General features: G+C 42.7%; 4 protein-coding genes and 1 pseudogene across 5 annotated transcripts; 3 read left to right on the forward strand and 2 right to left on the reverse strand.

The window, feature by feature from the left end:
* Positions 1–372: 372 nt before the first annotated feature.
* WDCP (WD repeat and coiled coil containing) lies at positions 373–25886 on the reverse strand. Its single transcript, XM_063125262.1, has 3 exons — positions 23806–25886; positions 9930–10050; positions 373–829 (listed from the first exon to the last, which is right to left on the reverse strand). Exons 1-3 carry the CDS (start codon positions 25711–25713, stop codon positions 663–665), a joined length of 2196 nt encoding a protein of 731 aa, XP_062981332.1. The 5' UTR covers positions 25714–25886; the 3' UTR covers positions 373–662.
* An 11355-nt stretch (positions 25887–37241) lies between these two features.
* On the forward strand, positions 37242–70647 carry FKBP1B (FKBP prolyl isomerase 1B). Its single transcript, XM_063125278.1, has 4 exons — positions 37242–37379; positions 40751–40798; positions 63882–63994; positions 70443–70647. Exons 1-4 carry the CDS (start codon positions 37343–37345, stop codon positions 70569–70571), a joined length of 327 nt encoding a protein of 108 aa, XP_062981348.1. The 5' UTR covers positions 37242–37342; the 3' UTR covers positions 70572–70647.
* On the forward strand, positions 43724–43893 carry LOC134398548 (U2 spliceosomal RNA; annotated as a pseudogene).
* Positions 70648–75276: 4629 nt separating the features above from the next.
* On the reverse strand, positions 75277–80212 carry SF3B6 (splicing factor 3b subunit 6). Its single transcript, XM_063125848.1, has 4 exons — positions 80066–80212; positions 78856–78974; positions 77151–77289; positions 75277–75845 (listed from the first exon to the last, which is right to left on the reverse strand). Exons 1-4 carry the CDS (start codon positions 80093–80095, stop codon positions 75756–75758), a joined length of 378 nt encoding a protein of 125 aa, XP_062981918.1. The 5' UTR covers positions 80096–80212; the 3' UTR covers positions 75277–75755.
* A 4356-nt stretch (positions 80213–84568) lies between these two features.
* Positions 84569–109444, forward strand: RNASEH2B (ribonuclease H2 subunit B). Of its 2 annotated transcripts, XM_063125273.1 has the most exons (11): positions 84569–84673; positions 87974–88045; positions 88802–88909; positions 90231–90307; positions 95272–95389; positions 97070–97134; positions 99968–100073; positions 101884–101965; positions 102694–102736; positions 106842–106922; positions 107775–108183. In XM_063125273.1, exons 1-11 carry the CDS (start codon positions 84589–84591, stop codon positions 107880–107882), a joined length of 945 nt encoding a protein of 314 aa, XP_062981343.1. In that variant the 5' UTR covers positions 84569–84588; the 3' UTR covers positions 107883–108183. The 2 variants fall into 2 exon arrangements, with proteins under 2 accessions (XP_062981343.1, XP_062981344.1); XM_063125274.1 differs by lacking the exons at positions 106842–106922; positions 107775–108183 and adding an exon at positions 109069–109444.
* The last annotated feature ends 2811 nt before the right edge of the window (positions 109445–112255 follow it).

Genomic DNA, 112255 nt, shown 5'->3' on the forward strand with positions numbered 1-112255 from the left:
ATCCACTCCCCTTTCAGCACCACCTCCCATTCTGTTGTGGAGGCTCCCACAACCCTCCAGAGCACACAGAGGGTTGCAGGGTAAAGGGCAATTATGGGAAACTGCCTCCCTTCCCTTCACTGACAAGGGTATCCTGTGAGAAGAGTTCCAGTCACAGGAAACAGGTTCCAAACTATTGTATGTTTGTTCACAATATTGTCCTCTAGGAAGAGTTATGCCACAAGATTAATGGAGTCAGAGTAAACAATTATTCCTCATCATGTCAGTGTTACATACTTTCCAAAAAATACATGGTGTTGTCATCCACAGAAACCTTAGGGCCCATCAAACGTGCAGTTTCTTCAGCAGAAATATACATAATTAATGCTAACCTTTCATGCACAGAATATATACCAAATGGCAATATTTACCCATTGTTATGACATTACATTTAGCTTAGTATTCTCCATCTTAGTGTCATAAATCCCAGTCTGTAACCACAGGTGATACAGACATGATGTACTAGATCTTATCCTGAAGAATGAATCACCATGAGGAGAACTAGCTATTGTAGAACACAAGCCACATGTGTTATAGTTGAAATGCAGTCAAAAACCCTGCCAATGATTTTCCACCCATGCAGATTTTTATGTTGAAGAACATGTTTTTTGATAGTTGCCTCATTATGTCACACTGCTTGGTGGTTGAGAAGAAATGTTTCTTTTGAAGGAGTGACTTCCACAGGCTTCCAAACTATCACTTCCCTCCCTTATGATTATCTCTTGCTTTGCTTTAAATGTCAATGGAATAAAGCCTTCACCATCTGCAGTAAGAACAATCCAAGAAGAACCTAGAGGGAAAGGCAAACAAAGCATCAAGATGTATACTTGTATAAGTTGTGTGCACCCTAAAATAATACTTGGTCATTGTCTCTTTTTCTCAACTGGTTCTTACTGCAGTATCACAAAACTTAAATAGTTACAGGGCTGATGTAAATTTGGAATCAAGAAGGACAACATACTTCTTCCATTTCTGGTTCTTACAAATGGCCACGCTAGTTCTGGTTTGGATCCTGAAAATCTTAACTCTTATTAAAGATAAGAGGAGAAGGAGGAACATGAGCTGTTGTTTCTAACTCTCATGTTACAGAGGTATGGTGGGAGGCCACACCCACCCACACCCACACCTGTTTACATGCATGGATCTCCTTAGATGGATCTGCATAATTTTTTTCAGAAGTAAAGTATCAGCTCAATACAAATTTTATTAAGTTTTCCCAATACTTATGCATTGAGGTCTGATGCTATTGAGCTCCATATATCATCCCATTTTGATTTTTAATATAATTTATTAGATGTGTGTTCTAGTTCTAGATGTGTGGCCCAGCTATGCCCCTATCTGGACAGGTATAACCTAGTTTCAGTTGTCCATACTCTGGTAACCTCCAAATTAGATTACCGCAATGCCCTCTACATGGGGCACCCCTTGAAGACGGTTCGGAAGCTGCAGCTTGTGCAAAATGCGGCGGCCAGATTGATAGCTGGTGCAGGGAGGTCTGAGCATATAACACCGATTCTGGCCCACTTGCATTGGCTGCCTATACATTTCCGAGCCCAATTCAAGGTGCTGGTTTTAACCTATAAAACCCTACATGGCTTGGGACCGCAATACCTGATGGAACACCTCTCCTGACATGAACCTACCCATACACTGCACTCAACATCTAAGGTCCTCCTCCGAGTGCCTACTCTGAGGGAAGCTCGGAGGCCCCCCAATTGTGGAATGATCTCCCCGATGAGGCTCGCCTGGCGCCAACATTGTTATCGTTCAGGCGCCAGGTCAAGACTTTCCTCTTCTCCCAGGCATTTAACGGCATTGAACGCTAAGTTTGTTTTTTAATGGACCCCAGAATTGTTGTTTTAAATGGATGCTGTTGTTTTTATGTTTCTGATGGTTTTTAAATTTTGTATACTTTTTATGTTTACAGTTTTTAGCTTTTGTGAACTGCCCAGAGAGCTTCGGCTGTGGGGCGGTATTTAAATGTAATAAAATAAATAAATAAATAAATTCCTCATACCACAGTATTGTATATTAAAATATTGTGGTTGGGATACCCAAATCTACCCAACTAGTTGTGTGTGCCCAAGGTGGTGCTGGAATTCTGTTTCTTAAGTAGCAGTTTTCATGCCACATGGCCCTTGTTTTTGAAACTGAGGGCTCTTTCAAAGCAGTTTGTTATATGGCATGCGGATTTGCTATACAAAGAAAACCAGCTTTAACAACAACAACAACAACAACAAATCCCACTAGGAGAGCAAACAAACTCTTGAGTATCTACCTAAAATAGCTTTTTGGGTCCTAGCACATATACGCCAGAAAAATGTTGGTGGCTAGTTTATATTTATATTCCTTGACCAGGATCAAAATAACTTTAGAACTAGTTCTAGATGCCCAAGGAGACTTTGGCCATAGCTAGACCTAAGGTTTATCCCAAGATTGTCCTGGGGTCAAACCTGTTCACATAAGTGCCACACAGGGCATCCAGCGCTCAGGCAGGGACGAACCCGGGATGATCCTGGGATAAACCTTAGGTCTAGCTATGGCCTTAGTCTATTGAGGATGCTTTCAAATGAGACTTTTATTATGCAATTACTTTGCCTCATTAATGTCTTTTGATTGCTAGCACTAGGAGCTGGGGCATGTACTATCATAAGACTCAGTTGAGCCTCTTGTCTCTGGTATACTGTTATATACCAGAGTTCATACTATTGTTTTATACTTTGAATGTTTTTGATTTTTGTGAACCGCCCAGAGAGCTCCGGCTATTGGGCGGTATAGAAATGTAATTTCTCCTAGAACCATCTTTGTCACTTGAGGCTCAGGTGGCCTCGGTGGCACGGAGTGCTTTCTACCAACTTCGGTTGGTGGCCCAGCTACGCCCCTATCTGGACAGATATAACCTAGCTTCAGTTGTCCATACTCTGGTAACTTCCAAATTAGATTACTGCAATGCCCTCTACATGGGGCTGCCTTTGAAGACGGTCCGGAAGCTGCAGCTTGTGCAAAATGCGGCGGCCAGATTGATAGCTGGAACAGGGAGGTTTGAGCATGTAACACCGATTCTGGCCCGCTTGCATTGGCTGCCTATATGCTTCCGAGCCCAATTCAAGGTGCTGGTCTTAACCTATAAATCCCTACATGGCTTGGGACCACAATACCTGATGGAACGCCTCTCCCGACATGAACCTACCCGTACACTGCGCTCAACATCTAAGGTCCTCCTCCGAGTGCCTACTCCAAGGGAAGCTCGGAGGATGGCAACAAGGGAGAGGGCCTTTTCAGTGGTGGCCCCCCGACTGTGGAATGATCTCCCCGATGAGGCTCGCCTGGCGCCAACATTGTTATCTTTTCGGCGCCAGGTCAAGACTTTTCTCTTCTCCCAGACATTTTTAACAGCATTTTAACAACATTTAACAACGTTAAGTTTGTTTTTAATGGACCCCACAATTGTTGTTTTTAAATGGATACTGTTGTTTTTATACTGTTTTTATGTGTGTGTGTGTGTGTGTTTTTAAATTGTATACTTTTAATGTTTACTATTTTTAAATGTTGTAAACCGCCCAGAGAGCTTCGGCTGTGGGGCGGTATATAAATGTAATTAAATAAATAAATAAATAATAAATAAATAACAAATAAATAGCAAATTGAGAGGGCAGTGAAAAATACACACTCCTTCCACCTCTACCTATCCATGTTCCTCTGGTGCCACTACTGCTACCATCATACGTTGGAGAGAAAATCCTACTCAGCTCTAGAACATCAGCAGCAGGTGACACAAAATGTTGAACATTGCATTTTGGGCATTTGAAATAACAGCCATCTGCTGTTGAGTCTATTGCTCTGGAGCTGAGCAGGAATTCATCTTCTACTTTAAAATGTCAACACTACCAGGTACACTTCACAGGAAGGAGGAAGGTGTGAGTGATTGGTGGCTGTGGCATTCACGCAGGTGGGGGCAATGCGGAAGATGGCCCAGTTGATGTGCTTGCCCTGCTAGGAGTCGGCAGGCCGCTTTTGAAACTGAAGGAAGTCTAAGAGCCATTTGTGATATGCAGTCAGTCTGGGTGGGGGAAATAAACTTGTGCTGGATATGACCAAAGTAGCTTTTTGGATTCTGGCCTTTGAATTTAGTATGATACTAAAATTTCCAGCTTCTGGGGAAAAATACATTACAATTTCAAATATTAAAAAAAAGTTGTAGTGGTGTTTTTTCTCAGTTTAATTGTAATTTAATCTAATGGCAAGTCATTTATTATTACCCTTAGCCATATTACAGTATGCTCCAATCTGTATTATTCAAATCTTCCCAATCCACACAGTTAATTTCTGAATCTGAAAGAGGGGACTGGGCAATTACCTTTTAGAACTTAGTTTTAATTTTAATTTCTACCAGGAACAGTTTATTGCTGTGCATGCCTATATTCAGAACAGTTTCCTTTTATCATTTGGTAGCTCGCACCAAATAATGGATGATAGGAAAATAACAATAGGTGGTGCTCTCCCGTTGCTGTCTAGAAAATTAAAACTAAACAAATGTGTGTGTGTTTTAATACTGTATTTAAAACAGAAAACTCCCTTTTTGATAGATCTGTTAATTAAGCTCACTGACATGCTGCCTTGCTCTTCCATGTTGTCTATCATCTCATAAGAAGATTGCCGTTACCAACCATGAACCTTTAATCTTTTCCAGTTAATGCCTTCTTTCTAATTCTGGACAGACTTTGGGTTCTATAACTACTCTGTTTGCATGTGGTGCATGTGGGCGCATGTAAGCCTATACAATTACATTGCCAACCATATATGTAAAAACATAATATTGGAAGTTAAAACAAGAAAAACACTTCCAACAGCATATATTTAACATGTAGCTTAAAATGCACCAGGCTACATTCACTCTTGATGCGGTTCTTTCTCTTCCCTTAATTGGACGGGTTTTTGTAACATTCCCTGATTTTGGCCTGTATTTTGGGATGCTTCCAGATGGAGGTCTCCTAGGGCTACCAATCAAAAGGCACTGTGCAGTTATCCTATCTTTCCATCCTTAACCGTTTTTTTCTGGTAAGAAAAAAGCCAGAAGTAGTGCTAGGGAAACAAATTGAAGACAACAAGCTTCTCTATACACAGGAAAAATCCTGCAGCCTTACCGGGGCTTTTGTCCTTGTAGTCGTCCCACAATCATGGTGGGCTCTTTTACATGTGACCACGTGATTTTGAATTGAAAACTTCCTTTCTGAGAAAGGCTCCACTGTGTGTAATGGCCATCTAGTTGTGGAGAGATCCCATGATATCCCAGATAATATCACATTATCTCAGTTTTTTAAAAAAGCAAGATTCCTCAGGGATAGCACAGGAGACATCCTGGACGTTGATGATATTGTGTAATGGACCACAAACTTATGTTAGTGGTCAGTCACAAGTGTGCAATAAATCACTCGTTTAGAGAAGCTCACAGACATCTGGATGCATTATAACACTTTGTGAATGAGGCAATGTGATTGCACAGTAAAAACCTTGTCCGGAAGCACCCCAGTTCTCTGTCAAATACATATGTGCAGAGCACTCCTATGCATGTCTACTCAGATGTAAGCCCTGTAAAGTTGAATGGGATTTATTTCCAGATAACGTGTATAGGATAACAGCCTTAACTTACTAGAGAAAAAATAGTAATAATAGGTAAAATATGACATAGAATTTGTCATTAAAGCTGCAACCCTGTATACACTTTCCTGGGATTAAGCCCCATCCGCACCTCACTCCCAGAGCGCTTCTATGCGACCCCAGTGCACCCCGAAAACGATAGTCTGACTTCCCTGTAAAAGAAACGAGGAAGAGCCGTCCATGCTGCCGCTGCCGCCGCCGCCGAGGGGAGCTCTCCGCCGGCGAAGAGAGCTCGGCAAAAGAAGGTTGAGCCCACGCCACGCGCACGCCCTCCGCCGCCGTGGGCTCCAAAACCAGCAAAGTCACTCCTCCACCTGCGGAAGCAGCGACGCAAGCAGCCACTTCTCGTTCACTCGCTTTGGGGGGGGGGCATTTTTGTTTTGTTTTTATTTCTTCGCTTCGGGCCCATCCCCAGCCGGAAGGGCTTCGGGCTCCCACAGCAGCTCTCTACCCCACCTTCTTTTGCCGAGCTCTCCTTGCCGGTGGAGAGCTCTCCTCCTCGGCGGCGGCGGCATGGACAGCTCTTCCTTGTTTCTTTTACAGGGAAGTCAGACTATCGTTTTCAGGGTGCACTGGGGTCACATAGAAGCGCTCTGGGAGCGACGTGCGGATCCTCTGGTCTCACTTTTGGGTAGATTTACATAGAATTGTACTAGTAAGAAAGCATTTAACAAATTGGGTTTATGAGAGGGAAGTGTATCTGAGAGAGAATCTGACTGAAAGATTCAGAAGCTTTCATGATTTAAAATGTTGTTGGTCCAATAAAAATATACTCTCACAAATTCTAAAGTTCTTATTTCAGAATGGAACCAAAGAATTAGATGTATTACTGCTCAAGGTTGGATTGAACCTGCACCTTTTGCCATTTTTGCTCAAGGTTGGGTCATCCCACTACCCCAGTAGGCCATGCCCCATCCCACATTGTTTAGGACAGCCTTCCTGTGCTCCAGAGAGGCTTTTCCTGGAGCACAAGTGCTGGAGTGGGGAGGAGGGCACTTTCCTTCTGTTCATATGGCTTTTGGAAAGTGTGTGTGTTTGTGGTGGTGGGTGCAGTTTCTTTTAGGAATGAAAACTATTAGTCAAGAAGCTATCTGATCAATTTAAACACTGTAATAATTCCTAAATACACACCATAGTTTCTGAATTAAAATTGGAGGTTCATTTCACTTTCCTAATCAAAAAGAAAAACTATTAGAGTGTGCAGCAGTAAAAAATTTAACTACCCACTCTTGTGTTTCCGCGTGAATTACTTTTCTGAGCATCCTTCCTGACTTCTTTGTATGCAAATCAAGAACAATGACTTGTTTAGAGACAGAGTAGACAGCCTCTTCTGAGGGTAAGTAATTTTGTTGTATCTCTTAATGAGGAGTTGAATTAGGAGGCTGCAATTCTCTACACACTTCCCTGGGAGTAAATCGCATTAAACTCAGTGGGGTTACTTCTGAGTAGATGTGTAGGATTGCACTGTGAATGACCCAGACAATCTGATGCAAAGCCATGACTGGATGGAAGAAGATGTGGCCAAATGCAGAAATGCCATAAACATCCTGCTCTATGGATCCCAAGTTTTTCCACATAGTTTTCAGATTACTGGACTGTGGGATTGCTTACAGTTAGGAACATGGAGCAAACTGGAATCTCCCCTGCTCTCGCTATTCTTCCAGTTTTTGTATACATTACAAATTTTTGTACCGGGAAGGCATTCTGAAAGTTTCACTGTCTGTTCTGTTCATCTGAACTGCTGGCTACAAGTTTACTACGTCTGAATAAAGCAAATATCACAAAATTTTTGCTAAGTTACCAACTTTGCTGAGAAAACGTTATGTGAACACTTCAAGCAGTTAAGAGGTGCTATATAAATACAACATATTATGTGAGTGGCTTCCCAGATGACACTTGTGCAACCACATTTTGTGTAGCTTTCAATACATCTGTGGATTTAATGGGAGAAGTTTTTGTATTTTTCTGTACTTCATTCTGCTGTTGGTTTTAATTTGGCTTTATAGACTGGAATAGATTTATTCTTCGCTGCTGCTTTGATCTTGGTTTTATTCTGTGTTGTCGTTTTTTGAATTTTATGTTTTTAATGTTTTGTACTCTGCCCAGGGAATGTTGGTTCATTTGGAAGCACCCCTACTAATCTATGAGAATGCCTTAAGCTCAAACAAGGGAATTTTAAAAATAATTGTTTTTGATTATGATTTTTATTTTAAACTCTTAAGAGACTATGTTTGTTTGCTACAACCCTGCAGGGCAGGAGGCTTCAATTAGGCACATTAAGAAATAGTTGCAATTGGCAAACTCTAGTAATGTTATCCCTTCCCAAATCAAGAAAGCCCCACCATTTAATTACCCTTTCCCCTCTTCTTTCCCCCCTTCTTTGAATCTGGTGGCTTTCCCCCAATGAAATTACAAGATACATGATTTTTTAAAAAAATCACCACCAACAGGATTGTTGCTATGCTCATTCATATGGTTATCCCACCTGTAGCAAGGCTACCCCCATGTTAATTATGTAAGGATGGATAATTACATCATTGTTGTTAGATTGAGGCTTGTATAAATAAACCAGTGACCTAGTTCACATGCAACGGCAACCAATGGTTTGTAGTGCATGAGTGGGAGAGAGAGGCCATGCTGCCACTTGCCTGACCATTCTGCTTTTAAACAGCAATCTATATTAGTGTGATATTCAAATCCAGACAGTTGGGTTGTTCATGGGTTAAACAACCCAAAGTTAACTCCTGATTTGGGTTGTTTGACCCATGTGTAACCCAAAATGTCTGGGTTCAGATGTCACGCTAACAACCTACGAACATGGGGTTCATAGGAGTTCCCCCCATTTCTTTCCAAAAAATGGAAGTGGCTCTCATGTAGCATGTAGCTCTGCAAATTGTGGTTTAATTAATTATCTCAGGATTCCCCCTTATCCCCTATTGATGCATTCTCATTTCCCTTCCCCAGAGTAATTCCAAGGAATTCTATTATTATTAGGTTAACTTCAGTAGTAGCTCTGGTTTCATGCATCTTACGTCGCTGCTCCTAAGTGGTCACTCTGCTTCATACTGCAGTCTCTCAGTTCTGAAAGCTCATGTTAATTAATTAATTCATTATTTGCTACCATTATGTACAGACATGCCCACTGAAAGCTTTTTACTGAATTCTTTAATCATCTGAAAGTCCCTGTATTAATATACACATATATAGCTATAAAACAGAAACCAAAAACATCAGAAGTATTTGCTATGAATACATTGTATATATATGCAGAATATGATCAAACTAGTTGCAAAAAACATAATGGAAAAGACTAGGGCTAAAAATAGTGGACCTGTTTATTTATTCTTGCAGGTAATAATTAAATATATGCAGGCATGAATTAAGGATCCATATAAAAGAAACATATTTTCTTCCCTGACTGCTCATCTTCCCCTACCTTCACAAGTAAACCAAAGGTAGGAGTTAAAGACAGGAATTTGGAAAATTAGATTAGTGACCTCCTTCGGTTCTCAGTCTAGATTAAATTAATCCAAGGCATTGGAAGTATAACCGTTTGAAAGACTGTTGTCTGTATCACTGCATGTTTGGTGTGTGTTTTTCTGATAGGGAAAGGCATGAAGTTGTCAGAAAACCTATTATGAAATATTTCCAATGAGTTTGTTTTTTGAGTTACTTAAACCAGTTAGCAGTAGCAGCAATCAGATTGCTTTGGTTATGGGATACCTCTACAACCAAAGAGCAAGTCCGTATATAACTGATCATTTCTTAAGAGCAATAACTTGCTAGCATGGCACTAGACCTGACTGAGCACTAGCAACTTGATTGAAGTGCTGAGCTGCAAGAGGAGAAGCCTTTTAATCTGTATCCTATTTTTGGACATGGTTAATTAATTTGTAGATGACTGACTACAGAAAAGGACAGAGCAAGAAAGTGGTAGAGACATGCCAGTGAAAAGAAGTGGACCATAAATTGACCTTCCATTTATCTCCAAACCCATTTCTGAATCAGCATATCCACAAATAGGCCCTGCTGGAGGTATAGGCTATGGGCCAACTGGGGAGGGCTACAAACGTGCACTCAGGAGAATAAACTTGATAGTCCAAGCACAGGGTTCAGAGATGGAGCTCAGCTAAACATATGTCATGTTGGAGGATGTGCATGTAAAAGCCCGTGGCAGTTAATGGATATTCCCCAAACTAAAAGAAAAAAAAAGAGTAATGAAGAAAACTTACCATACTTCATTTCAACAATAGGCAGATCAAAAAGTCGCTGGACTAAACTCAGATGAACTTTGCCATCACAAAGGAGAACAGTTCTTGTTTCTTCAGCTACAGCTCCATTTGAAAAATGCTTCTTCAGGCACATAAACATACAGAAATAAAGATCTTGTTAGAATATTGGTGACATCCCTTCCATGTCAATTATTGCTAATTATCCCCACAAAGTAGTCTCTCCAGTGTTTCATTTATTCTGCTCTGTATTTTCACATGCACAAAAATGCATGGATGGATGGGGCATTAACAATTGTACATACCTCTTGGAAAGAGGTCTAAAACCAGACAAAGCTGAGGATTTCCCAAAGCATGGTTATAAACCTACTGGAAACATTGAAAGGGAGGTGTGAGTTCCTGGGTATCATCACATGAGGGAAAATTGTGTTTGCTTACTGTCACTTCTCCACCCACACAATTGTCCCTCATTACTTCCTCTTTTGAAAGAGGAAGTAAACAATGTTCTCCTTCACACAGCAGGAGATAGTGGCAACTTCTGTCTTTAAAAATAAGTCAGACTTACTGGGGTGTTTTTTGTTGCACAATGAAGTCTAGAAGGGGCGGGAGGTGCATGGAAGGCAGATGTTGTTGTGAGAGGGACCCATGAAAATCCATGAGTGCCCATTAATGAGCATGCAATAAAATTCTTGTTTGATGGAACTCCCTGACAGTGGTATTCTCACAAGTAAGTCCTGAAGATCAATAGGACTTATTCCCAGGTAAATGGGCATAGGTATAAGATTGCCGCTTGAATGTTGTAGGCCCAGTCATCTCAGACTAGAGATAAAGAGGTTCATCAGATGAGCATTTTATTGCATGCTCGCTACTGCCCACTTATGGATGTGTGTGTGCGTCCTTTAGATGACGACGTCCACCTCCTGTGTGCCTCCTGCTCCTTCTGCTCATTTTTCCATCGCAAAATAGACCCCTTTTAATCTGACTTTTTAAAAACAACAACGCAGAGAATCTGCCACAATCCCCTGCTGTGTGCAGGAAAAGCGGTGTGATACAAACCGACCGTAAATGGGCCTTGTGGTCTTTGTGTACTTCCTCTTTCTCCTCTGGACAGAAAGAGGAAGTAATGAGGTACAAAAACAGGGACAGATAAGTGACAGTAAGGAACCACAATTTCCCTCATGTGATAAAGCTCAATGTGATACTGAAAGGAGTAATTCAAAGGGACATGCTAGATTAGTGTGGAAGTGGTACTGGGATTGTGACGTTCCATGTGGGGAAAGTGCATTGTCATTGTCTGCATTTTGAGGGAACTGGCTCAGCTTCCTCAGTGTCATACGGCACTGTCCCTAAAATCCAGCCGTTCAGCACTGGGGAAAACATATTTTTGTGTCGGTGAAGGAATAGAATCAACTGTCATCAATAGGAAAGACTAGTTTCCCCAGCCCTGTCCAGGCTCCCCTCTCCTACTGTGTTTTTATGAATGGAAACTAACTAATTCACCCCACCAGCACAAATAAGCCCCACTCTTGCGAACAGTCTGGGAATTAAACTCCCAGCTCTTTTCTGGCCACTTTTCCCCGCTTGTAATGAATGAGGGGTGGGGAGGAGATGTGTGTGTGTGTGCTCACTGTTCCATGATGAAACAAAAATCCCAAGTTATTCAGGGCGGGACCTGAAGGCTTCCTATTGACAACATCCCAATTTTGCCCCTTTCCAAGAAACTGTCACTGAGTTAGAGCTTCCTACCTGTTTTTAATTCAAACATCAGGGAAGCTAAATAACACACCAGAGAAGTGAGTTACACAGCAATAAGGCAGCACATAATGATGGCTCTCAATGGAACAGATTTAATGGGGAGGAATGATACACATTGCAGAGGAAGTGCAGGGAGCCGCTTTAAGTAAAAAGAACGGAGTAAAACGACTCTCAGCTACTGTAGCTTTTTGAGATGGAAGCAGCTAGTTGGGAGAGCGCTGGCCACAAAGTCATTTGCCACAAATGACCTCACAATGCATCCAAGCCACAGGAAATCTCCCATGAAGACAGCCCCATGAAGATTAAGGAAGAAGTGGACAGAAGGGAAAGAACAGCGAGGGAGCAGTTGAGGCTGAGAGAAAGTTTTCATGGGAAAGGTATGAAGTAGTCCAAAAGGGCAAAAGAAGAACAAGCAGAGCTCTTGTCAGGCATGAAAAAAGTAGGATGAAGCAGCTTGCATAGTCAAGGAGAGATTTAAAAAATGATCTTTTTTCACAGCCCTAAACTGCTAGGCCTTTCTTTTCTCAGAAAATTCTGCGCTTGGAGACTATGCTGGGAAATTACTTTAAGTTCTTCCTTACCTGTGGTAGTAATTCTCTAATCTCTGAGGCATGTGATTAAGGACAGTTTTCATCCTAATCCCTCTCTGGCTGCAAACTTATACATGTTTACTCTGAAACAACTAGCACTTAGTTTAATGAAACTTGCTTAGAACAGCAGCCTTCTCCTGGGGCTGAAGGTAAGGGAAAGCAGGAAATAAAGAAATTGAAAGAGAAAACAACAGATGGTCCTTGGAAGGATAGGAGGAGTTGAGGTTTTGCCAGCAAAGCTTTCATATATTCTTCCCGCATATATACAAAAATACTGAATATAATTAAAGTTGAAAAAAGTGGACTATACCACTCCCAAACCAAGGGCTTTCACAGGCCACACTGCACTCTAAAATCTACCTTACTTGGGAGTGAGGCAGGCAGAGGCAGCAAGTCAAAATGAACATCATTAATGAGATGCTTGGGGCTGTTTCAGATGGGGGAAATCGTGTTTCCTTACCGTCGCTCTTGCTTCCTGCTTCTCTTCCACGATAAAGACGAGCAGAATCACACGGGGGAGAAAGGGGAAGCAAGTAGTGACCACGTGGCCCATTCAGTTTAGTGGGACAGTGCCCTCTAGTGGCTGTTTTATAACGAAACTTCTGCACACGGCAGGAAATAGCGACAAATATGGCTATAGCTCAGAAGAGTCATGTTTTCTGAGGACTATTTTATAACGAAAAGAAATGTCGGAAGGAGCGGGAGACACGCAGGAGGATCACTGCGTCATCGAAATGACCTGTGAACAACTGTGAGTGGCCAGTCACGAGTGTGTTATGAAACGCTTGTCTGAAGAAGTTCTTGGTTCCCACCTGCCCCCCTCTTTCTTTTGTTCAGGGACAAGAAATGTATTATATATCAAGCTTCCAGGAAAAGGGGGCAGAGTCTTTTCCCCTCGTACATCCCACCAACCAATGCATTTGACAGTCTTTCTCCACAGAAACATGACTCCCCATATTGCTAAAGCACTAAAATGTTAAACCCCTAAAGCATTAAATCTTTAACATATCCCAGTGCTGGATGAAACTCTATGTAAAGCCACCCATATTTCTGTGCATGTTTACTCGGAAGTAAGAAACAAATCTGGCTCCCCTGCAATGAATCTTTAACATATTTTTAAGTCCTGGCTTTGAGATCTTTTAACTATAACTCCCAGCTCTGACATCGCACTAAAGTGATATAGTTGATATAGTGCTACACCGCTATAGCACCATATGGCTATGATGTCATAGTGCTATACTGCTACTGCAAGACAAGTTTGGAAACCAACAGGAAGAAAGCTGGAGGGAGCCTGAAACTGCAGTTAATTGCAGTAGTGTCTGATATAGCACAGAGTAATAGTAAGGAAAAGACCAAAGGGCAGCAGGAAAGAGAGCAAGCAAGCTAGTAATTACAGCCTCAAAGCTCTCTGTAGAAATGGCTCTAGCAGAGGAAGCCTCACCTCTTTCCAAAGCCTGTGAGTACAAACAGGGGGGAGAAATGAAAGCCAAACAAAAAGGAAGGCACCACCCTTGGACTAACACTTCACCAGATCAGAAAGGTCACAGACACACACCGTAAGCATGCCCACCATGCCAAATTTAATTCAGAGGAATGGAGCATACACAGCAGAACGGCAACAGCGCCATTGTGGGGCGTGGGGACTCACATTAAAATGTGCCTTTTCAAGGATGCTGCTGAAGGGTTGCTGCGCTTTGGCCACAGTGTCATCTGTCACAAACAACCTTAATGTGCTCTCACCCCACAATAAATCAGCCATGTAGATTGGCCACTGGTTCCATGCTGAATTACAGCTTAGTTGGATTTGGTTGCAATAACCTTTGTGTTCTGTTTCTAATAATGACAACAAGGGCTGTGGGATGAAAACATGTGGAAGATTTGATGACTGCAAAGGTTATGCAGCCACATAAGTGAGAGACAGACATATGTACCCATGAAAATGTTGACTGTTCTTCTCTGGAAGACATTGTTCCCAGTATTTTGGTTTCATTAAGATAATTATGTTATACTATCTTCCTCCCTTATCTTTCAATGTTTGTTCCGTGGTTTTGCCTGCAGTTCTAAACATACAAGGTAGAAAATCCCTACTGAATTCACTAGGACTTCATTCTCAGTAGACATGCTGAAAATCGCACTGTCTGAAACTTTCTAACCATACAATTCAGGGCTCATCCTGTCCCCTGCCCCCATGCTGAGGAACTGGTATTTGCAACACTTTTCAGTTTAGCATCATCTGTAAATCACATTAACATCTTGTTTAGCCCTCCTCAAATTAAATGAAAAACAAAGTGCAATGTTGCAGCAGTTTAACTGAAAAATAATCAGAGCCATCAAAACAATCCGGATCTTGTTCAGCAGTTTCTATAATATTTATTAGACACTTTTTTTCAGACACTTTTTTCTCTTCCAACAGGCTCACAGCTGAATTTTCCATTTCTGTTTTTAGTCATCTGTTCCACATCTTAATTAACCTTCAGAACAAATCAATGTCTCTTAATCCCCTTTAGTGCTGGGATACTAGTTTCTGTTCATGTCCACTTGCTCTCAGGCTCACTGGTGTCTCAAATTGCTTTGCTGCATCAGTAAGCTATATGCCATGCAGCTTTCTGTAAGCATCCTCATCTTAAGTGCCTTTTCTTCCAATGAAAAACTAGTTTTGTGCTGTATACACTATATCAATGGCCTAGTTCATACAAACAGCAGGAAAGGTGGTCAATTTGTGTCTGGACTATATCACTTAAGATACAGGCTGAATCCTTCATGCAAAGAAAAAAAATCCTAGCCCCTGTGGGGGACATTCAATCATACTACCTAGGGTGACCATATGGAAAGGAGGACAGGGCTCCTGTATCTTTAACAGTTGTACGGAAAAGAGAATTTCAGCAGATGTCATTTGTAGGCATGTAGCATCTGGTGAAATTCCCACTTCATCACAACAGTTAAAGCTGCAGGAGCCCTGCCCTCTTGGCCAGATACAAAAGAGGGCAGGGCTCCTGCGGGTTTAACTGTTGTGATGAAGAGGGAATTTCACCAGGTGCTGCATGCATACAAATGACACCTGCTGAAATTCCCTTTTCTACACAACTGTTAAAGATGCAGGAGCCCTGTCCTCCTTTCCATATGGTCACCCTATTACCCTCATGTGCAGGCTGAAGTGCTACAGTTGAGTTACAGGTTTACTACCTCAGTTTGAAAGCCAGACTAGAGTTTTGTTTCTACTAAGAAACAGAATTCAATGGTTTCCTGGATGAAACAGTGTAGAGACGAAAGGGAAGTGGGGACCTTGAAAAATGGAAGCTCCTTTCTGTGAGAAAACTTGGCAGGTAATAACTATTAGCTTAGCACAGATTTTCATTTTTCTTGTGTGCATTTCAAAGAGGAGGAAAACCCCCAGAGTATTGTGCAAAGGCAGTTTTAACATGAAAAATATGCCATGACATGTGCTAATATATTGTACCATGCTAGTATAGAAGCAAGAGATGGGAAACATGTGGCTCTCCAGATGTTCTTGAATTGCATCTCCCAGCATCCCTGGCCAGAATAGCCAATGGTGAAGGCAGATGGGAATTGCTGTCCAACAACATCTGGAGGATATAAACTACTATAAGCTTTTGGTCTTTGTACCATCAATAATTGCACAATTACCTGAGAGAAAGCCCTACTGAACACAGTGGGGTTTACTTCTGAGTAAAAATGTATAGAATTATGCTGTGGATATATGTGGGAATCAATTTGCTTTTTAATACTTTCAATGCATTTTTAAAAGATTATCCAAAACAAAGCAAATGTATCAAATTCACAATAACCATTAATTCACTGGGATCATTCACCCCAGTGAATGGTCTGGGAGCATTTGAGACTGAAGCTAAGCATATGTAAACCTCATCCCAGAAGGAAACTGCTTTGACTGAGCCATAGGTAAGAGCATTATACAAATATAATTTAAAAAATTACAATAGATGAACAATTGTGATTTGTATTATCTCCAAAACACAATAAACAAACAGTGACTAGTTATTTACAAAAAAACAACAAAAAAAACCTTCATGATACAGCCTTATTAATTTTATATAATGTGTTAATTTGGATAATATTGTTATTTTAAGCCATTTTCAGCTATTCATCCATAGTTTGGTGATTTGATCTTCTTCCAATCGTTCACTAACTTCCGTCTCGCTGCCTCAGTCATGCTCACTATAAGATCTGCCATCCCCCTCATATTGTATTGTATTGTATTGGATACAAATAAAAATTGTTTTTATTTGTATCCAATAAAAACAATTATGGACAGAAATGTTTATCTCCATTCTATTTATTTATTTATTTATTTATTTATTTATTACATTTCTATACTGCCCAATAGCCGAAGCGCTCTGGGCGGTTCACAAAAATTAAAACCATAGTAAGACAACCAACAGGTTAAAAGCACAAATACAAAATACAATATAAAAAGCACAACCAGAATAAAAACAACGCAGCAAAACTGATATAAAATTAAAATAGAGAGTTAAAACAGTAAAATTTAAATTTAAGTTAAAATTAAGTGTTAAAATACTGAGAGAATAAAAAGGTCTTCAACTGGTGACGAAAGGAGTACAGTGTAATATTCTGAGTAATATTACTCTAACATAACAAAAGAATGTATGAGGCTGCAATCCTAAACACATAATGGAAGGGAGGCTGCTCTCCAGCGCCACTTTAACATTTCTATACCGCCCAATAGCCGAAGCTCTCTGGGCAGTTTACAAATTTAAGACAATTCAAAACAAAACAATAGTATAAAACCATAATATAAAATACAATATAAAAGCACAACCAAGATAAAAACAGCAGCAAATTTAAATCAGCAAAGTTAAAATTAATTTATAGACTGTTAAAATACTGGGAGAATAAAAAGGTCTTCACCTGGCATCTAAAAGAATATAATGTAGTTGCCAAGTGAACCTCCTTAGGGAGCTCATTCCACAGCCGGGGTGCCACAGCAGAAAAGGCCCTCCTCCTGGTAGCCACCTGCCTCTCTTCCTTTGGCAGGGGCTCGCGGAGAAGGACCCCTGAGGATGACCTTAGGGTCCGGGCAAGTACATATGGGAGGAGGTGTTCCTTCAGATAGCCTGGCCCCAAGCAGTTTAGGGCTTTAAATGCTAATACCAGCACTTTGAATTGGGCCCAGACCTGGACTGGCAGCCAATGAAGCTGGAAAAGGACTGGCGTGGTGTGGTCTCGTTGCCCAGTCCCTGTTAGTAACCGTGCTGCTCTGTTTTGTACCAGTTGAAGTTTCCGGACCGTTTTCAAAGGCAGCCCCACGTAAAACACATTGCAGTAATCCAAACGAGAGGTTATCAGAGCATGGATAACTGTAGCTAGGCTATCTCTGTCCAGATAAGGGCACAGTTGGTATATCAGCCTAAGCTGATAAAAGGTGCTCTTTGCCACTGAGTTCACCTGTGCCTCAAGTGACAGCTCTGGATACAAGAGCACCCCCAAACTACGAACCCAATCCTTTAGGGGGAGTGCAACCCCATCCAGAAAAGTGTGAACATCACCTAGCCAGACAGGCAAACCACCTGCTAACAGTACCTCCGTCTTGTCTGGATTGAGTCTCAGTTTATTGGCCCTCATCCAGTCCATTATTTCCTCTAAACAAATACCTTAGTACTACAAATTAAAAACAACTTCCTGATAGATAATTTACCCTCAGATCTTCAGCCTAATCTGCCTTCTGTAAGATGCTTTAAAGACCTCTCCTGACTCCTGCTTCAAGGGCAAGACTATCCATCTCTCATTTACAAAGGCAAACTATTAAAGCTATATCCATAAATCACACTAACAAAGATCTTTACAAAATAGAGCACTATCCATCATCCCCTGAAAAGATCTTGATTAAATTATTATTCAGGTTACTAACCACAGAGGAACTTTTATAAAACATCGAATTAGTAACAAAGATACTCATCTGGGTAGACATCTTCTGTGTCTCATATATTTCCAAATCTCCTACTGTTCTCCTTAATTCAAAATGTTTGTTTGTATCTGTTCAGCCTTGTCAGAGCATTATCAGAATATACCCTGTCCTTACCTCGTGTCCTCTTGGGCTTTAACTTATCCATACATTAATCGCCTCCTGTTTTGACTACTGCATTTCCACCTCTTAATGGTCTTTTTAAATCTTGGCCTTCAAAACTGTCTGACTTTTCTATCACCCTATAAAGCAGAGCCATATCACTCTCACCTTTCATCAGTTTTCATGACTTCTTTTATGTTTTCATTCCAGTTCAAAATTGCTTTCCCAATTATTAATATGGTTTGTGGATTTATTAAAGATGACCTCTGCAAACTATGATGATCCACCACTTCCTTGGCCCAGTTAGTTGACTTCTCAAGTTTCATATTCTCCTCTCCATTCCACTCTTTTTGTCACAAATTCTTCTTTCTCGACTTTGTTTACATTTATCCTGCTTAACTGAATTGACCTTCCAATCTATTTTAATTTACCTTTGATATTGGGTACGAATTCTCACTTTTTAATCACTGAAAGAAGGATTTTGCAGTACTTCTTAGGGTACAATCCTATGAACATTTAGACAAAAAATCCTGTAGCTCCCAGCATTTCCCAGCCAGCATATTATAGAGCTATTTTCTGTCTAAACATGCATAGGGCTGTATCCTTAGTATCTATTGAGGAGAAAGTAATAATAGCAGTATATATCAAAAGTATTTTTCCTTCCAGACTTTGTAATGTACATTATTACAATAATTACATTCAATAGACTCAAAATATGAGTGCAGTGACATTGATACTTCAAACCATGACCTGAGGAAGGCGAATGTCCAATCCACCTGAGTGGTCATTCGAAAAACAAATCAGAGTGATCCTTAAGAGAAATAAAAATCAAGTATTCAAGTGGGATTAAATACTCATTAGATTAAGCATGCCCATTACCACCCATGAAATGTCAAAAACAAAGTGTTTAACATTTGTTTTGGATTGGATGTATAAGGTAGAATCCAAGGGGCTGTCTACATGTGGGAAAGCCCTGTGGTGGCTGTGGATCTGCACGCTGTCAGTTAGATGATGCAGGCGCAGGTTTGCAGCCACTGCAGGGCTTCCCTGTGATGCTGCGTTTTGAAAAAGTTGGGGATTTACCCCGACTTTTTCAAAGGGAGCGAAGTTAACATGGAGCTCCCTCTGTGTAATGTTGCTCTGCGGCCAAGCCAGGGGTGGAGCCTGGTGGAAGGCAACCAGCGATTGGCCACCTTCCACTATGAAGAGCGTGGTGGCGGCTCTGGGACCTGGATGGCCACCCGGAAACCCAGCACTCCCTCCTCTGCATCGTCTCGGAAGAGGGATGCGGCGCTAACATGGCACCATGAAGACAGCTCCCAAGTGAAGTCCTACTTAGAGTAGACCTATTGAAATTGATGTCCTGACTAACTTAGGTCCCATTCATTTCAATAGGTCTGCTCTAAAGTCTTTAGTTAGAATCTACATATAGATTGGAAGTGATTAATTAGGAAAAAAACCCAAACACACTACTAAAATGGCAGTTGCCAGAAATGTTTTTCCCCTTATCAATTTTAAAATTAGAGTTGTAGTTATAGCACTATAAAATTATACCATTAAAGTAATAGTTTGCTGTTTTAAAACATATACCCCAGAAAAGTGTTTTAAATTCTAATTAAAAGAGTTTAAATTAATTAGATTAAAATGGCACCCACTGCAAAGGTTATTGTAACTCTGTGCTGAGCTCTGATTGGGACATCTGCTCAATGTGTCATTGACCAGAAAAGCCAAAGCTGCCTACATGTGAGCTCTCTTTAGCAACAAAGGCTGTTATAATACCAAACTTTGTGGTGGGTGGTAGGTTTTCATATATTTGGCTTTATAGAGTAATGCAGGAGTGGAGAAATAGGGCCTGTTCAGACATCACGCTGAGCCATGGTTAGCCGCTAACCCTTTTGCAGAAAATGGTTAATGAGTATGTTTAAACTGTGGTTATGCAGCCGCCATGGTTAGGAATGGTTCACACGACATGCTACACCATTGTGTTTAGCTCAAAATGCTTAACCACCATGGCTTAGCATGTCATCTGAACAGTATCACAATGAGAAGCTATAATTAACAATGCATAATGGGGGAGGATGTTATTTAAAGCATGAGGCCAGAGGAGATATATAATGGTTTGGTGAATCAGTCAAAGCATCCCAATTTAGAGTGACACAAACCAGTAAGGTATGTTGGTTTCTTTTGAGAAACAAAAGATCAGGGATAGGAATGGCTCAGGAAAGGGCACAAAATTTCCAACATCCAGTTGTATCACCTTTGTATGTGATGCGATGGGGCCCCCAATCTAGAGAATCAGATGTGTACGAGAGGTAGACTGCACTCAAAAGCCCCCCGTCAACTGTGGGAGGGTACATTCCTGTCCTCCCTTGTTCTGTTGACCATGACTTTAATTGATGGAGGGTGGAGAATCCATTACTACTACTGAGCTTGCACATCTATAAATTAGAGCAATTACCTCTTGCCCATTACCATTGATAGGCTGATTAATAGTCAATATTAAGTAACAGCCCACTCCTCCCCTATTTCCTCACTTCTTCCCTAATTCACTAACTTTCCTTCAATGCTTTTCTTATTTCTGAAAAATATAAAAACTTCTCTTTAATAATTAAAAACTGTAGATTATATCAACACAAATGCTCAAAAAGTACTGTATGGTCTTCTGTATTATTATTATTATTATTATTTATTTATATAGCACCATCAATGTACATGGTGCTGTACAGATAACACAGTAAATAGCAAGACCCTGCCGCATAGGCTTACAATCTAATAAGTTGTAGTAAACAATAAAGAGGGAAGGAGAATGCAAACAGGCACAGGGAAGTGTAAACAGGCACCGGGTAGGGTGAAGCTAACAGTATAGAGTCAGAACAAACTCAATATTTGAAGGCTATAGGGAAAAGAAAAGTTTTTAGCTGAGTTTTAAAAGCAGTGATTGAGTTTGTAGTTCTCAAGTGTTCTGGAAGAGCGTTCCAGGCGTGAGGGGCAGCAGAAGAAAAAGGACGAAGCCGAGTAAGGGAAGTGGAGGTCCTTGGGCAGGCGAGAAGCATGGCATCAGAGGAGCGGAGAGCCCGAGCGGGGCGATAGTGTGAGATGAGAGAGGAGAGATAGGCAGGAGCTAGACCGTGAAGAGCATTGAAGGTCAGCAGGAGAAGTTTATATTGGATTCTGGAGTGAATTGGAAGCCAATGAAGAGATTTCAGAAGTGGAGTGACATGGTCAGAGCGGCGGGCCAGGAAGATGATCTTAGCGGCAGAGTGGTGGACAGAGACCAGCGGACTGATGTGAGACGAAGGAAGGCCAGAGAGAAGAAGGTTGCAGTAGTCCAGCCGAGAGTAGGTGGAAGTCAGCTAGTCACACAAACTAACCAAAATATTTCTCCCAATCCTTGCAGGGCAAATAGCAGCTTCAGGGTGAGGGGTGATACTTAAACCCAAAAAATTGGGTTTTAAGATTTTTTTCTGGTACATTATACATAAAGACCTATCAGTGTGCCAAATTTCAAGCTTCTACCTCATTAGGAAGTGGGTAAACATTTCCAGACATACCAAGCCGCACACATACTTTCAGCTTTATAGGTAGACTTCTACTGTTACTTTCTACTGTTAGTTTTACCCTACCCTGTGCCTGCTTACCCTACCCTGTACCTGTTTGCATTCTCTTCCCCTCCTTATTGTTTTACTATGATTTTATTAGATTGTAAGCCTATGCGGCAGGGTCTTGCTATTTACTGTTTTACTCTGTACAGCACCATGTACATTGATGGTGCTATATAAATAAATAAATGAATAATAATAATAATAATAATAGAGACACATCTGCCTGTAACTGTATAAAGTGACTTTTTTTAAAGCTACCCAAGCCAAAGATCCCATGGCTGAAAAAATGATGCAAATTCATACTGTTAACATGCAAAAAAGCAGTGCAAGGAAAATGAGAAACAAAGCTAAAATATGTCAAACTACATTAAACAGCTATTGGTGCAAACCTGCTGTATATAAACTAAGCTACTACTTATCATCCATCCCTTGTGTAAGGGCTGCTCCTGAGCACTGGAAGAGACCTTGATTCCTCACAGACCAGGCCTCAACACAGCTCATTCCAACGCTACTTGTAGCTCATTCTAACTTCTCTTCCTCCCATGCCTATCCCACCATCACAGCCACTCTTTAAGTGTGCTGCTGGCATAAAAGCTGTTAAGTTTATGCTTTTAGCTTTGTTTCTCCTTTTTATACTTACTGTAACTGTTGTCAAAGTGACTAGTGGAAAATACAGCCTGGAGGGTGCAGAGAGGCATAAAAAAGTGACAGATGCAATAGAAGAAGCAATGACAAGTGGTGACTGTTGCTGTACTCAGAACATATGCCACATTCACCCTATGGATGGACTGGCTCAGATAAAATTATCTGACATCAATACATCCAGTGTAAAAGAAATACACTCTGCTACTGAATCGCTAATCAAAAAAGTGACTGCAGCAATAAAGCACAATATAGTTTTCTACCTGGTCATCTTGGGAGTCCAGAATCTAGGTCTGGCTGATAGATTTTTTAAATTTATTTTTTAGGTGCAACATCTAAGAACTACAACTTTTGTTAGGAAAGAATCAACAGCAATTCAACAGAAGAGCCTTCTTACAAGATACTGAAAAGAAGAAAAGATATCTGCCTTGTCCTGTACACTGTATTTTATTTCATTTTGGGGTGAAAATAACTTTGAATTATTTAGAATAGAAATGGTGACTTTTTATGCTCTAGTAGTTTGTTTAATGGGGCACAGCTAAATTATTGACTAAGCAACATAGGGGGAAGCCCTTCTGTTCTCATCAATACAGTCTTGTGCACTGGAAAGACTAAAATGTCAGCTGACAAAAGAAATACGGCAAAAATTGAGGAACTGTTTTCTTAAAGAATATGAAGGGAAGATTTTTATCTCATGAAAAAAACAAAGAGACAGGAATCCCTGTATACAAGTGAGGGAAATGAAACAATGATCCATTGTAAATTCCTTCATTACACAATCAAATATTAATATCTTGTATTTCCTTAATGCTTTTATGCTGTAAGGTCCATTAATCTTTGAAGCTTATGTATTCATACCAACAAATGCTAGTCCAATAATTTGTCTCTCCAAAAGATTCAAATCATTTTAAAAACCACATGTAATGCTGCCAAGTATCTGCTACAGTAAATAATGCCTTCTGATTTGAAATCACCTACTTTTTTTATTATTAAAGCAAAGGGGCATATATAATACATTAATGGCAATTTAGCTGAGCAGTAAATAATGAGCAAATTTAGTTTTTCCAGTGAGAAGTATCAGATACAACAATCATGACAAGAATTTTACCAATTTAATCAAGCACAGAGTAGTGCTCATGTGAAACTTGCTAATTAAGATGAAGACTAATTCCTCAACTTGTTACGAAGTTTTCAAGAACATATTACCTTGGACAATTTTATGTAGTTACCTGGTAGGTGATGTGAACAAAAGGTGGTTCTTGAGAAGATGGGTAAGCTAGAGATAATCTCTTCCCATTTTTAGTGAATTCTGTTAGTTCAACAAGTCGCAGTTGTAAATCATTGAAGCTGCCACACAATCGTTCCAGATTTCTGGATATTTGATTCGCTCCTTTTTCACTAGCCAAGTTGTTATTTTTTGGAGAATTTAAAGTTTCTTGCATCACTTTAGGAGAAACTGATCTATTAGAAAATCTAGTAGGTGTTCCAAGACCAAACAGAGCCACTGACCGATTAATCGGTTCAGCATCCAAAGTTTCTAGAGCAATGGATGGGTCTCCTAAGACTCTCTTCTCATCAAAATCACTCACACTGGATGATGAACTTTGCTCATAACTAGGACTCTTCACTTCTTCCAGCATACGTCGCCTTCCACTAGGAGACTGAATAACAGTGCTGCCTGGTATTAAAAGCTCCCTCCCTACAATTTGATCCTCTGATGAAAGATTCTCAAAATATTTTCTTTTCCCAGGAAGGTTCACAGAGGACTCAAAACTAAATGGCAGACTTTGAGTGACTTCAGATTTTGCTGAGGATTCTTCTTCAAATATTAATTCTTTGATCATCAGCCGGATAATATATCTATCTGAATTAGATGATGGAATCAGTGCAGGATCAGTGAACTTCTGCTTGCCAATCAAAACTAATAAGAGTTTATCTGTCAAAAAGGATAGACCTTTGGGTCGTTCACTTTTCTCTAGTTGAATCTGTTGAATATTGGGCATACAGGATGAGGTTACCGAGTAGACCAAAACAATATTACAAGTATTAGAAGCTATCGCCACAATTTGAGCTCTATGGTCAAAGGCAATTATATCAGGAACCAAAATGCCTGGAATGCTGACTTTTCTGGTTGTGGTTACCTTTCCTTCAAAAGTCACTAGAATCAAGTGTGAAGAATCTTGACCAGTTCCTGAAGGGTAGTCCTTTCTTCTCAAAGAAATGAAAGGACTGGGATCAGATCTACGATGGTTTGCAAGGATGTGGGTTAAATCAACCGGGCCTGATGAAGATGAAGCGACTGAATCAACTGCTACTGATTTGTCTGAATCTATAGACTTTCTTCTCAGATCCAAAGAGTATTCCTCATCCCCAAGCACCAATGTAGACTGTGAAGTTAGAGAACCTGTTTCAGTACCTACCGGCAATTCAAATGTGATACCTGCATTTAAGCCACATATCTTATCAAGAGGAAGTTCAGTGGCCACAGCAATTTGGAAATCCAGAGTGGCTTCAATTGCACAGATATAGCCTCCGACATCAAATATTGGGCAAAAGGAACAAGCATTTAATGTTTTCTGAGCATCATCCCATATATAGGAATGAAGAGCACTGCTTATAGCAACAACTAAGCGATTGCCATCCTTAGTCCAACAGGCGCAGTGGATGAGACCACTGCTTTTGATATCCGCTTTAACCCTGGAGTTGTCTGAACGAACAGCATATAAAACCGAAGCATCCCGTTTGGTAAGTACAGACAAAATGTCCCTCTTTGGGTGCCACACACAGCCTTGGGGAAGCAATTGGAATGGTTCACCAATTTCACAGGTCTGAGAAACCAGGAGCTTATTCTTTTCAGAGACATTATAGCTCAGCTGCCAAACACTAACGTGCTTCTTATGCTGAACGGCGAGCAATGCTGGTGTGTCAGCAGAACATGGGCTCCAGTAAAGTCCATGGACATGTTCAAACTGACCAATAACAGTTGAGTCACCAAACTTCAGTTCTTTGTTATGAAAATGCAACGCAGTCAGTGCCACTTGCTTGCCATCTGTCCATGCAATCCCGTGCACCGGGTGTATCGCCTGGTATAAAGCATTAAGACCAGTTCGCAGAAGTTTGGCTTTTCCTAGTTCCATTCTTGACACCTCCTTGTTAATGCTGTTCTCTCGAAAGTAGAAATTCCACAGGATTCATCAGAACAGCTTGATTAAGCCAACACTCCTTGACTGAAGACTAGTTCCCTTGATGGCAATAGCCTTTCTTTTAAGCACACAGCCTCCTCCACTGTGTAACTTCACTGCTGTTCTAAGTATAGAAGGGTGCTTTTACTATACCCTTTTCCCGGGAGGAGCCTTCTGTCTCATGTGATGTCTAATGAGGTTTAACTGATTACTGTTCTCTTCAACGACATGTTCTTAGAAGCCTATTTTTAACTCTTAACGGCCAGGTCTATATTTAAAAATAGAGCTCTAATACCTTCAGTGAATAAAGGTCTCTTCGTCATCAAGTGGAGGAAAGCTTCTACGCACTGGCGAGTAATTTCAGCTGCAGCACGAAATAATGACCTGACACTTCTGCTTTGACAACTGTTGAAGACAAGCCTAAGAAGATTTAATCATATCCTTGAAGAATAAGGAAAGGCCAGTAATACTCAATTTTGGGAGCAATTCCAAACAAATAACAGAAAGGACAGGGAAACAAAAACAAGAGCAATATAAAAAGGTTACTGATTTCTGTGGGTGACAGGTTGATTTGAAGCTTTTCTTCTTCTGCACATTCTCACTTTATCCTATAGTCGAAACTGAAAGGGATATTTAAGTATGTTGCTTTGCATTTCTTGAAAAAAAAAAACTGAGCCTCAAGCCTGCCTAAGAGTCATACTATGTTGAAACACTGACATAGAGGCATGTGGGCTACTTATGATTACTCTGTGGGGCATGGAAGATGCTCTTCCCATGCTCAGAAGGAATCTTAATTGTTTTTATTTCATTCAGATGAGAGTTGAACTCTAGCATTTGAAACAAATCCTTAGACTGAGAAAATAACAGATGTTCACAATATTATTAAAACATATTGTTAAATATTAAAACATTAATATTTAACAATATGTTAAATTGTTTATTAACATATTAAAACATATGGGTTTTAATATATGTTTAAACATATGGGTTGAGAGGTTTTTCAATGCATTGTCATACTTCTGTGAGGAAGAGTAGGGTGTTAATGTGAACTAAAATCATTTCGAAACCAACTCAAAAGAATGAAATTTATCATTTGTCCATGATCTACTCCCCTGAAGTTCTTCCTGCTTTATTGGTCCTCCTTCTCTTCTACATCCTAGACCTCAGCTGCTCTACCTTCCAAGCCATCCCCACTAAAAAAACCAAAAAAACCTTTTCTTTCCATGGGATCTATGTGGAGTTTCCACCACCACCAAACTGACTTTTAGCCTCCCTTAACGCTAGCTCCAACTGATCCTTCAAGAGCATTTATTACTAGCATTCTTTGACATTACAGCCATTGAGCAAAAGAAGGCAGAGGAAGGGGCTTATGTCACATGTGAAATAAAACAGCAACTTTGCTGTTTTATTGTATGTATTTGTGTTTCCCCAGGTATCCCACTTTTAACATTTGAAGCAAAATTTGCAAAGTGGTTAAAAATAAATATTAATAAAACAAAAACACTTTAAAATATTACATTCAATAAAAGCCAATTCATGTAGCAGGAGACCAGAAAGGTACTTCAAGACAGAGGTTTCCTAGAGCTACCAATCAAAAGGTGTGTTCATTTTCTCCTTCTTAATGGTTTTTTTAAGGAAAGAAAAAAGATGGAATTCATGGTGGGAAGCTTTTTAAAGCTTTTTTAAAAAATTGAAATTAAAAAAAGCCGGCTATCCAGCCAGCCAGTACCAAACCCTGTTAACAACAACAGCAGCTTGCAATGAGTGAAGATACAGTCAGAAAAGATATTTGAGGGAAGGGAAGAATGTAACACACAGAGTATAGCAAAAGCTTCAAAGTACAGCAAAACCTACAAAAGTAGGAGTGAGTAAAGTTAATTTCAGATACATTGAATCTCTCACTTGCTCTTTATTTCAGTGATTTTAACATTAAGATGTTATGTAGAACAGATTTGTCTTAAATGTGTGCTGTAAAATCAGACATGTGACCAAGGCCGTCCCTTGGGGGCCGACCATGTTGTCCACCTTTTTGGTTTCCAAAATATGGTCACCCTAATCCTAGGGAACTTGGTGGCAGAATCTGTCTTGGTGGCAAAACCTAAAGCCAGGGTCCTGCAGACTTAGGGAAGGGGTGAATTAGAAGGGGAGCACCCCCAAGAGTTGGGACAAGACTAGGGATCACTCTGCTAAGTGGGTGATCTTGAGCAACAATGAGTTCTTTCATCCCCACAATCATCCGGTCAATGTGTAGATTCCATGTAACATTCCATGAATGAGACAGGGCGATTGCACAAAAAAGCCTCGTCTGAAAGAACCCTAAAAAGCAGCATCAGCAATACAAATTAAAACAGCCATTAAAACAATGACAAAGGTTTACAACAGATAGCTGTTTTTACTAATATGATATCCTTGCAGGAAAAGCACAATAAGGCTGCAATCCTGTACAATTTTCCTGGGAGTAAGAGGTTCATCAGACCAGAGTTTTATTGCATGCATGTTACTGCCCACTTGCAAGTGTATGTGTGTGTCCTTTAGACAACAATGTCCACCTCCTGCTCCTTCCACTCATTTTTCCGTCGCAAAATAGACCTCTTTTAAACTGGCTTTAAAACAACAACATCACAATGTACCATGATCTCCTGCTGTGTGCAGGAAAAACTACATGATAAAACCAGCCTCTGAATAGGCCACGTCGTCTTTGTTTACTTCCTCTTTCCTCTCTGGGAAGAATGAGGAAGTAATGAGGGACAAAAGTGGGGGCAGAGAAGCAATGGTAGGGAAACACAATTCCCCCCCTGTGTGATGACTCTCTAAATCCTATTGAACTCAGTTTGTCTTAATTCTAAGTTGACATGTACATTGATGGTGCTATATAAATAAATAAATAAATAAATAAATAATAATAATAATAATAATAACATGTATAGGATTGCAGTATAAGGCTTTGGAGATTTCTGTTTGGTAGAGGAAGAAGTCATTTCTCACCTACAGAACAGAGTAAATGAAATTCCCAAAGAAATGCTCTCCCTACGCGACATGATATTATGGCTTGTATAACAACCAAACTCTGCATCTTTGATCTAAGGTTTACATAATTTTACAAAGGAAAAAGCAGCCACCAGGTGGTGCTTCTCCTCTGCCCAGTCTACATGGAAATGATTTCAGAAGTGTTCACTGGCTCTATCGGGATTTTCATGAAATGACTTCGGCCCGTCAGCGGGCCGCAAAGCAAGAAAAGTGGAATATACGGAGCCGAAAAACCTGCTTTCATGGGTAAAACAGCACTTGAAACCACCCTAATTTGGGGTTGGGTGGGTGGAGTTCAGCAAGTAGAACTGTACGTAATCAACCCCGTAGGTGCTGCTCAGTGAATGACGGAGGCTTGATCCCTGCCCCTTTCTATGCTCCCTTGCTCAGGGAAATTTAATAGACAAGATGAATTACATCCTATAGTTTATCCCACACTTCTCCCCTCAAATCCACCAGGACGGTGAATTAGCAATATTGAAAGCCTGCTCCCCACAGGAACTACTATCCCAGTACCACTCCATTATGACTATCATGCTAATGCGACATTGCATAATTGTGGTATTACAGGACTGTGAATCAGCAATATTGAAGCCTCCTTACTATAGTTATATTATAAAATAATAATAGTAATAGTAATAATAATAATAGTAGTAGTAGTATTTCTTACCCGCCTGAGAAAAAGTGCAACGTAAAAATAAACAGGAAAGGCAAACAGCAAAATAGCGCTAGTACGTAATAGTGCTAAGTAGGAAAAGAAGCCAGTGTTCAAAGTGGCTACTGCCAAAGGGTGTGTGTGTGGATGGCCCCACCCCTTGACCAGGTCACAGCCAGGTAACAGACACACCCCTAGGCATGCCCAGTATGCAGGATTTAATTCGGGGAATGGGGCACACTGCAGTGGAACTATGCAGGAGCCGCATTTCAGGAAAAAAGACACACTAAAAGGACTTTACAAAAATGCACCTTTTTGAGAGGGAAGCTGCACACGTCAGGTGTCCTGAATGACCCTGATATGCTCTTGCTCAATACTAAACCACCCTTGTAGATTGGGCCCCAATTACACAGGGATAATTCCGCAACTAATTAAAGTGGACTTGCACGTGAGTCTGCAAACGTAACCACTCACAAAAAAATTAAATAGCTTGCCCACCCGCAGAGACCTCTTTTAGCTATTTGTGGCACATACTAATGACTTGAAAGAAAGGGCGGGGGGATCTGTTTTCCTGCAGTTTACAAAAAAAGTAAGTGGCCTGGCTCACATCCCATAAACATTATTGTGATTTCCAGTTTAAAACTATTGCTACTTCCAAAATTTTACTAAAATATAGAGAAGGACTTCCAGCCCCCTTCTACCCCCTGCAAATACATGGTTGTTGGGTGTGGTTTTTTTGTAAAAAAGTGTAAATTTTATTTACCAAAACACCACAATAATAATAATAACAACAACAACAACAACAACCCACCTCTCCCTCTGGATCGAGGCGGGGTACAACACAAATGCAAACATCATATAACTAATTAAAACATTTAAAACTAATACATTATTAAAAGCAGCACATTATTAAAAGGCAAATTTAAAATTCAACTGGGTAGGCCTGCCAGAAGAGATCAGTCTTTATAGCTTTCTTAAATTCCGGAAGACTGTTAAGTTGATGAATCTCTCCCAGCAAGCCATTCCACAAACTGGGAGTGGTAGAAGAAAAGGTCCTCTGGGTAATAGTTATCAGCCTTGTTTTTGTTGGCTGGAGTACATTCTTCCCAGAGGACTTAAGTGTGCGGGGCGGATTGTACGGGAGAAGGTGATCCTGCAAGTAGCTTGGACCCAAACCATGTAGGGCTTTAAAGGTGATAACCAACACTTTATACTTTGCCCGGAAACTAATTGGCAGCCAGTGAAGAGATTTTAAAACTGGTGTAATGTGGTCACCCCTAGGTGTACCGGTGACCAGCCTGGCTGCCATATTTTGAACTAGTTGAAGTTTCCGTACTAGGCACAAAGGTAGCCCTATGTAGAGCACATTGCAGAAGTTGAGTCTTGAAGTTACCAGCGCGTGCACTACCGTCTTTAGGGGTAGTATCCAATTGGACACTAGCACTAATGTAAATAACATTGTGCTAGTGTTAGGGACCTCTAGCTCAACACCAATAGTGTTAGCTGGTGTGTTGGGTTTGCTAGAGAATTGCCAGCTAACTCTATTGGCATTGTGCTAGAAGTCCCTAATGTTAGTTCAATGTGATTTATGTTAGTAGTATGCTCCTATTGGATACTGACTCATGAACATAATTATGATCCAAAAATGCAGTATCATATATGTGAATTCATACAAATTTATAGCAACAATCAACAAACCAAATCATCATCATCATTATTATGCACATATAAAGTAAAAATAACCTAACACATTGGATTATATCTTGATGATCATGTTTAGGATTGCAGCATTAGCTTGTAAAGTGAGCTAAATAGGTTCTTCTTACTAATGGCTGTGCAGCTATTCTGTCTTTTCTTCCTTAATGGATTTTCTGCAGTAAGAAAAGAGGGAGAAGCAGTGTGGAAACACAGGGAGGTTCCAAAGGAAGATGATTATGCCTGAACCTCTGTAGAATTTGATGAATGAGGCAGAGTGATTGTACAAGAAAAGCCTTCTATAGCAGCAACCAAGGATTTACAGGATCAGAAACAGAACAAATATCACTCGCTCAATTCCATTTATGGAGAGATAAGCCCATGCACATCAAATGTGCAAAACTGGTTGAGCTTGTGCATCTGTGGGGCGGGTGCAATAGCGGCGGAAGAGCAAACAAGTGAAAAAGGAGTTCACCAGCATAGCGATGGTCATGAAAGGGAGGAAAGCTTGCTGTGCTTATGAAACAGAGGTAAAAAATAGGTGTGAAGGAGCTCTTTGTCTCTCATGTGTAAATAAGTCATCATTGATTAATCACTACATGTAGACCTTTCATACTGCCCAGAGTGGTCAACTCAGCAGAAAGAAGGGCTGCCTGCTGATTAAAGAAATTGTAGTCAATGCACAGTATGAATTTTAGCCAATTACTCAATTGAGTATCTGTACATTTGCTTATGATGGAAAACAATCATTCCGAAGAAAGAAGTAGACTCTCCTTGTTGGTAGAGAAGGTGACTCTCCATGTTCGAGCAGGCACCACATTAGAAGAGGCACCCCCATCTGTGTGAGCAAGAAGAGAGAATGCTCTTTTAAGATGGTGCCAAGCATCTGTTGGTTTTATAAGTTGTTGTGTTTGTTGTTTTAAAAAATAGAATTAGGGCACAATCTTGTACATGTTTAGAAGGGACAAAGTCCTGCATTTCTCTGTGAGCATAGATTGTACCCTTAAAGAGAAAAAAGCAGTGTTATAGTCCCAGTACAAATCACTCATACACTTGGCTGCCAGTCATGAAAGACCATGGTTACAGAGATAAAATATTGAGGTAAAAGATAGCCAGCACTGCTCCTTCACTCTATGTGATGTGTGCATATATGTGTGTTTGTGTGGGAGTTTTTTTATTCCCTGTGGCTTTCTCTGCCTATTGGTAGAGGAGCCTTAAACATTCTCTACAGGGAGTGCTACTTGGATCTTAAGGACCACTGCTGATCTATTATGACTTCTCCAGACCAGGCTTTTTATCCCACAACTTTACTGGGGCTTTGCTTCCGGATTCTTTACAGAATTAAGATTGGCCCTTTATGTGCACTTCCCGTTTTCCCCCAGGGATTTCTTTTATCTCCAAGTTCTATTATGTTTAATTACATAGTCACTAGATGACACTGTGGTTATTGTGCAACTCCATCATAACAGAGGTTCAAATCGCCATTTATAAAATAGCTCATTATTCCTATTACATATAAAGCCATGGAAAAGGTAAGAAAGGACAAGAGAGGCACTGGAGGGTGACAATGTCATATAGAAGACCCACAAACTTCTGTGAGTAACCAGTCTTAATTGCAGGATAAAAGCCCCATGTGGAGAAGCACCCAGATTCTGTGCTGAACCTTTCCTCATCCACATCCAGCAGAACCAGTAATGGTGAAATCAAAAGATGGCAACAATAGTAGTTGTTAATTGGTCATCTCTGAAGGAATAAAGAGAGTGAAATAGGAGAGCAACAGGTCTACCTCTTTTATACGGAGCAAACAAGAAGACCTAGGCCATTGGCTGATGGCAACTCTGAATTACCCCAATCGCTTCTCAGCAGCCCTGCAGCTTTGTAGTTACCTTAGCTTGGCACCCCCTTCAGCTTAGCACTCTGGGCGACTGCCCAGCTCTAAGGCTGGCCCTGGCTATTACAGTGGCTTTCACCACTGAGCCTGGATCTCTGTCTTATTTCACAGACATACAGCCTTCTCAAGTAAAAAACGGACAAAAAAGTTTTGGATATAATAAATGCAAGCTCAACGGAGTACCAAGCAAACCAAATGCATTCACGCTTGAAAGCAAAAAATTCATTCAGGTTGCCCCCTCCCCCACCCTCTATTTTTGTGTGTGTACAGCATATGGGATCAAAACAGGGTCCCTCTGCAGAAGGTCACATATTGCAACACAATACTTCGGAGGTTCCTCATGTCCAAATTCTTTTCTGAACATTTTTATCCTTGGGTGGTGATGTGTCATAGACTAGACATATTGGAACAAATCCAAACCAACTAGAAAAAACTGCCAGTTTTCTTCATTTGGGAAAGCATGACTGTACAACAGAAATCAATTAATATTTTAAATGCACCAATAAAATGACTCAGTGGTTCTATGCTGATTCAGACATTGAGTCAGGCAGATGGTTCAGTTCTCTTTTGCCTAAGATCAAGTGGAATATCTCAGGATGCAAGGGAAAGGGGGAAATAGCTTGTCTGAAAGTGCTCACATATCAGTCTACTCTGCATTTGGGAAAGCCAACACTTCCAAGAGCCTGTGGGCATGTCTAGACCTGCCGATATCCCAGGGGATCCCGGGAGCAGGGAGGGATGATACTCCCTTTCCTCGGGATATTGGCATACCCTTTAATCCCGATTTTTTTTTTAAAAAAAAAACCCACTTAATTTTGCAATCGAGTGCTCGTGCGCTCTTCTCCGATAAAAAAACAAAAACAAAATGGCGGACATGTCATCCTCTTCCTCCCGGGATGTCGTGCGCCATGTGTAGACTGAGGGGGAGGATCTCGCGATCATCATATCGCAAGATCATCCCCCTCCACCCCCCTTGTCTAGCCATGCCCTGTGTGTAAGCTTTCTGTGTTCTCTTCTTCCACAGTGAGATGTCCAATTCAGTTTGTGAAATTGGCTTCTTTGCATGTTCTCTTAAAGTGTCTTACCCACTTAGCATTTCTGGGTGCAGACCCCAAGAAAACTACAATATGTCTAACAAAAGGAGAGTTTCTATAATGGAATAGAGAATTCTCTATTACTGCAGTTTAAGCATTTTGATTGGAGGAATGAGGGTATTTTGTTTCCAGCCAGAGTTTGCTTAACTTAAATAAGTTATCTTTTTGGAGGGTGAACTTATTTTTAAAAAATGAAATATTCTCATGGTGAACATTGAACTGATCTGGTGAAAATACGTCATGTAGTTTAAAGTTTGAGATAATATATGTAATCCCTATTTATTCAATGGGAAGAAAAGTGTTGGGCAATTACACAGCACGAATTGTAGATAAGGAAGGCAGAAATTCAACAGGTGATGCTTTCCCAATCACTTGCTATCTACAGATATTATCATGTTTAATGTTTAGGAATGACATGAAGGCTGGTATTGCTATAAGTGATGTGCCTCTGTACATTTCCTTAAAAAAAAAAGCCATTCTAAATTTCTAAATGTTTGATTTAAGAGCAAAATAAGATTTGTACAAATCTTACCCATAACATAAGAATTGTAATTTAAGGCTTTTATACAAATCTATGGTGCGGCCACACTTAGAATACTGCGTACAGTTTTGGTCACTGGACCTAAAAAAGGACATTGTAGAGTTGGGGGCTGTCTATACAGTGAGTGTGCGGTGGCGCTGCATTAGTTATACAATGCAGCAAACACCTCACAGCCACTACAGGGCTTTCCCACGAAGCTGCACGCTGGAAAAGTTGAGGACTTACCCCAACTTTTCCTGCTGGAGTGAGTTGACTACAGCTCTTCCACCGTCTGTCCTCACTCCAGCATTGTGCCAGGGTGTTCCTGGGCAGAAGGCAACCTGCAATTGGTTGCAGGAAATTGGGCAAGGAGCAGGGGGCGGGCCTGATGAAAAGCCTGCGCTGCCTCCTGCATCGGGATTACCCAAAGCTACCCTACAGCAACAAAAGTGCGGAGTTTTCTAAAAGTAGGGGCAACCTGGCACCATCAACGCAGCCTCTTGGAAAGAGTGCAGAAAAGGGCAACTAAAATGATCAAGGGCCTGGAGCAACTGCCCTATGAGGAAATGATACGACAGCTGGGATTGCTTAGACAAATAACAAGTGAGGGGAGACATGATAGAGGTGTTCAGAATTATGCCTGACGTGGAGAAAGTGGATAGCAAGACATTTTTCTCCCTGTTTTCATAATACTAGAACCTGGGGTCATCCCATTAAGCTGAGTGGTGGGAAATTCAGGACAGATAAAAGGAAGTACTTCTTCACACAGCACATAGTTAAACTATGGAATTCACTTCCACAAGTTGTAGAGCGTCATCAGGCGAGTGGTTTATCGCACACTCGCTACTGCCCACTTAGAATCATAGAATCATAGAAAAGTAAAGTTGGAAGGTGTCTATAAGGCCATCAAGTCCAACCCTCTGCTCAATGCAGGAATCCACCCTAAAGCATACTTGACAGATGGTTGTCCAGCTGCCTCCCATGTGCCTCCTGCTCCTTCCACTTGTTTTTCTGTGGCAAAATAGATCCCTTTTAATCTGTCTTATGTGCAGGAAAAGCGGCGTGCTATAAATGGCCCCTGAATGGGCCACGTGGTCGTTGCTGCTTCCTCTTTCTCTCCCTGTGCAAAGAAATCGTTGCTCTTTTGGGACAGCAGCAGGAAGCCATAGGGATGGTAGGGAAACACGAAAATCCACCCATCTGATGATGCTCTTAGTGATGGCTACCAATTTGGATGGATTAAAGGGGGATTAGACAGATTCCTGGAGATGGATATCCATTACTAGTTCTGATGGCTCAATCCTACCTCCAGCATCAGAGGCAGTATGCCTAAATACATCAGTTGCTGGGGAACATGGGCGGGAGGGTGCTTTTGCACTCATGTCCTGCAGTTGGCCACTGTAGGTGTCATCACACAGGAGGAAATTGCGTTTCCTTACTGTCGCTTCTCTGCCCGCGCATTTGTCCCTCATTACTTCCTCTTTCAAAAGAGGCAGTAAACAACATGCAAGTGGCCCATTCAGTGGGCCGTTTTGATCATGCTGCTTTTCCTGCACATAGCAGGAGGTAGCTGAAAGTTCCATCTGAAAAAATAAGTCGGACTTACCGGGGTGTTTTTTTATTGTACAAAGAAGGCTAGAAGGGACAGGAGGTGCATGGGACGCAGACGTCGTCATGAGAGGGACTTGCGAAAATCTGTGAGAGCCCAGCAACGAGCGTGCAATAAAACGCTCATCTGATGAAACCCTGGCCAGATCTACACCAAGCAGGGTGCAACACTTTGAAAACTGTATCTGGAGTGTGTCCTGGGGCCCAGCAGTTGTCACGAATGTTATAAACCATTTTAAAGCAGTAGTGTAGATCCTGCCCCTGTGTGAACAAAATGCTGGTCTAAGATGGACTCTTGGTCTAACCTAGCGTGGCTCTTCTTGTGTTCTTGTATTCCTGTCCAGAATACCAGTGCTAATAGCTACGGGGTCCGTTTTGCTTTTATTTTCTGTGGCCACTGGCAGGATCGCTGCAAGACGCACAGCTCCTTGGGGTGGGGGTGGGGGGCAGAAGCGGATACGTGCCAGTTCCGTATGACCTGCCTCAAAGCTGAGCTGTGTGAGAAACGGGATAGCATTAGCGCTGAGGGCTTGAGTCACTGGGCATCAATTGTGAACGCAGCGGAGCGAAGTAATGTAATCGCGGTCCCAAACCGCCACCAACAAAAATCTGGTCCTGCATCGGCTCCACGCGCATGTTTGGAAAACTGGGCACCGCGCTGCGAAATGAGCCGCCGCCGCCGCTTCCCACAAGGCAACTGGATTTCATTCAGCCAGCAAGCGCCCAGCTGTGATTTCTGCCGCTCTCCGCCTCCCTCTTACTCCAGGTTGTCGCTGCCGCCGCCGCCAAGCAAATCCTAACGTAGCGAAGCCGGGGAGCTCCTGTGCCTCCTCCTGCAGGAGCCCCGCCTTTCCTGTCCGACTGAACCGGGGAGGGGGGGGATTGGATGGCGGAGCCGGGAGCCCCCCTCCCACCTTTTCCATTGGCGGGGCGCCCTGATGGACAGCTCGGAGGGCGCTTGTCCGTCAGCTGATAAAGGGGGCTATGCGCTCGCTGGAGGGTCCTGCTGAGCCGGGACTGAGGCAAGCGGAGCCCTGCTGCTCGGAGGGAGCAGACCCGGAGAGAAAACGGGCCACGGCTGGGGCATCGCGGCCATGGGTGTGGAAATCGAGACCATCACGCCAGGAGACGGTGCGGTAGCAGCCCCGGCCCCCCCCCTCCTCCTTTGGTTTGAATTGAGAAGCGCAGAGACCGGGGGGGGGAAGGTTGTGGCGCGGAGGAGCCCTGCCTGCGTGCCAATGCAGGGAGAAATGTAGGGTGTGAGGGAGAAAACGCGCGCGCGCATGTGTGTGTGTGAGAGAGAGTGGAACAGCCGAGTTCAACAGAGCAGAAGTGGAGAGGGGTTTGGGAAGAGCAGCTGAATTAACTGGAACCGGGGGAGGGGGTTGTCGGTACGAGAAGAGGGTATATGAGGTGATCCCAAGAGAGCTGATCCTAAAACGGATGGAGCAACATCAGCCCAATGTGATTCTTCCGGGGGGGGGGGGCGAGAAACAGAATTTCAGAGTAAAGGCTAATTTGAACCAAGGGATGCGAGTCCCTTCTCAGTAGTCGCTTGTAGGTCTTTGCTTCCCATATGCTTTGGCCATCACACTCGATCTATCTTGCCAAGCTCTGGTCAAGTATCTTTCCATTGAGCTGCGGTTGTCAAAAGGGTTCCCTAATATGGGTTTTACAGGATTTGGGAGAAGTTTGAGGTATGTAGGTGTGTGTGTGTTGTGGTGGTGGGGGAGAGACGTAGTAAGCGGGTGACTCTCTGGACATCAGCAGGTGCAACCAGGGAGGGCCAATGAAAGCGAGAACCTGAGGATGTTCAAAAGAGAAATTTAAAAATGTGCAAGAAATGAAAAGTGCAAGAACAAGAGTGATAAGTTGGAGACGGCTTTTATCGAAGTGGCCACTGCTGCAATTGCAGCCCAAGCAAAGCAGTGGACTTCTGGGGAAACCAGATGAACGCCTGGAGATTGGCAGGGTGCTTGTGGTGGACACAAAAACAATAACAAAGGGGGTGGGCTGGGGTGGAAGCAATGTTTTCCTCCTGTCAGACACCGGAAAACTCCCTGCTATACACTGCTGGAGGGTGTCTGTCCTGAGCAGCATAATGAGGGAAAAAGCCCAGAGGGCTCTGTGAGATCAGGTGGCTGCAGTCTTCTGCTTCTTTGGCAGTAGCATCAGCAGCCGCAAGTGATTAGGGATATTCAAATGGCATTTGCTGACAGCTGCATAAATCCAAGCACGGTGAAGTAATTTAGTAACAAGAGCAAATTATAGTACACTGCACTTCCCTGCTTAAAATGTAATCGTCACCATTCAGCAGACAGAGCAGGCTTGCTTCTCAGTAATAACCCGAAGAAGGCTTGTATCGAAGCATCCACAGCTGCAACTGCAGCCCCAGCAAAGCTATGAACTTCTGTTGAAACCAGATCAACAGCTGGAGATTGGCAGGGTGCTGTAGTGGACATGAATGTGCATAGCGACCAGTTGTTTTGCCAAATTCTTGCCATGGAGGAAACATGTACACACAGAGGCTTCCTTTTTGCAGGCGTTTGTGCTGCATATCTGGACACTTGTGGGAGGCGCTCCTGGGGGCAATTCTGTGTTGGTTTAATTACTTTTAATAATGCCTGAACAGAGCTAGTACTTTTATAAAATTCAGAACTGCAAGGTACCATATCATGATTTAGCCCAGCTCATAGTATTGATGAAGGATCATGTAACATCTCCAAAGCTTTGCTCCTTCTAAAATAATAACAGCATGTTCACTCAAGCTGTTCAGCTTTTGCTTGACTTACAGCCTGTAACTTCTGAATGTAATTGTTAGTGTATGGATAAGTTTCTGCAGATTTTGGGAGGAGAATAAGGACATCAGAGATGATAAGGTTATCTATAGCTACTAATCATGATAGCTAAATGCTACCTCCAGGTTCAGAGACTGCATGCCTATGTATACCAGTCACTGAAAAACAATAGCAGGAGAAGGTTATTGCCTTCACACCCTGGTTTTAGGCTTTCCAGAGGCATCGAGTTAGCCACTGTCAGAATTATTTATTTATTTATTTATTACATTTTTATACCGCCCAATAGCTGAAGCTCTCTGGTGCCTATGCTGCACTAGATAGGCCTTTAAACTGATGCAGCAGGGCTCTTAAGTTCTTATGTAACTCACTATTGCTTAGTATTCTCACTTCCTGCTCCAATGAAACAAAGTAAGTGGTCTCCTTTTGTACCATCTGCCCAACAAGAAGGTTTTACAGAGGAGGACTGGCAGACATCATAGCACAGATGTTAAACCCTAGCATGAGACATAGGCCCTTTCTACACCTAAAGGTTCTCCCAGGAAAATGGAGGGATCATCCCTGCCTGCTCCCGGAATCCCCTGTGTGGCATTTGGATGCACAGGGATGATCCCGGGATGATCCTGGAGAAAAAAGGCAGGTGTAGAAATGGCCATAGTCTGCCTCTCTGTGTTGATGATTGCTTTGTAAGAAAATGTTCCTCTTGTGATCAAGGACCCTGGAGGCTTCAGAGTTTGGCTTCGGGTCACCACTGGTGACCTGGAAGCCATATTTGTGGATCCAATTTGTGTATGAGCTGTCATTTTGTCTCAAACGCTGGAGGTTTACATTTTCAGGCCCTTTCATGTCTGAGATAATGTATGTAAAGTACTTTGAACATCTTAAAGTGATTCATACATACAAGTAGTCTTCCTCCTGACCTATTCCTTCTTAGTAGCCCTCTTCTTCCTTGGTTTATTTTTGTTATTCCTATAGGTTAAATTCTGTTCCCTTATAGCTGTAGTTCTCAACCTGTGTCATGGGGAACTCACAGATTCCTTGGAAGGTTAATTTGAGCTCCTCATTAAAAAGATCATCCATGCTGCACAAGCTTTCCAAATAGCTTGTCTATATTTACCAATATTCCTATGCAAACTGCAGTTACAGGAGACTGTTGGGCAGGTTCCAGTCCAGGGTGTATTTCAATCCAGGACACATTCTCAGTGTTTTGGGCTTAACACACCCCTGTGGTGACCAGTGTAAAGAGAGTGCCTCCTGGGACATGCCCCACCAGAGTCTGGAAGATGTGCAGACAAATTGATGTGGGAAGTGTGGGAGGAAGTCTGAAAACCAGAGTCTCCATAGGGTCAGTATTAAGGGAATGGCACCAATTGCATCATACAATTTTCAGTGACCACAAATTATAATATGTTGCCTTGCCATTCTGTGGAAAGATGAAGCTAGCAGAAGCCACAGCTGTGTGACTCATTGACATTACATGATACCTTTTCAGCCTCTATTCTTATCTCTTTATTCTTACACTGGACAGTATTTTTAGCAAGAAAACCTGAAATACCCCATTGCCATTTTATTCTTTACTTGCATAGCTATAGATATGAATCTGGGTCTCTTCTGTTTGGTCTCTTTTTTTAAAAAAAACAACCCTCTTTTTCAAAAGAGGTGTTGATTAGCATTTTTAAGTATCTTTTTTTAAAATGTTTTTAACAGGAAGAACGTTCCCAAAGATAGGCATGATTGCTGTGGTCCATTATACAGGTAAGGTCTATTGTAAATAAATAACTTTGGGCTTGCAGGTTGTTGTTTTACATTTTCAGGCAAACAACTTACATCTGTCCATATTGGTTGGTCGACGACATCCTAAATGTCCAGATAATTGCAATTGGATAAACAGGGATGCTATTTATTGACGTGGTTTAAAGTTCATGTTGTTGTAGCACAAATGGTTCCAATACTACCTTCCTGCTTCCCCCTATCACTTAGTGTTCAGCCCTTACTGAACACCTGTGAGGGGATGTCATTGATGGGAAGAGGCAAGAAAGTATGTATCTGTGTCCTAATGCAGCGGTCTTCAACTTGTTATGAACTAGGACACATCTGTATTATATTTGGTATGTCTTAATTCTATTGTAAGTTGCTTTGATTATGTGTGTGTTTTTGGAGAAAGGCATCTAAGAAAAATAATAATAATAATAATAATAATAATAATAATAATAATAATAAGAACCCAAATCTAACACAAAACATGTGTTAGTGTTTTTTAAGATCCTTGTGTCCGGGAAAGCTGCCAATAGACCAGCTAATTGAACGGAGATACAGACGTGGGCAGCGTGCCCAGACAAACTCCAAGAATTCAGCCACAAACTCAGCAACACACGCTGGAATTTGTCTTTATCTGTGCTATGAAATAACACAGTTCACTCTTTAATATAAAACGTTTTAAACATAAGCAAAGTCCAGTTCAGTTCCAAAAGTCAAGGGCTTACGAGAGGTAGAGAGAGTCCAAAAAGCAATCCAGAGGTCCAGGGATAGGAGCAGGTCACGAATTCCAAGCCGGTCCAAAGTTCAATCAGGATACAAGGTCAACACAAGCCGAAACAGGAAGCAAGAGCTTTCGCCAGGATGCTCAGTTAATCTCTGGCAAGTTCTTGTTGCTTCCCAGCTCTCTAAATACCCCTCCCTGGCAGCTACAGGTGTTCCCTATTGAGTTGGCGTCTAGTATAAATACGCAGAGATCTGCGCCGGGCCTCCTTTTCCGCCCTATGATGTCTAAACAACTGTGCAGGTAAGTTTGTTGTTTCCCCCTCTGTGTCTTCTGAATTGGCCAAGCTCCCTGCTGGTTTAATCACCGGCACACTGGTACTTGGCTCTGCTTCCCCTTCATTCTCTGAGTTGGCCCCACTCCCAGCTGGCACCAGTTCAGCAGCCGTGACACTAGCCTCTGCCTGCACAGGTTCTGTTTCCTCCTCCTCTGAGTCCATCCCCAGCAACTCCTCAGAGGGCCTAACACCTTGCATTGCTGTTGGCCTTTACTCTGTTGTTGTTGTTGTCATTGTTTATTTACTGTAGTTTTAAATTTTTGATATATTTATATTCTGTTCTGTTCAGCTATTGTATCGTGTTTTGTGAAGCACCCAAAGAACTTTGGGCTATTGGGCAGCATTTTTTGTGCATTGGGTGAAGACTAACCTTTCTGTGAGGACTGTGGCACGCCTCTCCCAACATTCAAGGCAGTTGCTTCAAAAACTATTAAACTTTCCTGCTGACCCTGTTTGTGACTTCCAGGAAAATCTATCAATTCTGTATAATTTAGAAGAGTTTCTGGCTTAAGGCAGCAAAGAGCTACAAGCTGTAATATACTTTGTACTGAGCAAATTGGGGAAGAATGTTACAACTCCAGATTGTGGGACAGTGATCATTTGATCTTGGTGTCTTGATCCTGTGGTGCTTTGTTGCACATCATTACACAAACTGTGATGGAATTACAGTAGTCTTTCCCAGCCTGGTACCTTCCAGAGGTATTAGACTGAAATTCCCAGAATCCCTCAGCCAGCTATGCTCTCCTCCAATCCCAAAATTCATTTATCCTCTTCTGTGGCACCTCCACCATATTTATTTCTGATGCTTCCACAAAAATGATTGCATTTGTGTGTGCTATTGAGGAAACTGCCTAAACCAATGTGCATTTCTGTCACCGATCAATGAATCCCATGATGAATAGTTCCACTCTACAGGTGGATCAAGCTTGGTCAATGCACAAAGTATTCGTCCTCACTTGGGAAGAAATTGAGGTGCCTGACTAGGAATTCAATAATAAAAAAAGTATGCTTCATACAGATGTCTAGGTGACATCTCTAACAGCGTAGTGAAAATTGCAGCAGGAAATAACGTTAATAAAATTACACCACCATAGACGCTATAATTATTCCCTGGTAAAGGCAAGCTAGCCAAAACCTGTCTAGCTGTAAGGAACTTGCATTTTTTTGTTTTTGTTTTTATGAAGTAAGCATCTAAGACATCTTGTAACCCCAGGTGGAATGTTTCTTTGTATGGCAGAGCTTTGCAGTTCATTTTTTACCAAGTCATCCATCTCTTTAAATTACTGTGTTTTGAAAGATGGAAGACTTCTATTTCTGTGAGGATTTTAGTGGTAGTTGATCACCTATGGTAGTTGATCACATTACCAAGTGTTGTGTTTTCTTCAGTGAGTCGTGACAGCAAAAAGCAGTTTGCTTGCAGAGCGTAAAGTATGTTCTTCTCAGACTTCACAGAAGCAATTTGTTGACATGAAAAGTCTCAGTAAATGTTAATAAAAATTCCCATTTTGCTTCTTTAGCATTCATTGGTTACTTTGAGGAAATTTCTTAATGAAGACTTAAGAGAAATATCATGAATATATAATATAATGAAAAAAATAAGCTTGGTTGCTGATTGTTATACCAAGGCAAGTAATTTGTGGTATTTGCACTTTTTCCATATTCTATTTTTTTTGGTCAAAAGGAAGGAAGGATAGCTAAAACATGAAAGCTTACTATTCATGTTTTATTAGTAAAATAAAAGGGACCCAAACTTTAATGTCAAATATGCGTGCTCCTATACTTCATTGAATAGTTAGTTACATGATGGAGCGAAAAGGAGCAGAAATGTACAATGAACCACCAGCTAACCCAAGAACAAATCACATTTCATTCTCGGCCTTTTGGCTAAGATCAAGTGTAGTATCTGTTCTTATCAGTTTATGGTTTTATACTGTTGTTTTATACCTTTGAATGTTTTTAATTTTTGTGAACCGCCCAGAGAGCTTTGGCTATTGGGCGGTATAGAAATGTAATAAATAAATAAATCTATCTACATTTGTGCTGAATCAATGTCAGTACTAAAGAAAACCCAACGTTTTTTCTGGAAGTGGCACAAAATGTAAAACTGAAGGCAGATTCAGATGATTAGTTTTTACTGTCATAATGTGATTCTCCCCACCCCAATCCCCATTGCTTTGCAGAAAGATCTAAGTGAGTTGTCAGAAGGCAATATGAAGGCGGCGTGCTTGATTTCTAAAGCTTGCTAAGTTGGTCTGTTCTACTGCTTATTTATACAAGGATTTCATTGTGAGACAACTGAAAAAATTCCATCTCACTATCAGAGAAACATGAATTCCATCTCAGCTACTTAAAAGCTATTGTCACTGAAAGAACTGGCAAAAACAAACTCCCCTGAAAAGGTGGCGATGATATTTATCATCATTCTGGTTTATTCTGGTAATGGAAACATGGCAGCAGTCCTAAGCAACAGTCTAGAAGACATCTTGGTGCAGGGCTTCCATGCTAGGATTTCCTAAAAGAAATGGGGCACCCAAGGGGCAGAAATACCAATTTATTATTAACCACATATTTAAGCCAGATTATTCCAAATTCGTTTCCAGAAATGTGAGAGCAAGAGTTATGGTCTTTCAGGTCCATTGCATTTCATCCAGTGTCATGCTAACAGAAGATCATTCAGAGACATGGGTTTTCCCGGGCCCTTCTTCCTTTGGCAGTCCCAAGAGCCTCCCAAAATGCTACACAGAGGGTCAGGGGGGCCCTCCTGATTTGGGAGAACTGTGGCATATGGCTGAGGGGGAAAAGGGGACCCCAAAGATCAGGTGAAGGCATCTTTGTGAGTGGAAGCTCAGCTTGCTAGCAGAATGACACGACTGGCTACAACCTATTGTGCTCTACAGCCCTTCTTTTGTGTGTCACGCTTTGCCAAGTGAACAGTTGCTTTGACAAGCAAACACTGAGTGGACTTCTGCAAGTCTGCTGTCTACATTAATCCAGTGACCTCTGTATTCAGCAACATGCTAGGAGCCTAGATGAGTAGGGATTCCCTGCTGCAGAAGTTACCTCCTCCAATGCACAGAGGATGACGGAAATGCAACAAAAATGCAACAGAATGGGGTGGCAGAAAGCCAATGAGTGTAATCCAGGTCTTCCCCTCATGCAATTCTAAGCAAATGCCTATAGTTCTGCCGGAACAGCAGGGAAGAATCTAGAAAATTCAAAAATAAATGGTCACTTCTGCCCAAAACGCATTCAAAATTCTGCAAACAGAACAACTGAAATACTTTTGCTGGAATATTTGATGCAAAGTGGAAGATTTGTGCAAATCTAATTCAACTTAAAAAGACACTCTCCATCACACTATTGACTGACACCCTGCAACTATAAGCACACTGGCATCTGAACCAGCCACCAAGTAAATAATTCCTTTGGTGCCAATTAGATCTAATTAACTTCTCTGAATGGTGGAGGCTAAAGTCTTCTGTAGGTTATATACATTTTGGCTGCCTTCCTTACTGGCTGTGTTTGGATAATTAACCATGTCCAAGTTCTATTTTAGACCTGGGTTATCATGTAAGACACGTTAAATGAGAAAGGCAGCATTGAGCAACCGGCCCCAACGATGCTATAAAGTTTGAGACACTTGGAAGATCATGCTATGGATAAGGTCGCTGCCTCTCTTTTTCTTGCAGTGATAGAGCTCTTGTGCCTTTAACACAGGGGTGGAGAAAGTGTGGTTGTCAAGGGAGGGAATCTACACATGCCTTTTACATCTACTCCACCCACAAGATGATAGTATCAGATGGCACACATCTCTCCCTGTAGCTAGCACGGTGTTTCTTCCCGTAAATCCAATTTCCCCCCAAACTCAGTCTTCAATGCAGCTTCAGAGTACCATGGATGCCCTCGGCTGGCTTCAGTGCAGGCTGATTGGTGGAAGGGAAAGTTGTGTGGGAGGTAGGGGAGAGAAGATAACATGTCTACCTGAAAGTAACACATTGCTTTCAGTTGCACTTTGCCAAGTACGGGAGCAGAGGGGTCATGAGAATTCCCTTGCCTGTTGTTTGCCTGCCAGGGAGGTGCTAACTGTGATGCTTTGAAACTGCGCAGTTGTGGAGCAGAAAGATCTGGAGAATGGAGGAGAGCCAGCCCTGATGCTTTGAAACTGCGCAGTTGTGGAGCAGAAAGATCTGGAGAATGGAGGAGAGCTAGCCCTGATGCTTTGAAACTGCGCAGTTGTGGAGCAGAAAGATCTGGAGAATGGAGGAGAGCCAGCCCTGATGCTTTGAAACTGCACAGTTGTGGAGCAGAGGGATCAGGAGAATGGAAGGGAGCCAACCCTGATACTTTGAAACTGTGCTGTTGCAACTGTGGGTTCAATCAATGCCTCTTTCTTGAAATATTCATTGTGCATGGGAGTGGCAAGGGGGCGGGCGGGCAGCCAGCCAGCCAGCCCTGTTGCCTTGAAACTGTTCTGTTGCGCTGGTTAAAGATTCTTAGAAGTAGGGATGGACCAACTAAGCCTTCCAGTGTGCAAAGGGTTGGTGCTTTGTAACCATCTCCCTCCCCCATCTCCCTCCCCCTTCTCTCCCCCTTCTCAGCCCCCATCCATCAGACCGCCACAGGGGGCAAGGAGAGGAAAGGAGTGGCAACTTCTCTTATTATTATTAATAGTGCTCAGTCATTCAGAGCTCCATCACACTTACTCTTTTAACCCGTTTTCATCCGCAGTTTCCCCCTGCATTTCCTTAGCAAGTCAAGCACTGGGCACTTTCATGTCTGTACATTGTTGCGCTCTTTCAGCTCATGTATCTTTTCACCTGGAGCGCTACTACGCCGGCAAATCTCCTGCCCCACCCCCTACCTTCGCCTTTCCCCTGCAGTTAATTTTTTTATTTTAAAAAATATTTCTTTATTTCTGCGCAAATACAATAGTACAGCCACCTGAAAGTGCGTAATTACGGTAAAACAACACACTACATTTCCCCTAAGATCATATCAAACAAACTCCAAGGAAGGGACTCCGAGACTGCTGCTGTCCCTTGGCTTGGGAAAGGTTTACAGGGGGCGAGGAGCAAAGGTTTGTTTTGCTGGTTTCAAAGGGTAGGCAGATGAACAATTATTTTAACTAATTTCTTTTGTAAAAGTGGTCAGGTCCCCTCCTTTGCTCCAAGGTAACCAAAATGCTTACATCTGTGTAAATTATAAAGATAAAGATATCAAACTTGGCACAGTGATAGCTCTTAAGGAGGGCTTTAGCCATGCCAAATTTGAATCAGATTGGTTCATCTCTTTATTTTTTTAGGATTTTTAAAATTCCCCCCTTAAACCCATTTTCCTGATAGCCCACCAGTGCGAAGGATCGCTTTTCCTTTCCTTTGATCATGTGAAGCTGTGCATCTTCCAAGTTCATAAAATAGATCTGCTGGTTCCCTTTCTCAAGAGTAAATCCTATTGATTTCAAATGCATTTACATCCAAGTCATACTAAAATCAGATGCATGCTTACCTTTGAGTAAACCCCATTGAACAGAGAGACACTTCTCAGTAAATAGAAGTAAGAACTCAGAAGTCAGCATAGGGTTGCAGAGCACATCTTTCCAGTTTGCTGTTTTAGACTTTAAAAAAAAGCTTCTGAGTGACAATATTAAAAGTCAGTTCTATATGTATTTACTCAGAAGTAAGTCTCTCTGTTTAGTGGGGTTTACTCAAAGGTAAACATGCATCTGATTTTAGTATGACTTGGATGTAAATGCAGTTGAAATCAATGGGATTTACTCTTGGGTAAGGGAACCAGCAGACCTGTATTTTACGAACTTGAAGATGTAAAGCTTCTCATGATCAAAGGAAAGGAAAAGTGATCCTTCACACTGGTGGACTATAAGGAAAAGGGTTTAAAGGGTAAAATTTAAAAATTCCTATAAAATCAAGGGGTGGATCAATCTGATTCAAATTTGGCATGCCGAAAGCTCTCCTTGAGCTATCACTGCGCCAATTTTGATGTCTTTATCTTTAAAAATGAGGGAGCTGCAGGCAAGGGGGGTGCATTTTCCAATTTCTTTTAAGCTGAAAATGTACCCCTAGTCATGCTTACTCAGGAGTAAGAACATAGCGTTAAATGGGACCTCTCTCCCTCCCCCTTCATGGTTGAGTGGAGAACCGCCCTGCTCTCTTTTGTTAGCGAGACCACCCTTAAACACCCCCCCCCCAACAAAGAACAGGATGGTTCGATAGAACGCAATGACAGCAATATACAGGAGGCAGGAGCGCATTTATTTTGCATGGAGGGAAAATAATCCAGACTTTCCCCACTCCAAAAAGAAACGAAACATGGAGGGGAAGAGGCGAAATGAGTGCAGGAAATGGACGACGTCATGTGAGTACTGGGCTGCAAAACCACATACCAGGCACGGCGAGTATGTAATAAATTGCTGGTGTGATGGAGCCCTCACAGCCAGGACCGGAGCAGCGTCTGCTGCTGCTGCTGCTATTGTTATTGTTATTAGTGCTGCTGCTCTCAGTCATTCACTGCCAGGAGTGTAGGGTTTGTCATGAACATTTATTCCTAAGCAAGTCCTCCATTGCACTTCCTTGAACACGTGAAGGAGGAGGGGAGAGGGAGCAATCCTGCACTCATTGGCTGCTCCATACCTACACAGTTGCTGACTATCATTTCTACTCACGGGACTAATGTGGCTTCAGTTTCTGTATGCCCTGCTAAAGTGGAGAAATACGGTGCTTTACAGGGTTCCATGTGCCGTCGAAGGAGCTGATTAATTTCTGTGAAAATGTGATTTTGCCCAAATTGCTTCACAAAGCATTTCCATTTAAATGAGCCCCTTGTGTGGTTGGACTGCAATGTTGATCAGCCGTAGTCAGCATAGCCAATAGTGAGGAATGCTGGGGGCTGTAGTCCAATAACATCTGCAGCGCATGATCCCTGGCCCTGCTTTCCCAGCATCACAGAGGGCAGCGATTCAACCGCCGCCAGATCCCCTGCCGCTACATCTTTGTGCTGGGAAAAGTTGTACCTGCTGGATTTCTGCTTGCCTCTGCAGCTGTTTTAAAAGTACAGGAGCCTTTCCAGCTGCTACTCTAGCAGTGAAACTGGCAGCTGTCATTTTATTCCCTCTCCACGAAGGCAGCCCATGTATGAAAAATACATCACAGTGTGAAATATATCTACACATGATTGGAAATAAGTCACCAAGGCGATAACATGTGAATAATTACTGGTGCGATTAAGTATCTCCTGGTGCACCAGTCTGTCTCTCATCCTGGCGTGAACAGCTGTTGATATCACACACAGTTGAACAAGTGAAGTTAATACAAGACCAAAAGGAATGAAACAGAATTGTTCCCAACCTCCCATTCTTCTCACTTCTGTAGTATGTGATTGAGAAGAAGAAAAAGGTAATATTTTTTACGAGCTTCGGTTTCTGAACAGTATTGACCATGGCTACTAGTGAAAATTGTTTCAGTTTATTACTCAATTTTCTGTGTAATTTATATTTATTAAAAACATAAATAAAATAACAAGAAGGCTGTGGCTCTGTTGTCCTTGAAGCTCACTAGGTGACCTTGGGCCAGTCCCTCTCAGCCTAAGCTACATGGTAGAGGCTTTGCATGCAAGAGGTCTCAGGTTCGATTCTGGCCATCTCCAGATAGGGCTGGAAAAAGTCCTGCTTGAAGCCCTGGAAAGCTGCTGCCATTCAGTGTCGACAATACTGGGCTAGATGGACCAATGGTTTGACTCAGTACAAGGCAGCCTCTTATGTACCTCACACAAGGTTGTTGGGTGAGGGGACAGGTGCCATGTATGCCACCCTGAATGGCTTCGAGAAAAAGCAGGTTTGAAAAGCAATAAATAAACATAATTTTTGAAATGACACCTTGCTAGGTGTCTTATGTCATGTTGGAACTGAACTACATCTTCTTCCTGCTGTGATTGGTTTTGCTGACTCGGTGTCACAGAGATACTCTTGAGTGTGAGGTGAGACTAGCGCCACATCTGGAAGGCACCAAATTGGGAAAGGCTGGGCTAGCGAGACATTCGGATTTAGAGCCTATGTTCAGTGAGCCCATAGTGTTGTGAAACGAACTAGCCCATGTGCATTGGCTCTTCTGAGGGACACCTTTGTTGCTCAAATCAGTGAAGCTGCTTCAGTGCCTTTGAATTGGCACAGATGCTTACTGAACGTGATGCGTGGCAGCAGCTGGCGAGCCTTTTGCATTGCATCTTCCAAGGTTTTGTGTCATGGGAGCTGAGCTATGGATATCAGTGACAGATTTTCAGTCATTTTTCCCCAGAAGTCTGTAAAGCAGGCCAGTGCAACACATGGAGCCTTGAGCCATGCATGGTACACCAGCAGTGTGTCGCAACCTACTCAGGCTGCAATTCTCCCACCCTTCAATATTAATTAAATAACTAGTGGACCTGTGTGTAGGTTTAATCTAAGGGTAGTATCCAGTGTTAGTCCTACATAGAGCAGTTCCATTGACATGAATGAGACTTCAATTTGCATGCCAAAATACCAAATGTAGGTATTTTAGACAATCGGGGCTATCTAAATGGTGTCTTTGGCCTGTGGTGGTGCTGCATCAGTTATGTGACACAGCCACCGATTCACTGCCAACGTGGGGCAAAGAGACGAAGATGTGCATTGGAAATTCAAGAACTTACCCCGACGTTTCCTGACGGAGCGAGGTCAGCACAGCTCTTCTGCAGAATCATAGAATAGCAGAGTTGGAAGGGGGCAGGGGCAGGGTCGGCGCTACCATTAGACCAGCTAGGCAGCCGCCTAGGGTACTGCCCTTTAAGGGTCACAGTTTTATACAAATTAGCTGTTTTAAGAAAAAACATAATAAAAGGAAAATGTAATTGTTCAGAAACTCTTCTTGAACAGCTGAATCGAAGTTGGCAGTTTTTTGGGTGTATGTTTGCAAGTAACTCACCTTGTCTAGGGCGCAAAATAGTCTGGCCCTGGGAGAGGGAGGGGGGAAGGCCCTGGCAATCCAAATGGCTGCCAGAAATCCCACTTTGCCACCTGCGTTGGGATTACCTGATGCTACCCCACAGCAGCAAAAGTGATTTTTCTTTCTAAAGCAGGGGCAAAATGGCGCCGTCACAGCAGCCCCCAGGAGAGTGGGCATCTTCAGCTAACCTTCCAGTATAATCAAACAAACTAACAAACAGCAACCTGCCCAACATTTCAGACATTCAGGGGCAACAATTTCAGTTGAGCCTTATCTCCTTGTCTGTAGTATGTATATGGTTTTTTGGAAGCGAGCTGGGGATCTACACTACTGCTTTTAAAGCGCTTTAAAGCACTTTGAAAACGTTTTGAGACCTGTATATGCAGTGTGTCCTGGGCCCCAACGGTTGTCAAAACTGTTATAAAGCGCTTTAAAGCAGTAGTGTCGATCTCCCAGTGGTCCCTTCATATTCCATTGGGTGCTGGGTAAGCATTTTACAAAGGAAGCCTTCGCCTTTGCAGGACGGCACATACAAAAATGCCAGTTCCAATTATATTTGTGATTTCTTTGTTCAAAGCATTTTTATCCCACTCTTCAGTCAAAAGGCTCCCAGAGTGGCTTGCAAGAATCAATCATTATTAGATAGTCCCTGCTCTCAGGCTTACCGTCTAAAAAGACACAAGATGCAAGGAAAGGGATTGGAAGTAAAGAGGGGGAAAGCAATGGGTGTGCTTGATTCAGATGGGGATATATCTATTCTGGAAACAATTGTATTCAGGTTTTCCGTGCATCTATTGTAGTTACCTTGCCTTGTTCTATGCATCGTTGGAATTAATTCTTTGGCTAGGGTTTCTCAGGACAACTGGTCTTGGAAAGCGATATTGCATTTTTATTTGAAATCATATTCTAGAACTGTGAACCTCTAGGGGCGTAACTTGCATTTCATACTGTACTTTGCTGATAAGATGTTCTTACATTTTCCTTATTCTGTAACGGTGGCTGTTTTTTCTTCTTCTTTTTTTGGAATGTATCTTCATGCTTCCGGGTGCTTTCTGTCGATTAAAAAAGATGACAGGGGTATATTTGGGAACTGTGTCATTCTCATTTTTAGTTGGTCCTCGTCTGTTTCTCACAGTTGCGGAAACTTGAGTAAATTCCGATTTCTATGTCAGCTACTGTCTGATTGCTGGTGTATTAGTTCAATACTTAGGGAATATGTGCATACTAGGTTACTATGAAACATATTTATACAACTTGGTTGCCACTAAAAGCCAACTTGGTTAATTAAAATAGAACATTGCTCAAAATCACTGACAGATTTGCCTAAATGACCATTTTTAACAGGATCTACTGGATGCTCATTAATCCAGAAAGTGCTCTAATGTTTTCAGCACCATCGTAACCAGCATTCTGTATTCTTGCAGTATCTTCCAGGGCAATCCTATATGGTGTGGGGTGATAAACCACCACATCCAAAGCCCTGCTCCCCACTAATCCCATGGGTTTCCCTATTACTTTTAATGGTTAGTGATGGATCAGCCATTACCTATTACATATGTAAACCCAATTTGCCTGCTCTTTCCTGTAGGAGCACATGAGGGCTGTTCTTATTCAGAGCATAAGTAGCCACTGCACATGCCCTCGGGTAGAAGTGGGACCAGTGGATCTGTATTTGTGGGGCATGTATGGGCCTCCCATTGCAATTCATGATTGGTGCATTGCAATGTCTTCTTGGCCCCCAAATAAAATTATCTATGCAGATACAGAGAGAATTATATTAAAAATGTGTCTATGGCCATGGCTAGACCAGGCCTATATCCCGGGATCATCCTGGGATCATCCCTGTGCATCCAAATGACACACGGGATCCTGGGAACAGGCAGGGACGACCCCTCCATTTTCCTGGGATAATCCTTAGATCTAGCTAAGGCCTATATGGGATATCATCTCCCTATCCCATTGCTTCCTTCCAGCCTGGTTTCTTCTTCTGAGAGTATGGCATTACTGAGTTTTCAGGATTAGCTTTCTATGCAAGGCTAGAAAAAGCACCAAATTTAATGACATACTGGAGCAGTGGGCTGGGGGATCCTGAAGAGGACATTTGTGCAATAAATAAATAAGTAGTTTGCCTTGGTTTTTACAGTTCTGACCTCACCCTTGCTGTGGGAAATGCTTGTGTTCTTACAGTATGTACAGTATGAGTGCATTACTATTAATATAGCCCTTGTAGGAAGGGACAGATTGGGCAGAGCAGCATGTGTGAAAAGAGATCTTGTGCTAGGAGATGACAAGGATTTTTGATGGGGTCACTTTCCCCTGTCTGTCAGGGCTCCCTGCGCAGACGCTCTCCGCAAGTTGAGTTCAGCCGACGCCGGCCGTTAGCTTCTCTAATGGTGTTCCTGTGTTTATATTAAGCATCAGCCTGACTTCCCACCTTTGAGACTCGTCCCACTTGAGTTCTGTAAATATTTTTGCTGCTCAAATCTATTGTTGGCACAGAGACACCAGCTGAAAGTTCTCTTAAGCCTTTCATTGCATGTATGGCGTTGTGCCAGTGAAAGCTAGACATCAGCATGTTAGCCTCTTTCGCTGCCTCAGGACAGATTCTTTTTTCAGTAATAAGTGATGTCTTTCTTTAAACTAGGCAGGAACAGCCTGAAGACCACATGGAGCAGAAGTAATGGCGTGCTTCTTTTCGGTCATTTTTTTAAGAATACATGGCTCTGTTTTGCATCTTTGTTCCCCCCCCTTCTTTTTCCAAAGCTTGCCTCTTTGCTTCATCTGTACAGAATGCACACTTCTGTCCTGTGGCGTTGACTGTCTTTAGTAGATGTGCCAAATTTCCCAGCATGAAGTGGCTCCCTTTAAAATATTGATCCACTGTTTAATTGGCAGTTGATGTTTCAAATTGTTGCAATTACCCATCCCAGTCTCCTGCAAAGCTTGACGCGATGATTTACAAGCTACCCAAAACTCTGTGCAAATCTAGATGCACCAGGCAGGATGGCAGCGGCGATTCAGATTACTAATTGAGAATTACAAGAGTGACTCGGATCCGTAGATTCCCATCAAGTCAAGAACATTTTCATGTACCAGAACAAATGGAACACAATTGCTTTTGCTTGTGAATTTCTGGGTTGAACATAATCCTAAAATACAAACAAATACAGTTAGAAAACCAGTGTTTTGCTACTTTCAACAAGATATTTCCACAGTTATTTATACAGCCATTTTTAGAAGCCTTGCAGTTTAGAAATGGCTTTGTATCCCTGTTGACTTCTGGAATCTGCCAATCTTTTAATACTGTGCCTGTGCTATTAGGATGTTCATATCATGTCGGGACTGAGAATCATGTTGCCCCCCCCATTAAAGCAGGAACATTGTTGTATTGTTTTGTAATGTATTTTTTATGAACTGTTGTAAACCGCCCAGAGAGCTTTGGCTGCGGGGCAGTATGGAGATGATGATAATTGGGATAATCCTGGTGGCAGCAGTGATGCTGATCCCATGCAGATGCCCTCACAGCAGTTGCGTTAGTGATCATACCCACCTGCTCTATAGATTGTTGCCACACAAGAAGCCTCTGGACATGTGTTTGCAGACCCACACAATAAGGGCCAGTGCAGACACAATGGGCTTGATGTCTTAAAAGCAAGCCTGGGTCTGGTCGTTGTCTGGATGGGAGAAACCACTGGGTAACCCTGTGAGTGTGTGCTACCTTGAGCTTTCCCAAAGGAAAGGTGATGGGAAACAAATATCGTTCAGACCATTGTGAAAAGTGTTCACTATTAGGGTAAAAAGACACTGGTAACTCCATACACAAAACCCTTGGGTTGGATCCAGACTTAGTCATGCTTAGTGTAGACTTAAATTAGTCATGGGACTAATTTCAATGGCTCTGTTCTAAGAATGGTTAAGGGTGCAATCCTATGGGTTGAGCTCAGGGTACTCCTAAGCCCCTGAACCCAGAGACTTGTGAGTATCTTATGCAGAGAGGGAGACACCTTGCACCTTCTTTTCAGCATCTTGTGGAGGTTTGGAGGAGGGGGCAGGGAAGGAGGCTGGGGTGGAATAGGAAAAGGCATAAGCCAGCTGCCCCAGTTCCCACCACCACCACCTGCCCCCAGGAATGCCACCTTCCCCCCATCTCTGTTTACCAAGCACAGAGAGGCAGCCAGGGGAGGGGAGTGTGATTTCCTGACTCTCAGCACAAAGTCTTGCTCTCAAAGTCTGGGTTTATCAGGGCCCATCTATGCTACGATTTTCACATTGCTGCAGCGCTTGTCTCCCTCACATGGCACACAACACACTTGTCAACCAGGTGTCCTCGCACTATTTCTCCCTTTCTGCCCAGGTACTTTTCAGCCCACTTCTATGACTACTTTCTCATTTATTACAGTTTCCATGCAGTACGGATTCCAATGTTTACTAATCTTGTGGCATTACGACTTGCATTGGTGGGAGTGACTTTCTCCTGTAGAGCAGGGGTGCAAGAACCTCAGATCTGGGAGCCAAATTTGGCCCTCTGGGGTTTTCCAAACTGCTCCACCCCTTTCCCTTGACCACCAATCATTTAGTGGTTTCCTGACTTCAGTACAGTTTTCCCTCTTTCTAAAAGGTTGAAATGCCTCTCCTAAGGCTTAGGCCCTTTCTACACCTAAGGATTGTCCTAGGAAAATGGAGGGATTGTCCCTGCCTGCTCTTGGGATCCCCTGTGTGTCATTTGGATGCACAGAGATGATCCCAGGAAAAAAGGCAGGTGTAGAAATGGCCTTAGTTACTGGCAGTAAGAGCTGTAAGCTATAATATACTGGTGTCACGGTGCCTGGCTGAGATCTGTAATTGGATGTCTAGAAGCAAGTTGACGTTTAATCCGGAGAAGACTGAGTTGATAGTGGTTGGCCGCAGTCAGCAACTGGCAGTTTCGATGCAGGAGCTTGCAGATGTTTCATTTTCAGGAATCCAACCGAGGATTGTGACTGAGGCACGAGACCTGGGTGTCATTCCTGACCAATCCCTAACTATGTCATCACAGGTGGGGGCTGCTGTCCGGAGCTGCTTTAATCAATTACATCTGCTTCGCCAAGTTCACCCCTTTTTGTCAGAGGCTGATCTTACCACCGCAGTTCATGCCCTGGTCATCTCCAGGCTTGACTATTGCAACTTGTTGTATACAGGGCTTCCCTTGAAGCAAATCCAGCACCTACAGGCTGTTCAAAATGCGGCGGCCAGGTTGGCCAAGGGGCTTCCAAAGTGGTCTTCCATCACTTCGGTGCTTTGAGGGCTTCACTGGCTGCCGGTGACTGCTAGGGTGCGCTACAAGGTTTTGTTAACTATGTATAAAGCCCTGCATTGCCTGGGCCCTGGTTACTTGAGCGCTCGCCTCAGTCCTGTGTCTCACCATTGGCAGACTCGCTCTCAGGGGCAGGGTGCCCTGATGGTCCCCTGCTGTAATTTGGAATGTGCAGGAGCCAGGGCTTTTTCAGGGGTTGGTCCCCGGTTGTGGAACGACTTGCCACTGGAGATTAGACAGGCTCCTACTGTCAATTGTTTTAAATGCCTCTGTAAGGCGTTTTTACTTTCACAAGAGTTTGGGGGAGGGGTGGTTTAAATTTCTATGTGGGTCGAAGGTTTTTAATGGAAATTGTTTTATGTGTTATTGTGCAGCGCCATGATGCCAGAAATGGCGAGGTGGCGCTATAAAAATGTTTTTAAATAAAATAAATAAAATTTTAAAAATGTATTTTAGGCCCCACCCTCTTCAGCTACCACTGAAATGCGCCCCCCATAAACTTGTCTGAAATGGAATTTTGCCCTTGTTCTGGAAATGGTTCTGCACCAATGCTGTAGAGCCAGTTTGGTACACACCCACTTGTTTATAAGAAAACCAATATAACTCCCTAAATATTGAGAGGTTGAATCAGGAATCTCTCACATAATGTACCTAGGACACACACATTCTCTGGATACGACATGCTGTTCCTCGCCCCTCGTGTGAATTGAATGAAAGCAATGTTTTCTGTAGAGAATTAGTTGGGCTATGAACTTTTTAGATGCTTGTTTGTGAACAGATCAGTGGTATAGGCTGTGGCATTTTAGCGAAAGCAGCAATGAGCATACCCTCTAGTGTAAGTCCCGTTGAACTTGGAGAGACTTATTTATGGATGGGATTATGTTGTACAAGGAATTGCTAGGAGAGCCCATGGGTGGAGAATTGAAATCCTACTCAGTAATGGTCTGAGCTTAGTTGTGTATCCTTGGGCAAATGACTACCTCACAGGTTTATTTTATGCAATTCTGATCTTTGATGGAGGAAGGTAGTATACAGATGTGCTAAGTAATTTTTCCTCTTTCTTGCTGATTATACTGAATATTAACTGGTACAATGTTTTCATTTGTCTCATTTTAAAGTCATGCAGTTGAAAGTGGGTAGTGTTGAAAGAGGTGCCACATAAGCTGGAAGAGTGGTGCAAATTCAGCAGGGAAAAAGAAGGAATGGGCAGGACAGAGTGTAGTTAGAGGAGGAAAATGCAATAGATGAGGCCGAAAGGGTCCCTCCATCACCTGAATTCCATAGACCCTGAAATTGGTCCTGATTCAACTCAAGATGTTCCTGGTATCCTTACCTACCTGCAACTACCCTAAAATTTATCAGCCAGTGTGAAAACTCATCAGCGCCCTTCTGTACTCATGCATTTAAGATAATTCTGCACGGTTTATATGACCACCTGACAGTGCAGTTTGCTGTGCACATTCAATGAGCAACACGGCACGCTAAAAGGTACATGTAATAATCCCAATTAATGGACTCTTCTAACACAATGTGGATGAAGGATTGTAGTTTAGTGTATAAACATGTGGTGGGGCTATAGTGAGGTGGCTGAATTTCTTCCAGCCCATCGGGTGTTTTATTCTTGGTACTTGATTCAACATCCTGGTTAAAGGAACAAAGATTTGGCAATGGTCACGATAACAAGGCATTGCAGCACCATTTTAAAAAGTACCATGCAGCATGCCTATGTGTGGACCCTGTAGTTGTAAAAAGCAGATCGCTCCGGCTAGCAGCTATATGCGGTCGATGTTTAAATGCCTAACAGTACTGTGCGAACTTTAGCTGTTTTGGTGCAAGAGTCTTGTATACCGTGCATAAAATGCCTCCTTCCGTATGAGCCCTCTAAGCCATTGCAATCTGCAGGACAAGACCTGTATAAGATGTGCTTGGCAAAACTAGATTTATTGCATAGATAATATTGTAAGCTACTGCTTAGTTTCAGGTTATTGTTGTTCTCCCCCTTACAAATAAAGGACAAGTGCCATCAGTATAGGAAATGCCCTGGATATATTCAGTGGCTTGAAGTGCTGAATGTATTTTCGAACATTCTGCAAACCAAAATGTCCTCCCGGCGCCCCTTGCAATGTTAATTCCAGACACACTATCCAGATGCTGGCTGACGTCTTTGAAACAAATGGTGTCAAGGCAGTCAAAGACACAGTCACTGTGTGAAGCCCCTAAGTGCTACTTGGATCATAAGAGGACTTGAGAAGGAGCATTGAACTTGCAAACCTTGCAAAAACTTGCACTCAGTGCCTGTCTGTGCCAGAGATGACAAGCAACTCTGAAGCTGAAGCCATATTGGGTTGTAAAAATCCTGATTGGCTCACAGTGAGGGCTATTAATAGCAGGTGGCAGAATAGTCATTCCCCAAACTACAAGCTACAGTGTATTCTATTGCATGTATGAGGCCCAGTCAGGATTTGCAAGAAAATGAAAATTCCAGCTGGAAAAGAAGCATGAATGGACAGTTCTCCCGGATCTGGCTCCAGAACAAAGGCAAAATGGTCAGAACTACTGTGACAATTACTACATTCCTTTGAGACTGTGGCTCGAAACAGCTGCAGTTATATTGGAGTTCTTTGGCAGATGTTTGTACTGTCGCCTGGCAGATTAATTTTTCAAGTATCCCAGAAGTTCTGAGTTTGCCTCATGACTCAGCACATCACTGGTGCAGCCGTATCTCATAATGACACTGAACATTTTGCCTCGGCTTTAATTGTGATCTCGCTGCCACTATGTCATAATATTAGCACACAGTTGAAGAGTTAGACATATGCGCCGAGCCAGCTGCATGACAGAGGCAGCAATCTCTGTTAATTCACATTCTCTTATAAAATGGGTCATGGATTAAGTTTTACATTGGAAGGGTTGTGTGAATCGAGGGAGCTGAACCTGTCCCTGCCTTACTTTTTCACATTCAGTCAGTCCGTATGCTTTTCTCCCAACCCAGCTTGCTTCCAGACTGGGCCAGCCCTGCCGTTGGGCAGAGTGAGGCAGCTGCCTCAGGTGGCAAATTTGGGGCATCATGAAAGGGCAGCAGATTGTTCATTTAATCACGTGCCTGCTCTGTTTGTGAATAAAGTGAGGGCTAGGTGAGCCACAGATATCTGAATTGCTAACACTTCTTTGATTGCAGTCAAAGCAGTCAGACAGGGGGGAATCGTGTTTCCCTATCGTTGCTTTTCTGTCTCACAATAGTGACGAACAGCTTCCTCTTTCTTCACACAGGGAAGAAAGAGGAAGCAGCAATGACCACATGGCCCATTCAGTGGGCTTTTTTTATCGTGCTGCTTTTCCTTTATTTATTTATTTATTACATTTTTATACCGCCCAATAGCTGAAGCTCTCTGGGCGGTTCCTGAACCCTGCAGGAAATGGCAGTAAGCTTCACCTCCCCCCCCCCCGCAAAATTGGATTTTCTGGGTCTTATTTTGTTGCGGAAAATAGAGGAGAAAGAGTGGGAAGTGAATGCCGTCATCAAAAGGACCCATGCAAATAAATATAGATCCTCCCAGAGCAACCAGCAGCTGAGGGTACATTCATACAACTCATGCTCTTGGGTACCTAGAAGTGTGCATACATGTATCCCTGCTTGTGTGGCTTTCTGTGCACATGTGCTAAGACATAAGTGAGAGACAGAATAAGCTAGAGGCTTAAATGGGGAAACATTTTGGATCCAATGGGGAACTTGATGCCCCCTTTCCTCTCCAGCACTTCATGTCCTCCTCAAAAGCCACCCCTGAGGGTTGCAAGAGTGCAATATGTGCAATGGGGCACAGCAACAGGGGAGAGGAAGCCAGCAGGAATCACCCACTCACACACACAATTGAGCATAGGTGCCTTCTACTTGCTCCACAAGGGACTCTTTGGATCCCATCTGTTAGATGCTTAATTTTCAAACACTTTCATATCAAGTAGTGCTGAGGATCATTTTGAAGCTGCAATAGGGAAATGTAGAAACATTCCTTTGGATGACACAGACAACCTTGGAGCCTTTCCAGATGATTATTTTGGAGTACAGGAAATGCTTAGCCTCTCTTGTTGCTTGGGATCTAGGGATCTTTTTTCAAGGTACAGTTCCGCTAGGAGTGGAGTGAAGGTGTGGAACCTTCCAATAGCTATGGAATAGGCTAAGGTGGGTGGGGGCGGCTTTCACCTCCTGCTTCACATGGGTTGGGGGAGACAGACCCATGTTTTAAGTTAGGGTTCTGCCACCATCACATGTAGTTTGACTGGCAATACTTATCCCCTATATTATCCACCTTGTAGCTGGGGGTAACTTCTCCTTTTCTCCATTTAGTGATATTTACTGTAATTTTACTTACTCTTATATTCAGTGCTCTTTATTTGCTGCTATGTGTTCAGCATTGTATACTTTGGAAACCTCAAGAACAACCAAAATTGCTAGATTAGGCATATGTGTGCTGCCGGCACTCTTTGTATTTTCCAATTTTATCCTATCATTACACTTTCTCTCCCCCTTTTAGTTTACTTTTTTGCTTGTATGTGTAGTATTTTGCCTGCAGTATTTCCACTGACTTCTCTTGCATGTTTTGTTTGTTTTCAATAATGCTGAGTATGACAGTCCTGATCTTTTAGTTGAAAAAGTGTATACATTTTGTAGCTGTCCACTGATATTTCTAGGTAGTTTCAGCCTACATAATGCAAGGTCAGTCTTTACAGAAGCCTTCTCCAACTTGGTGCCCCACAGATACTATAATTCCCAAAATTCCAGACCATTATGGGAGCTAAAGTCAAAAATATCTGGAGTGCACATGGTTGGTGAAGGCCGCTTTACAGAGAGGGCTGGTTCGCATATAATGCTAAGCCACCATGGGTTAATTCAGCTGTGGGGTTTGGTAGCACATACTGGCCGCTGTTTTGAATATGCAAGCATACACCGTGGCTTGTTGTGTTGTGCAAATTCAGGCCATGTGGGTTATGCAAGGGTTAAATAACCCTCAGATAGCCCTAGAGCAACCCATACTTATCCCTCACATAAACCACGCCACCCAGGTTCACATAACACAAGTCACAGCGTGTACACACTGCAGCTATTGAAAATGGTGGCTGGCATGCACCACAAAGCCCCAAAGGTTAATTAACCCACAGTGGCTTAGCATTACATGTGAACCAGAATAAAAGAGTGAAGACTCTGCCAAAGTCAGAAGTTGCTTTATGTGGTAGCTAGTGAATGGACCCAGCTTTGCATGGTTGGAATAGCCCTTCGTTTGATTCAGTGAAGCCTTCAAGCAAAGTTATGTAACTGTCAGAGCTGGACACAAGGTGCTGTCCCGTCTGAGTGACAGCACAGCCCCTGCTACCCCTAAGCGTGGCTCCTGCCACGGTGCACCCCCATAGCCCTCTGAGGGAGGGGTCTGTCCATTCCATTCCCCTTAGGAGGTTCCCCACAGCAGGGGGAATGGACAGCTGTGTAACTCTGTCCTTCAGCCAGACTTCTCCCCCTGGGCTTCAAACTGTATTGACTGCAAGGCTATGGGTTGGTTAGAGACATCTGCCACCAAGTGGCAGAAGAGGGAATTTCAAAATTGATACAACCTTGTCCAGAAAATTGGCAATATCTCCTTCATTTATGGTTGTGTACAGCAACCATTCATGTATTCAGTTAACTGTTATTTTATGCTCTACAGCTTTGTGTAGTTTTGGATTGATAAGAACAGTTGTTACCATGCAAAAAAAGAAGAAGAAAAAAGTGGGGAACTTCTATTTTTGCAGTGTTTCTTTTTAAATAGCACCTCAGTGATGGCATTAATTAAAATTTGGCTAGAACCCAGTGTTGTAGAACATTAAATTACTGTCATTTGAACTAGTGAAGCACTAAATAAGAATTATATAAATGTTATTTACTTATTTTCATTACATGCTTCTGATCACAAACCAATACGTGCTGCTTTTCTGAGAGGAGCAAATCTTTAACATTTAAGAAGTGATTTGAGGTAATCAGTAGAGAAATGCTACACTATACTGCATTAGGAGCTGCTCTTTTCTGTCTCAGATTTCTGACACTGGATCTTACCAAACTAACAATGACGGTAAAGTGAAGTGACAGCTATTACCTTAACAGAAGTGAGCAAAGAAAGTTGGCACTAGCAGCACTGCAAAAATTGGCATGCCCACCTATTGCTAGCTTTGTCTCTGTAGCAAAATCATATGGATAGGTTTGGCTTTCTCACCCTATCAAGTAGAGGAAATGGCCAAGTAATTTTAGCCATATCTTATGTTATATGGATAATTCTAGAATTATTGCCTGTAGTCTTCCAAGAAGAATTTCCTTTCCTTGAAGGCAGGGTGAGGCAGCTACCCTGTGGGTATCATCAAAGGTAGAAAATAGTTTATCTGTTTGTTTATTTTTGGTGTATTACTGCCACAGAAGGGGAAATGGACTTTTGGGAATTTCTGCCTCTGGTGCTTAAATAATTTGCCTGGCTTTGGGCATCTTGACTTGAGGGGACTAATGCTACTTGCTACTCCATCTCAGGCAGCAAAATGTTTTGTGGCAGCCCTACTTGATGGAGAGATACAGGGCAGCTTCATATATAAGTCTTGACTTAGGGCAGTGTTCGGAGCAAACCAGTCTGTGCCAACTTTGGGAGTGTGATTAACTGGAAAGGTGATTGCTTTGCCATCCATTCAAATCCTGTTTTTTAATGTGTCCATGTGTTTTCGTTAAGCCGTTGGCAAACTTCCTTTTTTTGAAGCACCTAAGGTTGTGCAATGAAATAGGGGCCTGTGTTGAAAATATACCTCAGATCAGACTGAGCACTGGTACAGTCTGACTACCTTTCAGCCAAGTGCACAGAGCATGGCTTCGTGTTACCATTACCTGAACGTTTTCTGAATCAGATCACAGCCTGCAGCTTTCAAGAGCCAGCATAGTGTGTAGTGGTTAGGACCGGTGGGGAGACCTAGGTTTGAATCCTCTTGGAGCCTAGGGCCAGTCACAATCTCTCGGCCTAACCCACCTCACACATTTGTTGTATAGATAAATGTGTGTTGTTCTGATCTCTTTGGAGGAAGGGCTGGATAAAAATGTAATCTGTAAAGGAAAGGGGGGGAAGCATCCTCATATGGAATAGCTTTCTAAACATTAGGGGGTTTTATTTTTATTTGTTTTTGTTATGTACTTGCGACATCTTTTCCCTTGAATAAAGAGTAATTTGTTTGTCTGTAAAAGGATAGCCTTGTGCAGGCTGCCCCGGTTGCCAGTTTGTCTGGATGACTCTGAGGTCTTAACGGGGAACAGCATTGCTGGGAGGGTTATGTAATTGTAAGAAATGTGTTACTCATTCATACTCAGGGAATTGAAGGATAAATATAGTCCTATTATGGTGTAGCAGGAAGTGTCTTGCAACAGACCAGAACCAGAGGGTCAGGTAAGTCAAACAAGACATAAAATAGACATTTTATACAATGTCTAGCCTCTTGTCTAACCCTTGAGAACTCTGGGCCAAGACTTGGTAGCGACATCTAAGTCTTGCCAGCCGCCACCATCACATATAGCATAGCTACAGTAGTAAGTCATACTCCACTGGGCTACTGGAGGCCTCACACTATGGCTTGCCCAGGCTAGCCTTTAAAGAACAGCAGGGAATGCCTGTTTGTTCAGAGTTGGGCAGACATCTTTATTTTGTTGCCATCCCAGAAGTTACCAGCAGACTTAACTGGATCAGGAATGGTTTGTCTTGTTTTGGCAGGAATGCTACAAAATGGAAAGAAGTTTGATTCCTCCCGAGATCGAAACCAGTCTTTCAAGTTCAAGATGGGCAAAGGAGAAGTCATTAAAGGATTTGAGGAGGGGGTTACACAGGTATGAAGGATTGTGCTTTCCTATTTTCAGAATAGCTGGAACAAGTAAACTCATAGGCCTGTTCAGACAACATGCTAAGCCATGGTTAGTGAGAGCATTTAAACTGTGGTTATGTAGCCACAATGGTTCACATGGCACCTAAGTCATGGTTCACACACCATTCTAAACCATAATGTTTAGGTCAAAATGCTTAACCACAATGGTTTAGCGTGTCATCTGAACAGGGTCAATGTGGGGGTCAACCACACAGTAGGTAAAGTATAAAATCTAACATAAATCCAATTTAGAATAGGCCCATTAAAATGACTGGGACTTAAGTTAGTCATGACGTTATTTCAGTGGGTCTGCACTAAGAAGGACTTATGTTGGATTATAAGCCCCCAAAGGATGTAAAATGTAGGGTTGGATCCAGAGTGAGTCATACTTAGAGTAAACCCATTAATCATTGAACTTATACCTAACTGAAGTCGCATTGGTTTCAATGGGTCTACTAAGTATGGTTAAATGTGGATCCAACTCATAGTCTCAGGGGATTGTAATTTGTGTGTGTTTGCATGTTGGTGTGAATATAGATAACATTAGGTAGGATATGTCCGGTTTTGGTCAACAGGTAGCCATGTACTTGCTGCCACCATGGACTGAATTTAGCCTGGATCAGCATTTGCTGCATTTCTAAAAATAATCTCAAAGTTACATTTGTAGTGATTGCCAGATGGCAAATTTGTTTGTAGTCTCTCAAAAGCTGATCTGTGCTAAATTCATTGCATGGTTCACTGCTGACTCAGCTCAGGGTCAGTTCAGGGTAAAACTATCATGTAGATAGGCCTTAAACACTGAATTTAGTGTAGTGGAACAGTGGAGGGGGGAAGCTTCTTACTCAAGCATACGGCTAATCAGTTCTTCAGCTACTCCTACTTTTCCTGGAACACTGTTTGCCATTTAGATTCTTAAAGCTGCTCTATTTCCAGATATACTAACCTCCAGATGGAATACTTTACTCTTCAAAGACAATACTCTGACATCCTCATTACAGCCCCAGCATTTCCTCTGCCTTCATATCCCAGCTTTTCCAATTCCTTCATCTTTCTGCTTTCCTTTTAAATCACCTCTCACCTTTGCCACTGATAACATTTTCTGCGTAGTACTTTTTTTAACAAACATATTTCTCTAAAAACAAAGGTAGCCATCATGGCCATGCCAAAATTCCTATTAAGGTAATACCTTTATAAATATACTTAACTTCTCCCGCAGTTTGTCAAGCTTCAGCTCCTTGAATTTTTGCAGATGTCTGTTCTTCTCCTGAATAGTTTATAGATTAACTTTTCAGAATTGCTTGAAGGCAACTGGTGATTCTCTAAGGTCCTATTTTTCTTTTTGTTGCTACCATTTAGAAAGAAAAAAATGGCAGCCAAGAAAAGCAAATAGAAGGAATTGTCTGTTTTAGAGATGTATCCACTCAAAAAAATATGTTCTAAATATAAAAGATAAATGTGGTGCCTGAAAACTATTTCCTTCCTTGTCAGCATAATAAGTAGTCTCATCCATTTACTCATTTAAGGACAGTAATTTCATTGATAAACAAATGGTCAAAGAACACCTAATTTCCTTGAATGAGTTCAAATCTCCAGGGCCCGATGAACTGCATCCAAGAGTAATGAAGGAGCTAGCGGAAGAACTCTCAGAACCTTTGTCTATTATCTTTGCAAAATCATGGAAGACGGGTGAGGTGCCGGATGACTGGAGGAGGGCTAACGTTGTCCCTATCTTCAAAAAGGGCAAAAAGGAGGAACCTGGGAACTACAGACCAGTCAGTCTGACATCCATCCCTGGGAAAATTCTGGAGCAGATTATAAAGAAGTCAATCTGTAAACACCTTGAAATCAATGCAGTGATTACTAGAAGCCAACATGGATTTGTCAGGAACAAATCCTGTCAGACTAATTTGATCTCATTTTTTGATAGGATAACCTCCCTTGTGGACTGTGGGAATGCTGTGGACGTCATATATCTTGACTTCAGCAAAGCTTTTGACAAAGTACCACATGACATTCTGATTAACAAACTAGCTAAAAGTGGGCTAGATGGAACAACTATTAGGTGGATCCACAGTTGGCTACAGAATCGGACTCAAAGAGTACTTATCAATGGAACCTTCTCAAACTGGGGAGAGGCAACGAGTGGGGTGCCGCAGGGCTCAGTCCTGGGCCCAGTGCTCTTCAACATTTTTATTAATGATTTGGATGAGGAGGTGCAGGGAACGCTGATCAAATTTGCAGATGACACAAAATTGGGTGGGATAGCTAATACCCTGGAAGACAGAAACAAACTTCAAAGTGATCTTGATAGGCTGGAGTGCTGGGCTGAAAACAACAGAATGAAATTTAATAGGGATAAATGCCAAGTTCTACATTTAGGGAATAGAAACCAAATGCACAGTTACAAGATGGGGGACACTTGGCTCAGCAATACTACAAACGAGAAAGATCTTGGAATTGTTGTAGATCACAAGCTGAATATGAGCCAACAGTGCGATATGGCTGCAAGAAAGGCAAATGCTATTTTGGGCTGCATTAATAGAAGTATAGCTTCCAAATCACGTGAGGTACTGGTTCCTCTCTATTCGGCCCTGGTTAGGCCTCATCTAGAGTATTGCGTCCAGTTCTGGGCTCCACAATTCAAGAAGGACGCAGACAAGCTGGAGCGTGTTCAGAAGAGGGCAACCAGGATGATCAGAGGTCTAGAAACAAAGCCCTATGAAGAGAGACTGAAAGAACTGGGCATGTTTAGCCTAGAGAAGAGAAGATTGAGGGGAGACATGATAGCAGTCTTCAAATACTTAAAAGGTTGTCACACAGAGGAGGGCCAGGATCTCTTCTCGATCCTCCCAGAGTGCAGGACACGGAATAACGGGCTCAAGTTAAAGGAAGTCAGATTCCAGCTGGACATCAGGAAAAACTTCCTGACTGTTAGAGCAGTGCGACAATGGAATCAGCTACCTAGGGAGGTTGTGGGCTCTCCCACACTAGAGGCATTCAAGAGGCAGCTGGACAACCATCTGTCAGGGATGCTTTAGGGTGGATTCCTGCATTGAGCAGGGGGTTGGACTCGATGGCCTTGTAGGCCCCTTCCAACTCTGCTATTCTATGATTCTATGATTTTATTAACAATGATTATTTATAATGAAAGGCAAAAGGGGCAGCTATGGTTTCATGTCATTACAACTGCTCCAAATGGACTATAGCCTATAAATATATCTGTATTAGCAAATTATAACACTTATTATCTCAACATACTTAATATGAGGACTGGCTCTTACTCTGCTTATAACTATTTACTGCTTATAATAAAACAGGCTAATCAGGCCAGGAACCAAAGTATCTCCCAATATATTTGCTGTCTTATGAATCTCAAATTGAATTATATTTTTATTGCACTGCTTGACGAAAATGCTGTCAATGCAGAAGGTGGAACGATGCTAGAAATAATTTACAGGCCAATAAATCCCTATTTCTACTACTGTGGTATTTATGAAGTGAATTTAAGAGAACTCATAGAAGAGGTGTGCCCTGAGCACATTTTGTTGGAAGCAAGTCCCACTGGAGAAAATAGATTTTCTTCTAGGCAATATATGTAGGAACTTTATAAGAAGCCAAATGAGATAAAGTTGAAACCTGGGAACAACTTTCCATATACAGGCAACTTACAGCTCTTTCATATGCATGTTTACTTGGAAGTTAGTTCCATCCTGGTTAGTGTTTACATCCAGATAAGTGTGCATAGACTGCAGCCTCAGCCATCCATCATTCCTCCCACCCCCAAAATGCAAGCCCTCATAAATGCCCTGCAGTTAATTGCTTGCCTCTGTGAACTCTCTGCTGGCCCCACGTAGCGGCTTGTTGCGCAGGGAACTAAACATTAATAAATATGAATCATACAAGCACTGATATTACAGATAACAGCTGCTTTCTTGGCTTCCCAGTCTTCATTCTTTATTGCCAGATAAATACAACATGTATAACTGTCCACCCACTCATTCCTGTTTCAAAGGATATTTAAGCAGCAAGTACTAATTGAGAAAGATATTTCAAGTGGTGAATGAGCTGCTAACTGCAGTGCTGCAATAGAACAATGTTGTATAGTTAAAATTTCATTTATACACAGTAAAACCAAACAGATACAATACCTGCCCTTGGCTGAGTATTGTAATATGTGACTTTAAAGCTAGACATAGGCTAAAATGTTGTTGACAACCTATTAAGATGGTCTGCTTCCAGAGATGGTTTCTAGAGAGCACCAGGTTTCTCCTCTGGCTGGTATGGCTGGTTCTTCTGTTGAAGCCCCGGTCAATCTGTGGAATGCAGAAATGTCCTGCATAGTTGACACAATTGCTCCTGAGTGCCTTCTCCAGATTAGTAAGGCTCATACATCTCCATGGTATACCCCAGAACTGAGAGCAATGAAGCAGGTTGGGAGACAGCTTGAGCATAGGTGGAGTGAAGGCAGCAAAAGATACTTTACTTCTTGCCTCTATTGTATCTTCTCTATGTCATCCAGCAGAGCTTAAGTTTCTTTGGGGCTTATTGTGTGCTATACCTATGGAGGACATGGAACCATCAGGTGTCTATTGTGAGATGTTTGTGAAGCATTTCCAGGATAAAAATCTCTTACATCCGCTGGGACTTAGGCTCCATTGTTCTAACAGGTGAATCAGGGGAGATATCGAGAGTTAAGTTTGGTCCAGTTTTGTTGGATGAATTTCAGTTGGTACAGCTTGAGGATATTGACAAGGTACTTGGAATGGTTTGTGCAACCACTTCCATATTGGATTCTTGCCCCTTGTGGATTATTAAAACTGGCAGGGAGAAACAGCAGTTGGGCCAGAGGGGTGATTAATGCCTTTTTGTGAGAAGGAGTGGTCCCTGGTCATCTGAAAGAGGTGGCAGTAAGACCACTGCTAAAGAAATCTTCCCTGGACACAGAAGATCTTAACTTTAGGCCAGTGGCGAATGTTGCTTTCCTGGACAAGGTCCTTGTGTAGTTGCTCCGGACAGATGAGAGTGATTATCGGCATCCATTTTAGTCGGGGTTGAGGCCAACTCCTGGTACAGAAACAGCCTTGGTCATCCTGTGAGGTTATCTATGTTGGGAGAGAGATAAGAGGAATGTGATCTTGTTGATTCTCCTTAGTCTCAGCAACGATACCATCCATTGACCGTGGGGTGTCCTTCTGGGGTGTTTGTCTGAGCTGTGACTTCATTCCTATTCGAAAAGTTGGTGACATAATGTGGTACTTGGGGATATTGCTCATCTCCGTGGATTCTCCAGAATGGAGTTCCACAGGGATTTGTTTTGTCCCCCATGCTATTTAACATATACATGAAACCATTGAGTGGGGTCATTCAGAGTTTTGGAATATGTTGCCATCAGTATGCTGGTAACGTTTCGCTCTTTTTCTCTTTTTCACACTTACTGGTGCCTGGTTGCAACAATGGACTGGATAAGGGCTAATAAAATGAAACTCAATTCAGACAAGTCTGTTGTAAGTGGGTGGTTCTTCTGATCAGATTAATGATGTTCAGCCTGTTCTGGATGGGAGTCATACACCCCTGAAGGAGCAAATTTGTTATTTGGGGGGTTCTTCCAGAGTTATCATTGTCATTTGAGGCTCAGGTGGTTGGAGTACATCTTAGTAGCTTCAGCTGATAGACCTATGCCCTTATCTGGACATAGTCTATGCTCTGATAAACTCCAAGTTTGATTACTACAATGTGCTCTACATAGAACTACCTCTGAAGATTAGTCAGAAACTGTAGCTTGTACAAAATGTGGTGGCAAGATTGATAATGGGGTTCAGGAACTCTTGAGTGTATAACAATTCTGGCCTGCTTGCATTGGCTGCCTATACGTTTCTGAGCCCAATACACAAGGTGCCGGTTTTAACCTTTAAAGCCTTATATAGCTCAGGACTGCAATATCTGATGGAGCACCTCTTCTGATATGAACCTGTGTCCTACAATCAACATCTGAAGCCTTCCTCCAAAGGAGGTTTGGAGGATGGTGACAAGGGAGAGGGCCTTTTCAGTAGTGGCCCTCCAATTATGGAACATTGTCCCCAGTAAGGCCTGTTTGGCACCAACACTGTCATCTTTATGGCAACAGGTCAAGACTTTCTTCTATATGATGGTAATATAGTGAGCTGTTTAATACATCAGTTGAATTGTTTGTGGTTGTCACTGATGTTTTAGTTGCTTTATGCAGTGGTTATATTTTAGTGGATAATTGTTTCACATTGTGTATGTACTGGTTTTTTTTTATAAGTTATCATGAGACTTTTTTTAGAACAATGATGATGATGGTGGTGGTGATGATGATAACGATGGTGATGATAATCATAATAATAGTTTCCTGACATTTCCTCTTGCTTCTCCTTTTCTCTTTCATTTGCCAGATGAGCCTGGGACAAAGAGCAAAGCTCACCTTTACAGCTGACATGGCATATGGTGCCACAGGCCATCCTGGAGTTATCCCCCCAAATGCTACTCTGGTTTTTGATGTGGAGCTACTTCGGATAGAATAAAATCAGGCATCTGACTGAAGGCCCCTGTTGATATCCATCATTTTCCCCATTCCTTTTAATGGGAAGAATCTCACTGGAATTTCTGTTACCTTCACTCAAGCTATCATGACAATGAGGTTTTCCCACTTTCTTCCCCCTTTTTTACTACTTATTAGTCCCTGTTTAGGTGCTTCTTTGCTGTGGACATGGGGTGGGGGAATGGCTGTAACATTTTTGAGTTGTACATTTTATTTTAATTTGCATGTGGTGCTTCAAAATTGTGATTAAGTCTAATATATAAATTTATAAAACTATAAACAGAAATTACTTATTGAAAAAACCACTGCCTTACTATACAGTTAAAAGAATCAAACACACAAGGGGTGCTCAGATATCAAGTGTATGACTTGTACACAAGTGGGCATTAGCCGAACCAAGTTACCTGCGCTGCCACTTTTTCTTCAACTTGTATGTTCTGCTCGCTGCCGTTTTAAAGAAAATGTCTCATATAAAAACTTTCCAAGAAAACAAATAAAATCTTGATACTTACTGCTTTTGTCTCCTCCTCCTTCTTGTTGTTTTAAGCATGCAGAGCCAGGTGCAAGAATTAGTTCATAATTGTTGTGATTACAGAATGTTTCAATCTGATTTAACAAGTGGATCAAACAACCAAAATATTACTGTAGGTTTAGTTTAGGATTGCTGGTGTGTGTGTGCGCGCACGTACACATGTATGGTGTACAGAATTGCTGAGCCAACATCTAATGTGGCCCTCAAGGCCAAAACTGTTATGCATCCAAGTCCAAAAATGAATGTATCTCAATTTAAATTGGAATTATGCAAACTGCACTAAATATTTCTAAAGTTACCCAGACCTAAGGCTGTCCTTGAGAGGGCATCCCAGGGTCCATTGGATGCTTTGGTTCTCCCCCTTTGAGAGCACAGGGAAGTCCTGTCATCACAGATGGACACTCAACCTTTCAAGCCCCCTCCACAGGGCTGCCAAAAGGTCCATAGCTAGTGCTACTCTGACATCAAGAGAGCACAAGAAGGTGTTCAGTGAGCATGCTAGTAGAGGCTGTGAATCTGTAAGGAAGCAAAGCCCACCCATGCTCCCAATAAGTCCCTGGAATAAGGGAAGAATTACACACCAGCCCTGCTGGCGCAATCCAATTTCCCCCCGTTGGAATCAAAGGAAGGAGAAAATGGCTAAATAAAAAGGAAACATACTCCCCATACCTTCTGCCTTGCTGGCACAAACCAAGAGGGGATTGGAAAAGCCAGCATCTCCCTCTCCCATAGATTGCTCTGTAGCAAAGCCATGTTTTACATTTGGAACATACTAGACAATAATTGCATAGGCCTGTGGATTTATTACCTGAACACAGGATGCTGCCTTATACTAGGTCAGATGATTTGCCCAGTATGTGTATGCTAGTAGCTCTTGAGCATCTCAGACGGGTTTTCTCCTTCATTTGCTACCTGCTCCCTTTAACTGGAGATGACAGGGATTGAACTCGAACGTTCTGCATGCAAAACAGGTGTTCTATCCCCTGAGCTATGGTCTTATTTATAGCATTGCTCTTTGTAGACCATATCCCAGCCAGGTAGACTCATGCCAACAGCTGCTTTGCTTTAACACTTGTACAGCGCCATGTGTCCTCACACCATTCTTTTGTTCCGGTTATTCTGATGGCAATATTTTGAGAGGTTAGTAGAAACAGGAGGGGTGGAGTGGAACAGTGTGTAATAGGGGAAAGAACAGGGCAGTATGAATTGGGGAGTTACCTGAAGACAAGATAGATGCTCACACCCTACATACCCAGGAGTTCTGCTCAGAACCTGTTTCTGAACATCCAGTTGATTTAGGGGATCCCCACCCAATAATAATAATAATAATACTTATCCACCTTCCCCTCTGGATTGTGGCGGGGAACAACACTGAATACAAAAATATAAAATGCATAAAACTGATTAAAAACTTAAAACCAAAAGATTTTAAGTGATCCGTCTTTATAGCTTTTTTTACCATCATAAGAGTTAGAAACCACTTTAAGTTCATAAACTGATGCTTGCCTGGCAATTTTAGGCTGTTCCTATAGCTATGTCAATGCAACCCATTCCATGTGCTGCCAAAACGACACAGATGTATAGAATCTGGGTGCTAGTCTTTATTAAGACAAGCAAGGCATTAAATTGTATGCATCTCTTTCTGTCACATCTGTGTTGTATAATTATGTCAGTGTAATGGAATTTATAAGAGGATCCTTTTTCCTACCATTACAAATACTATTTAATTTATTTATTACATTTTTATACCGCCCAATAGCCGAAGCTATTTTTATATCGTCCAATAGCTGAAGCTTATTTGTTACATTTTTATATCGCCCAAAAGCAAACCACAAGGTAAGTTACCTCCTGGGCATAATTTCATGCTCTATTTCTTGGGGGGGAAACATAGCTGCAAATACAAAAGCATTAAAATTTAAGTGTACAAAGATGTTAGCATCTTTTATCTACCTTTGCAAGCTATCCTTTCCCCCTATACCTGTTAATTGAACTAATTCTTCGTATTTTGATGTTGCATTTCAGACAATATTGAGCAGACCACATCCAAATAATCCTTCAGGTATTTGCTTTCCGTATCCTCGTCTGACAGGTACAAATTGTTGTTTCACTTTGCCTCACAGCCAACCAAACCCAAACAAAGCCCAAAACAGGTCCTGGAAAAGCAGTGTGTGAACAATTGAAAATCCTCCTTCAGGGAACCCAAAAGACACTGCTTTGCAATATTCAAATGAATTTGTTTCTACAATTTTTTAAAAAACCACAAAACATTAAAATAAGACGAGAACTTTTTCTGTAAAGAGGAAAAAAAGGTAAGAAGGACGCTAGTGCATGATGGCTCTATGTTCTTACCCTTTCTTCATATGGCATAGTGTGGAATAACCCATCAAGTATCACAAATATAAAGAAATGACACTGCTCATAGAAGCAAATTCTATCTAAATACTCCTAAATATAAGTAGAGTATCCAGAATTCTATTTCTTTTACTATTAATTGTATTGGGTTTCTTAGCTACATAAGAATGTGAATAACAAATAATGAAAATTTCCTTCCCATTATTTGCAATGGGAGGAAATAACTTTAGGGGAATAAAAACCAACCCACACTTTTGCTCTACCAGTAGGATCCTAACATTAAATATGTTGGAGTACTTTAAATTGACAGGTAAGATTCATTGTTAGATTCAAATCCCCTAGAAAATCATTATCTGGATGTACATTTGCACTGAAGTGCTCAACTGGACACCAATGATCAGGCTGAAAGCATACTTTGATGTGGAGGTAGATGCATATCTTCATGCGTTACTAGCTGTTGCACACAATTCAAACTGGATCATGGTCACTATTTTATACAGAACACTGCCCGGAGATGAGCAGACTTCCAGCACATACTGAAGTGCTGACCTGCATATTTATGCCATTTAGTAAAAAACTAAAACTCTACTATGAAAACAGTGTGTTTCCTCCCAAGGTGGTTATGTCAAGAAAGGAATTAGCAGCTGTGAACAGCCACAAAGAAAGGTACGACTAAGTGGCTCCGTTCAGAAGACACCTTAAACCATGGTAGTTAAGCCAGAAAGCCAGGTTGTGTTCAGAAGACACCTTAAACCATGGCTTTAACCACAGTGAATAAGCCTTTTTTGCCTTAGTCACCATGGTTATAGCCATGGTTTAAGATGTCTTCTGAACATGGCCTGGCTTTCTGGCTTAACCACCATGGTTAAAGCTGTGGTTTAAGGTGTCTTCTGAACGGGACCAATGTCTTTCTTTCCAGGGTCGTGGCAGTAAAGCACGAGTTCTACCTTGAAAATATTTGAGAAAATAGAGCACAACACTATTGTAAAGGCTTCCTTAACTATGACCCCAACTGATTGCGGCATTTATGCAAAGATTTAAAGGGCAAAAAAGAATCATTGCCATTTATAAAGTTTATAAGGAGGGACAAGTGAAGCAAATCGGAATACCAAAAATGTCCACTCCAAGAGTTTGTTCTCTCTAAAAGAGAACAAACCTAGTAATATTTAGTCAGTAGTAAAAGCAGGGGTTAATTTCCTCAGACCCACAGGAACACTCATGAAGTGCAAATAAGACCATTTCAATAGAAGAAAATATGTACTGTTTTAAGAAATAAAGAGGTGATATACAGAAGAGTTAACTACATCTTTAACATTTACTAGATTGGACTACAAGAGTATTTGTCATTTTGAAAAGCGAGCAGTGTAACAGCAACATTGAAAAACCAGGGTTTAAATTCCAAGTAACTCCTATTTAGAGTAGACCCATTGAAATGAACAGGATCAGTTAGTCATTCATTCCAAAGTAGGGCTTATTTTGGATTCTACCCCAATGTTTTAACACAGAAGGATTACTACAATAAACTGATACTGCATGCAAATGGTCAGTTTCCAACAATTCCACAACTCCTTTTAACCTTTGAAGAGTTTCACGGCAGCAATTAATTTGTTGTTTCCCTGTGAGAGTCTGGGCCCAACAATGTTACAGCGGGAGAGCAGGGCAGGCAACCAGACTACTGCAGCAAAATTATACGTACCTAGCTTTTGTCAGCAACAAACCACTTAAAAATACAGCACCATGTACATTGATGGTGCTATATAAATAAATAAATAAATAAATAATAAATAAAACAATTCCAAGCCAATTGGGAGGTGGCAACTTGAAATTATCCTGTTTATAGTACTTTCAAGGCCTATCAAATTATTCTTTGTTACAGTACACCATTTGGAGAAGACAAATTATACAGATACCTTTATGAAGAAAGAAACGACAACAAAAAATATTTAAAAGTGTTTTTAAGAGATGCAATTCAGCATAACCCCAGAATATTTTACACGTTCTCCTGACGGTAATGGTTAAATGATTACATTAATGATGCATAAAACTTTGCACAAGCCTCTAAACTGTGATAAAATATCAACAGCAGTGTACCAAGTGACTAATCTTAATTTCCTCCAGAAGCTGTAATTCTCCAGAGGCTTTATGCAGCAAACTTAAGAACTAAAAATACCAGTGCTTCAAACTGGGCATATAAATTTCAGGGGAATATTAGTCTAGAGACACTGATGAGATTTTTTTTAAAAAATGTCCTAAAGAGCCAGATGCTCATGAAGGTTAAGAGTCTTATTTTGGTGGGTCTGTGTTTATTCCATATTTTTCCTTCAGCAGTTTGAGTTGTTCTTCCTTCTTCTTTGTATCCATCTTTTGGAATGCCTGTAATAAAACAAAACATTAATAGAAAAAATACTTTTTATTCAAACCAGTTTTATCCTAACACTTTAATCCCACCAATTTCTTTACAGCAAGTACACTTTTGGTATTGATTTAATACCACCCACCCTGATTTAATACCCCCCACACTGTAACTATTTTAGCAAATTTGTAAAAAGGCTCTCCCCTCATAATCTGTGATAAGAATCTCTTCCAGGCATCCAAGCTGTGTGAACTAGAACTGGAAAAGATCTGGGTTGTTGTTTTATTTGTTTCAGGCCTTCAAATGTAACACAAAGTGCTAACCTAGATATGTGTAGGCAAGGAAGCTAATCATACCCAGGGTGGTAATAAGACACACACAATCACTTTGCAAGTCTTCATGCCTGTTCTAAGCCTCAAGACAGTTGTATAGTATGTGCCTTCCTTTGGCCCTCAGATCAGGTTCAATTTCACTCTGCTTGATTTCTAATCAAATTGCATAACCTTTAGCAGGATTGCCAGAATTACAACATTCTACAAACCTCCCCTGGTTAGGTCATATAAAGAGGAAACTAATTCCCTATGAACTTATCTTAAATTAATCCAGTGTTTTTCTTACAATGTTCTCATCAAAAGGAGAGTGAAAAAGCTCATCTTTTTCTAACAAGAGTCGAAATGGTAAATAGACTGCGCTGGGTTGAGGACAAATGGGTGATGTAGATGGCTTGATATTAGTATTTACAAATTCTAAATGACAAAGAACCTTGGCCAAGGCACCTGGAGGCCAAGGGAGGGGTGAAATGGAGGTCAGAAGAGTAGTTCTATTTGAGTAGTATTATGCACCAAATCTGAATGACAAATGACAAAGAGCCCTGGCTGAACCACTTGGAGGAGAAGGAAGGTCAGTCAGCGGGTCAGTCACCTCAGAAGACAAAGGAAGTGTGAAACCAAGGTGCTAAGCCTTGGGGGGAAGTTTATAATTGAGAACCCATCCCCAAACTCCTGTTCTAGTCTTGCCTTGCCAAAGGATGCAGAGAGACCCATGAGAAGAGAGGGGCAAAGCCCTACCTGCGAGTAAGTAGCAACAGTTAAGGTTTTATTGTTTCATAAGTTACTGGGGTTTTATGCTATGCATGTTTTCAAGTTACTCTTAATTAGTCTTCCCATGTATTTATGCTACCCTTAGTCTTAATAAAGTTTTCTACTTCACAATCTGTGAGCCCTCTTTGTCTTGACTTGGGTCCGTGCTAAATCCAGTGTTAAGACGTAACGGAAAACAGTGCTCATTCTTTACAGAAATGTTTTAAGAAAAGTTTGTATACTTACCCTGTTTGCATTATAGTACAAGACAACAAGGTATCTGTTGCACACATTGAATCCTGACAGATGATCGCAAGCATTTTTGGCATCAAAGATATCTTCATAGACAACATAGGCTGTTCCTCTAGTTTCAGGAGTGTTTCCCCTATAGGAAAAAAAAGAATATTTACAAAGAATGAGAAATTTGTTAGCACTCAAACCTTAGAAAAGGAAGTTGTCACTAATTCCATTACTCCACACACTTAAGTCCCCCCCCCCCAGAGTCAATAAATAAGATAGACTTCAGTGCTATGCACTCCTACTTGGGAATAAACCCAAGAAATTCAGTGGGACTTAATTCAGAGTACACACATATAGGATCAGGCTGCACAAGAATGAAATCTTACTACCCTATTTCTTCGATTCTAAGACGCACTTTCCCCCCATATAAACATCTCTAAAAATGGGGTGCATCTTAGGGTTTTTTTTCTGTTGGTGGTACTGAAATTAGTGTGTGTTACAATTGATGGCATCTTACAATCGAAGAAATACAGTAATAATCTTACTATATATTGGTGTATCAGGTCTAAACACAGTGTATTCCAAGTACACCCCATCCTTAACATATCAACTGAGAAAGCAATTTGTAGCACAAAGTGAAGTGTCTAAAACAGAAGTGACCTGAAATCCCAATGATATCAGTTGTTTCTTTCAGTAAGTTGCCAGCATAAGTCTCAAAGCTCAAAAGAGCAAGTACAAAAGTACACACACACACACACACACACACACACACGTACACACCATGACTGGCTACAGAGCTATGCATGGCTTTACAGACAGATACAACAATATATGTAACTGTCCACTCACACATGTGGTAAAGGACAGCTAAGCAACAAGTCTGGTATAATTCTAACCCAGAAAGATGTTTCTTGTGCTGAATGGGCTGCTGATTGCAAAGCTGCAGTAAAACAAGTCTATCTAACTAAGACTTCAATTATACAGTGAAAAACAACACACAAAACCAGCCTGAACTTAACTCTTGCAGTACCAATAGCTGTTCTGCTGAAGTGCTAAAATATAATATTACACTCAACACATTCTTCCTTTACTCCAATAACTGATAAAACAATATACTGAACTTGCAGCCTGCCCCAATCCAGTGTCCGCCAGATATGTTGGACTACAACTCCCATCATCCACAGCCAGCATAGGGGGAATTTCATTTTGGCTCATTCCTCTAAGTAGCTCAGGATAATTTAGTAACTTGGTTCTACCGTGCTGCTTAATAAATAATAATAATGCTATTTTAAATGCCAACGTTTCCCTGTCATGTTTTTCAAGTTTATCATCAAAGATGTCCCCAAAATCTTTGTTTTCTATGAATAATTATCAGAATAATTTTAGAGTGCCAATTCCTTCACAACATTCCTGCTACATTACGGATATGCTGACTTAAAAGAAAACCCAGATCTCTCTGTGAAAGACATTTGCACCGTGAAATATTCCACATATTATACATGTTTGGATTTGCACTGCTTACAATACATTGGCCTTATATCACAATGCATCTCCCCTGCATAACATTCAAATCAAACTTGGCAGTTTTGCATCATCACTTCCGTTATTTTACATGGAAAAACTGCAACAGTAATGGGTCAGTCAACTAGAATGCTACTTGGCATAACACAATAATTCTAAATGAAAGCTTATTTTTCTAACACAGACTTACACTCTGATTTGTCGAATTGGTCCATATTTTCCAAAAATGTCATACATTTCTTCAGCTGTGATTTTATATGGCAAGTTTCTGATGTACAAAATTCGGTTGACTTCAGGGGGCAGACGGATCTAGATTTGATAAAACATACAACTTAGCAACAGGGGCAATGATTCCTAGAAGTCAATAATCCAGTTGTAAACATTTGCAAGTGACCCAACCTGCTGCACCCCATAACCTTTCTCAAAGTCCTTAACATTGCTGTTTTGAGGAAGGAACAGGGACCCAAACAATTCTATGATTGATTTAGTAGTTCTAAAAATCCTATAAACAGTGAGATGTACATAAGCATATTGCTGTTAATGAGCTTTGGAGCATCTAACTACAAAGAATGTGGCTATGAAGTTGAAACTACACAAGACAGATTCAGACCACAGCTTTTAAATGTGCAAAGTTCAATTTAAAGAACTAAAGAGGCAAGTGGGGGTAGGGGGTAACATTGCTAAACCTTCCCTTAAAATCCATTCTTTCCTTACTGGCTTCCAATAATAGGAGCGAGACTGCCAGGGGGAGGGGTGGTGGAAACACCTAGTGCTTATGGCTTTTGTGGGAAAAAGCAGGGAGGTGAAGGTTTACCCATCCAGAAACAAATCTGGCCTTTAAGTCACTCCCTGCTTTCTACACTTATGGACGGACCCACATTTCAGGGTGGCTAGTCTGCCACCGTCACCTCTAGTGTGGACCTGAATTTCTTTTAAAATCATTGGTAATTGAGATTCACCTCCGGAATAACATACTTAGCAAATTTGTTGCAGTTCCTTGAGCTAAGCAAGGAAGAGATCACACTGAAAGCTAGATTGCTGCACCTTGGCTAAGGAGGGCTACCTTTCAGAAGCAATTATCCTTGGTGAATTATCCTTCTAGCAGAGTCTTCTCCAGCCTGGCACCCCCTCCCAGCTGTTTTGGACTACAGCTCCCATCAGCCGCAACCAGCGTGGCCAACGGGGAGGGATGATGCGACGGGTAGCCCGAGACCACCTGGAGGGCATCCGGGTGGGGAAGGCTGTGAGATCCATTTCCCGGCCTGAGCTTCCCTACTCCAGGCGGGCTGCGTGTCGAAGGAGACAGCAGAAACACCGGGAAGGAGGGAGAGGGGCCGCTGCGCAAAATGGCCGGCCCCTGCCCCTGCCCCGTCGCGGAGGAGAGAGAGAGTCGGACTCACGTTGGCGCGTTTCGCCGCTTGCATCGCCATGGCGACGGCCTGTGGTGGGGGGCTGTCCTACTGCTGTCGCTGGGAAAATGAAGCCCCGGAGAGTCCGCGACCACCGACGGCTACGAGCTCGCGTTGAGACAACCAGCCCCGTCTGCGCCTGCTCCGGAAAACGAGAACTAAACTTCCGCTCTGTCGTCATTGGCTCCGCCCCCGACCTAGAGGAGAGGAGGGGATGAGAACAAACACCACTTCTGGCTCCTATTGGACTCCGCCGTATGCGGAGCATGAGTGTAGAAATACGTCATCGATAGCTATAGGACGCGCCTCCGCTCCCCCCCCCCCCACAGGGCTGCGCGGGAAGTTTTGGTTTTCCGGCCTGGTTAGCAGCACAGACTTCTTATTTTTAAAAAAGTAGACTGATCGCTCCCTTGTCTGAAGAGGAGACTTCGTGGTCCCTTTGGACTCGGCTTCTCTGTCTCCCCTCCTCCACCCGTCTCGCAGAAGTGTCCCCGTTCCGCCCCCACCAGGCACCAAGACAGAACGACGACGCTTCCACTTTAGGCCTTAACAAAGAAATCCGCCGCCAATAAAATATAAATACAGACTATCGTACGTTGGGAAGGAGGGAGCTGTGACTGGGAGAGAGAGGGTGACCATATGAAAAGGAGGACAGGGCTCCTGTATCTTTAACAGTTGTATTGGAACGGATATTTCAGCCCGTGTCATGGGGAACCTGGTGAAATTCCTTCTTCATCACAACAGTGAAAGCTGCAGGTGCCCTGCCCTCTTTTAAATCTGGTCACTCTAGTATAGCTCCTGCACCTTTAACTGTTGTGATGAAGAGGGAATTTCACCAGGTTCCCCCATATATACAAATGACACCTGCTGAAATGCCCTTTTCTATGCAACTGTTAAAGATACAGGAGCCCTGTCCTCCTTTTCATATGGTCACCCTAGTTTACGACAGCCCTGCAATGTAATCCACCAGTAGGATAGAGTTTGGGTTAGGAGAGTAAAATACAACAGCCCTGCAGAGTAGTTCAATGTTATCTAGTCTCAGAGAGGAGGGGAGGTTTTTATTATTATTATTATTTTAATGGCAAGAACAGACCTCATGGAAATGGTTAATCGCCCCCTCCATCAAGTACTTGATCCTTGCCCCTCTTGGCTAATAAAAGCTAGCAGGGATGGAACAGCCAGCTGGGCCAAGGAGGAGATTAATGCCTCTCTGTGAGAGGGAGTGGTCCCAGACCGTCTGAAAGAGGCGGTAGTGAGACCACTCCTGAAGAAAACTTCCTTGGACTCGGAAAATCTTAGTAACTACAGGCCGGTAGCAAATGTTCCATTCCTGGGCAAGGTCCTTGAGTGGGTGGTGGCGGGCCAGCTCCAGACACTCTTGGATGAGACTGATTATCTGAATCCATTTCAGTCGGGCTTCAGGCCTGGTTTTGGCACGGAAACAGCCTTGTCGCTCTGTATTATTATTATTATTTATTTATTTATATAGCACCATCAATGTACATGGTGCTGTACAGAGTAAAACAGTAAATAGCAAGGCCCTGCCGCATAGGCTTACAATCTAATAAAGTCATAGTAAAACAATAAGGAGGGGAAGAGAATGCCAACAGGCACAGGGTAGGGTAAGCGGGCACAGGGTAGGGTAAAACTAGCAGTATAAAGTCTGCACAACATCAAGTTTTAAAAGCTTTAGGAAAAAGAAAAGTTTTTAGTTGAGCTTTAAAAGCTGAGATTGAACTTGTAGTTCTCAAATGTTCTGGAAGAGCGTTCCAGGCGTAAGGAGCAGCAGAAGAAAATGGACGAAGCCGAGCAAGGGAAGTAGAGGCCCTTGGGCAGGCGAGAAACATGGCATCAGAGGAGCGAAGAGCACGAGCGGGGCAATAGTGTGAGATGAGAGAGGAGAGATAGGAAGGAGCTAGACCGTGAAAAGCTTTGAAGGTTAACAGGAGAAGTTTATATTGGATTCTGAAGTGAATTGGAAGCCAATGAAGAGATTTCAGAAGCGGAGTAACATGGTCAGAGCGGCGAGCCAAGAAGATGATCTTTGCGGCAGAGTGGTGAACAGAAACCAACGGACTGATGTGAGAAGAAGGAAAGCCAGAGAGAAGAAGGTTGCAGTAGTCCAACCGTGAAATAACCAGCGCATGAACAAGCGTCTTGGCAGAAGAGACAGACTTATGATGACTTATGTCGGGAGAAAGACAGGAGAGGGAATGTGACTCTGTTGATTCTCCTCGACCTCTCAACGGCTTTCGATACCATTGACCATGGTATCCTTCTGGGACGACTCACTGAGCTGGGAGTGGGAGGTACTGCTCTGCAGTGGTTCCGCTCTTATTTGGCAGGTCGGATACAGAAGATGGTGCTTGGGGAACATTACTCGGCCCCGTGGACTCTCAAGTATGGAGTCCCGCAGGGGTCGGTTTTGTCCCCCATGTTGTTTAACATTTACATGAAGCCGCTGGGTGCGGTCATCCGGAGCTTTGGAGTATGCTGACGACACACAGCTCTATTTCTCCTTTTCATCTTCAGCAGGAGAGGCTGTGGATGTGTTGAACCGGTGCCTGGCTGCGTCAATGGACTGGATGAGGGCTAATAAACTGAAACTCAATCCAGACAAGACTGAGATGCTGTTAGTAGGTGACTCCCTTGACAGGATGGGGGGTGTTCTACCAGTTCTGGATGGGATTGCACTCACCCTGAAGGAGCAGGTTCGTAGCTTGGGGGTTCTTTTAGATCCATCATTGTCACTTGAGGCTCAGGTGACCTTAGTGGCACGGAGTGCCTTCTACAAACTCTGGTTGGTGGTCCAGCTACGCCCCTATCTAGACAGGGATAACCTGGCTTCAGTTGTCCATGCTCTGGTAACCTCCAAGTTAGATTACTGCAATGCACTCTGCGGTTCGGAAGCTGCAGCTTGTGCAAAATGCAGCGGCCAGATTAATTTTGGGAACCAGAAGGGTCGACCATATAACACCTGGGGCGGATCTACACAGCATACTGAAGGCGCTTGCATGCGCCTGCAGTGCGCCCCTAAAGCGATTATGTAGATCCTGCCCTGGAAGAGGTGGAGGAACAGGCAGAGGAGGAGGCGGCTGGGGAATCCGGCCGCGTCCTTGCCGCTGCCGCCGCCCACCTTCCCACCGGCCTCCTGCTGCTGGTGAAAGAGCCACCCGGGTCGGAGAGCTCGGCGGAAGAAGACGGGGCGGAGAGCGGAAGAAGCTCTCCGCCCCGGGTTGCTCTTTCGCCGGCAGCAGGAGGCCGGTGAGGAGGTGGGCGGCGGCAGCAAGGACGCAGCCAGATTCCCCAGCCGCCTCCTCCTCTGCCTCTTCCAGGGCAGGATCTACACAATCACTTTCGGGGCGCACTGCAGGCGCACGCAAGCGCCTTCAGTACGCTGTGTAGATCCCCCCCTGCTCTGGTCCGCTTGCACTGGCTGCCTGTATGTTTCCGAACCCAATTCAAGGTGCTGGTTTTGACCTATAAAGCCTTACACAGCTTGGGACCACAATACCTGATGGAACGCCTCTCCCGACGTGAATATACCCGGTCACTACGTTCAACATCTAAGGTCCTCCTCCAGGTGCCTACTCCGAGAGAGGCTCGGAGTGTGGCAAAGGGACAGGGCCTTTTTGGTAGTGGCCCCGACTATGGAATGATCTCCCTGACGAGGCTCGCCTGGCACCAAAGCTGCTATCTTTCCAGCACCAGGTTAAGACTTTCCTCTTTGCCCAGGCATATGGCGGCACATCTTAATCACCCACATGTTTAGTTTTTTAATGCTTTATGTGTGTACTGTGTTTTAGAATTTTAAATTTTGTATACTTGTTTTTATCTTAATTTTAGAATTTCTGTAAACCGGCCAGAGAGCCTTGGCTATGGGAGCAGTATATAAGTGCAATAAATAAATAAATAAGTCATTTAGCAGCCCCAAAGCGCTCCCCCCCCCCCCCCCGTAATGTAGTTTGAACCTCAGCGATTGTTAGGAAGTCCTTTAGGGCGCAATCCTATGCAAATTTACAAAAGAAATCCTATGGCTCTGAAATGCTGAGTCGTTAGACTTTCTTTTCTGTCCGGACATGCATAAGATGCAATTCTATAATCACTTACTAGGGAGTAAGTTCCATTAAAGTCAGTGGCGCTTACTTCTGAGAAGACTTGCATAGATTTGTACTGTAAGTTGTTGTCAGTGAAATTGTCTGTCCCGCTCCCCACTTTCAGCAGTTGATCTACCACCACCACCCCACACGCACACTTCCTGTTGCAACAAAAACCATCTAGTGAAGTGGCCCCGCTTCAGGCCCCTTCCAGCCCCCAGTCGCACGCAGGTGCGCGCCACTGATTTGCACGCTGACGCGGGGATGCTTTTGCCCGCCTAGCAAGGCGCGACACGGACAACCCAAATTAAGTCGTGATGCGCGGCGTTAAGCTTGTCTACACTTTGTATAAGTCTGCGGTGCGCAAGAGGACAGGGAGGGGCGGCTGTAGCTCGTAGCGCTGCATGCCGAAGCAACATGCCGGGTGGGAGGCAGCGGCGGGCCGCCCCGCCAACTCCCACGGAGAAGCGCGGCAGCGGCCAGTGGGTGATCGTAGCCCCAGGTAAAAAAAAAAACCCTCCTGCTGCTTTTTTCCCGTCTCGCCGACGAGTAGGTGGTCGCCCCGCCCCGAAAAGGCCGGGTTTCTTGCCCAGGGAGAGCGAATGGCGGGATGGACGTTTTGCTTTCTCTTCTTTTTAAGCGATTGATCTTCCTTCCTCCCCCCCCCCCACTCTCGAAGTTGCATCGCCGACCTGGGCACCCCACGCGTGTCCCCGCTCTTGTCGCGGAGTTCATGTCACAGTTTAAGGCTTCGAGACTTTGCATTTCGCAGCATCCCTTGCGATCGCATCCGGTGCAATCACTTCGAAAGCTTAAGCGTTGGACTCCGCGGCATAGCGTTTGTTTACAACGGTTATATGATATCCTGCCTTTCCTTTACAACAACAAAAAAAAGTCATGGTAGCTAACATTAAGCATCAATGAACATTAAAAGTACATTGGGAAAAACATACGGGAGCAGGGAATTCTTTTAAGGTATCGCAGGACTTGGGAGATAACCAAATGCACCAAATGCTAAAGGCACCGAAACTATGCAACCGCTGCAAGTTGGCTTGCGCTATATTCCTTAAGATAAAATTAAAAAAGTGAATCTAGTGTAAAGCTGTCACTGCATCTGGAAGGTTTGTTTGGCTTCAGAAGCAGCAACGCCGCCGGGAGTTTTCAGATTTCTGCTTGAGACACGTCCATTACAACAGCGTTGGTGTGTTTGCTACATTAACTGAGGGCGTTGCTAGACCTACCGGGTGTTCCGTCGTTGAGGAGCGGTGAAAGCGGCTTTTCCCGTTCAGCCGTGACGCCTCATGATCCACACCTGCCTTCGATTTATGGCGGAAGTTTGCGCCGGTTGTGCTGCTGCCGCCGCGAGCACGGTTGCGCAGCCACACCGGCCTGATTGCCGCGGCTTTTTTTTTCGCTCGCTGCACGGTTTGCGCACGTCCGAAAGACCGCAAACTTGCGCAGCCGTCAGCGATGCCGCCGCCGGCCCTGGCGGCGGCAGCGGCGGCAGTGCCAGTGCCAGCTGAAGTGCTGCTGGTGCTGTTGAGGGTCAACATTGATGCGCTCACTTCCTGATGGGGGTCGTGGCGGGTGTCATATGACCCGAGGTCAATCGTCTGCATGGTCACTCTGTGCCTACATCTCCCATCATGCCTCTGAGGTGTCGGCGGCGATGACCGCCTCTGTGCCCTGTGCCCCATCCCAAGGAGCCAACCCACATCTGGCCGTAGCCATGGCAGCAGCCCACAAACAGCTCTGCCCTCTGCCAGCCTGGTACCCACACTAACAGGCAGCGTACAGCACCGCCATTATGCGGCCACGGTAGCTGCCCACCGCAAGGAGTCACCAGCCACTTTTGCGGTCCTCCGTTCCTGCGCAAACTGTCACTGGGGAAATAAAAAAAAAAAGCCGCTCCGCCGCGCTGCCCCAGCTGGCGGACTGCGCGCAAATGGCGGAGGCGGCTTGACCGAAGCCGCTGACCACTCCCCCTTAGCACGCCTTTTCCTGACCAGTGCCGACCGCAGTGACCTCACATCCTCCCACACGTACTCCGAATTACCGCGGGACAGCAGGAAAAGGCGCACTACAACTCACTTTTTTAAAGTCGGGAGAAAGAGGCTTCACCGCGGGATAACGGCGGATCCTCGTGAACGTCATCTGGAAGCCTCGACGTGGCTGCGGAAGGTAACGCGCGCTACAGCCTCGTCTAGTAACGCCCCAGGTCTGAAATAGTACTGGTGTGTCCTAAGAAGTGAGAAGGGAGTCCAGAAATGTCGGGTCTGAAGTGGCCATGATTGTGTTTCAGTAAAAGGCTTCTCCAGATCATTCAGTCAGATCTGTACTGAGTCTGATAAAAAGCATTGTAGGACTGGAAGCTGCTCCTTGAACAGGTTTGTGTTTGTAAGTTCTTAATGGTGTTATCCATAAAGTCCTGGCAGCTTGTTCAGTTAACAGTATTTTCATGCTTTGGGGGTTGTGACTGGCATCGGCCTGGATCCTAAGACCTGCACCCTCCATGCTGTCCCGCAAGCCTCTTTTTTGTAAACAGTATGCTGCTTTGAACAGAAGGTGCCCCCAGGGCTATCTCAAATACTTCCTGGGTTAGGAGAGGCTCCTGTGCCTTGTAAACTGCAGAATAAATACATGTACAGGGAGTGAAGGGGTGGAACAGAGGAACCAAGGAGGTCTTTCCTCCTCTCCCAGACCTGACTCTGTGCCCTCTTCTAATCTCCCTCTCCGTGTCTCCTCCAGTTCTCATTCTGCCTGTCTCTAAGAATGGACTGTACCACTTCAGACTGCAATTAGGGGAATACTAATTTTGAATGTTTCCCCGTGTGAAAAATAGCAGCAATGCACAAAGTAGAAATGTAACATGTCGGGGGCAAGGAAAGAAAGAAACCAGAGAGGCGGGGGCAAGGAAAGTGAGAAATTTCACAGGTGCCCGTGGGGCTGAAAAAGTTTCTGGCCTGTTCCTATGTACATGTTTCCTAGCTTCATGATGTTTGTGATTTGTTTTTGTGTGGGGAACACACCTGCAGTGCGAAGTGATGCACTCTGTCCATCCACCTCGCAACTCTGATCGCTTATGGACGAGGCCTAAGGCAGCGAGGGACTGGTGCCCATGTTTTGCTTGCCTCGGTTCTGCTTCCCTGCCCCACCTTTTCATCTCCACATCACCCCTCTGTCACAGGCACCCGGGTGGGGAGTGGTCTTGACTGCTGGGGCTAGCACGACTCTCCCCCAAACGTTGCCTTCTGACCTCAGGAAGCATGGAATGAGCCAAGCTGTGGCACTGGCCTTGTTTAGCTTGCTGTGCTTTCAGGTTAAGGCTAGAAGCATGGAGAAAGGTAAGCAGGCTTCTGCCCCATAGAGGTAGCCTTAACCTGCAATTTATGGAGGAAGCCAGGCAAGGCCCGTTAGCTCTCTCCAGGCCTTTTGGGGCCAGAAGGTGAAATCGGGTGGGGGAGTATGAAATGTGATCATTCTGCTGTACTCTTTTCATGCCTGTGAATGATGATGGTGCACAGTCTCCAGATTGTAGCCTTGTTTAACAGAAGACTGCGTCCAGCAGGCAGGGCATAAGTCTTCCCCAACTCCCAACCTCCAGGTGTATTGGACTACAATTCCTAGCATTCCCCTACCAGGGATGCTGGGAATTGTAGTCCAACACATCTAGATAGCAACAAATTGGGGAAGGTTGGCTTACCAAGTAGCTCTTTAAGGGTAGAAGGGAGAGTAGTTTGTAAATGTGGATATTCTTTAAGGTATATAGGATGTCTCTCACATTAGAACATAACTTTTTCAGTATCTGCTACTGATCTCCCGAAAAAGGCAGGCTTTGGACCTTTGTTTACAAGACTGCGGAATCCAAGTACAGGCAAGTCCGACATCGTTGAATCTTTCCATCTAAGCTTCACATTTTAATTGTTTCCTTTGTAAGGTGAATCTTTAAAACTGGATTGTTCAATTGGGGATTTTTTGTTTTTAAAAAGAAAGAAAGAAAGGTTTTGCTGTAAAATACATGAGACTGGATAGCTGAGTCAACTTGCAAGCTGTTCCTCTGTTCTGGAGCAGATCAGACCTTTAGACAGTAACTTCAGAGAGCAAAAAGATATAAATAGAAGCAAAAGATGAATTAAACATGTTCAGGGACTAGGATTATCCTGTCCCTTGGGGAAAACAACACATAATTTATTCCCAAAGACATTTAAGTAAATACAGTTACTTGAAATATATGCAAATTTAAAATGGTTGTCATAACTCAGATCTGTTTTCAAAACAGAAAAAAACCCTAGCTAGATCACTTTGAAACTAACAGATGGCTATGTATTTGCTGGGTGGGTGGAAGACCATTCTGGTTACGGCTTTGAAATCCTCCTTCACTCACACACATTGGAAAGCACATTCATATGTGTGATTAGAAGAATGGCAGGTACTATTTTTCCTAGAACATCCAGTGTCCTGAACTGGGAATTATAGACCGTTAGCTCATGTTGCTGGTGCAGTTACAGTTTTACAAATACTTGGGCATTTCTTCTGAGAGGTTGCTTGGTCCTTTCAATTGAAGTGGACCAGGGAAAGCTTTAAAATGCAAAACCAGATCTGTGTTGTTGGTGTGTGTGTTTTTAAACAGGACAAGCAGCCCTTTACCTATTCAGTAGTGATGCTCATCAGCTGTTTGAAGTAAAAGCTTTTCATGAAGAATACCGGTCTTGGTTTATAGGTCAAGCTGTTCAGCACGGTGAGTAGGATGTCACAACCTTCTTCCTGTTCCACCTATAACTGATCTACAAGCACTTTTCCTACATAACTTAACTATGTTGTTGGGGAAGACGTTTTGTGCCTTTTATCCATGGTTTGTTGTTGGGTTAACAACTGGGTTGTCTTGCCCCTAAACAACCCACCAATCTGAATTCAGACATCACTTCTGCAACCTACGAACAAGCGAATCATGTGTTCTGGAGTAAAAACAGAAGTGGACCCACTCTCTCCTGCTCGTCCCCAACAGCCCATAGTTTATTTAACTAATGGGCTGTTGTTAAGTGAGAGCAGCACCACTAACAAATGTTAGCATCCCCAGGAATTGTGCATGATATGCTGACAGCCACTTATCTATTTCAATAGACTTTAATTTCTCTTCTATTGAGGTTGTTGGGGGCACCTTCAGTTTCCATATCACTACCTATCAGGCCATTTCTCACTGAGACACATATACCCAGAAGCAGTTACAGCCCAAGGAAAGCCTGGGTGAAAAGATGTGCTTTCAGGAGGCATTTAAAGGATGTTACAGTTTCCGCCACCCGAACCGCAAGAGGGAGGGTTTTCCAGATGGTGGGTGCCACTACAGAGAAGGCCTGCCATTGAGGCTCTTCATGGCGACATTCTGTTCATTATGATGGATCTGCGTTAAGTTAGTTACGCTTGTATGAAAGACTGGGGACAAGAAATGCTAAGCAGAGATCCACGAAAAGATGACCGAGTTGTGATTCTAATACCTCCACATGATTAGAATCATGTGATGGAGTGTGGAGGCAAGCATACTAGCTCCGCCCCCCATCACCCTCCACAAGTCAGAGGAGGAAAGCCTCCCTGGTTTCTAAATCATGCACAGAGCCAGAACAAAGCCGCGCAGTCACCTTTCAACTCATGGAGAGCAATAGGGATGGCCCCTGCTGCCACACAATTCTTTTATAAGCAAACAGATTCAGTCAACAATTTCTCTTGACATCTATAAAAAATCAATAAAGTAATACATGGGGAATCATTCTTACTCTCCTTCATCTTGTATTACCTTGTTTATATGTGGACAACATTTGTTTAGTTTTGGGAATATTAGTAGGCAGTATATGGGCAACAAGGTTTCTTATTTGCAAGAAACACCTTTATTTAAAATCCTCAAATAAAAATCCTTTTAATTATTTAGAACACGCAGGCATGGGTTGGAGGTCCTTAAACTTGTCGCTCAGTCATTGAAATGTTAGTCACTAAATTACTTGGAAACAACTGAAGAGTCTGTTGTGGAATTCCAGTCACAATGATACACCTCGTTTTTCTACTTTCAGATGGACGCCTGTTCTTTGCTACACCAATGGATCCCTTATTTCTTGTGCTGTTTTACCTCATCAAGGCAGAGAAGGAGGTAGGTACCGTATTTCTTCGATTGTAAGATGCCATTGATTCTAAGACACACACTAATTTCAGTACCACCAACAGAAAAAAAAGCTTTGATTCTAAGAAAAAATAAATTTCTTAGAATATCTTTTATGATTAAAATTCCTTAAAAATTTCTTAGAAATGTCTTAGAAAGAGCTGGGTTTTGGTGCCACTGGGCTGGGAGGGGCTAAGGGGTGAGCAAAAAACCAGGCGCTTACCCTCCCAGCTCCTCTTCGCTCACACGGCTCGCAGCTGCTGCAGGAGCTTCCTCTTTTGGAGGCCCACCTGTACGAGGAGGAGAGAGACGACTGGAGCTGCCGCGTGGGAGCAGCTTCAGCGGAGCAGCATTTCTTTGGCCTCTGGCCACAGGTTTTTTGGGCCACTTTGGCCCAGCATCCGCGGGCGTGAGGAGTATTAGCAGTTTGTCCTGCCCTCCAGCAGACCAGGGGGCAGGGGCTACTTCCAGGCTCCACTCAGGACGCGCGCTTCCCGGCCGCCGGAGCTGGGTGGGTGTGCCAACTGGGTACAACCCAACTGGGCGTCTTCCCAGCACGGCGGCTGGGGGGGCACCCGGTGCTTTGGGGGGGTGAGCCTCCTGACTCTTGGAGCCGTGTGTCTTCTGGGCGCAGCTGACGGCCACCCGGCGCTGTGCGGGGCGCGCTGTAGGCCCCAATCAGACTGCAAAGCGATCTCAAAAAAACCCCAATCACTTGCAAAGCGATCTCGAAAAAACGTGCTTGCTCAGCTTTCTAAAAGCAATAAAGCCAGAGAGAGAAAGTTGGAATGGATGTTTCAGACACTTTTTTAATAGGATAGAGTCTTTTTGCATCTACCATATTTCTTCGATTCTAAGACACCATCGATTCTAAGACGCACTCCATTTTTAGTGATGTTTATTTGGGGGGAAAAGTGCGTCTTAGAATCGAAGAAATATGGTAACTAAGAAATGCTAAGGAAGACAATATCATATCCCCCCTTCCCGCAACTAATATAATTGAAGCTTTATGCCTTAGAGTAATGATTTGTGGGTTTTTTAAAAAATCGAACATTGAGCACCCCTTCCCAAACGTACTCTACTGTGCCCTGAAGTAAATCACAAATTCTCATTTAACAATGGAAGAGGGAGGCTGAGATAATTATTTATAAATATTTATTTATAGTGGTGTAGTATCATGGCTTTGGGAAAGAGTCAACAGTGTGCTCCCGTTAGCACTATTAACGTTGCCCTAACAGCATCCAATGTTTATACAATGTCAATAGTACTTCCTGTCACAACGGATTTCCCAGGAAACCCATCATGCTAGCCGACAATATTGCCACAGCACAAGGGTTGGTTTCTGCTAGCACATCTATAGTGCTAGCGGGAGTGCACTGTTGGATCCTCCACAACAGCTCTTAGTTTGTCTACCTATTATGATATTGCCACATCTTTAATTATAATATATTTGATTATTATTTATTGCATTTATATACTGCCCCATAGCCGAAGCTCTCTGGGTGGTTTAGAAAAGTTAAAAGTGGTAAACATTAATAACAAATATACAAAGTTTAAAAACATAGAAAGCATAAAAACAACAGTATCCTTATAAAAGCAGCTAGTATAAACTATGGTGATGATTTGTATAATGATTTCCCAAGTGCTTAGGATGTTTCACACCCATTATCACAATCCCTACAAAAAGAATGAGCTTGACTTTGGACAATCAACTCAAATCCAGTTCTGACAAAACAGAGGTTCTGTGGGATTCATTTATTCAGAGAGATGGGGGTTGCATTCCCATTAAAGGTTCAAGTACACAGGCTGGGAATACTGCTAGATCCAGCTTTGTCACTGGTGGCTTAGTTGGCCTCTGGGGCAAGGAATGCCTTTAATCAGCTTAGTTTTGTACTCACCTGGGCCACGAAAGCCTGGCCACAGCCATTCATCCTCTCTAGTAATATCTTGGCTCGACTGTTGTAATGTGTTGTATATGTGATGCTTATGAAGATTGTTGGAAAACTTTTTTTGTTGTTTATTCGTTCAGTCGCTTCCGACTCTTCGTGACTTCATGGACCAGCCCACGCCAGAGCTTTCTGTTAGCAATTGCCACCCCCAGCTCCCCCAAGGTCAAGTCTGTCACCTCCAGAATATCATCCATCCATCTTGCCCTTGGTCGGCCCCTCTTCCTTTTGCCTTCCACTTTCCCTAGCATCAGCCTCTTCTCCAGGGTATCCTGTCTTCTCATTATGTGGCCAAAGTACTTCAGTTTTGCCTTTAATACCATTCCCTCAAGTGAGCAGTCTGGTTTTATTTCCTGGAGTATGGACCGGTTTGATCTTCTTGCCGTCCAAGGCACTCTCAGAATTTTCCTCCAACACCACAGTTCAAAAGCAGCTATCTTCCTTCGCTCAGCTTTCCTTATGGTCCAGCTCTTGCAGCCATAGGTTACTATGGGGAATACCATTGCTTTAACTATGCGGACCTTTGTTGTCAGTGTGGTGTCTCTTCTCTTAACTATTTTATCAAGATTTGTCATTGCTCTCCTTCCAAGAAGTAAATGTCTTCTGATTTCCTGGCTGCAGTCAGCGTCTGCAGTAATCTTTGCGCCCAGAAATACAAAGTCTGTCACTGCCTCCATATTTTCTCCCTCTATTTGCCAGTTATCAATCAAGCTGGTTGCCATAATCTTGGTTTTTTTGAGGTTTAACTGCAACCCAGCTTTTACACTTTCTTCTTTCACCTTTGTCATAAGGCTCCTCAGCTCCTCCTCGCTTTCAGCCATCAAAGTGGTGTCATCTGCATATCTGAGATTGTTAATGTTTCTTCCTGCGATTTTAACTCCAGCCTTGGATTCGTCAAGCCCAGCACGTCGCATGATGTGTTCTGCATACAAGTTGAATAGGTAAGGTGAGAGTATACAACCCTGCCGTACTCCTTTCCCAATCTTAAACCAGCCCGTTGTTCCGTGGTCTGTTCTTACCGTTGCTACTTGTTCGTTATACAGATTCCTTAGGAGGCAGACAAGATGACTTGGTATCCCCATACCACCAAGAACTTGCCACAGTTTGTTATGATCCACACTGTCAAAGGCTTTAGAATAGTCAATAAAACAGAAATAGATGTTTTTCTGGAACTCCCTGGCTTTCTCCATTATCCAGCGGATATTGGCAATTTGGTCTCTAGTTCCTCTGCCTTTTCTAAACCCAGCTTGTACATCTGGCAATTCTCGCTCCATGAATTGCTGGAGTCTACCTTGCAGGATCTTGAGCATTACCTTGCTGGCATGTGAAATAAGTGCCACTGTCCGATAGTTTGAACATTCTTTAGTGTTTCCCTTTTTTGGTATGGGGATATAAGTTGATTTTTTCCAGTCTGATGGCCATTCTTGTATTTTCCAAATTTGCTTACATATGGCATGCATCACCTTGACAGCATCATCTTGGAATATTTTAAACAGTTCAGCTGGGATACCGTCATCTCCTGCTGCCTTGTTATTAGCAATGCTTCTTAAAGCCCATTCAACCTCACTCTTCAGGATGTCTGGCTCTAACTCACTGACCACACCGTCTGAGCTATCCCCAATATTATTATCCTTCCTATACAGATCTTCCGTATATTCTTGCCACCTTTTCTTGATCTCTTCTGTTTCTGTTAGGTCCTTGCCATCTTTGTTTTTGATCATACCCATTTTTGCCTGGAATTTACCTCCGATGTTTCTAATTTTCTGGAAGAGGTCTCTTGTCCTTCCTATTCTATTGTCTTCTTCCACTTCCGCACATTGCTTGTTTAAAAATAATTCCTTATCTCTTCGGGCTAACCTCTGGAATTTTGCATTTAATTGGGCATATCTCCCCCTATCACTGTTGCCTTTTGCTTTCCTTCTTTCTTGGGCTACTTCCAGCGTCTCAGCAGACAGCCATCTTGCCTTCTTGGTTTTCTTTTTCTTTGGGACGTTTTTTGTTGCCACCTCTTGGACAATGTTGCGAACTTCTGTCCATAGTTCTTCCGGGACCCTATCTACTAAATCTAGTCCCTTAAATCTATTCTTCACTTCCACTGCATATTCATTAGGAATATTAGTGAGCTCATATCTAACTGATCTGTGAGTCTTCCCTATTCTCTTTAGTTTGATTCTAAATTGTGCAATAAGAAGTTCATGATCTGAACTACAGTCAGCTCCAGGTCTTGTTTTTACCATCTGGGCAACATGTGGTCTTTCTGATGTTTTGGCCTGCAACTCACATGACCTATCACCATTGGGTATGCTGGCTAGGATTAGTGGGAGTTGTGGCCCTCCAGATACAAGTTGCCCACCTCTGTGCTAGGCTGTTGAATGGAACTGCTCAATATGAACATATCTTGCCAGCACTGAAAAAAAAACTTCATTGGCGTCTATGCCATTTTCAAGCACAATTCAGAGTGCTGTTGCTTATATTTAGAGTCCTGCATGGCTTAGGATCTCAGAACCTGAAGGAATGCCTGCTATCTTGTCAGCCAGCCTGTCTACTGAGGCCATCCTCAGAGGCTCTCTTCCAGGTGTCCCCATCATCCAAGCAAATGCAAGTGACAACCTGAGGGAGGGAGGGGGGGCATGACTAGATGGGGCGATATCCCAGGGATTGCTCCGGGATCATCCCTGGGTGTCCACATGACGCACAGGGGATTCCGGGAGCAGGGAGGGATGATCGCTCCCTTTCCCCGGGATAACCGGGGCGGCTTTAATCCCGACTTTTCACGTGGGGCGTTTGAGCAGCCGTCCCGGTTTCGTCCCGGCTCCTCACGAGTAAATGCAAGGAGCTGGGAACCGGGTATAGGGCTTGCTTCCCTTGAATTTCTTAGCAGCATTTGATAAGCTATCTTTCTTTGGAAAGCTTTACATTAAGTTTTTTGGCCATCAAAAATGTTTCTGTTAATGATGGTTTGAATCAGCTTGATTTCTTCACTGTTCTTTTTTTTCTTCCTCTTCCCAGCAGGGAAAGTTTCAGCCACTGGACCAGATTTTGATGGATGAGGAGTTTTCTTCCTGTGCAATGTTGCTACGATGCACAAGTCTTTCACGGTCAATTCACTGCCTTGTAGAAGAAAAAGGTACAAGATCTGAGAAGTAAAATGGGCAAGTAACGTTTAATCCAAAAACATGCAAGTTTGTGTCAATTTGTTCCTGTTAGTCCAGTGCACACAGTCAGCCCTCTCAGGGCCTTGCAAGCCATCCTTTTCATAGGATAAAGAAATGGATAGAGTAACCCCAGTAGGCAACATGAAGCAACAAAGGGTTCAGTTCAGACATATTGCTGAAGACACGCAAATGGGTTTAGCTCCATTGTTTCCTCTCACTGGTGGAAGTCCTCGCAGTATGGAAGCCAGTGTGGTGTAGTGGCTGGAGTGTTGGACTGGGAGTCGGGGGATCTGAGTTCTAGTCCCCACTCAGCCATAGAAACCCACTGGGTGACTTGGGGCCAGTCACAGACTCTCAGCCCAACCTACCTCACAGGGTGGTTGTTGGGAGGATAACATGGAGAGGAGGAGGATTATGTACGCCGCCTTGGATTCCTTGGAGGAAAAAAGACAGGATATAAATGTTATAAGTAAATAAATAAATTCTGCTCAGGGCAGTCCCTCTGGTGGTAAAGGGTGAGGTGATGATTTGGGGCGATTCCTCCCTTCCCCTGCAGTCTCCAGTGCCACCTCCCCCAACTCTCCGGAGTGGGGCGTGGGGCGTGAAGAGACTGCAGGGAGAGGCAGGACCTGAAAAAAATCACCTCCTTGCATGTTTCATCAGCAGAAATGCTCTTCTACTTCAGAAGGCTTCCCTGGACAGGATTTGCCTCCCTTTTGTCTGCAGGAGTCAAATCCTGGATCCATCCTATAGTCGATATATTTTCAAGTTTCCTTAACGGTTCTTAAAGCAACTGGAAATGAATGGAAATGCTCATTTCTAGAATTGGGGCAAGTCAAGGATCCTTGCAGAAGAGAGTTCGGTTGAACTGCCCCAATCCAGAAATACGTATTTCCTCTTGTTTCCAGGTGCACTTTCTGCAGCTTTAACTCCCTGTTGTACTAGTGCTGGCACACTGGAATGAGTTGGATACTCTCCAAGGTATTCCTTGCCGTCATGAATGCCAAAAATGTAAGCTAAAACTCTGGATCATAGGAACACAGGAAGCTGCTTATGTACTGAGTCAGACCCTTCCTCCACCTAGTCCAGTGTTGTCAATACTGACTGGCAGCAATGGCTCTCTAGGCTTTCAGGCAGGATTCTTTCCTAGCCCTTCCTGGAGATGTTTGAAACATGACCTGGGTGTAGAGAGGAGGGGTGATAGTTCTGTGGTAGAGGGCTTTCTTTATGTGCAAAAGGTCCCAGAACCAAGCACTGGCACTACAGGTTGGAATGGGGAAAATCTGTGTCTGAAAACCTTGTAAAGCTGCTTCCACTCAGTGTAGAACAGCCTTTACCGATGTGGTACCCATTGGAGACTGTATATTGTACTACAACTCTCATTATCCTAAGCCAGGATGGCTTGTTTGGAGAAGACTGTGCAGACATTGCTCAGCTAGATGTACCTATGGTCTGCCTTGGTATAAGACAGCGTACACACACACACACATATGTTCACATACATATATACTTACATATATGTGTGTACACATTAATGTGTCCACTGGTCTTGTTGGTAACCTTGTACAATTGCTGAAACAACACCTCCACTCTCATGTCTTGCTTACTGTTGAAATTACAAACTAAATGCAATATGACCTCGTTTATCTCAGAAATAGGTGGCAGGAAATTTTATAAATACAGTGAGGAGAAAGCGTTGAAGTGGCTAAAGAAAAAGGTATTTTCTCTCTCTTTCTCATGTTTGACCTTAAACATTAGAGGATTTGTTTCTGTAATGCTGAATGTCAAACAGGATATGATATGTTGAATTGAAAAGCAATTGAAATGCATTTAACAACATATGCTAAGTTTGTTTGTTTTTAATGGACCCCAGAACTGTTGTTGTTAAAAATGGATACTGTTTTATACTGTTGTTTTTATATTTTTGATGGTCTTAAATTTTGTATACTTTTTAATGTTCACTGTTTTTAACTTTTGTAAACCGCCCAGAGAGCTTCGGCTATGGAGCGGTATATAAACTTAATAAATAAATAAATAGTTAAAACCAAAAAATATAGCAGCATTAAGGAAACAGCAAATTTCTAAGGAGCTTTATCCTCCAATTGGTGCTGATTAATTCTGTGGGTATATAAGGTATCAAGAATGTCAGAAAAGTTGATGAAACATAATGTCATTGCTGCTTTACAGCTGTTCCTGCCTCTTAAAATCACTTCCCCCCCTCATTTATAAAGTATGCATGCTTTCTAACGCTAGAGTAGTCACTTTTGAAAATATGCTGCAATTGACTATGTTTCTTGTGATGTTATCTACTTGGGATAATGTTATTGTAGCTGCAATATTTTAATCAATTTTATTATAAGTTTTAACAAAATAAAACAGTAAAAACAGAAACAAAAAAACCAAGTGCAACTATTGTAACTACTGTAGTTGCAGTATTAGAGATTTTGTAAAATCCAGAAAACTGGCAAGGAATCAGATGTTAAAAGATAAGCCTTCAAGTGAGATGTTGGACAGGATTAGATGCCTTACAAGAAGGATAAATATTTCAGTAGGTCACTAAAATGCCAATCATTGATCACTGCGAATCTAATTAACAGACCCTGTTTGCACATTTATATGCTTTACTCCATAATCAAGGAGGCTTATTACTTGGCTAAGAAGAGAAAGGTGGGCATTCAAATTTCATCTAAGATGTTCCTACTACTCTTACTAAGGCCTCTCTATGCACAATTTTTGGAGAGAATTGTAAGTGTATGCCGCTTGCTGCTATAGTTGTCCTTGCTCCATTACTGCTCCCTTAAGTTTAATCACTTTACAAATGTAACGGGTCGAAAGCCTTTCAGCAGTGGGGAAAAAAGATAGGGGAATGTTCTATGTTTATTAATAAACTACTAAATGTAAAGCTATAGCAGCAGTAAATTACACAGTACAAACATACTCCTTCAAGATTGTCACCTGAGCTGTCATGTTTACATGTACAGAAATGTCTCGGGAGCATAGCTTTATTCATGTCTCTTCTGCCAAGACTCTCGTTCACGCACTGGTTATCTCTCGGTTGGACTACTGCAACCTTCTTCTCTCTGGCCTTCCTTCGTCTCACATCAGTCCGCGGGTCTCTGTCCACCACTCTGCCACTAAGATCATCTTCTTGGCCCGCCGCTCTGACCAGGTCACTCCACTTCTGAAATCTCTTCATTGGCTTCCAATTCACTCCAGAATCCAATATAAACTTCTCCTGCTGACCTTCAAAGCTCTTCACGGTCTAGCTCCTGCCTATCTCTCCTCTCTCATCTCACACTATCGCCCCGCTCGTGCTCTCCGCTCCTCTGATGCCATGCTTCTCGCCTGCCCAAGGACCTCCACTTCCCTTACTCGGCTTCGTCCTTTTTCTTCTGCTGCCCCTTACGCCTGGAACGCTCTTCCAGAACACTTGAGAACTATAAACTCAATCACTGCTTTTAAAACTCAGCTAAAAACTTTTCTTTTCCCTATTGCCTTCAAATATTGAGTTTGTTCTGACTCTATACTGTTTAGCTTCACCCTACCTGGTGCCTGTTTACACTTCCCTGTGCCTGTTTGCATTCTCCTTCCCTCTTTATTGTTTACTACAATTTATTAGATTGTAAGCCTATGCGGCAGGGTCTTGCTATTTACTGTGTTATCTGTACAGCACCATGTACATTGATGGTGCTATATAAATAAATAATAATAATAATAATAATGCACAATCCCTATTATTTTCAAAGAGGCCCATTGTTGCTTGAATAAGCAACTGTGCATCATCATAATATGACAGAGACATATGTTGGCCAACTTTGCCGCTAACTATTAAGGAATATTTGCAATCATTCTGGACTCATTAACTCTCCCCGACCACCCCATCTGAACTCACAGCCCCCCTGTAGTGATTAGACTGCTGGATATGCATTGAATTTCAGTTCATAGCTTCAGGCTTTGGTTTTGATAGAACTTGACATGCGTATACAACAACAGTGATAGAAGAAGTCACGTACCAAACCAAATATGAGGTTATGTTATGGTCAAAGCCCTAAACAACTTGAGACCAGGATATCCAGTAGGCCATCTTCCCTTATACATACCCAGGTGACCTTTAAGATCTTCAGAGGAGGTCTTGCTGGTCATTCCAAAATGAATGGAATGTCACCATGAAGTTCCCAGATGGCAGGCCTTCTCTGTAGCAGCACCTACCATCTGGAAAACCCTCCCTTGTGTAGATTGGGAGGTAGAAAGTGTGACTGGGAGGTAGAAAGTATGACGTCTTTTAAATGCCTCCTGAAAACACACTTCTTCACCCAGGCTTTTCCTGGCCTGTAAGTAAATTAATTATGCCACTCCATTTTATTGCTCCTTGATTTTTTTACTGTAGTTGGACGTGTTCTTAATGCTGTGTTTTAATGTGCTATTAATATTGTATTTTAACATTGTGAACTGCTGAGAGTTTTTATTCAGCGATATATAAATGCCACAAATAAATGAAAGAAATAAAATAAATAAATAAGAAAGCCTTTCTATTTTGCTGCCTTTGTCAGGTTGACCAGACGGTGAAAGTTTTAAAAGACCACAATGTGCGTGTGGATGGAAAGGTACAATCGGCTACATTCATCACCGGTAAACACAGCAGTGATGCCACAGAAGGTACAGAGTTCATAGAATCATAGAATAGTAGAGTTGGAAGGGGCCTACAAGGCCATCGAGTCCAACCCCCTGCTCATTTGCAGGAATCCACCTTAAAGCATCCCTGACAGATGGCTGTCCAGCTGTCTCTTGAAGGCCTCTAGTGTGGGAGAGCCCACAACCTCCCTAGGTTGTCGTACTGCTCTAACAGTCAGGAAGTTTTTCCTTATATCCAGCAGGAATCTGGCTTCCTGTAACTTGAGCTCAGTTAAGTTTGAAGAGAATCTACAGAGTAAAACGAAGAGCATTGGCTTTATACTTATTAGAGTTGTGTACTACTTGATTTGTTCAACTACCTGATCTTCTCTTGCTAGGATTTTATTATTTTTGTTATGACTCAAACATTGCTACTTTCGCATCACCAATGACACTGGGAGGGAGGGAGCTTTAGTCTCATTAGCATTGCCAAAGTGGAAATGCCCATTGTTGGGGGTGTGGGAAGCACAACCAATGCCCAGGGCCACTTGCAGCTCACAGGCCATGGGTTGTGCGCCCCTGTTTTAAGGTAAAGTAGTAATGGCTGCTATATAGCTTTCCAGCCAGGTTGATGCCCCTTGAGTCCAGAAAGCATTACATTGGCCTTCACCTCCTTCCAAACAACTAGAAATAACCTACCTGGTTGCCAGGGAATCGGGAATCCATGGTGGGGGGCTTGCATGGCTATCTAGCAACTACCCATGTGATCTTTGCATCTGATTTAACCATTCCAGCCAACATTATTGACCCTGGCTCTCTCTCTTTCCCTGGACCCAGCTGGTGGCCTTCGATGGTTAAATACTGCCAGCGGGCTGCAAGTTTGTTTGTTTGTTTGTTTTTATATCTTGCATTTCCACCAAAAAAAATTGCACTTGAGGTTGCTTCTTAGTTGCTTATCCTCTTTGGTAAACGGGGTGGTGGTGGTGTTATGTACTGACCAGGTACAATGCAAAATTGCAAGTGCAGATCATGTGCCCCCTAATGTAGCCCTTAATTTTTTAATTTTGTTAACTTGCAATAATGAAGGCTTGGAAATTATTCTTAAAAACAACACACAAACCCTGACATTTGCTCAACTCCACCAAGAAAGTGTTGTCAGTGTTGGAGAAAGAAAGGAGGGGCTGCACACAGAAACACACAATTCATTGTTTTGGCTCCACATTGCTTTTAAACCATGGGTTCTCAATTAGGGGGGAATCCCCCCCCCGGGGGGAATTTTAGGGTTCCAGGGGGGGAATTGGGACCACTGTTCAGCAAAGTATGATGTACTGTAGATTATGTCTTCCTACACATGTTATTAAAAACGTCCCAGAAAAGTGTCATGTCGTCTGCAAAAGCCAGGTCTTTGCTCTCTTTTCCCTCCCTCCCTTGCAATCCTAGAAGTTTCAAGCCTACCATTTAAAGGGGCAACACAAAGCATGGGAGCTGAGGATGTAAAAGGGGCCATGCTTTGTGTTGCCCCTTTAAATGGGACTAATATGGGGGGGGGAAGATTTTCAATATTATGCATATTATTTGGAATGCACCTTTTGAGTTAGACTATCTTGGGAAGGGGGAAATTATATTTTGAACAATGGTGAAAGGGGGGAATGGAGCAAAAAAGGTTGAGAACCAACCTTGCCAGAGAGAGGGAAATTAACAATCTCCTTGCCTGGTTGATGACACCTGGGCGGAGAAGCTTCTAGTTTAAGAGAGGAAGACGTATTGGCATACTTGGGACAGCATTTTTTGGGAGAAGGCTGCTAAAGTAGAAGCATCTGAATAATATATATTATCTGTTCCATTCTTTCATCAGAGGACTATATTCGCTATGCTCATGGTTTAATATCAGAATATATTCTTGGAGAGTCGAGTACTGCACTAGCTAAATATTTACGGTGAGTGTTTGAATAGCATACGAGCATTGTGCTGCGAAGAAGATTTTTCCTGACACGGTTGCAGTGATTGCTAATGGGTTGGATCCAGAGAAAAGTGCTCCTAACTGGGCCAATGAGAGCTGGTTCCCTCAGGGCCTCAGAAGCTTTTCCTAAGAATCAGGAGACCCTGCTGAATAGGGTGGGCAAAGCCTTGGGGGAATAACTGGGAAGGGCAAGGGGTAGAGCTGAAAATCAAGGGGATGCATCTTTGGAAAGCAAAGCTGTTTATAGAAATTGCCTCTGGCTGATTTCCAGGGATCTCCCTGTACCACAGCCCACTCCATTCAGGAAGGTCCACCAATCCTTAGGAGAGATTGGCAGGGTGGGTGGGGGGAAGCCAGCTTCCACCAGCCGTATTCCACATAACATTTGGATCCAACCCAATGACTCGGTTCGCAATTCATAACAGTTGTATTGGGGGGAGTGCACTGATTCCCCTCCTGCACCCCTTGCTGCCACCTCCCATATGGTTCCACCAGATCTCCCAACCCTCCAGGAGTACCTTTTCAGGGAATTGTGGAGGGGTGGGGGGAGTTGATGGAAACTTCTCTCCCCTCACCCTTTCCTCCAGTAGGAGCATCCCTTGAGTGGAGTTCTGTTCGCAGGAACTCTGGATTTAACCCTGATGAATTCAGAAGGTTTTAGAGTTTGAGTTCCTCAACAACTTCTTCCTTCTTCTTGCCTTCCAGACTTCCAGAAGCTACAGCTCCTCCAGCAGAGCCAGCATCAAAGGTAAGGCGCCGTCAAGGGGTGTTTAGATGTTTCATGCAGCCCTGGGACTAGGAGGTGTGGGGGAAATAAACAAATAATGCTGTAATAGAACTGCTAAGAAATCATTAGAGGGGGAGTGGTCAGATCTTGAATTTCTTCCTTTCCTTAAGGCAATATTCATTGCTGCACCTCCACTATCCATGTTGCGCGGGTAGAACCCACTACTAGCACAGCAGGAAGCTAATGCATCCTAAACATCCCTCAGATGAGCAGAAATGCTTGTTTACAGAATGGGGCAAATCAACGGAGCTCAATTCTACTAGCTCTGCTGACCTTCTCCATTCCGGAAACTAGCGTTTTGGCACCTTTCCAGTTGCTTTATCAAGCGCTAGCTTTCTGTTGTGCTAGAGGTGGGTCCTGCTGGTGCATAGGGAGCATTGGATACGGGCCTTTTTTCGGCCATTGAGTTGAATCATGAAACGTAACAGTGTTCGAAAACATTGAAGCAAAACGTGCAATTATTTTTAAATGTGTAACTACAATTTGTAAACTGATGCCCAGCCCTAAATCGCATGCGGCTTCTGCTGCATGACTTCACAGCTCTCTTCAATCCAGATTTTTCGAGGAATGTTCAAAAGATGCTGTGAAACATCAAAGTACGTGTTTCAGATTCCAGGATCAATCCAATGCCCGCTGCAGAGAGAAGGAAGGGGAGAAAAAGGCAGGAACGTTAGGTCCGGTTGAGTTGTAAACAGGCCACAACAACTCTTTTTGCTTTCACTAGCTTTCAGTAACCTGGTGCCCTCCAGGTGTGTTGGCCTGCAACTCCCAGCATTTCGACACACCTGGGGGAAACTAGGTTGGGGACGTCTGGCTTACAGGTTCCGTACATTTGGTGTAAAGTGGGCTGGATCCAACTGATGCAGCTGGTAGGATGGCTGCTGACCGCAGGAAATCAACCCAACCCATCTCCTCAGGAACTCAGTAGGGGGAGTAATAGATAGAAGGCAGTGAATTACACAGGTTGCTCTTGCTGCCCTCAGCTACCAACCTGGGCTAGGGTAAGTTTGTGCAGCTCCCTGAAGACCAATAAGGGGGTCCCCTTGGGAGTCTGCGGGAGTCCAGCTCTGTTATGCCCCCTCAGCGCTCTTGCGCCTCTGGAGAAGGGTGCCACCATTCAGCTTGCGAATTTCCACAGCCCAACAAATGCACATTGCATCCCTTCCAAAGGCCAAACTGTATGTCCTTGTCCCAGAGGTACACTCCTTCATCCTGTGCAGCTCTGGGTGATCACGCGGAATGCCCAAGTGATGGATCCCACACCCAAGAGTTCAAATGGGGCTGCATGGCTGCATTCATTTCCCTATAGCCACTGTCCCGCTTCTGAGCTACTCTGTTGTCCCGTCCCCCCCTGAAACTGCTGGCAGCACCAGTCCGAGGCCCACAACAGACATTACTTTAACTGTGTCTTTGGAAGCTAAATCCTTTCCCCCGTTCTTACTCTAGAGTAGGCACAGGAGCCCTGATCCAGATCAGGATCCTAGTACAGAGACTAGAGGAGCTTTTAAGATGTGGATCAGGGACCCTGTACCTACTCTAGGGTAAAAATGAAGAGGAGACATAGCTGCCAAACACAGAGTTAAAGTCATGTGTTTTGGGCCCTGAGTACGTCTCATCCCCTAGTTAACCCTACCCCCAGCCAGTGTTATGCTAAACGGCCAGGAAGCTTGCAAGTGGTATGGCCACAGTTGGACTTCCTATCGTTCACCCTGCACCAGGCACAGTGGGGCACCCCTGTTGAAGGGCAGGGAACTGTTACCTCACAAATAGTGACCACTTATCCCACACTGGACTAAGGGCTGTATCTTGTCTTCTTTTCCCTCCCATCTTCTGTGGCATCATCCTGCAGTCCCTTCACTCTTTTTGACTGCTTGCCATTATTGCTACTTGGGCACACGAAAGTCCCGTCCCAATATGGTTTCCATTTAGATTTGTGTCTATGATTGAATGTGTGATCCTTACAGTTCAAGACCATCTTTGCTCCATGTCTTATGAGCGCAAACGTTATTCTCCAAATGCATCTTTACAAGGGTTTTCTGTTTTTAACAAGCCCCTGCTGCAATGGGTCAGGCTACAAATCAAATAATAATATATAAATTGCAAAGCCCACTCCTGTGCTTTTGTACAAAATGTCTGGAAACGGGAACGCAACACAGGCAAGTGCGTTCCACAGCAACAAAATTACATCTTCTGGGTTCTCCAAAACTTCACAGAACTAAGACGAGAAGATGAAATTTCAAATTTCTAGAGAGTGGTTTGTTTGGCCTCTGTCATATATGACGAAAGGACACCAGGAAAAACTTCCTGACTGTTAGAGCAGTACAACAATGGAACCAGTTACCTAGGGAGGTCGTGGGCTCTCCCACACTAGAGGCCTTCAAGAGGCAGCTGGACAGCCATCTGTCAAGTATGCTTTAAGGTAGATTCCCACATTGAGCAGGGGGTTGGACTCGATGGCCTTGTAGGCCCCTTCGAACTCTACTAGTCTATGATTCTTTGAAAAGGAATACTCCAGAAGGATAGTTCTGAAATCCCTCAACTAATCAAGTTTATTCATTTTAAAAAAATAGTCATTGCAGATCACAAATACCTAAGCATCAAATTTCAGCATTTTACAAGTTAAAGTAAGAGAAGACTTTCCACCCAATTGCAAAGGTATTCCTACATACACACACCAAATCTTATCTCTGTCTATATTGAGTCATCAGCATAATAATAATAATAAATAATCCCTGCCATCTTCTGGATAATTTTAGATCTAATTGTTCTCTGCTGCTGCAGCAAAAAGAAGAGCCTGTGATATAATGACACAGTCACTTTTCTGTATTGTTTATGCAAGAATATTGATGTTGTAACATCATGCAAGCTAAGGAGAAGCAATGGGGCTACAAATCCACTGTATAAATGGGAAGATTGTGTTGTAAGTTGTGATCCAGATGCAAAGGTCTGGATATATTGGAGACAGCACAGCAGGATGTGAGGGAAGCCCTTACAAACTTTCTCTGGTGCACAGAGTATACATTGGCCTGATGTGCTATGATCTCAGCTATGATCTTCAGAGCAAAGATATTACATGGGCATTCCATACGACATATGTAGACATGTGCGCTGTGTAAAAATAACAATGCAGTTGTGTACTTCCTTTAAATGACTTTGGCTCCCTTACTTGTTCAACTCCATGCTACTTCCAGTTTTCTTTCTTACAGACTTGGCTCCCCCATGCCAGTTTGGACATAACAGGAAATGAGCAAACATGCTAACACACACTGCTCAGACTTTCCCGATTGGCTTTTCCTATGCCCAGGAGCAGTTAAACAAATCAAGAAGCCTCCATTCATGGTATGTTTCGACCAGCCTTCCCCAGATGTGATGGGTGGGGATTATGGGAGTTTCAGTCTAACACATCTGGAGGGTGCCAAGTTGAGGAAGGCTGGTGTAGAGTTGTATCTGACTTGTTCTTCTCCTAACATGGCAGAATCATAATCCAAGAACAAACCCTGGATTATGATCCTGGCATGTTAGAAGAGGAACAAGCCAGGAATCCTGGTTTCGACTTAACACTAAACAAACACAATGGACAGACGTTTACGGGTTTGTTTAGCCAATCCCAGAGGAGCTAAGCAGGAGAGATCAAGCAGTGTGCACTAGCACGTTTGCTCATTCCCAATAAACAGACCACATAAATCCTGACTTGGAGCAAGTTATGTCCTTCCTTTAGCCTCTCTGACGCTCTGGTTCCTTTCTAGCTGTGTTTGCATGTTCAGGAATTAGCTTGTTCAGTTACTCTACAGAGGCCTGGTTCAGACAACACGCTAAACCATGCTGCTTAACCACAACATGTTTAAGGGAATGCATGCATTCCCTTAACCGTTTTGTGGTTAAGCAGCATGGTTTAGTGTGTTATCTGAACCAGGCCAGAGACTAGAACACGCAATGCTGCTTTGCATGTCTTTATCACTTCTGCTTACATTACTCCATAAATCCGAACATGTTTGACACTGAAGTTCAGTGTGTGCAGTACTGCAACTTGTGATTTACGGAGCAAATCATCACTCTAACATTGCAGAAAAGGAAATTGTCAGATGCACCTGTGGAAGCAGAGGAAGATTATACCAAGTTTAATGCTAGTGATTTCAAAAACAAGAAGGTAAGCGTCACATGTGTGTTTTCTGCCTAATGCTTTGGCTAATAGTCTCATGCTCTTCTAGATTGCTTCTTTAATCAGGAAAAAACATTTTATATGTGAGGAATCACATCCTGCTTTTTAAAACATTATATCCTAACCACCAAACCAATGGGTCAAAGGACCTCTACATGGATGTATCTTATTAAATAATTAGCTATGCTTTTCATAAAACTATTACAGTAGCCACTGGAATATTAAAAGCATGATGTCTCCTGCCTCAATTATTTTTAACTTGGTGAGTTGTACTCAGTCTGAGTTCTCAAATAGAATTAAAGTGTGATGTAGACACCATTCAAACATTTTTTCTGGTTGCTTTTACATCACCCCATAGTTCAAAATTATGCTGGTTAAATAAAAGCTTAAAAAACCACAACAGTTCAATTCCTTTTAGCATGTTTACCTGAAAGTAAGTCCTTTAGGGGTGGCCAGTCACACAGGTATGTGAGTCTACTTTAATGTTTTCACAATGTAATCTGGAAAATAAGTTTTGGATCTAATATCTTCATAAGACTAATAAAAATAGCTCACCTATTTAAATGTGGAGAAATATTGACCAGATCACTTTGGAAATCATTTTCTTACATTAACCATCCATATATATATATATATATATATACACACACACACACACACACACACACACACACACACACACACACATATATATATCAGCACGATAGTTGTAATCCTTCCAAATGTAGATCTGTGTGTTGTATGAAGGGGTTATAGGAGGATGTGTCTGGTTTTGCTTGATACATATGTGAAGTAGCATGAACACTGTACCCTAACTTTTTCTTTTGTCCTTATTTTTAGGCAAGCAATAAGATGTCAGCTGCTCAAAAAGCTCTTGCCAAAGTTGACAAGAGTGGCATGAAAGCAATTTCCTCTTTCTTTAATTCAAAAACTAAAGCAACAAAATGAGATTTGTATTTTGAATTTCTTTGTCAAATCTCAGCTTCTTCGTAATCTTCACTCTCAGTTTCCGGATACTAAAATTAAAATTAGAGCTTCTCAAAAGTAAAAGTATTTGATCCTGATACAAGCTTTATTACTGTGAAACTTAATATTTTATCAAAACAAAGTCAGGGCAACTGCCTGTAATCCTCACAGGGAAAACTGGGTTTGATCATTTATCATTCTCCCCATTATGCTTTGTTACATTGTTACTACAAGTTCCACACTGTAATGTAATGCAATACAATAAATTCATTTCAGAAACAAATATTTGTGTTTCTTGTGTTGTTGATGGATGGAGGTGGGGGGAATACAGTGTTTCCTCCTTGTATTTTCACAACCAAATCAGATTTTTTGTTAGCTGTTAAACTTCAGGGTATGGTACCTCTATTTATCCAGATTAGTGATGTGATCAAATTTGTTTCCTCTATACATGTCTTGGGTAAAATGTGCTTTAAGAATGTCATGGATTCTTTCCAAATCATCAGGGCAATTTAAATGAGTGACAATTTAAAGGGGCCACACATTTAAATATGAGGGAATTATTGTATTAAGCCAAGAGAGACAGCAGGACAATTCTATTGGACCAAACTTTTATGATGTAGAGGTATGCAAATTTAAGTTACATAGAGCTCCTCATTGGACAGAATGGAAAAGCAGCTTTTGGCAGGGACACAACTGAAGGCAATTAGGGTTTTTTCCCCCCAGGTAGTGACAGTGTCACAGATCTTACTGTAAAAAAATTGGGTTACAGGTTGTTGTAATGACCTACGAATCTGAGTATTACAATAGTTTGTGTATATGTGCATATGTGTCATTGAGGGTTGGTGTGTGTGTGTTTGTGTCATTGAGGGATTTTTTTTGGTGTGTGTGCTTTGAAAAAAGGCTAAATATTTACAGTTCACTTGCTAAATGGCACTTGGGCTATTTTACGTAAAGTAGGCTACAATTTATAAGGTTGCTACTAACCTGAAGAGACCAAATATTTCTGCTGTAGTAAAACACTCAGGAAAGGTAGGAAGGCCTGTCATTTTTAGTAGAAGCAGAAGCTAGTTGCAATGGCCTTAAAATGAATAAATGGTGAAGAAAAAAGAAACGTATACACTAGTTAGATAACAGTATTTATAGATGTGCTCCTTTTTTCTCTCACTAGATGTCAGTACGTCACCAGAGGAAGAGATGAAGGGGATAAGATGAAATTTGGATGCCTTGTTTTAATGAGGAATATTCCTAAAACCATTCAAAGAAATATAACTTGTATTGTGAGAATCTGTTATCCAGGTGAGATTGGATGAGGAAGGAGGTCATCTTTCCTTGTAGTATGTGGCAGGAATCTCTTGCACCTAAGCACTAGATTTTGGCTTATTAAATCCTATTCCTTATCCTCCAGGCAATCCTGGCTTGATGTATCTTGCTCACTTGCTGCTGTCTCCTTCTGGCAAACTCTTATCTAGATGATGCTGATTAATCTATTAGGGGCTTATAGTATAGATAACCACTGAGAGATTTTATTATATTCAGTGGTATATGAATACATACATACTTCTTTATTGCGATCCATAGATCCATGAAAAAACCAAAGAACAAGAATCAAACATGAAATCATACAGTTAGAGCTATTTTCAACTTATGTCTAATACATAGAGAGCTCTAATCCTGGCCGCCACTGTAAGACATTTAGCAACAGCCAAAGTTATTCTTGAGGACTTATCTTCCAACAGACACTTAACATAAAATTTGTCTGAACTTTTGGACAGTTTCCTCAACAATGGGGTGATCGATGGCGGGCCTGATTATAAAAGCTACAGGACAGAAGGATATGCTCCATCGTCTCCACTTCCATGTTCCTACAGGGGCACCGCCGTTCCTGATAAGGGACACCAGCATATCTGCCCTGAAGTAATTCAATAGAATAAACATTGCATCTGGCCTTGGAGAAGGCAATACGATATTTAGCTACCGACAGGTTCTTTAGATAGTCAGCCAGCTGAAGAGGCCCAACGTAATGAACATGCAATGCACTGAGAGAGCAGGAAACATAAGAGCGAGCGCGTAAGTCGCAGAAGGCTATATCCCACAGTCTTTGTTTAACAGATTTCAAAGCAAAATTCAAGCCCAGATTAAGGAGGAAGGAAGAGGAGAGACCGATTGAAGCTGCCTTCCTGGCAAGAAGCTTGGACCAACTGTTCACATAGTTGTCCTGAGCCAGACATGGAAGCAGACCTGAGCCCCTCCCAAAAAGACTAACTTCCATCCAAAATTTTAAGGCAGACCACCAAGCCCTAAGTGAAAGAGAGCTTTCTCTGGTTTCCAACAAAAGTACCGAATTAGGGACACACTTTGGGAGTTGAAGAAGGGTCCTCAAAAACCTTGTCTGTAGCCTATCTATCTCAGATGTTAATCCCCCTATCCAAATGTTGGAGGCATATAAAAGCTGGGCTACAGGGTATATGAATACCACAAATAAAGTAAATAAGTAAACTTAAAAAAAAAAAACCCAAACAAACATGCTAGCAGCTAATTACATATTGATCTGAAGAACCACATGCTCCTAAATTATGGCAACTAGAGAGGGCCTTTTCAGTGGTGGGTCCCTGGTTGTGGAATATCCTACCCAGAGATGCTGGTGTCTCCCTTCAGCTTTGCAGCACCAAGTGAGAAGAATTTTATTATCATAGGCTTTTAATGGATGGTTTTTATTCCACCTGTTTCTTGCTGCTTGTTCTATGTTTGTTGCTCTGTGATTTGTAATGTTTTGCCTTAACAATTGTATGTATTTTTTTTTTATTGTTGAAAGGTGGGATGGCAATTAAAAAATAAATAGATTACTTAACCTGGGATCTACAAAGGACATTCTTCATTAAATGATTTCCTTGCACCATAAATCAGGGGCAGGCAAACTTTTTGAGCTGTTGGCACATTTGGCAATTTGAGAAACCACGCAATGGCTGCTGTAGGAGACATGGGAAACGACAGGAAACCTGTCAAAATGACTGCGTATGAGGCAGATCAAGGGCTTTGAGCCCCAACAAACTACATGTCTTTCAATCCAGTTGTCAACAAACAGCCATTCCAGAAGCCAGGAAGGAAATGCATTAATTACACAAAAAGGTGGGGGGGGGGGGAGGGCACTTTGGTGGTTACCAAGAACAGTAACCAGGGCTGCATGGGGCCTAATGGCACTACATTACAATGTACACTATCTCAGTTTTTCCTCAAGGTGGAGGTTTCGTTGGGGATATACTGCGCTTTCCGCAGTACTTAAATCACAATAGTATCTTTCTGGTGGTTTATTTACCTTTTAAGTGCTATTTGAGGCAGCATATATAATGCTGGCAATGTATATACTTAAGAGTTGATTCAAATGGCCAGTGTAACACCTGAGCAGAGACTGCTCAAAAGGACAGACGTCCCTGTTTGCCTAAGCTGATAGGCAAGATTAAGCGAGTTCCTGCCTCATACATTGTATTGCTTACATGAGTAGACCACCTCTATCAGCTCATAAAAGTTCATAGCAGTAATTGAGTAATGTATGGATCAACCCTTAGTGTTACCTATAAGGGAGAACTGTGGCTTCTCCCATCCCTACAGCACTGTGACCAAACAGAATAGAAAAAAGCTTCAAATCATATAAAACTTTTCATGTTCAACATGTAATAATAATAATCCGCCTCTCCCTCTGGATTGAGGCGGGGAACAACAAAATACAAAAATATAAAATACATGAAACTGATTAAAAACAAAACAAATACATTATTAAAATCCTAGAATCTTTTAAGACATTTTAAAATTTGACTGGGTAGGCCTACCGGAAGAGTTCCGTCTTTACAGCTTTTTTTTTTAATTCAGAAAGACTTAAGCTGGTGGATCTCTCCCAGCAGGCCATTCCACAGTCTGGGAACGGCAGAAGAAAAGGTCCTCTGGGTAACAGTTGTCAATCCAGTTTTGGCTGGCTGAAGTAAATTCTTCCCAGAGGACCTGAGTGTGCAGGGTGGATTGTACGGGAGAAAGCGATCCTGCAGATGACCTGGACTTTAGCTCAAAATGCTTAAGTACTGAGGCTTAGAGTGTCGTCTGAACAGGGTCATTGCCTTTAATTTTTTACAAGAACTCTGATGAAACATTCTACATAATGTAACATTTAAATTGCATTAACTATGCTTTAAGTTTTTGCCTTAAATATTTCAGGGCAAATGCTTGCCGTGTATTGGGATAAAAAATTAACATGGGGTACATCTTTTTAAGCATTGTTTACTAAATACTAAATCTCTCCTGGCAAGCCATTCCACAAACAGAGCGGCAGAAGAGAAAGTCCTCTGGGTAATGGTTGTCAGCCGAGT

The sequence above is a fragment of the Elgaria multicarinata genome, chromosome 4 (assembly GCF_023053635.1).
Source record: "Elgaria multicarinata webbii isolate HBS135686 ecotype San Diego chromosome 4, rElgMul1.1.pri, whole genome shotgun sequence".
Lineage (NCBI taxonomy): Eukaryota > Metazoa > Chordata > Lepidosauria > Squamata > Anguidae > Elgaria > Elgaria multicarinata.

Bases quoted from the DNA above. Each gene is read 5' to 3' on its own strand.
- SF3B6 (XM_063125848.1), bottom strand. From the start codon at position 80,095: ATGGCGATGCAAGCGGCGAAACGCGCCAAC. The intron at 78,975-80,065 runs GTGAGTCCGACT...TATCAAATCTAG, and splicing joins AAGCGGCGAAACGCGCCAAC to ATCCGTCTGCCCCCTGAAGT. The intron at 77,290-78,855 runs GTAAGTCTGTGT...TTTTTCCTATAG, and splicing joins CCAATTCGACAAATCAGAGT to GGGAAACACTCCTGAAACTA.
- RNASEH2B (XM_063125273.1), top strand. From the start codon at position 84,589: ATGCCGGGTGGGAGGCAGCGGCGGGCCGCCCCGCCAACTCCCACGGAG. The intron at 90,308-95,271 runs GTAGGTACCGTA...TCCTCTTCCCAG, and splicing joins TCATCAAGGCAGAGAAGGAG to CAGGGAAAGTTTCAGCCACT. The intron at 106,923-107,774 runs GTAAGCGTCACA...CCTTATTTTTAG, and splicing joins GTGATTTCAAAAACAAGAAG to GCAAGCAATAAGATGTCAGC.
- WDCP (XM_063125262.1), bottom strand. From the start codon at position 25,713: ATGGAACTAGGAAAAGCCAAACTTCTGCGAACTGGTCTTAATGCTTTA. The intron at 10,051-23,805 runs GTAACTACATAA...ATGTGCCTGAAG, and splicing joins TTGTTCACATCACCTACCAG to AAGCATTTTTCAAATGGAGC. The intron at 830-9,929 runs GTAAGTTTTCTT...CTTTCCCTCTAG, and splicing joins TATTGTTGAAATGAAGTATG to GTTCTTCTTGGATTGTTCTT.
- FKBP1B (XM_063125278.1), top strand. From the start codon at position 37,343: ATGGGTGTGGAAATCGAGACCATCACGCCAGGAGACG. The intron at 37,380-40,750 runs GTGCGGTAGCAG...TGTTTTTAACAG, and splicing joins GACCATCACGCCAGGAGACG to GAAGAACGTTCCCAAAGATA. The intron at 40,799-63,881 runs GTAAGGTCTATT...TTGTTTTGGCAG, and splicing joins TGCTGTGGTCCATTATACAG to GAATGCTACAAAATGGAAAG.